Source organism: Schistocerca cancellata, chromosome 2 (genome assembly GCF_023864275.1).
Source record: "Schistocerca cancellata isolate TAMUIC-IGC-003103 chromosome 2, iqSchCanc2.1, whole genome shotgun sequence".
In the NCBI taxonomy this organism is placed as follows: domain Eukaryota; kingdom Metazoa; phylum Arthropoda; class Insecta; order Orthoptera; family Acrididae; genus Schistocerca; species Schistocerca cancellata.
Window position 1 is genome coordinate 686,047,981 of NC_064627.1, and position 144,179 is coordinate 686,192,159.

Below are 144,179 nucleotides of genomic sequence, written 5' to 3' on the forward strand. Positions count from 1 at the left end.
TGGGTACAAATGACAGCTCCACCAATGCACAGACCTTTTATACCTTGCGTAAGCAATGCTACTGCCATCAGTATAAACGTCTATCGCTATCCCATGAGTTTTGTCACCTTAGTGTATGTTATTACTGCTTTGCACCAATTTCATAACACAATTCAAATCTCAAATTTCTACAAGTATCACTACATATGGCAACGTGTCTTTATGTTGAGTAATGCGTTTTGTAACACAAGAGCCTATTTCTTGTGAACCACTTGAAGCAGTCATCTCATCCCATGTGTACATAAAGCCGAAATCAGTTGATAGTTTATGACTGCCTGGGTTGTATAAGTACATGTCTCTTTTATAATAAGCCATCGAAGTGGTTAATATGGGGAAGACAGAACTTTCTGTGGGTCAAAAGTAAAGGCATAAAACAATTGATCAGGTTTTGAATTTTATGGATCTAATGTCATTGCTGTTCAAGGAGCCTGTGCCCTTTGAAAATGAAATTCATACTATGCTTTCAAGTTTCTTTTTTTCATTTTCGTCTTATTTTGTATGTGCCACATTTTAATGAGGTATCTTTACATGGTGCATGAAAGTGCAAGTTGAAGCCGCTATTGAAACATTAGTAATGAATGGGCTCTTCAACAGGTAAAATATTTCCCTCCTTGCAGCACTCTCTGTGTAAGTTGTATAAAAGGCATTCATTAAGGTCAGGGGCTAATACTTTATATCTGGGTTTTCAGCTTTAGTAAAATGAGACTGATATGAGGGGAATGATGAGATATAATTCTGAACTACAATCATTCTCTCATCAGAGATTCTTTCATGGGTACCCCACTTCCTCGCTTATCTGCTCCTGGTTAGTCTCTTACTTTCAATTTCTTAATAGTGTTGGTCAGCCACCCATCTGAAATTTGGAAGGTTTAAAGGAAATATTTTTTGCATACTTTAATACTACGAGCGCAAGTCAAATGAAAACCTTAAATTTGTAATAAAAACTTGAAATTTTGCACCGTTAGCCTGTAAGTTGGTAAGGCGCTACAAACAGCGTGCAGAATGGCCTGTAGGTGGCAGCACAGTGCAGATTCACACATGCTGTCGCAGTATCAGTATAAAGATGGTCGCCCCAGTTGCGACTTGCACCAGGGAAGAACAGTGTTCTGTTATTCGGTTTTTGCGTAATGAAGGTGTGAAACCTATTGAAATCCATCGAGGAATGAAGGTTCAGTATGGTAATGCCTGTTTGTCACAGCAGCAAGTCTACGAATGGAGTAGGAAGTTCGCAAATGGTGTGACTGCAGTGAAAGATGCTCCTCGTCCAGGTCAGGCACAACGAGTTGTGACTCCACATAACATTGCAGCAGTTGAAGCCATAGTGAAGGAAAACCGTCGAGTGACACTGAATGACATTGAAGCATGTTCACAGATTAGTCATGGGTCAGCACACCACCTAATGCATGATGTGCTCCAGTTTCGCGAAGTGTCTGCAAGATGGGTGCCAAGGCAGCTGATTCCTGAAATGAGAGAACGACGTGTTGATGCTTGCCAAGAACTACTTCGGCGCTTTGAACGAGAAGGAGATGGCTTCCTTACAAGAATCGTTACTGGGGACGAAACCTGGGTTCACTTCCACCAACTGGAAACGCAGAGAGCGAGCAAGGAACGGCGCCATTCCTCATCACCAAAACCAAAGAAGTTTCGAACACAACCATCAGCAGAGAAGGTTATACTGACCCTCTTTTGGGAAGAAAAAGGAGTCATTTTGGAGCATTACATGCCTAGAGGGACCACTGTCACCAGTGAATCATAAACAGATCTCCTAAAAAATCATCTGTGCCAATCAAATCAAAGCGACGTGGATTGTTGTACCAAGTGTCCTTTTGCAACATGACAATGCATGGCCCCACACTGCCCATACAACAGTCGCAACAATCACAGCCCTACATTTTGAGTGTCTTCCTCATTTACCATACTCACCAGACCTTGCCCCAAGTGATTTCCGCATGTTTGGACCACTCAAAGACGCAATGGAAGGAAAGAAGTTCCGTTCTGATGAAGAGGTACGCCACGCGGTGCATGAGTGGTTGTGTGGACTACCAAAAGAATTTTTTTCTAAAGGAATTCAAGCACTTTGTAAGTGCTGGAGGACTTGCATTGAGCTTGGGGAAGATTATATTGAAAAGTGATACAGCTTTGTACCACTTCTGCACAATAAATAATATTTAAAAAAATATTTAAGGTTTTCATTAGACTCGCCTTCGTAGTTCCATCAACATGAATGCAAAACTGGTTCGTTGTTGACATTGACTATCTTGATCCATCTCTAGGGCCCTACGTTTAGGCTTATTTGCTTAATCATCCTACATACACACGCATTCTGACAAGAAAAGGAACCTAATTTCCAAAATATTTCAAAGGAATTTCTCTGTGACTCTTCAGATACCTTCTCCACACATTTGTGGGGTGCAGTTATAGCTTTCGTTACTGAATTTTTCTTCTTAGAAACGAATTTCCATTCCTTATTTATGTATGCTGTACCAGAATTTCTTTTCTTCTTCCTCTCTTGTTTCTTACTCTTATGTTTTTGCCCTTGTTCTACTTCGTTTCGGAAATTCATGTTGTGCTTTTTCAACTTCTTCTTGGTTGGGCATCAATTTTTTTGTTATTTTTATATGGTAATTGCAGACTGTTACGCTACTACATTTTGTAGATTGAGCATTAAGTTAATTATTATTTTTCAGAGTTTACTCAGTGAAATTGCTTGTGTAGGGCAACCAGTATTGCATTTCAAAGGACAACATGGAACTGTCTTACAGCCAAAGAAAATTATATATTTATAAACTGTTAAAATTACCTGAAGAATCGGATATTTCAGGTTCTGATGGTTCATAATCGTCAGAACATCCTGAGGGTCCATTATCACCAACGAAGTATTGTAAGTCTTATGTATGTAGAAATTCACATTTCACAAACATTTACGGGAATAGTGGTGTAAGTCTTGAAGTTGTGAAGATCTCGCCAGCGATGAAATCCAAGCTCCATTATAAGTTTCTCGAGGTTGAATGAGGCAGGGCTGTTTTTCTTCTGACTAGCTCTCTGATAGGCGTTATTAGGAACGGATGTTTCTCGATGTTGAAAGAGGCAGGGCTGTTTTTTTCTGACTACATCTCTGATTGTCTTGTTAGGAACGGATATTTCCTAAAATATTTCTTCTACAAAAACTATTCCCAATTTTGGATCATATGTTGCTTGACCACCATAGTATCAAATGGCTTAGGTTTGCATTGAGCTTCAATCATGTTCTGCACTCAGGCCATTGGAACTTATGCTACTGTTTTCACATTAATCAATCTCATATACTTACGTGACTCTAAGAGGAATGTCCTCTAATTGAGAAAGTTACTTTCACTGTTCCTAAAAGTTTCAGTTCCCTCAGAAGATAATTTCAATAATTTACAACAGTGTAACTTTTGTTCTGGCCTGAACACGAATCACAGAAAACTTCTTTGGCTTTCTTGTCCAATAATTCTGTCACAAAGTGATTTAAAAAGGAAACAACTACGTTCACCACTTCCCTTCCTGTATCTTTAGTGTAAGTGCAAACTGCTGAAGTTGCACTTGAAACCCGATGAATGTGAAAAGACAACTACCATTTGTAACAGACATCATTAGTACTCATGTTTGGCAAGCATAAATGTTTTTGGTATTCAGTGTAGATTATTTCTGTTTTATTAGACTTTCGACTTTTTATACAATCATTTCTCTGTGTGGAATAATACGTTCCAGCTTTGAGTTTGTGTACTTTGTGATCAATGATGATCTTGCTAGTGTCTTTCAAGACTTGTTTGTTCATGCCGTCACCTAAATTTCAGATAAGCGTTCAGCAGTTTCATCTCAGCGGTGTACTTACCACAGACTGAGCATGTATCACTCCTTGGGTACCCAAGAGCAATATTGTATTTGGTGTTGCATACTTTTCTATACATTGCATATGAAATGTCAAACTTTGTGTATTTTTCATGAAACGTCTTATGTATTCTTTCACCAAAAGTTCTCATGGGAGATTAAATGTTCTGGTCTTGACATTACTGTAGCAACTTGATCTATCTGTAAATGAATCCTTGTGATCGTAAATTGCCTTTCCTACCTCTTCCTTAATTTTCTATGCTCGCCCCTTCCATCACAAAGACACTCACTAAACTTCATAAATTTCTGAACTGTCATTAGTCGTTCCCTTGTTATACCATGTACTGACATGAAGGTTTTTCTGCACATAGTAATTTCATGTACAGTGTCGTCGAGATTCACTCTCATCTGTAATTGAAATTACACTCTGAAAGCTGTTCTTCATCTTCATTCTTCCTTGATCGCCTTGTGTGGACTGGAAGTATTGTAATGAGCAATGTCAGATGCAATGATTGTTCATTCCAGTCTTCCTCATTCTTAAATTTTCTTATATTATTTGATCTTTCTTCACAACTTATTTCCTCAAAACACTAACTTATAGTCTTCTTCTAGTTCATGGAACTGAAATGTTAATTTCTTCATGGCTGTACTCATTTGCCCTCCTACTTGCCTTTTCCTAAGACTGTTAGACTCTGAAGGCCTCTATCTTTCACCCTCAGATGAAGTACTCATCAACCAGTACAAATAATAAACTATTAAAACTGAAATGACTCACTTACAACGTCTGCATTTTTAAACAGACTGTCTCGAACTACAGCAACAGTTTTCACTATGCCTCTCATCACACACCACCTTTTTTATATTTCGTCTATATATCCAACATGTATTCTGCTGTCTCGAACTACAGCAACAGTTTTCACTATGCCTCTCATCACACACCACCTTTTTTATATTTCGTCTATATATCCAACATGTATTCTGCTGTGTGAGCTATGTGCCACTACTGTCATCACTCATCATACACTGTCTTAACATAATTTTCAAATTGACTTATCCTATATCATCATGTGCTTTGCTACACCTAATGTATGACCTGCAGAAGCAATAAAAAATAAAACAAAAAGAATTACTTGATAGTTGACGTCTCTCACTTGCTACTACGGTTTTGCCACATCCGCTGCCAGCTACCGCTCAGTTGTAGGTGGCACACAAATATAGTGGTCACTTCACAAATGCTGTTAATGTGTAACGTGGAGCAATGTTGTAAGTGGCCACTGCGATGTATGACAGAAATGGGAGATGCTCTGTTGGCAGCTGATTTTAAGTGACCAATGACCAAACTGTAGCAGAGGACCGATTTTGTAGCCCTGACTTCAAACTCATGTCCTAACCTAACCAAAGCCTCGTGATATGTAACGTATCCGTGAAAACGGCGATAAAACAATCTGCAGCAGAACTAAAATCACGATCGCTTTGTTCGCAGCGTTTACGGCTAACATCTATGAGGAAGAAAAATTTCATAATATATTTGTTTGCAGCCATCTGCCACAACATAATTTCTGTTTTAGCGGCAAAAGCAAACCGTAATATCTCGCTGTCATTCGTTGCCCGAAACTATCCTGACACTGGTTAGATGGAGGGCTGTGTTACAAGCGAATGAAGAGCGCTGGTTGCACTTGGTTGCAGATTATGGGCAACACAAGTAGATGCCAAACGAAAAACGATTGACAGGAAGAAAAATAAGAGTAAATAGAAAAGTAGATATGATGAGGAAAATGATGTGGGAAAGTATTAGAAATAAAAAAATACATTTAAATCATTTAATAAAAATGATCATTAAAATCATTTGTTTGGATTTAGGTAAATAAAAAAAATGGGTCCATTTGGCAAGATTCGAACCTTTAACCTTCTACATACCATCTTAATGCACAAACTACTACACTAGGCCACTATACTGCAGAATGATCTTGTTTATATAACTCTGGTGCTCCAGTCGAAATGATTAATTGATAGCTTTCAAAAATTCGTTTGCACGCAAACTGCATAAATGACGCTGAATCGCATCTTATTTCGAAGTATCCAGTAGTTTACTTTTAGTACTATGCATGAAACGTGTGTATTTCGTTAGCATCGTTGTGTGTGTAGTTTTTAGTGTGAGTATCACGTGTGATGAAATACGAAATAAAAAGACCAGACACAAGATTCAGGATCCAAACAAAACAAGAAAGAAAACCAGACCATGAAGAGCAAGTGAAGTAATGGTTGTTGTCGTTTGGCAACAGTGAACGCTTCGGACGTGACGCTGAGAGCTCTGGAGGAAAAAGCTACAACCCATGACGTGTCAACTATGAAGCATACAGCTACATCTATACTCAGCAAACCATAGCAAGTTGCATTGCTGAGGGTACGTTCCATTGTACCAGTTATTAAGGTTTCTCACCGTTCCATTCTCGTACGGGGCGCGGGAGGAGGAAAAAGCTACAACCCATGACGTGTCAACTATGAAGCATACAGCTACATCTATACTCAGCAAACCATAGCAAGTTGCATTGCTGAGGGTACGTTCCATTGTACCAGTTATTAAGGTTTCTCACCGTTCCATTCTCGTACGGGGCGCGGGAAGAATGACTGTTTGAATACCTCTGTCGCGTGCAGTAATTATTCTAATCTTATCCTTAAGATCCCTATGTGAGCGATACATAGGGGATCGTAGAACATTCCTAGAGCCATCATTTCAAGCCGGTTTTTGAAACTTCGTTCACAGACTTTCTTGGGATAATTTCCGTCTGTTTTGAAGAGTCTGCCAATTCAGTTCCTTCAGTATCTCTGCGACACTCTCCTGCGGATTCATCGGACTGTAGTACGTACCAACAATGCAGAATAAAGCAGAATTCACTGTTACTTGCTTTAACATTGTTTGCCAGCCCACAATGAATCTAAAACATAATACAGAACATTGAACAAGTACATTCACTGTAGCCGCAGATATTAGCACATTATTATCCTGCATGCCTAATCTAAAGCAAGTTACAGAACGTCTTATATTCATTTTATCTCGTTAGTCGACTAACAGAGTTAAACAAAATGGAATCCTACATCTCACAGCATACATAACTCTTACCTATTCTTTTCCTGTACTCTTAATTTGACAAAAACTCCGTTTAATCAAATCGGTATATTCGCTGATCGCAGCATCGTCGTACGCATCGTGATTGTTCCAGAGATCAAGTTCCCCACCCCAGTATTTAATGCAGTGGGGCAATATTGCGAGGTATAGTCGCAGATATTACTGTCTTCGTCTGCTGCTGCTATGGCGTATTGTGTTCGGGTTCTTCATAGCCAGGTATAAAAACCTGATTGTTTTTGATGTTATTACGATTTAACTGTGAAAAAGTGAAGTATTGTATAGTGACCAGTTGCAAAAGTCATAGTCCCCCTTCATCTACACGGGTAACTGTGTGTACTGAAAATTACCAGCAGACGACCTAATTTCTCAACTAGAGGTCACGAGTAATTACCGGTTACCGGCCTGTAGTGTTGTCTTTGTTAATATTATAAGCGTAAATTCTTTCAAGACAGCAGGTGATAGTATATTTTTCACAATCTAATAATGGTGTTACTACATGAATTCCGAATCGGCTGAATACAAAGCTCTTGTTGCATATCAAATCAGTAAAATCGTTGATGTAACATTTCACTTGGTAATCTTTAATGTTTCGGATGCGAAATAAAAAGAAAAGTGAGAGTACTTGAACTTTAACCCGTATAGTTAATAGATAGCGCTCAAGTTTAGTTCATGGCCAGTTGACTGATAAACGTATTGGTGTGTGTTCTGTTAAGGCGAGTGCCGGCTTTCGTATCATAAATGCCTTCGATACAGTTCGTGCAATATTATTTTTGAGTAAATTTATAGACCTAGCTTGGAATCGGTGGCCCTGTAATCATGTGACGATTCACCTTTTCCGTATACTAAACATGTTGATAGCGTCCACGAAATAAACTGAGATATCATGGATACTTTTTGTATTGAATGAAAATTTACCGTATTAGTATCCTTTACTTTTATATTACTATTTGGCATGTGTGGCTGTGTGATCCAGCGAAGAATATATATCATTGATTTGGTAAAGATCATTGTGTAATTAATGCATCCTTCAGCTTAAGTATTTTTCCAGGATACCAAAAGTAGGCTGCTACTAAAGAAAAGTTACGCACAGAGTGCAGGAAACCACAGGCCATTTTTCACTACTATCACAGTTCTCAAATAATTAAAGTGGTCAATAAATATATACTAATGAGTTGCTTGAATAACTACAACTGTTTTAACAAAGCTCAATTGGGGACTGAAGTGGGAAAGTAAAATATCAGTCATTACAGAGATCACAAAAGTGGTACTTGAAGCCTTGTGCCACACTTTTGACATTGTGGATCATAAAATACTAGTAAACAAAGAACAAGCATTGAGTGTACGACGAATAGCAAATGAGTACTCTGTCGTACCAGAAAAATATGCCGCAAGAGGTAGAGATTGTTCACACGTTAGCAGACGATGTATTTTCTGGGGAAAAGTTGTCAGACAAACACACAAATGTAGGTGTGCTACAGGGTAATGTATTGCACCCAGTTCTAGTCTTATTATGTGTCAGTGACTTTCCAGACGGTATAAGACACAAAGAAAAATTTCTTTTTGCTGATGACAGCAGCCTCAATCACTGACAGAACACCAGAACCCTAATTGGGGAGGCAAATGGAAAACCTCAGTGATGTTTACAGTGGGCAATGTGTAAGAAAAATAACTTTGAACATTAACAAGGCAAATAGTAAACACTTCAGCACAAAGAGGAGGCAAAAGTATAGACAGTAGGTCTAGCTTGTGGGGTGGGGGGGGGGTGCAGTTTTTAGGGATGGATGACGTTAGTTAAGATTGGATGAACACACTAAGATACTGACATCCTTAATGTCAGCAGCATGTAATGCTCTTAGGTTTCTAGTAACAGGTTGTAAGAATCATTATCTTATGGTGACCTTTTCCTACATACAATCAGTTCTTAGCTATGGATACTGTTTAATAATTGCAGGGAAAGGCCATAAGAATAGTAAAAGAAAGTGGTGGTTGGGCTCATTGTAAATAATGATTTTTTTTTTTTAAAATGGATATCCTTATTGCATCAAGTGGGCACATATGTCAGTCTGTTGTGCATATCAGGGAAAACATTAGTGTTCACTCATAGTTGTATAAATAATAATGGAAGAAGAGCCAATTAGGACTTGGTTTTACCAAGGAAAAATGAGCAAACTCAAAATAGTATTTTCTATTTGGGTATAAAATTATGATACATTGCCCAAAAAGTTTACTAAAATACATCTGTTTAAAAAGGCAGCTGAAACTACTCCATAAATAATGCATACTACACAATTAAAAATTGGGACTGTGAGTACAGTAGGGATTAGTGATGAAAGAGACCACCACCTTGTCACATTACAATACAAAATTACAAGAAAATGTGCCAAGGTCTATAGTGGAGTTGAGCCTGTCACTAAGTCAGCGGTGGGCTGATACAGTTTTCCAGGCATACTGAAGGGAGGACACGAATACCTACATATTTGTGGTCCTGGAGTCACCAGTGGGTCTCATAGTGTCTGCCAGGAAGTTTCATATGTTTTATTTGTTTGTTGGAAATTGTGTATGATCAAAAGAACATTGTAGGACCTTCAGTAGATATCAACCATGTGAGCTGGTGCAATTCAGAAGCTTACTTCATGTTTGTGAGGGTGGAGTTTCCTCTGTCTTACTATCCTGATTTAGGTTTTCCAACTTCACTTCATGCAAGTACTGGGATAATTCCTTCAGGAAGACTACAGCCAACCACATGTCCTATTGTAAACACATGTTTGTGTGAAAATTGGACTTGTATACCATTTTCGTAAACTTTTTTAGAGGGTGATTTCTTTTTCTGCTGTATACAAACTCAAGGGATTGATTGGTGAGAGGATATGGAACAAAAAAGGTTTAATGAAATTATATCTGGAAATGCATGATTTCCATGTTAGAGACCATTTATTCAGTCATACATTGTTACGGAGATTGCAGTCTAATACATCCTGACCATGCAGCCACTGTTATAGTATGTGTTGAAAATGGTTTCCGTGTACCTCAACGCATGCCATAGCGTGTTCTGTCTCACATGTTCACATTGACCAGACTGCATCCGAACAGTGTCAAAGGCGGCATGAAAGCGCTGCTTCAGTGTGTCCACATCTGGAATGGGCTCTTCAGCTCAGTACTTTTGAGGTGGCCGCATAACCAGAAATCACACGGATTGAGATCCAGTGAGTGAGCAGGCCATTGGTGAGGGAAGGCACAATTGAGATTCGTCTGAAGATTAACGGCAAAATGGGCTGGAGCGGAGCACCACTATGCAGGAGCTACATAAGCCTATGAATCAACAATGGCACGTCTTCCAGCAGGTAGGCAAAGTCACCCACAAGAAATGTCGATAGTTCCAGCCTGTTCGGTGACTTGGAAGTAAGAGGGGTCCCAAAATACAGTCACCAGTTCTCCCGGCTTCACTGAGGCTGATGATTCGTTGTCACCATACCATGGGGGTTCTGCATTCTATCACACAGTTGACTGTTATGAAAGTTGAAGATGCCACTCTGTGTAAACATGGCCTTATCTGTGAATAGGATAGAGGACACAGATCCTGAAATCGTGGTTGCCTGTTGAAGAAGTCAGTGGTGGGTCATTCCATATCATTTCAACGCAGTAAAGTAACATTTTCAACCAGACCATCTGAGATTTCATTAAAATTTGGTACATTCAATGACCCAGGTAAGAGATGAAAAAATGTCAACTTGCAGGTGTGTGTTACAACTGTGAAGAAAGTTACAGGTCTGTAAATTATGGAATTAGTGCGAAATTTACATGCGTGTGTCACAACATAAGTGACTGTAATTCTGGTTCTAATTCAGTTACAGCAATGATGATGGTACCATTGGAAAGCTAATGAATAGACCTTTACATTGATATGCTACAGGGCAAGTTTTTGAGAATTTTCATACTAAAGGTCATGGACATTGACCTTTGACCTTGAATATATCAAAACTCCCTATCTTCAATTTTTTTTGAAATATATATTTAAAAAAAGACTTATATATATATATTTGCTCCAGTATGTTACTATAAATATGGTAAATATCGAGATGGCACACCAAAGGCACCGTGCACAATAAAAAATTGTCAGCATCAATACACTACCAAAATGAAGAAGGTAACACACACATTGGAACACAAATTATGATAAAGTACAATCCATAAGTAATATGGTTTACATTATTATAGTAGCATTATGAATTATTTACATTACAGTTGTAATGAAAAGGCAATGGAAAGTTATTAGATCTCTCCTCACAATTCCCCAACTAAATTGTTAATGTTCACCAGATCTGATGCTGGGAGATTGTATGTCCTTCCAATTGGTGTCACTGTATCCCCTCTTGTGATAATTTCACATTTTCTGATGACACAAGTGCCTGATTTGGCAGGAAACACAAATGTCTGAGATGGTCCATGTAGATGCAAGAAGTTGATCTTTACTACATGTATTTCTTCACATGTTTGTAAGACATATGCAACACACCCAATGACTGTCATACATACAGGCAACACATCCACGTATATTTGTTAACAGCAATTCATTGACGATAGCAATCACTGACTCTTCTCTACTCGCTGAAGAAGCAGAATATGTCTTTGTCTTCACTAAACCTTTGTTAACAGGTAGTACACAATGAAGTTTATGAGTACCTGGAATCGTTCTTGTATTTTTGAAACGTTGTTTCAGCTTGGCCGTATCTTCATCATGATGGGAAACCAATGTGTAATGGAAGACACATGAATATTTTCCTTGCACCACTCAAACAACTGTCGTGATGTCAAAATATGATATTCATAAGGTCACTTGCGGCTGGCAAGTCGTGCTAATCCCTTTACAGTCTCTGCTACCCCATTACAAGGTCCTTTACCATGTGCTGTAGTAAAGAAATGCCATTCTGTTGTAACTTCAAAATTTTCTTGATGGTAGGACAGATTCATAAAGTTCTTTCTGTTTTTGTATTGGGCAGTACATCCATCCAAAAAGTAATAAATGTGCTTTGAATTTCAAAACTGACATTTTAAGAAATTCATGAAATTTGTGTGGAAAGAATAAACATACACTGTATTATGCTGATGGCAGTCATATTTCCACTTAATATACATGTCTTATTTCATTAGTGCTTGAGTCTCTGTAGTAAGCAACAAATGCATCGATTGTAGCCTGTGAATTATTCCAGTGGATTCCTTGTACCTCATCCTGAATGGTGAAGAAGTAGTTTTCTACAAAGTCACAAAGAACAAGAAACTCATTTACTTTGAGACCTTCTTTAGAGATTTTACAGAAATGTGACTGCTGCTGGGAGATTTTTGAGTGCGGTAGGAGCTGTTGTAACCTCGATGCAAACATCTCAATGAAATCATCTGTTGACTTTGTTATAACCTCTAGAACTACCGTACTTGTAGTTAATCAAAACTTATATGCAATTTCGTCAACGCAAACGACCATACAGATAATCAGTTTGTCATGTCGCACCTGGACAATAAGGACATGAACCTAAGAAACACGCTGGTAGTGCAACACACACACACACACACACACACACACACACACACACACACACAGTGCTTGGGTTACACTGGCATTGGCAAGAACACAGTGCTTTGGCCACAACTCAGAAAATTTGGAGAATCCAATATTTATATGTAGGTCATCATCATCATCTTGGACAGTTTCCAGCCACTGGCTGGGTCTGTCGGGAACACAAGCCTCTCCATCGTGTTCTGTCTTTCCACCATTCCCCCTCTTCCACCTTCGTCCAGTTCTCTCCTCTTCTCGTCACACATTCCTTCACTCCCTTCACCCATCTATCTCTTGGTCTTCCTCTGGGCCTCTTCCCCTCCAGTTGCAGATCAAACATCCTCTTTGGAATTCTTCCCTTATCCATTCTCTTCATGTGTCCATACCACTGCAGTCTTGATTTTTCTATCCTGTCCTGTACTGCTTCCTCCTTTAGTCTTTCCCTCACATACACATTTCGCAATCTGTCTCGTCTTGTTACACCCAACCTGCTCCTCTGGAACTTCATTTCGCTAGCCTGTATTCTACTTTTGTCGCTTTTGTGCATTACCCATGTCTCACTTCCGTATGCCAATATGGGGACAAAGTAGGTTCGGTATATAATTCCCTTGGATTTCTGTGGCACCTCCTTGCTCCAAATAAGCCCCCTAATGCATTTGTAGAACTGCCCTGCTTTTCTGCACCTTTCATTTATTTCCATTGCGTTTCCCCCCTTACTTTCAATCACGCTTCCTAGGTACTTGAAGTTCTCTACCACTTGTAGTTTTTCCCCTCCACAAGCTATATCCACATTTGGCCTATTCGTCTTCCTTGTTGTGACAATTATTTCACTTTTCTTTGCAGAGAAATGCATTCCATATTGTGCTGCCGTTGCCTCCCATGCATCTAACTGCTCTTTCACCTCCTTCTCGCAATTTCCCCATAACATCAGGTCATCGGCAAAAAGCACTGCTTTCATTTTATGATCTCCAATTGCATCTGACACTTGCTGTAGGATTTCATCCATAACAATAATAAACAATAAAGGCGAAAGTGCACTTCCCTGTCACAGCCCATTTTCCAGCTTGAACCATGCAGTACATTCCCTCCCCACTTTCACACAACTCTCACTTCCCTCATACATTTTTCTGACTTTTCGTGTTATCTCTTCATCTATCCCTTTTGTGTTCAGCACATCCCAGAGCTTGTCCCTACAGATACTGTCATACGCCTTCTCAATATCTAAAAAGGCCATGATTAAGTCCTTCCCGTACTCATAGTGCCTTTCCTGCAGTTGCCTTACCGCAAATATGAGGTCCGTTGTTGATCTTCCCGGTCTGAAACCATACTGCTCCTCTTGCAGTCTACTTTCAATACTGCTTCTTATTCTCTTCTCCAGGATCTTTTCATAGATTTTTCCACAGTGGCATAGCAGGGTGATTCCTCTGTAGTTCTCACATCTCCTTTTATCCCCTTTCTTGAAGATCGGGACTATAATTCCTTTCTTCCAATCCTCAGGAATTCTGTTCTCCTTCCACACCACCCTCAGCACTCTGTATAGCCACTGGGTTCCTACTTCTCTGGTGAAGCTGCGATAGGCCTAGCAAGCCAGTAGTGGATAAATCAACTGCTTTTAAAAAGGGAACATGCCTCGGAATATTTATATGTAGGTATTTCTTTGAAATTTGCATAAAGTTTCTTTTATGTACTGTAATTCCATTTTCCTTCAGACACAGTATTTTCTTCCTGGCATCATACAGCTCACGCCATGATCACATTAAAAATCACGCACACACTGAACAGTTTTCTCACATAATGTCTTATTTGGCTTTGGATTTGTTGTCACTAATATACCATATTCTGCTACTAAGTGTTTTGCTCTCCGTACCATGTAATCTGAAGCAGAAAATTCTTTCATAGTTTTCCTTGTACTCCAATTCTTTGGAAGTACAATTAGAATTTGTGTATTGTCGCACAACTTATCTTTCAGCTGGATGATAATTTCACTTTCTACATTTTCACTCTCTTCTTTTTCCGGTTGTGCCACATAAGTATTCTCAAACATAAGAGGCTATTTTTTTCAGTTTTTGCATTGGGTACTTTTTCTCACTCTGAAGAGTCTTCTTCTCCACAGGAGATTCACGTAAATAGTGAAGGCTACTATTTAAAGCCTTGAGTGCCACATCTGATGCTACTTATCTTCACTTAAATCTTCTGTGGAAGTACCTGGCACAACTGAGGCAACATCTGCAGTGATTGTTGGGTTTTGTGAGATTTTTTCCTACATTTACTGCAAATTTTTCCACCTAACAATACATTAGAATATTTCTTTATCATCCACTCCTGAACATTCCTTAAATTCTTCTGCACTTTTGCATGACCTTGTTCCCTAAACAGATTGCAATGATACAATTTTGACTTGAAATCAATTTTTTAATAAATATTACTATACGACACATTTACACTGCACTTTGTTAAACAAGCCTCAGCCATAAAATGTACAAAACAAAAATTGCATAATATATAGAGATCAGTGGACTAATGGTGACTAGCTTAAATAAGAGTCTCTCTGATTGGCTGTTCACTAAAACAGGCTAATGTTGATTGGTTGAAATAAGTGTCACTCATTGGCTGTTCACAGCTAGAAATATTAAAGAAAAGGTCTGAATAAAAGCAACTGCTATTGGCTGGTGTTACAGAAAAAAACTGGATAAATAGCTGCTTACTGCATGTTGGATGGTGCACTTAACTTGACAAAATAATTTTTTGTGCATTATGCGTTTGGTGTGCCATCTTGATATTTACCACATTTATAGTAATATACTGGAGCAATTAAACATATTTAAAAACAAATTAAAGGTGGGGTGTTTTGAGATATTAAAGGGCATATGTTGTGACATATGCATGTAAATTGAGCACTAATTCCAAACTTTCCACACCTGTACCTTTCTTCACAGTTGTAATATACATCTGCAAATTGGTATTTTTTCCATCTCTTATCTGGGTTACTGACTGCACCAAATTTGAAAGAAATCTGAGAGGGCCAGGTTGAGAGGTGCGTTGAATTGACACGGAATGACCCTGACAGAACTGCTCCCGATGTGGAAAGTCTGTCACTAGTAAGCCCTGCACGCAGTGTATGTGATGAGGGTAGTAACAATTGTCATGGAGAATGTTCCATAGAGTTGTCTGGTGTATCCTGCAGTGGAGGGCAAACTGCATGGCTCTGACACAGCGGTCGCCTTCAACTGTGCTAATCAAATTTTGCTCCAGATCAGGTGTCCGAACATTTTGGGTACATCCTTAAGGATTTCCTGAATCCTGAAATGACCCTGTTGGAGACAAATGGCAAAATACTGTTGTAAACATTGAATGCTGTGGTTGTTGTCAGCGGGTATGGGTCTCCTGACATTACGTTGCTGCTGGACATCCTTTGCCAATTGCCTTTTCATAAGTAAACACCTTGTTGACAAGCTTTTGATTTGAATACAGAACCATTGTATACAACACAGTATCAAATCCATTATGAGATGAGTCAGCAAGACAAATGAATTGGACACATTACCAATTACTATGGCAGGAAAGGGTACTAGGGCATGATGTGTGAGGAACAGTACCACCCTCTTGGAGGATACCATGCATACTGTAACTGTGGCTGCATGTTGCAGCACATATTAGACTGCAGTCACTGCAACAAAGTATAACTGAGTAAATGGTCTCTAGCCTGGAAACCATGCATTTCCCGTCATAAGTTCATTAAACCTTTTTCGTTCTATATCCTCTTGTCGATCAATCCCTAGAATTTGTACACAGTGGAAAAAATCATCCTTTATAATGTTACTGCATGTTGTACTACTGTAGCACAACTAACTGTACTAAAAACATGTTGGAAAGATCTTTGATTTGCTGTATAATTTAAACAGCATATTTTTGTAATATGCAAATACTAATAAAAAAATCACCAGTTTCTGCATGTCAGCTTGAAAGGCACTGAAATAAAGGTAGCGGCTGCTCGATTTGCATCTATCAGTTAATCACAGAAAGCACAGGACGTGATGTAGTCAGCTGATTGCAATATGACTTTTTTTGTCATGCGCACACAGATTAATATACGTATAGTAATGAATAAGCTGTGCCTTTACATATGATTTAGATTGTGACAAGTACTTGGCTTTTCGTCTGAAGATATTATGATGATACACAAGAGCACAGCTTAAATTTGTGTGTCAAAAGAGCAGCAGCAATGTTTATTTAGTTGCTTGTCAAATATGTAGCTCTTTATTCCCGAATAGGTTGAGATTGGCTGACTGGATCATGTATCTTGTGCTGGTTGTGTTTAGCTGATAGAAGCAAAGCAAGCAGTCACTGTCTTGATTTCAGTGCTTTTAAAGTTAACATGCTTGTTCAGTATTTCATTTAAATGTGATTTGGTGTGCTACAGTGGCAGAAAGTGTATAATAGTGTTTCCAAATAACTAAATATAAGAGTGATTGCTGTAGCCATTCTGTACTATCTAGCATATTTTTCAGTAAGCGAGTTATACAAGGGTTGGTCAAAAATATGGAAACACTGCAAACTCGACACATTACTATGCCTAATATTGTGGATGGAACTCATTGGCAGACAAAACAGCTTCCAGTCATCTCAGACTGGATAAGAATGGGTCCTTTGTGGTTTCCAAGGGAATCTTACCTCAGAATGCGATATTTCATTTATTAGATCAGTATACTTCCCATATATCCATTCTGCAATTAGTTATGGGATAATATTCTGGGGAGTGAACAGGGAAAAATCAGAGCTATGTTCGAATTGCAGAAGAGAGTCGTACGTATAATGACAAAGGGTGACAGTATGGCTCACTACCTCAAACTTCTTAAAATGCTGGAAATCTTAACTGTCTCATGTGAATATATTTTTCAGAATGTTAAGTACATTAAAAAAATATTGGACACTATGTTAACAATGGTTCAGTACATGGTTACAAAACTAGAAACTGCAATAATTTGCATCTGGATAGAAAAAAAAATAGTTAAAACACAACAGAGTCTACCGTACAATGCCATCAAATTATGTAATAAATTACTGCAAAACATAAAAGATATAGAGACAATCTCCTCCTTCAAAGAAAAACTAAAAAAAATTTTACAAAATAAAATTTACTATACAGTAATGGAGTACTAGAATTAAAAAAGGTTGCATAAAATCCGAAAGTTTTGTGTTAAACTATATGGAGAAGTATTAATTATATAAGACTGAAAAATGTAAATTAGATTATAAGAAAATTTCACTGTCAACTATTGTATAAGAAACAAATTTAAACTGTTAAATTGTCTATTATTCAATGATGAAATCCATACAATGTAAATTTTTTCATGGATTAATAAAGAAATCAAACCAAACCATTCTTCCTGCAAAGTAGTGGCAAGTTCTCATAATGATGGTGGAGGTGGATAGCAGCCTTCTCTGTAAAGGAGACCACAAGGACTCAATAATAAGGAATTCTGGCAACTGAAGTGGCCAGGAGAGATGCGGCTGTTTGGACAATGTAAGCTGTTTGGCCAGGGTCCCTGTCTGTCATCTTGGAACAGCTCAACAGTTACAGTAACCAACATTGTAGCACGAGATGGACCTGATTAGCTAAAACTGTCACATAATCCTTGACACTAATGCAAAACTGGAGCATAATTGTAGAGCCCATTGAATGCCATGGTATGACTACTTAAATCGCTGTACAACTGAGATGTTTCACTCCTGGGACATAAACTCAGCCAGAAATTGGAAACAGTGTGAAACAGCTCATCTGACCAAATGACTTTCTTCCCTTGCTCTATATTCCAAGTTTTATGGCTTCATCTTCACCTTTTCCCATTATGGGCATTTGCATAACTGATGAGTAGTCTTGCAATTTCAGCTCATTCAGTAATTTCCTGCTTATGGAGCTCCCTTCATGTTGATTTAGTGCCAACAGGGTTCACAAGTGCAACTTCTAGTTCTGGCATTAGGTAAGCATCCAATTCCACCCACCTGTTTTGACCCTTTCGATGCAGGACATCATCAATATGGTGGAAACGTGTACTTTCAGTGTATACAATATGGCGATGATGTCATCGCTGAATACTCTTGCCAACAAAGGAAAAAATGCCGCAAGTGTCTCACCCCAACAATAAAATTAACTAACAGGACAAACATGGAAATTTGGGGGTTTAGGGTTCTCACAAGCTAAATATATAACAATACAAAACACCGCACCATCCCAAAACAAATATCATATAAAAAGAAAATCTTAACGTACATCTTAAATGCTACAGGCACAAAACCAACAGCAACTGAACACTTCGCTTGACCCATATAGCTCAAATGAAGCTCATGATACCAGAAAAGCCAACATTTTCAATTCCAAAAAGTGGAATCGAACACTTCCTTTGATCAATATAGCTCAATTGAAGCCCACAACACCAAAAATAAACAAACACCCCCAACTATGAAAAGTGGAATTGGACATTTCCCTTGACCTATATAGCTTAAACATGGGTCATGATACCTACTGGCAAACTGCTAATACCAAAAACAAAACTTGGAATAACTAAAAAACCGACACCCCCATATTCTCTATATCAATTAAAACACAACTGAAATACCATAAATATAAAACAGACAAAACATCACAATAACTATAGAATAAAACCAAAACAAAGCTTACTTACCAACAAAATCACACACACACACACACACACACACACACACACACACCAAGGTAGTCAGATATAATAAAAATGTCAAACATATAAACAAAAGGAAAAAAAACATAACAACTCACTGAAAATATAGCAAGCACTTCCAAATCCACATTACAGCACTAACTACCTAGACTCAAATAAACCTACATTATCACAAGAGACTCACATGAACTCGGTACCAGACATTACAGTCAACACCCATAACCAGAGGGCACCATCAAATACATAAGAGACATCTACAAATACAAACAAACTCGGAAACACTGTGCCGTAGTGACATCACACACCACAATACCATTATGTCACGGGGAAAGCAGGCAAGTCGAATCAGACACTTCCAATGATCCTCAGTTATTCAGTGAGATTTGCAGCTGTTGTCATCGTATTTTCATATCGATCATCTTCAATAACTGTGTGTTACGTTCACTCAACACACACTTTCATCTGTGTTGCGACTTAGCAGTTGCTGTTTTTCCACTTTTCCTAAAAGTGGGATAACTGCCTCTTAAACCATGAAACACATATACTACCTCGGTTAGACACACTCGTCATATGAGCCCATGTTCGACTTCGTAAAGCTCTGGTGTACTGCACTCACAACTTTACAGGACACTCTTCTGACCACAGGTGCCATTCACAGTCAAATACAACAGCGTGACCTGGAGGCTTGGTTAGCATCTGTATTTATGTTCAGGCATACATTTCTTATGATATTTCCATATATTTGTCCAGCCCCTGTATTTATAGTTAATTAAACTTATTAAAGCTAATTGTGTAGCATCAATGATAGGCCTGACTTTCTCATGATTATACTGTAATCTACATTGATATAATTATAAAACATAGTATGGTAACAAAGTGTAGCACATCCCTATGTAACCACCTGAGAAAGAAGAAAAGAAATAGTGTGATTGCTGTCTTAACTCGTTGATAAATTATAAAAAAATTCAGCTGATTATCATTAAATGCTCTTGTACAGTTAAACATTTTTAGGGACTTGTTTTTCAATTTAATTAGACAGTAGTCTTTGTGTCTTCAATGTAGGTATTGTAACTATGGATTTCATATCTGCTGCTGAAAGTATTTGTATTTAACTTTTATATGAATGAGGCATGCTGCTTATATCGTCGGTGTTTAAACGTGGTTTGAAAACTGTGACTTGTTTATTTTATAAAGATACATTAAAACAAATATCTACATTGTTTATTTTCTTCAACAATATGTTCCAAGGGTTTTACAGCCTGTTTTAGCGAAATGTTTGAGAGCTGACTATTCAGTGTTTGTATTTCACAGGCAGTTAAACAACTATTCTAGACAGTTCAGTGCTCTTATCTCACCATTTCTTAATCACACACAGCAGCAGATAGGGTGCCAGCATTCCAGTCCACGGCGGGTCACTGGTTCAACTGGTGTACAAATAACAAAAATGTACACATTTTCTTACTCTCGTTTTAGTTATGTTAACTGTTATTTTACACTGGAGTAAGTTTTAGGGGGTTCATCATTATAATTAAATAACTTATCGGGCAAGAGATGAATACTACACAAGTAACAAATTATAAAAATAATGCATACCTTTTCCTCTCCTGTTTGAAGTTGGTGTTGTGTACCCATAGTCAATCAGATATTGATGTTACTATGGTTCAGTTGCTTCACATCTTGGAACTTTGAGATGACTGTCAATCTCTTGTGTAGTGGCACCACCGTTTAAGATAGGAAAAAGTTAGATTCGGTGCATTGCTTCTGGGCGCACAAACTGCAGCCAGGTGCAGGCCTGTTAACAGTAAGTTACACTAACCAGCAGTTGCGAAGTAGAATGGAGGCCACAGGGCTGTAGAACTGCTGAAAACAGCAAATGCATCAGTGTACATGGTGCAAGTTACAGGCAGAAGGGGCCCACTGGTCTACCTTGGTGTTATGAGTACATGACTCGGAGCGGTGCATTAGCAAAACAGAGGGGCACAGCCACATATAAATAGGTGCCAGTTTTCTAACAAAAGGGATTCAAGTGTGGCAGCTCTCTTGGATGGTGGGGCATGTCACACCACCGGCTACACACAGCAGCAGATAGGGTGCCAGCGTTCCAGTCCACGGCGGGTCACTGGTTCAACTGTCGGAGGCCAGTGCGGTGTCCGTAGACAGCCATCAGCGGGCCACTTGACAGCTCGCTACCGCAGGCAGTCTTGTTGGCTCCCAACACATGCCGGAGACATCTCAAGGCGGGGGCCACAGATTTGGTTGTCGGATCGCAGGCACTTGTCACTGCGATCTTAACCATGACAGTGAAGAAGCAGGCAGCGGGCTGCCTTGTGGCTCCCCAGCGAGCAGCGCTGAGGCAACGGGGGCGAAGGCCACTGAGTCGGCTGCCGGCGCATCCTGACATTGTCAGAACACCGCGGCTGTACATGGGTGGGACGCCCCAGTATGTTGCATGGGTTGCAGAAGGAGCCCTTCCGCACCAAGCTGTTTTGGAGACAGTGAAGTGGCGTTCTCAGCATCGGTGGACCCTGTGATGCAGACAGAGAGGAACGCGGCACTGTAGCAGGGAATAATAAAACATTTGAAGATCATGGCTGAGTATTTATATGGCGCATTTGACAGTTACCATCCACATCCACCATTCCTCCCACGCACGCCAACATATACATTTGGCAGTGACAGCTACATTTGGTGTCGGAATAGCGGGCGTCGTCTGTACAGTACGATGTTGGAGCCCACCGCCTGCATTACAGTCACAAAATGTGATGTGTTGACCAATTTTTCTTTTTGAGTGTTGGACGCTTTCTTTCTTTCTTTGTGTTGTCAGAGTAAGTGTTGGTGTGTTTGGGGCAGTAGGATTTTTCTTCATTCGTGGCATTTAATTACCTTTGTATTTGGTTGAGAATGATGATTTATTTATCTCCTCCTAAACAGATGACGATATACTGAGTTGTAGGAAGTCAGTTTAATTTTGTGATTAAATGTTTTGTTTCTGTGGGATTTTATAGGTTGAGATGGGACTAACTGGGAATGAAAGCAACACAATGGCAGAGTCAGGGACGCAAGGTTTGTTGGAACCAGAAGAGGTGCAGATTTTGTTGGAAAATGTAGCACAATTAACAGCGGACAATACGCAGTTGAGAAGTGAATTAACATCTCGGAGTGAGCGGGAAACCTCATCCGATCAGTCGTTGTTGCCTAGGGTGCCGCAGCAGGAGATTGATCCAGCTGCTGTGAGTTTGATTATTCCATTTTCTGGCAAGGCATCCGAGGATGTGTGTTCATTTGTGGAGGACTTGGTAACTTCAGCTGTGATGAAAGATTGGTCTGATGAACAGTTGTTACATGTAGCCAAGATTAGATTAACGGGTGATGCGAAGACATAAGTGGTGTCCTCAGGCCTTAAGGAAGGCAGGGCAGTTTAAGCAATTGAAAGAGATGCTTTTACAGAGGTACAAGAAACAGAATAGCGCTAGGTACTTTAGGGAGAGGTTGAGTACAATGGCGAAGAAACAGGTGGAGACGTTAGAGGAGTTTGAGGACAGAAGAAGAGAAATTAATGAGTTGATTCAGAGTGATGAAGCGAATGGTCTTCTGTTGCAGGAGACCAAGCAAAGGGCACGGAATGTGCATGAAGAGACTCCAAAAGATTTGTATTCAGCCATTCGGCTGGCAATCCAATGTGAGGAAATAGATGTGGCAACGGGAGTAGGTCATAGACAAACAGTGTTTACAGTGGGTATGTTATGAGTGTGGTCATATGGCACATGCGCAGAGGCAATGTACCCAGTCACGAAGGAACAGAGGAAGGGTCGGAAATCAGCAGTGTAGAGGATGGAGTTAGTAGGGATGGAAAATCGTTTAAAACGGCGGAGGAGGCCCAAGACCCACCTAAGGGAGCTCTCTTTTAATTTCAATGCTACAAATATGTATGCAGAGGTGGAATGTTCAGTGGTAGGATATGTAGGAACTAAAAAGTTTAAGATTTTGTTGGACACTGGGCGCAAGTTTCAGTAGCTACTAAGAGTTTAATGGGACAAAGGAAGTTAGACCCACCGCGTTTTAGGTCACACCTTTGGGGTCAGTGACGGTCGACTTACGCATAGGGAAAGTCCAATTTGATTCTTGCTTGGAGGTAGAACCATGGGTAAGCAAAGGCTATGCCATGGCCCTAGGAGTAGATTTCTTGCATCAACATCATGCCAAAATTGATCTTGGACAACGAACTGTGGAACTTGGTGGAATGTTATTTCAGCTAGGGGAAACTGTTGTTGATGCAGAGCTGTCGTGAGGGGCACTCAATGCAATTAACAAACCAATTGAACCTTGTACATGAGCATTACGGCATAATTCACTGGAGTGTGTGTCTGATGGCACGGGGAAGTCACTTTTGGTAAGTGTAGAGTCAAATCTATCTGTGTTTACACTATGTGTTATTGAACCATTGTAGGATAATGAAGTTCTGGATCCATTAGGTTGTTTTGTGAAACGATGTATTGTACACGTACAAGAGGGAAACGAAGGGCAAGTAGTCCCTGTGAATGTGCATAATTTTAGCGCTGTAGATGTGAATTTGTGGATAGGAGTTTTAGTAGTGAATTTGGATGTACCAGATGAGGAAGACTGGTGTTCGAGAGGTAGGCGTAGCTATCAACTACTAACTGTCGATAGAACTGCATTGCATAACAAAGTTAAGCATTTGAAAGGAGAAGGAAAAAGAGCATACGAAAGAATTGTTTTGGGAATTTAAGGATTTGTTTTTTCTGCGAGGGCCGTTACCAGCAACTCCATTAGTTCAACGTAGGATACCAACAGGGAACGAAGCATCTGTTTACCATAAACCATACAGAATACCGAGGTATTTGCAGCCAGTTGTGGAGGATTTCATTGATCAGCAGCTTGCAGATGGTATTATAGAGCATAGTAATAGTTGCTGGAGAGTGGGCATTGTCGTTGTGCCTAAAAAATCTGTGGCTGGAACTAAGAAATACAGGTTCTGTCGTGAATACTGATACCTCAATAATAAGACAGTAACAGACGCATACGCCATTCCAAACATATCAGAGACTTTAGATCACTTAGGACAGTGCCAGTACTTTCCTATGATTTATTTGACAAGTGGTAGTCATCAGTTGAGATGGCTCCAGAGGATCATCCAAAAACTGCTTTCTCTGCTCCATTACCAGTACATCAGAATGCCATTTGGTGTGAAAAGTGCTCTGGCAACATTTCAGAGGTTGCTAGACAGTGTGTTGAGAGGTTTGAAACCACGGCAGTCTCTTGTCTATTTGGATGATATTATAGTGTTTTCAGGTAGTATGGAGCAGCATAGACAGCAGTTCAGGGAAGTCTTTATGAGGTTAAGAGCAACTCGTTTGACTTTGAGTCTGGAGAAGTGTCATTTTGCATTGGAAGAAGTGAAATATTTAGGTCATGTCATCAGTAAGGACAGAGTGCTAAGAGATCCAAGATTGGTACAGGCTGTAAGGGATTTTCGGGAGCTGAAAACAGTTAAGGAAGTGCAATCATTCATCGGAATTTGTAATTTCTATCGAAAGTTCATGAAGGGTTTTGCAGATATAGCCAGCCGTTATTGCGATTGTTATGGAAGGGTGTGAAATTTGAGTGGACAGAACAGTGTCAGAAAGCATTTGACAAACTGAAAGAAGTGTTATCAAGTCCAGTTCTTATGTTTCCAGATTTTGAAAAGTAATTTATTCTAGCATGCAATGCATCGAATCAAGCATTAGGGTGTGTTCTTAGTCTGGAAATTGATGGGAAAGAACATCCTGTAGCCCATGTGTCTAGGCCAGGGGCGGGCAGGAATCTTGCACATGTGCGGTGCACTTGCACGCGTGCAGTTAACAGGTGTTCTGCTTGCACACAGGGGCAAGCTAGCCCCCCGCTTATCTCCCATCCCCACCATACCTTCTGTCCGCTCCTTCCTCTGTAATGCGTTTTGTTCCCTAGCTTGCTTTATTGAGTGAATGAATAAGGTTAGTAGGAGTGCTTGAAAGAAATCATGGTTTGAAAGAGTACCTATTACCTACGATACATTTTATTTAATTATCACAGGTGGAGTTTACAATACGTTTAATATCTGGAACAAAATTTCTACATACAGACAAACACAAACAGTTACGTAAATTTTCATCACCGATGTTTGCTCTTAACCGAGACTTATTAATTCGGCAAATGGTTTTCCAGCTCTCGCTATATTAAGCGCAGTCTTATAACTTGCACATACCGCTGGGCTATTATTGTTGTCGTCCTGAAAACTTGAAAACAATGCTCCATAAAATGTTAAATCAGTTAGATGAGAGACATGACGAGAGGAAATCGCAGATCTCTCGTGACAACAGCAACTACGACAAATTCAAATGGCTCTGAGCACTATGGGACTTAACTGCTGTGGTCATGAGTCCTCTAGAACTTAGAACTACTTAAACCTAACTAACCTGAGGACATCACACACATCCATGCCCGAGGCTGGATTCGAACCTGCGACCACAGCGGTCACGCGGTTCCAGACTGTAGTGCCTAGAACCGCTCGGTCACTCAGGCCGGCCACCTACGACAGATTCATCTGGTATCGTCAGATCGCTCTTCTTAAGTTCAGTCAATTCCCCATCCACTCAGAATCCGACAATAAATTGTACTCGTCCTTGTGAAATTTATTATAATGGCCTTCAATATAAAACTTCCGTTGACCAGCGAGAATACTGCGACATATTAAACATTTCGAATTTTCGCGTTTTTGCACAAAGAAAAAATGATTCTCCCATTACTTTTTAAAAGATAGCAAATCTCCACTTCTCCATTTCTTGAAATAAAACGTTCACTACATAGTGCTCGCTTCGCGTCAACGTCCGCAGCTTAGCCTGGCACTACACTGCTGCAACCTGCCGGCTGTCGCCACAACCCCGGTTGACGCCTGCACGCGAGCAGCACACGTGCAGCGCTGTGCGCTCATGAGCCGCGTGCAACGTTTGCCCGCCCCTGGTCTAGGCAGTTGAATGCAGCAGAGAGGAATTACTTAACAATAGAGAGGGAGATGCTTAGCATAATCTATGGAATCACATATTTTAAATGTTATTTATATGGAAGAAGATATTGGGTAGTGACAGATCATGCTGCATTGAAGTGGTTGTTGGGGTTGAAGGATCCGTCCACTAGACTCGCTAAGTGGGCTGTGAGGCTTAGTGAATTAGACTACAAGGTGGTGCACAAGCCTGGGAAGAAGCACGGTAATGCGGATGCACTGAGTAGAAAGGTGACAAAAGTAGAAGTTGTAGATTATGACCTAGCAGTGTAGCAAGAATTATAGGACATGGACAACAATTGTAAATTGTATTGGACACAACACGGTCTTCTGTGCAGGGAAATGAAGATAGGGCCAAGGGTAGTAGTGCCAGCAAAGCTGAGAGATGAAGTTTTAAAAGAAGTACATGATCATGTGTTATCTGGTCATGGTAGGAGTAGAGCAACGAGTAGGAGAGTGGCGGAGAGGTATTGGTGGAGGGGTAGGAAAGTAGTTGTGGTTCAGCATGTCAAGAATTGTATACCATGTGGACAGAGAGCAGATTCGAGTCAGAAATGGATAAAGCTACAACGATTGCTGGAAGCAACATGTCTGTTTCCTGTGTTGGAATTGATGTCTTAGGATGTTATCAGTCGAACACCATTAGGGAAAAGATTCGTTCTGACAATAATAGACCATTTTTTCGAAGTATGTGGAGATGGTGGTTATGCCAAATCAACAGGCAGCAATGGTTGCACAAGCATTAGTGAACAACTGGATTTTGAAGTTTGGTGTACCAGAGACAATAATTACTGACCAAGGGACCAACTTCATGTCGTATTTAATGAAGGAACTGTGTGAATTGTTGAACTTAAAAAAGTTGTTGACGAGCGCGTTGTATCCACAGGCAAACGGAAGGACAGAATGGGTACACAGAACATTCGGGCAGATGCTGAGTTCTTATGTGGATTCTCATCATCGTCAGTGGGACAAGTATTTGAAGCATATTGTATGCGCATACAATGCAAAAGTCCATACCAATGCTGGTTCGTCTCCATTTGAGGTAGTGTATGGGTGAAAAATGCTGTCACAATTTGATTTAATGAAGCTACAGAAAGGAAGGACGTCAATTCGTGAGGGAAATTAGGGATGTTTGGAAACGGGTACAAAAGGCAAATACAAAGGCTTTGGAAAGGCAGAAAGACACCGTGAAGCGGAAAGGAAGTTTACTGCAGTATAGAGTAGGGAAATGGGTAATGCTATCCAGCCCTTATATGCCAAAAGGGAAATCGAAGAAGTTCATCGCGAGGTAGCAAGGGCCATACCAAGTAGTTGAAACAACGTCCCCCGTTAATGTTAACCTTCAGCTACCTACTAGAACAACGTTAGTATACATTGGGCGGTTGCGGCTATTTAAGGGTTGTTCAGATGTGATTCCAGGCAAGTTGCAGGAAGGGGGGGGGGGGGGAGAGAGAGAGAGAGAGAGAGAGAGAGAGAGAGAGAGAGAGAGAGAGAGAGAGAGAGGGGGGGGGGGTGTTATGTGCAGGGAAAACCAGGAAGATAAGAGTACAGCATGATGTACCGTATGCTTTGCGATCCAGAAAGTATTAGAGTATTTGTAGTTTTTTGTTTTCTTGTTATGTATCATTGGGTTTGTGTAGATTAAGTAGGCATTGTATTTGATATGTTGTTTGTGTTTTCAAGTATTGTGAGCCAACTGGGGACAGCCGTCTTTTTGAAGAGGGAGGAAGGAAGATAGTGATCCCTGTCCTCAGGTCACTGAAAAGGGGAGCATTGAGCAAGCTGGTAGAAGTAAAAAAACTGAGGAGATATTGCTGATCTCAGCAGTTAACAGCCGGTATGCTGAGATGACGAGGGAGGATTTACGGAGCTGCCACAGAGGGAAGGTAGTGGTATGTCCAGCCAGGGTGATAAGCACATGTGCATGGTGCAGTTATTTTTGGCCACGAGGAAAGAAATAGACTATCCAAGGGATGCCATGGAGCCGCAGTGGATCGAGATGCAATGGATCTTCTTCACCTATGAAAATTTGATGGTAGTAGGAAGTTGTTTTGAGCAGGGAGTATTTGCCGAAGCGAAACATATGGAGCTCGAGGGTAGCGGAATTTTAATCAATGGAACTGCATGTAACATAATTGGACTGATCTCCCATGTGCCAGTGTCAATTTCAGGAATCACGCAATTGAATGTTACACAGCCACAGCTGTACTGGCCAGAAGCAACTTTAGAGTTTTTGCCAAGGCAGAATCTTACCTTGTTAAATCAAACTCTGGAATCAGGTCTGTTGAGATCCGTAAACCAGTTCATTTCAGAGCAAGAGGGGGCACATACCAGCCGAACAGATTGTGCAACCTGTTGCTCAAAATAGGGAAAGGCAATGACAAGTAACAATTGTTTTGAGCACCTCTGTGCCAAGTGCCATCGCAACCTTAACTTTGTTGTGTGTTGTTTTCATTCTGATCAGGCAGCGAACCAATTCAAAGAGGGAACTGACGGAAGTCTAAGTCCCAGTGGATTGGATAGGGGTTGATCAAGCATTAAGTGGAGTGGTCATCCAGTAAGGATTTTTTACGTTCGTCTCATGTCATGTGTTTTAAGAGGACTAGGCCACATCTAAGTTTTCTAATAGTAGTAGTAAATATGTCTTAAGTATGTGCTGACCCAAACAAGTTTAAGAGTAGTTAGAGCTCGACGCAGGGGGCCGGGTCTTTCGGAAGGGGGAATATTGTAGCGGCACCACGATTTAAGATAGGAAAAAGTTAGATTCTGTGCAATACTTCTGAGCGCAGAAGTTACAGCCAGGTGTGGGGCTGTTGACAGTAAGTTAAGCTTACCAGTGCTTACGAAGTAGAATGGAGGCCACAGGGCCGTAGAACTGCTGAAAAGAGTAAACGCAGCAGTTTGCATAGCGCAAGTTAGTCAGAAGGGGCTCACTCGCCTACCTCGGTGTTAGGAGTACATGACTCGGAGCGGCGCGTTAGCAAAACAGAGGCACACATCCGCGTATAAATAGGTGCCGGTTTTCTAACGAAGGGGATTAAAGTGTGGCAGCTCTCCTGTGACAGCGGGGCATGTCACATCGCCGGCCACACTCAGCAGCAGATGGGGCACCAGCATTCCAGTCCACAAAGGGTCACTGGTTCAACCGTCTGAGGCCAACAAGGGTCCGTAGCCAGCCAGCGGCGGGCCACTTGACGGCTCGCTACCATGGGCAGGCTTGTTGGCTCCCAACATGTGCCAGAGGCATCCCAAGCTGAGGGCTGCTGATTTGGTTGTCAGATCGCAGGTGTTTGTCACCGCAATCTTAACCACGATGGCGAAGAAGCACACAGCGGGCCACCGTGTGGCTCCCCAGCGAGCAGCACTGAGGCAACGGGGGCAAAGACTGCTGAGTTGGATGCTGGCGCATCCTGACGTCAAAACACCTGCGTTGGATGCTGGCGCATCCTGACGTCAAAACACCTGCGGCTGTACACGACTGGCATGCTGCAGTACATTGCATGGGTTGCAGAGGTAGCCATTCCTCGCCAAGCTCTTTTGCAGACAACGAAGTGGCGTCTTCGGCATTGCAGGACCCTGTGATGCAGACAGTGAGGAACACGGCACTGTAGCTGGGAATATTAAAACACTTGAAGATCATGGGCAGGTTTTAATATGGTGCATCCTGACTGTTTCCATCCATGTCCAACCTTCCTCCTCCGCACGCCAACATATACATTTGGCAGTGATGGCTACATAGAGGGTATTGTGACGAGGACATAAATTTTTGTCTGTCAGGCACGATTTGTAACACTTGTGGGAGGGGGATTCCTGGTTTGATAGTTGCCTGGTGACTCGCATAGTGGGAACAGCCGAACAGAAGCTTGTCTAGACCTGCTACTTCTGGGGGGGGGGGGGATATTCGCAATATGGAGATGTTTAAACTTTGATTGTTGTATAAGGTAGATGTACAACGAAAGATATTTCTTTTGCGTGCCGCTCTTTGCTAATAGGTTAACAATATAGCTGTCTCACACCACAATGCCCTGTCACTCAGAGAAATTGCATATTTTTAATCATTTGATCACTGGATAGTTTATTTACATCAAAAAGGTAATAGATTGTTTTCAAGTTCCAGGATTGACGTTCTAGTTTTTTAAGGTCATTCTTCAAATCTGTTAGTGGAATATCACTGATATTATGCGTTCTGTATATGAGTGCTTCTTACTCCCAGAACTTCAACTGTAAAATTGCTCATTTTGAGGGAGGAGGGTGTTTCCATAGTGGGGCACAAGTATGCAAATCCTCTTGCTTCACTCGACTTACATCTGCAAATATATCTTGATATGCTTACTGGGCACTCTAAGGTGTGCTGAATAATATTTTGGTCTTCAGAGATAAAAGTGAAGGAATGCCTTGGTTGACATGGTATGGATGGTTTGTAGCAAGGGGTTTAACACTAAAGTCAGGTGTCACATAACTCAATATGAGTGGAATCATGTACTTAGTGTGACTGTAACTGCAGGCTAATAGAGGTATTTCTTTGCTATGCAGCATATCCTTGGTACTGCTTGTTTTGTTGGACAACTGAAATCCCTGAAGGGGGAACAGTGACACAAGTGCCCTGCAAAATATAATTTCCTGAGTTAATAGATATACAAATTTACAGTGTCATTTCTTTGGCTTCCATCAGTAGTAAGTTTGTCAGAGTGGATTTCATAGTGCCAAAACAAGTCTAATAGCATGGTGCTGCAGGATGTCAATTGTGTTGAGGTTATATTTTGGAGTGTTTCCATTCAAATTGCTACCATAATCCCATACTGAATGAACGAGGCTGAGTTTTAGTGAGAATAAACCCATTAAGTTTGCTCCCTACCATACTTGGGACACTGCAGGTAGTATGTTCGTGCGCAAAAATTTGGGTGTTAGATACCTGTCTGAACGTTTATTTCATGCTAAAGATTAGATTCCTTGCATGTGTTACAAATATCCAAAGTTCAGTATTTATTCTTTGAGATGACAAGCTGTATCCGAGGTTGACATTCCTTTGATACACAACTTCCAATGTAGAATAAAGTACTGTAGTGTTAATAGTAACCTTGAGCTTGATGAGTATTTAATTTTATTTCTTACTTGAAATAAAAGATTCAGGTAAAATATATATATATATATATATATACCTAAAAACAAAGATGATGTGACTTACCAAATGAAAGTGCTGGCAGGTCGACAGACACACAAACGAACACAAACATACACACAAAATTCAAGCTTTCGCAACAAACTGTTGCCTCATCAGGAAAGAGGGAAGGAGAGGGAAAGACGAAAGGATGTGGGTTTTAAGGGAGAGGGTAAGGAGTCATTCCAGTCCCGGGAGCGGAAAGACTTACCTTATGGGGGAAAAAAGGACGGGTAAACACTCGCACACACACACATATCCATCCACACATATACAGACACAAGCAAACAAAGTTTGTCTTTAAATATGTCTGCTTGTGTCTGTATATGTGTGGATGGATATGTGTGTGTGTGCGAGTGTTTACCCGTCCTTTTTTCCCCATAAGGTAAGTCTTTCCGCTCCCGGGACTGGAATGACTCCTTACCCTCTCCCTTAAAACCCACATCCTTTCGTCTTTCCCTCTCCTTCCCTCTTTCCTGATGAGGCAACAGTTTGTTGCGAAAGCTTGAATTTTGTGTGTATGTTTGTGTTCGTTTGTGTGTCTGTCGACCTGCCAGCACTTTCATTTGGTAAGTCACATCATCTTTGTTTTTAGGTATATTTTTCCTTCATGGAATGTTTCCTTTATATATATATATATATATATATATATATATATATATATATATATATATATATATATATATATATATAAACTTTTACTCTGCAGCTGTGCTGGTGCTGATATGAAACTTCCTGACAGTTTTGAACTGTTACCATACTGGGACCCAAACTCGGGACATTTGCCTTTCACGGGCAAGTGCTCTACCGGCTGAGCTACCCAAACGTTTGCCCTAGAAGGCAAAGGTCCCAAGTTAGTCTCAGTCTGGCACATAGATTTAATCTGCTGGGAAGTCACTAATGTATATTATTATTATTGACGTGGCCATCATATTGCTTGTTTCCTGTTTTGCCCAAAATATGTATTTTCCTTATCAGCCTTTTATCACCAGACTCTTCTCTTCAGCAGTACATCATTAAACATCCTGTATCTCATAGCTGCTCTTTTCTTTCCAATGTAATATCCAGGCTATGTTCTGTATGTGTAATTTAGTTTGACATTTGCATCTTGTGAAGAATTACTTTCATATTTAGATCAGACTGAGTCATACACTTTGGAGGTAAAGGTTTCTTTTGTGGGCCCTCCCTGGAAAGTCTCACCCTGCCATTCATTTTAAATGACTAGAAAACCTCAATTTCTACTGATGTGTTTTAGTTCCAAAATAGAAAGTTAGGCCTACGTTAATATTTATTGCACCAGGAATGTGGAAGCATAAACTGTTTGGTTTGTTTGAGGCTCTTACAAGCAGCATTTTGAATAATCTTTATTATGAACATTTTCTTTTCCTGCAATTCTCACTGTCCTCCTCGTGCCTTTTACATAGAAACAGTGCATTGTTTGAACTATGCCAAATCAGTCAGTGCTTCAATTTCAAAATCCCTGTTACGTGATGCCATGTGCTTTTTTACTAGAGAAAGTTTGTGACAAACACTTCTAATTACTGTAACTATTTTAGTAGCAAGTAGTTTCAAACACAAGTTTGAACCTTATTTGCACAAATATTATGCATTTGTGCTTGTGCTGTGAAATAACTTTGTGTCACATGAGCAGTTTTAGTGTTTGTTACCAATTGCTACGTTTGCAACGTAGGGAACTCCATGGCTGGTTGCTGCACAAGAAATTCAACGGCGATGCTTTCATGTATCGCCGCTTGCTGCTGCGGCTCGGAAAGTCGCCATGAGCAGGTTCGACAAAGACAGCTACTTACCCTACGAAAAACTTGAGAAGAACCTTAGTATTGTTAAAAAGAGGCAAGTATCCACCTGTTGATTGTTTGGCTTCTGTTATTGTTAAGTGAAAATATAAAGTTGACTTTTTTGTTTGAAATTTGTAGTGTTAATAGTATATAACATGAAATTCATTTATGTTCATATGACACATCTATAATTTAAATTGCAAATTCTTAGGAATGTTGCAAAGGTTAAGTGCATATAGGTGGTATTCTGTTTAGATGCTTAAGGTATTAAAAACAATGAATAATGAATCATTGTACTTTGGTTTCACAATAGACTGGGTCGCCCTCTGACATTGTCAGAAAAGGTTCTTTATTCTCATTTGGATGAACCGGACAAGCAGGATATTGTGCGTGGCACAAGTTACCTCAGGCTGAGACCAGACCGTGTCGCAATGCAAGATGCTACTGCACAGATGGCAATGCTGCAGTTCATCTCATCAGGTCTGCCAAAGGTTGCTGTTCCATCAACAATACACTGTGACCATCTTATAGAAGCTCAGGTACGTGTGTATTGTGTTAAGACTGTCTGACAGAATAGAATAAACTGAAAAATGTAATGTAAATGTTGTATCATAATATATTGGGGTAAATAGCTTAAAAAAAAAACTTCCACATTAACTGTCAAGTTTAAAATTTGACCAAGAATGTTGTCATCTGAGACATTAAAGTATAACCATAGCATACCAAGTGCTATCCGAATTGAATTGAAATTAAAGAAGCAAAGAGGGTATTAATTCCGTGAAGAAAAGATCGAAGCATTCATTAAGAGAGAATGCAGTTTCCAATAAACAAGTTAATAATAATTGTTGATTATGCAGCATCATTGAGCTATGCTCTTGATGCCAGATATCTCTGTAAGAATTTAAGGTATGTATAGCCCAGGTGCCAATGCGGCTAAGTTGATGTTAAAAGATTTTGGAGAAAAGCGGAAAAACGTACTCTGGCTCTCTTGGCAGTGTTACAAAGGTGGCTATTTTCTCAGTAAATGGAAAAAAAATTGCATTGAAAGTTACATTCTACAACTCCTATGCCCGAGTCATCCTTCATAAAAAAGGAGCCACTACTAAATACTGGTATTTTCTTTACTGTGTTATTGTTATAAAACTTGTGCACCATTGCTATCCTCCATTTCACAACTTCTATTTCTAAATGCTTGATTTTCCTGGCAGTCATTTTCTTTCCATATTTTCAGTGCTTTAAAGTATGGTAGTATTTAGAGAGCAGTTACTCAATTTTGATTCTCAAGGTTTCTTCTTCTTCTCAACTATGCAAACTCTTTTTGGGCAGACATTAATCTGTTCTTTACTTCATTCTTTGAATTAGATGCGTTGGTTTTGGACATCACTGCATTTGTTCCACCATGGCGATTTCAGCTGTATTTCACAGTTTTTATGGCAAGAAATCAGCAGAAATACGTGGCAGGTAGCCTTGACATATGACTTATTACAGTGTACAGTTAGCTTTAGAGCAGTGGTTCTTAAACTGTGGGGTGTGACCCAAATAGTGTGCAAGGGGGAACGTGTTATGTTGGGTGGGGGGGGGGGGGATATGTTCTTAGCAACAAACAGTTAGGTTGGTTTACCTTTTGTCAAACAAATGTCATGCCGTTGATCTGGTTTGAATTTCACCAGACTTTGGAGTTAACGCCAGGCATAGTCAATGACAGTATGAAACCCCAGCCACATTTTCAGCATTGTTTGAAACGATTGGTCGAGCTGTGCGACTTCCTTCAATGCCATCTAGGAACAAAGCCTACACATGCGAGCTGAGTAGTCTTTGTTCCTAGGTTGTGTTGCTTCTTTAGATAGTCAGCGGAATACCCTTTGTCACCTGTGCCGTTACTGTTTCCGTAACTATCCCATGCAGTGCAAGGTTTGGCTCATGTGTCTCAACGCATCCCAGTAGTGACAACTATAGTTATAGTCTTATAATTATAGACTTTGTGAGGAAGACTTGACTGCAGTATGAAGCAGTTCCTGAATAGTGACAAACATAAAGACAACAGCAGTCCGTCAAGTGGTGGAGGGGAGGGAGATACTCCAAGGGTGAAAATGAGGAGGTATGATGCAAACTATTTATTGCTATGCTTCACAAAAACTGCAATCAGTGGTGAAGAAAGTCTGTGGTGTGTAGTTTGTTTAAAAATTTTAGCTGCTGGTAGCATGAAACGTAACAAGTTAGAGACCTCTTGAAACCAAACATCCTGAGGTAACGGGAACCCCAAAGGATTTTTTTTGTCGGAAACTAAACGTTTTATGATCTACCCAGAAGAACTTTGCTAGAATGACGAATGTGACGTCTAAGGCCCTTTCAGTCTCTTATCAGATTTCTCATTGAATTGCTAAATGCAAGAAACTGCATACGGTTGCAGAAACTCTGGTTTTACCAGCAGTGATTCGATATAGTATCAACAATGCTTGATGACTCGTTTGCTCAACAGTTGAAAAATATACCTGTCTCCAATGACACAGTGCATAGAAGAATTTTAGATATTTCTGACGATTTACTCGCGCAGTTAATCGATAAATTGTGCAACAGCTATTTTGCACTTCAAGTGGCCGAAGCAACTGACATTCATAAAGATGATTGTTTGATTGCTTGTGTTGGTTTGATACAGGAATTTCTTTTCTGTGAGCTGATACTAAAAATAGCTACAGCTGAAAGCCTTTTTGACATGCTCAATACTTTTTTAAAATCAAAACGGTATATCATGGGTTAGGTGTATTGGAGTATGCACAGACAGAGCTTGCTCAATGTCTGGAATTCATGGTGGATTGCAAGTGAAACTTGAAGCTGTAGCTCCTGATGCTGTATGGACTCACTGCATGATACATCAGGAGGCTCTGACCGCTAAAGAACGTGGTCCACCCCCTCATGAAGTTCTGCAAACAGTTATACAAACAGTTAATATTACGAGGGGCATTTGAAAAGTCCTTGCAAAAATAAAAACTACTTCAGCATAGTCTCCTTTAGACTTATACACTTTGTCCAACACTGTTCTAATGTGTTGATCCCTTATGAATAATAGGAATTGTCCAAGTCTGCAAAATAGCTATTAGTTACTGCAATCACCTCCTTGTTTGAATAAAATCTTTGTCCCGCCAGCCATTTCTCCAAATTGGTGAACAAATAGTAGTCCAAGGGAGCCAAGTCTGGAGAATAGGGGAGGGGGGGGGGTGAAACGAGTTGGAATCCTATTTCCATTAATTTTGGGACCACAACTGCTGAGGTGTGTGCTGGTGCATTGTTGTGATGGAAAAGGACTTTTTTGCGGTCAAATTTCCGGTGTTTTTCTCGCAGCTTGGTTTTCAAATGGTCCAGTAATGATTAATAATATTCACTTGTAATAGTTTTACCATTTTCCAGATATTTGATTAGGATTATCCCTTGCGAATCCCCAAAGACAGGCACCATAGCCTTTCTGGCCGAAGGAATGGTCTTTGCCTGTTTTGGTGCAGATTCTCCCTTGGTAACCCATTGTTTAGATTGTTGTTTGGTCTCGGGAATATAGTAATATATTTATGTTTCAATCCACAGTGATGAAACAACACTTAAAGTCCTGCGGATTCTTCCTGAACAGCTGCAAGCCATCCTTGCAACACGTCACATGATTTCGTTCATGGTCAAGCGCTAGCAATTGTGGAATCCATCTTGTGGATAGCTTTCTCATGTCCAAATGTTTATGCAAAAATTTATGTACCCGTTCATTCAAGATGCCCACAGCACTAGCAATCTCACGCACCCAACTCTTCTGTCATCCATCACCATATCGTTGATTTTATCAATGATTTCTGGAGTTGTAACCTCCACAGGGCGTCCAGAATGTTCAGCATCACTTGTGCTCATACGGCCACTCCGAAAATTTTGAAACCACTTATAAACTGTTTTAATAGAAGGTGCAGAGTCACTGTAATGTTTGTAAATCTTCTCTTTAGTCTCCTAAGACGTTTTGCCTTTCATAAAGTAATGTTTGATCACCACACAAAATTATTTTTTTGTCCATTTTTTGACAATAGCTCAACTTCCTTGATTCACACGAATACCAAACACAAATAAATAGACCAATATGACTGAAACTTGGTGTGCGTTCTTTCCAAAGATGCTACGAACTAAACATGACCTCGATACGCGCCGGTGGTGCCATCTCTCGGATTTTGCACGGGCTTTTCAAACACGCCTCTATTAAGGCAAAACTATAAATTTGAGGCTTTTTGAAGTGCTGTGTTAGGAGATGGGTGCTTGACTTTAGTAATACTCGATGGCTTTCAAAGGGTAAAGTATTGACAAGAATGTTTGAACTGAGGAATGAGGTACTCTGTTTTTTAAAGGAGAGAAGTCACTCTTTGGCAGACCAATTTTAGGTTATGGTTGCATCGTAAAATTTCGATGAGAAATTTCTAGATGTAGTTAATCTTTAAACATAACTAAGTTACAACATTCTATGGTCATTAGTTCACTAGATGTGAATGTGTATTTTAATGTGTCTGCCTTTATAACTTATGGAATGTGCTGGCTGTTAGAATCATTAGTTGATCGTAAGAAGTCCAATATAAACAGACTGTGTTAAATGACTTTATTGCTCACAAAGTATGCATAATTCGTTTCAGAATTATTTACATATTTAGAAATGAAGATGAAATTATTCTGAAAAACATCAAGTATACTTTGTGATCAATAAAGCCATTCCTCACCTGCTGCATGACATTTTATGTGACCCATCCAGCTTAACTACAGATCTGTACACATTTACACTGCACATGGTGTAAATCAGAACGTGACATAGTTCAACTTGGATGACATAAAACCACTCTGTCTACAGGCCACAAGTGGCCCATCGGAACCATCCGACCTCCATTATATCCTCAGTCTGTCTTCAAGAGTCTGCGAGTTCAGTTCCTTCGATATATCTGTGATATTCGTCCATGTATTGAACAAGCCTGTGACCATTTGTGGTTTTTTTCTCTGTATAAGTTCAGTATCCCCTCTCAGTCCTATTTGGTATGGGTCTTGCACGCTTGAGCAGTATTCTAGGATGGGTCACACAAATGATTCGTAACCAATCTACTTTGTAAACGGATTTCATTTCCCCAGTATTATACCAATAAACCATGACTGAGCCTATGTGATCATTCCATTCCATGTCTCTAGAAAGTGCTACACCCAGGTATTTGTGAGTTGGCTGTTTACAACAGTGACTCATTGATGTTAGTCATGGGATACTCCTTTTTTTTTCATTTTGTAATATGCACAATTTTACATTTGTGAACATTGAAAGAAAGTTACCAATCTTTGCACCTCTTTGAAACCTTATCAAGGTCTGACGGTATACTTGTGCAGCTTCTTTCAGACAGTACTTCATTAAGATAACTGCATCATCTGCAAAAATCCTGATGTTACTATTCATATTGTCTGAAAGGTCATTAATATACAACATTAACAGCAAGGGTCCTGACACACTTCCCTGCACCAAGCGAGGTGGCGCAGTGGGGAGGACGACGGTTCAATCCCGCGTCCGGCCGTCCTGATTTAGGTTTTCCGTGATTTCCCTAAATCGCTCCAGGCAAATGCCGGGATGGTTCCTCTGAAAGGGCATGGCCGGCATCCTTCCCCATCCTTCCCTAATCCGATGAGACTGATGACCTCACTGTTTGGTCTCTTCCGCCAAACAACCCAACCCCAACACTTCCCTATGTCACACTCAAAGTTACTTCTACATCTGACGATGACTCTCCATCCAAGATAGCCTGCTGGATCGTCCCTACCAAAAAGTCCTCGATCCAGTCACAAATTTAACTTGATACCCATATGACTGTACTTTGACAATAAGCTTAGGTATCGTACTGAGTCAAATGTTTTTTGGAAATCAAGAACTATTATATCAACCTCACTGTCTTGATCCAAAGCTTTCAGTATGTAATGTGATAAAAGTGCAAGATGGGTTTCACATGATCAGTGTTGTTGGAATCCATGCTGGTTGGCATTGAGGAGGTCATTCTGGTAAAGATACCTCATTATGTTTGAGCTAAGAATATGTTCCAAGATTCTACTACAAATCGATGTCATGGATGTTGGGCCTTTCCTTTGATGTATCATTTCTACTACCCTTCATGTAGACATTTGTGATCCATGCATTTCACCAAGAACTGGGCACGATTTTTTGTTTGAGAGATCTATGGTGTAGGTTATAGTTAGAAGATGGGCTAATTAAGCTGCAAATTCTGTATAGTATCTGATAGGGATTCCATCGTGCCCTGGAGCTTTGTAACTTCTGACAATTTCAGCTGTTTCTCAACACCACTGACACTAATACTTATTTGATTCATCTTTTCAATGGTATGAGGATTAAATTGGGGCAATTATCCTAGGTTTTCCTTTGTGAAGGAAAATTTGAAAATTAAGTTAAGCATTTCAGCTTTTGCTTTGCTACTCTAATTCCAGTTCCTATCTCATTGGTAGGGACTGGACACTAACTTTGGTGCCACTAACAGTCTTTACATATGACCAGAATTTCTTCGGATTTTGTGAAATTTCATGTGATAATACCTGCTATGGTACTCATTGAAGGCTCACACACAGCTCACTTGACAGCCTAACGTGTTTCATTCAGCATCTCTCTAACTATAGCAGCACAATGTGTTTTACACCTATTATGCAATAATCTCTGGTTCTTTGGAAGTTTCTTTACAGTGACTGTATACCATGGAGGTTCCCTCTTATTATGAACTGTTCTACTGGGTACATATCTATCCAGTGCATGGTCGGCTATTCTTTCAAACTTGAGTCAGAGTACTTCTACATGTTCCTGACCTGTGCTGAAAATTTCAAGTTCCTTATTGAGATACAACACTATTGATTTTTTTATCCAGTTATATATATATATAATAGAGGGAAACATTCCACGTGGGAAAAATATGTTTAAAAAGAAAGATGATGAGACTTACCCAACAAAAGCGCTGGCAGGTCGATAGACACACAAATAAACACAAACATACACACAAAACTCTAGCTTTCGCAACCAACGGTTGCCTCGTCAGGAAAGAGGGAAGGAGAAGGAAAGACAAAAGGATTGGGTTTTAAGGGAGAGGGTAAGGAGTCATTCCAATCCCGGGAGCGGAAAGACTTACCTTAGGGGGAAAAAAGGACAGGTTTACACTCGCACCCACACACATATCCATCCACACATACACAGACACAAGCAGACATTATATATATAAAACATTCCACATGGGAAAAATATATTAAAAACAAACATTCCATGACTTACCAAACGGGAAAGCGCTGGTAGACACAATAATAATAATAATATAAAAAAATACACACGCGCACACACACAGAGAGAGAGAGAGAGAGAGAGAGAGAGAGAGAGAATGAGAGAGAGAATTTCAAGCTTCCGCAACCAACGGTTGCTTCGTCAGGAAAGAGGAAAGGAGAGGGAAAGACGAAAGGATGTGCGTTTTAAGGGAGAGGGTAAGGAGTCATTCCAATGCCGGGAGCGGAAAGACTTACCTTAGGGTAATTAAATTGCTCTGAAGATGACCCCATCGCGGGTTGAAACCAGTTGGCGGCAAAATAAATAATGCGATAGTGACTATCATTTTGAATAATTGATTGTAAGTAAATTAATCACTGTTTATCTCCATACAACTATGTTGTCTACAAAAAAAAGAAAAAAAAACGAAAAAAAAGTTGAATGAGACTCACCGGCACACACTGAGTGCTCCTGCTGTCCCTTGCTACTATTTCCCTAATGTGTACCCTCATTCGCCGTATATTTGAACTGCTGACAATTAATAAACCTCTACACTTTTGCATTTTCATCCTCTTGACACTGGACAAGACAGGTTTCCCCAAAACATGTGAAGTGAGTCCCACTGGCTCAGTTTCAGTGAGAGACAGCAACTCAAACTTGTTTAGGGGGACAAGTACAACACCATGAGTCCTCCCTGGTCACTACCCACCCTGTACAGGATGCCTATATCTACCATTAATACACCACTTGCAGTCAAGTGGATGAGCAGTGACAGATCCTGTACTTTCTACAGAGGAGACAGGATGCACTGGAGAGGATAGTACTTGATTTACTTCGGATACCAGTGTCACAGGTACACTACTCTTGAGAGCCCTTCCAACACACTGATTCCCAGCAACTCTCAATCATTTGACAGTAGTCAGGATGATTTCCAGCTGCTTACAAATGCCAGCCAATTCATCCCATGTTCAAGAACAACATTCACATTTGGAGCTGCATTTTGGCTGGTCCAATGTATTACAAGCAGTGAACAAATAACTTTAATTTAAGCCTGCTGATTATCTTTTAATCTGTTGAGCTAAAAAGGTGCTAGTTCCACACAAGAATTGAAGAAAATACACAAAACAAGATTTCTGTTACGGCAACACAAAAACCTGTAGTAAAAACTGCTAGTTTCTTAAAACTTTTTGAGGTTAATTGTAGCAATATAGCAAACTTGAAAACAGAGTTAATTTATGATAAGTGTAGATGATATATATAGGACTGCTGCACTTTAAGGGAAAACTAAGATGTAACATGATATGTCAGAATATCTGCTACAGTAATTAAATCACAGATGCTGATTTATTACAAATTGTTCGTAGAGTATGCAAAGAACAGTGGTAGCTTTAGAAAATTCTAAAAAATGCACGTTTATTTGCATTGATATACAATTAAATTCAGGAGCGATGTATTGTTTGGCAGAACTGTGAATCAAAAATGCTGACAAAGATTGGTGGGAAGCAGTCATTGAAATAGAGCCAGTTGCACTCAGCAGCATGTTTTGCCGCTGGGTGATTAACCCTGCTCTTTGCTGCAGTTTCATGGTTGCCATTCATTCTGATGGGCAGCTGTTTCATGGTCACCCCACATGAAATGCTATGCAAAAATTGTGACAGAGCTAGTGTATGACAAGACTGCTTTCACAGGTGATCCTTCCTGTGATTGGGTAGGAAAAACCTATGATAGGTATGAAGAAGGATGTGCTATATAGGTTTATTGGACAGATATTGCAATTGGGTTTTGCTTAGAAATGTAACCCATGTTGGGAATGGGGGTGGCGTAGGGATTAAGATATTGCATAGATTCACTGGGTGGTGGAATAATTCCTTTAGGAGGTGTCGGTACTGTTGGTGGATTGTTCCTCTGCGCACCTACTCTGTGCAATATCCTTATCCATCTTTATGCCCCATCCTTATACCACTCCGACACACAACCGCTTGCCACACAATTTTTATCCCTGTAGAAGAAGCACGGGCAAGACCTGTCAAATACATCCACAAAGCACACCTCATGTCTGTCAGTCCCATCACAGGCTTATTCTGTCCAATCAGAGGCAGGGCCACCTGTGAAGTTAGTCATGTCATATGTCAGCAGTAATGTCATGCAACTCTGTTGCACTTTATGCACAGCATTTTATGCCCACCAGCCAGCTGTCTACCCAAATGCCTGGTGTGCGCTTCTTCATCTTAAAACTAGCAGAAATCTCTTATGCACCTTTCAACGACTCAGTGCCTCTTTTTTAAGTTTACACCTAAATTACTTACATTCCACAAGACTTCCCATTACCAAATTAATAAAACATTTACTTAGAGAAAGAATCTTTTGATGGTGTCGTATCTACTATTGTTATAATTTGAGGGGCACTGGAATACTTCTGCTTTCACATTGATTAAATATAAGTAATTAGATTTAATGTATGATTTTTAGGTTGGTGGTGTAAAAGACCTTGCAAGAGCCAAGGATATCAACCAAGAAGTATATGACTTCCTGAGTTCAGCTGGTGCCAAGTATGGAGTTGGTTTCTGGAAACCTGGTTCTGGGATTATTCATCAGGTTGGTTAACTTTGCAGCTCTTTCTTTTTCTCTATTCAGTCACCCTTGCTTATGATGGTTAAGTATCAAAACTACTGAATGTAGGAGAGCTCATTCTACCATTCGTGCTGAGGTTGGACATTAAAATTACAGAAAATGTTGTGGCTTCCACATGTTTTGTTTTATAATGAAGCTGCCGTACAGTTGTTTTCATATAAGTCTTAAAAATATGCTCTTGTATATTGTCATTTTATTTATGATATCTTATTATTTTAAGTTGACTGTTCAATCGCTGCTTAATTTCTTCAGAGATACATAATAGTGGCAGTTGCTTGTCTGTATTTTAAATTTATTTAAGCTTAAATGAATTAACTGACATCTAAGGTTTAGATATTCCAGAGAAATGAATGCTCAACATGTTTGCTTTATATTGTAACCATAAAATTTGATCAACACTTTAATCTGATAGAGTAAAACCTGCGTTATGGTGATGACATATGTGCTCTAAGAAATGTGCCCATCTACTGTCACAAAGTTTTTACGTTGTTTTTGTTTGCAGAAATTGTGAACATGTGCTTCGTGATTGGTTAGGTTGTGCTGTACTTGATGTTATTACCTCATTGAATAATTTGCTAGACCATTTTGCTGGAGAGATTTTGCCCACTCTACAAGTACTATTATAGGGGTTCACACCAGTCAGCTTTCTGACAAAATGTAGTACAGAGAGAGAACAAAGTAGTTCACTAAAAAGTTTCTTAATCAGCACAGGAACTTCAGTGATGGCTTCCTCATGTGTGTGTTCATGTAGGATAAAGCAGGAATTATATAAAAATGTTATAAGTAGTCACAATCAAGCTACAGTAGCCCATTACAAACAGTACTGTAAGGTGCTTAAAAATGTTGTTAGGAAGGCAGAGTATGTGGTATGCAAATAGAATAGCTAATTCACAGGATAAAATTAAAACCATATGATCAGTTGTGAAGGAAGTGTCTGGTCAACAGCACAGATCGACAATATAAAGTCAGTTTGTAGTAAAAATATTTCTGTTACTGGTAAATCAGATATATGTACAGTATTTAACAACCATTTTCTCAGCACTGCTGGTGAATTAGATAAAAATTTAATTTCTCCAGGGAGTCATATAACTCTCATGTCAAATGCTTTTTCGAGATTGATGTCTGAAATACTCCTCTGTGATACAGACAAGGGGAGATCGCTGTAAGACTAAGGACTCTCATGGTTATGATGGAGTTCCTAGCAGAATATTAAAGTACTGTGCTACAGTTGTTAGCTCTGAACATAGCCATATTTGTAATTTTTCCTTTAGGAATGGTCAGTTTCCTGAACGATTAAAGTACTCAGTAGTAAAGTCGCTTTATGAAAGGGGAGAAAGGGATAATGTAGACCTATTTCTATGCCATCAGTGTTTGCTAAAGTTATTGAAAAGCCTGTGTATGTAAGGATAATTGATCATTTTATATCACGTAATTTGCTATCAAATATACAGTTCAGCTTTAGAATTTGTTTAACAACTGAAAATGCTATGTTCTTTTCTCTGTGAGGTACTGGATGGGTTAAACAAAAGTTTTCGAATGCTAGGCATGTTTTTCTATTTAACTAAGGCATTTGATGGTGTTGCTCAAGAGATATTGCTCCAGAAGTTGGACCATTACGGAATACGGGGAGTAGCTCACAGTTGGTTCACCTCTTACTTTAGCAACAGACAGCAAAAGGTCATTATTCACAGTGCTGAGAATGGCTGTGATGTGGGGTCGGAGTGGAGTATGGTCAGGGGGGGGGGGGGGGGGGGTGTGCCCCAGGGATCAGTGTTGGGGCCACTCCTGTTCCTTATTTATAAAATTAATATGCCTTCTAGTGTTACGGGTAACTCTAAAATATTTCTGTTTGCTGATAACACTGGCTTGGTAATAAAGGATGTTGTGTGATACATTCTCTTGGTTTCAAGTAGTGCAGTTCATGACCTAAGTTCTTGGCTTGTAGAAAATAAACTCTTTCACAGGAAGACTCAGTTTTTACAGTTTCTAACACACAATTCAACAAAACCTGATGTTTTAATTTCACAGAATGGGCATATGATCAGTGAAACTGAACAGTTAAAGTTTCTAGGTGTTCAGATAGATAGTAAACTGTCATTGAAAGGCCACATTCAGTATCTTGTTTAAAGACTTAATGCTGCTATTTTTACTATTCAAGCAGTATCTGAAGTGAGTGATTGTTCAACATGAAAATAGTCTATTTGCTTATTTTCATTCTCTTACGTCATATGGTATTATATTTTGGGGTAACTCTTCCCACTCTGTAAGGATATATTTGGCTCAGAAATTGGTGGTCCGGGCAATAAGTGGTGTAAGTTCATGAACCTCTTGTCGACCCCTGTTCACGAGTCTGGGAATTTTGACATTGTCCTCTCAATATACAGGATGTCCCAGCTATCTTGTCCACCCGCAATATCTCTGGAACAATAACAGTTATTGGAAAACGACTTTCACCCATGTCAATGTAGGGCTGGGGCCCATGAATGTACATATTTGGAAACATTCTAAAACGAAAGCATATGTGTTTTTTAACACAAACTTATGTTTTTTTAAATGGACCTCCTATATTTTTCTTCAGCAATCCATAGCATGACAAAGCACATACACAATGGCGTTGATTGCATCGCAATATTCCCATTACATCCCGAGATACTGAGACGCAAAGTTGACGCTTGAAAAACCCGACATGCGCTGCTAGCGCATGTCCTGAGGCTCAGGCGTGGACCCCATGCTGCCCGTAATCGTGATGTGATTGACATGTGTAATCACACCTCCATACTTATCAAGAGGTCCGAAACAAATGGTATTACAAAACAATCTGTACGTATAAAGTGTGGGTGATGACGTGGGGACATCCTATACCTACACAAGCATAACTACAGCCAGTAAAGGGCCTTAGTACTGAGGTTTGTGCATAACTAGCACCGTAATAAATTCAGTAGTTTGTAATAGAATGGTTTCATATGGCAAAATATTGTGTCTGACAATAAAAAATGAAATAAAATATATAGAAATAAAATCCATACTCGGTCCAAATAAAACTTAACAAAAGGCAGCTGTTTTTAACAGAAACCTCCTTGTAGGACAAAGTAAATAACACAACGTTGCGAGAAACTCGGAATGAATGATGTAACAGTTAATTTAGAATCTATTAACACAAAACTTCTCAAAATAAAAAATAAATAAAACACTATCTTGTTTGAAAGGTGCGTAATGAAGCAGTAATTGTTGAATTAAGCCCTGACAGTCGATAGGTTGTTCAGAATAGAATCTAGCTGTTGCCACCTCGTGCTGTCTCTTTAGGGTGTTCTTTGCCTGGGTACATAGCAGCCCTCAGATCCAATGCTGCTCAGACTAATAAGTTACTGAATATGTCAAAATAGGCATTCAGCTTAGTAACTCTGTTCAGTAAGCAATAACCCTGGTTGCTGCTTTCTGTGTACATAGATATCCATTTCCTCCAGTATATGTAGTAAATGTTCTTGCTTCAAAGAACATCCATATAGCAACAATAAGAGTGCAATTGGTACACATTTGGATTAGGAGAAACATGGCAGGAAACACGCAAGATGATTTTGAGGATTGCATAGGGCATTGAAAGGACAGTTACTGAATCTATTGGAGGAAATTGAGATTTATATACATAGAAAATGGCAATGGACCTATTACATAATGAACAAATGAGTTTAATTTTGAATCGCTGTATATACACATTCAGGAACTTACCAGTCACTGTATGTGGCATTATATACTGGCTACCACCAGCAGCATGAAGACTGGGCCTACTGCTGTAAGCTCCAGCACTGGAAAACAAAAACACACACTCCAGGGAGCTGTAGCCTACTGTGAATGCATAATCAAACACAAGACTTTAATTAAAATTGTTTCATTAAGCATCTTCCACACAAGGTTCTGCTTTATTTATTTGATCATGCTGAAAGGTTTTCTATTCATAGAGTGTATCTTACATTTTACATCTTTTATTATTATGCTGATTAGTTATGTACCTCAGCACTAAGTGCCCTCTGCAAGCTATAGTTACATTTGTATAAGTTTGGAATGCCACCCTAGCCATCACTAGCACTTATGTACCTATGCGTACAGATTGTTGGACATTTATACTTGTATCAGAATACACATAATGGTATGTATGGCTGTCAGCCATGACATAAATTATCTGAGAACTGATTACACAAAAAATTAACTTCCTTTTGTCATATTAGTCTCTCTCCTCTCCCCCCGCCCCCTCTCCAAAAATGATCACTGATCAGCACAAAGAGCAAAGAATGCATAGTGCATGACTGTTTTTGGAGCACTGTGGAGAAGGTGGAGATTATTTGTTTTTCCACTTCGTTACGGATGATGAGACATGGATATTGTACACCAGTGCGGAATCAAAACAACATTCAAGGCAGTGTTGCCAATCAGAGTTCACCCAAACCAAAAAGTTGAAGCAATCTTACTGATTTGAAAAGTTATGGCTGCCATTTTTGGAATGAAAAGGGTGCCCTTTAGATTATTTCATGGACTGTGGGGCAATAATTACAGCTGACATACACTGTGAAACACTAATGAAAATCAGATGTGTGATCCAAAATCAATGCTGTGGGGAAACTATCAGCTTTCCTCCTGTAAGACAAAGCCTGCTCTCACACTGCTGCCAAAACCAAGGAGAAGATATAAGAGTTTCGTTGGGAACTTTTTGATGATCATCAGTACTGTCTCAATCTTGCCTCTATTTCCTCTTCTTGCATTTGAAAAAGTGGCTGGGTGGACAATGATTTCAAAATGATGATGAACCTAAGACTGACATTACCACCTGGTTTAATTCCCAGTTGGTAGACTCCTATACAGAGGGATTAAAGAAGCTGTTGCAGTGTAACAGAAAGTTCATAGATGTGAACAGTGATTATGTGGAAAAGTAAAATAAATATGTAGTAAAATATTATAGTCAATAAAAACCTTTTCTCATGTGCTTATTTCTTTATGGTGAAACGGACCTTAGTTTTGGAAGACACCTCGTAATAAACTTTGCTTTATTTCTACAGAATTTAAACATGTTACAGAACAAGAAGGGTGTGTTTCAAGATAATTTAGTATAGAAGCTATTGTATAATACATACTAATATACCGGGTGATCAAAAAGTCAGTATAAATTTGAAAACTTAATAAACCATGGAATAATGTAGATAGAGAGGTAAAAATTGACACACATGCTTGGAATGACATGGGGTTTTATTAGAACAAAAAAACAAACAATATTCACAAAATGTCCGACAGATGGCACTGGACAGCAAAACGTCAGTGACTGCGCATGACAATTGTGTATAAAAGGAGCTGTAATGAGAGAGAATCGGATGCGCCAGCAGTCGGTGGCGTTACCTGAAAAGGTGCTTTTAGTGAAGCTGTATTATCAGATCCTATCACCATAGGAAGGGGATTCCAATGGGTAAAGGTCCATTGATAAATGCAGCTGTGGCAAGAATGATTTCGGAGTTCGAAGCCAAGGGTTGTTTAGACGATAGACCCCGTAGTGGCCGACTGAGCCCAAGGCGTAATGCTGCTGAGACAGTTCAGTAAGAAATGAAGACTGTAGCGGGTTCGCCTATGCACGGGGAAGTCAGCGCTCATGCAGTCGCACATCGCACTGGCATTCCATGCACTACTGTTTGTTTGGCACTTGGGCTTCCCCCTGCCCCAATGTTATCCCCACAAAATCCATCAGCATCATGAACTGTTACCTGGCGATTTAGTGAAGCGGAGGGCATTTGCGGTGTGGGTGTTTCAAAAGATGGCGGAAGATGACGATTGATTAACGTGTTGTGGACCGACGAAGCTCATTTCACGCTCCGATGCTCTGTCAGCGCCCACAACTGCAGAATTTGGGCAACCGAAAATCCTAGAACTGTCGTGGAAACTCCACTGCACGATGAGAAAGTCGTGGTTGGATCCATACGGTTGGATTCACCACATTTACCATTATCGGGCCTTTTTTCTTCGAGGAAATGCGTGATTCTGGTTTTGTAACTGCTACCATGACAGGTGAGAGGTACGCTGATATGTTACAGAATCGCATCATCCCCAGCCTGGCTGATAAACACCTGCTGGAACGTACAATGTTTATGCAGGATGGCACTCCACCCCATATTGCTAGACCCGTGAAAGATCTCTTGCACGCGTCATTTGGTGATGATCGTGTGCTCAGCCGCCAGTTTCGTCATGCTTGGCCTCCCAGGTCCCCAGACCTCAGTCCGTGCGATTATTGGCTTTGGAGTTACCTGAAGATGCAAGTGTATCGTGATCGACCGGCATCTCTAAGGATGCTGAAAGACAACATCCGACGCCAATGCCTCACCATAACTCCGGACATACTTTACAGTGCTGCTCACAACATTATTCCTCAACTACAGCTATTGGTGAGGAATGATGGTGGACATGTTGAGCATTTTCTGTAAAGAACATCATCTTTGCTTTGTCTTACTTTGTTATGCTAATTATTGCTATTCTGATCAGATGAAGCGCCATCTGTCGGACATTTTTTGAACTTTTGATTTTTTGGTTCTAATAAAACCCCATATCATTCCAAGCATGTGTGTCAATTTGTACCTCTCTATCTACATTATTCCTTGATTTACTCCCTTTTCAAATTTATACTGACTTTTTGATCACCCGGTATATAATGGTGCATAAAAAATTGGCCCAGAGTGCAGACTACTTGCTAATTACTCACATATTGTTGCCTGCCACAAGTAGATACAACAAAAAATAGATAAGAATGTAATAATTAGAGAATGAAGAAATACTGACAATACAAAACATAGCCACAAGAGCTTTGAAACAATAGATGGAAATTGGTGAGCAACAGTCAGCAGTCTAGTACTTGGAGCCAGCTTTTCTTTCACCACCCTATTTAAAGAGGAAATGTTGTTAGCAAAAATCTCAGAAGTTCTTGACACATTTACTTTAAATTTTCCCATTTTTCTCTTCTAAACATTCAGACGAATGTGAGCCATATATTTGTTACACAACAATGCATAGGTTTTCTGTTAAAACTGACTACAGGAAAGAAAATTGTGTTTTGTGAAAACGAGTGGCTCCATTTTCTTCCTCTCAGTCAGTTTTAACAGAAAACCTGTATATTAGAAAAGTTGTGCTTACTGCTTATCAGCTTATGATTAGAATACTACTGTGGAACTTGAATCGTCCAAAACCTTGTGTACGCCTGAAATTAACAATATTATTTTGGAAAAGCTATAGGAGGACATATGAAATACCAGTCAGTTGATACTGTAGTTGCCCATGAAGATGTTGTTCAATATTCACTAAAATTCCTAAATTAAATGAATCCAGCTGGCTTTCCACCACACAGTTTGGTGTTTAATAAGTGTTCCTGTAATACTAGTACGCAATTTCACTCCTCCAAAACTTCATAATGGTACCATTTGCAGATTAAAACTACATGAAGTAGTGATATTGAAGACACTATCCTCCCAGGTTAAGTAGCTGGTGATGTGATGATGGGTGATACAAACTGATCTACCTATTCATTTTCAGCGACTTCAGTTCGCAATCGAGGTTTTGTTTGCAATAGCAATATCCAAGGCTCAAGGTCGGAAACTAATGTATGTTGGAATTTATTTGTGATCAGTGTGTTTCTCTCATGATCAGTTATGTGTTCCCCTTTCGTGAACTGCCAGTCCAGATAACCACCTTATACTCTTACCACACAGCATCCAAAAAACAGAGTTGTGTATACAGAAGTTTCGTAATAGTACTGCATACAAGAAAGTTTAAGTATCTTAAAACAAAAACAAAGCAGTCTTTCTTTCTCTCTCTCTCTCTCTCTCTCTCTCTCTCTCTCTCTCTCTCTCATATATATATATATATATATAATAGAGGGAAACATTCCACGTGGGAAAAATATATTTAAAAAGAAAGATGATGAGACTTACCAAACAAAAGCGCTGGCAGGTCGATAGACACACAAACATACACACAAAATTCTAGCTTTCGCAACCAACGGTTGCCTCGTCAGGAAAGAGGGAAGGAGAAGGAAAGACAAAAGGATATGGGTTTTAAGGGAGAGGGTAAGGAGTCATTCCAATCCCGGGAGCGGAAAGACTTACCTTAGGGGGAAAAAAGGACAGGTATACACTTGCGCGCGCACACACACACACATATCCAACCACACATACACAGACACAAGCAGACATTTGTAAAGGCAAAGAGTTTGGGCAGAGATGTCAGTCGGGACGGAAGTACAGAGGCAAAGATGATGTTGAAAGACAGGTGACGTATGAGCGGTGGCAGATTGAAATTAGAAATTAGCGGAGATTGAGGCCTGGCGGATAGCGAGAAGAGAGGATATGCTGAAGGGCAAGTTCCCATCTCCGGAGTTCTGACAGGTTGGTGTTAGTGGGAAGTATCCAGATAACCCGGACGGTGTAACACTGTGCAAAGATGTGCTGGCCGTGCACCAAGGCATGTTTAGCCACAGGGTGATCCTCATTACCAACAAACACTGTCTGCCTGTGTCCATTCATGCGAATGGACAGTTTGTTGCTGATCATTCCCACATAGAACGCTTCACAGTGTAGGCAGGTCAGTTGGTAAATCACGTGGGTGTTTTCACACGTGGCTCTGCCTTTGATCGTGTACACCTTCCGGGTTACAGGACTGGAATAGGTGGTGGTGGTGGGAGGGTGCATGGGACAGGTTTTACACCGGGGGCGGTTACAGGGGTAGGAGCCAGAGGGTAGGGAAGGTGGTTTGGGGATTTCATAGGGATGAACTAAGAGGTTACGAAGGTTAGGTGGACGGTGGAAAGACACTCTTGGTGGAGTGGGGAGGATTTCATGAAGGATGGATCTCATTTCAGGGCAGGATTTGAGGAAGTCGTATCCCTGCTGGAGAGCCACATTCAGAATCTGATCCAGTCCCGGAAAGTATCCTGTCACAAGTGGGGCACTTTTGGGGTTCTTCTGTGGAAGGTTCCGGGTTTGAGGAGATGAGGAAGTGGCTCTGGTTATTTGCTTCTGTACCAGGTCGGGAGGGTAGTTGCGGGATGCAAAAGCTGTTTTCAGGTTGTTGGTGTAATGGTTCAAGGATTCCGGACTGGAGCAGATTCGTTTGCCACGAAGACCTAGGCTGTAGGGAAGGGACCGTTTGATGTGGAATGGGTGGCAGCTGTCATAATGGAGGTACTGTTGCTTGTTGGTGGGTTTGATGTGGACGGACGTGTGAAGCTGGCCTTTGGACAGGTGGAGGTCAACGTCAAGGAAAGTGGCATGGGATTTAGAGTAGGACCAGGTGAATCTGATGGAACCAAAGGAGTTGAGGTTGGAGAGGAAATTCTGGAGTTCTTCTTCACTGTGAGTCCAGATCATGAAGATGTCATCAATAAATCTGTACCAAACTTTGGGTTGGCAGGCCTGGGTAACCAAGAAGGCTTCCTCTAAGCGACCCATGAATAGGTTGGCGTACGAGGGGGCCATCCTGGTACCCATGGCTGTTCCCTTTAATTGTTGGTATGTCTGGCCTTCAAAAGTGAAGAAGCTGTGGGTCAGGATGAAGCTGGCTAAGGTAATGAGGAAAGAGGTTTTAGGTAGGGCGGCAGGTGATCGGCGTCAAAGGAAGTGCTCCATCGCAGCGAGGCCCTGGACATGCGGAATATTTGTGTATAAGGAAGTGGCATCAATGGTTATAAGGATGGTTTCCGGGGGTAACAGACTGGGTAGGGATTCCAGGCGTTCGAGAAAGTGGTTGGTGTCTTTGATGAAGGATGGGAGACTGCATGTAATGGGTTGGGCCTCGCTGCGATGGAGCACTTCCTTTCACGCCGATCACCTGCTGCCCTACCTAAAACCTCTTTCCTCATTACCTTAGCCAGCTTCATCCTGACCCACAACTTCTTCACTTTTGAAGGCCAGACATACCAACAATTAAAGGGAACAGCCATGGGTACCAGGATGGCCCCCTCGTACGCCAACCTATTCATGGGTCGCTTAGAGGAAGCCTTCTTGGTTACCCAGGCCAACCAACCCAAAGTTTGGTACAGATTTATTGATGACATTTTCATGATCTGGACTCACAGTGAAGAAGAACTCCAGAATTTCCTCTCCAACCTCAACTCCTTTGGTTCCATCAGATTCACCTGGTCCTACTCTAAATCCCATGCCACTTTCCTTGACGTTGACCTCCACCTGTCCAATGGCCAGCTTCACACGTCCGTCCACATCAAACCCACCAACAAGCAACAGTACCTACATTATGACAGCTGCCACCCATTCCACATCAAACGGTCCCTTCCCTACAGCCTAGGTCTTCGTGGCAAACGAATCTGCTCCAGTCCGGAATCCTTGAACCATTACACCAACAACCTGAAAACAGCTTTTGCATCCTGCAACTACCCTCCCGACCTGGTACAGAAGCAAATAACCAGAGCCACTTCCTCATCTCCTCAAACCCGGAACCTTCCACAGAAGAACCCCAAAAGTGCCCCACTTGTGACAGGATACTTTCCGGGACTGGATCAGATTCTGAATGTGGCTCTCCAGCAGGGATACGACTTCCTCAAATCCTGCCCTGAAATGAGATCCATCCTTCATGAAATCCTCCCCACTCCACCAAGAGTGTCTTTCCGCCGTCCACCTAACCTTCGTAACCTCTTAGTTCATCCCTATGAAATCCCCAAACCACCTTCCCTACCCTCTGGCTCCTACCCCTGTAACCGCCCCCGGTGTAAAACCTGTCCCATGCACCCTCCCACCACCACCTATTCCAGTCATGTAACCCGGAAGGTGTACACGATCAAAGGCAGAGCATCGTGTGAAAGCACCCACGTGATTTACCAACTGACCTGCCTACACTGTGAAGCGTTCTATGTGGGAATGATCAGCAACAAACTGTCCATTCGCATGAATGGACACAGGCAGACAGTGTTTGTTGGTAATGAGGATCACCCTGTGGCTAAACATGCCTTGGTGCACGGCCAGCACATCTTTGCACAGTGTTACACCGTCCGGGTTATCTGGATACTTCCCACTAACACCAACCTGTCAGAACTCCGGAGATGGGAACTTGCCCTTCAGCATATCCTCTCTTCTCGCTATCCGCCAGGCCTCAATCTCCGCTAATTTCTAATTTCAATCTGCCACCGCTCATACGTCACCTGTCTTTCAACATCATCTTTGCCTCTGTACTTCCGTCCCGACTGACATCTCTGCCCAAACTCTTTGCCTTTACAAATGTCTGCTTGTGTCTGTGTATGTGTGGTTGGATATGTGTGTGTGTGTGCGCGCAAGTGTATACCTGTCCTTTTTTCCCCCTAAGGTAAGTCTTTCCGCTCCCGGGATTGGAATGACTCCTTACCCTCTCCCTTAAAACCCATATCCTTTTGTCTTTCCTTCTCCTTCCCTCTTTCCTGACGAGGCAACCGTTGGTTGCGAAAGCTAGAATTTTGTGTGTATGTTTGTGTTTGTTTGTGTGTCTATCGACCTGCCAGCGCTTTTGTTTAGTAAGTCTCATCATCTTTCTTTTTATATATATATATGGTTATAATAGAAGGAAACATTCCACGAAGGAAAAATATATCTAAAAACAAAGATGATGTGAATTACCAAATGAAAGTGCTGGCAGGTCGACAGACACACAAACATACACACAAAATTCAAGCTTTCGCAACAAACTGTTGCCTCATCAGGAAAGAGGGAAGGAGAGGGAAAGACGAAAGGATGCGGGTTTTAAGGGAGAGGGTAAGGAGTCATTCCAGTCCCGGTAGCGGAAAGACTTACCTTAGGGGGAAAAAAGGACGGGTACACACTCGCGCGCGCGCGCGCACACACACACATATCCATCCACACATATACAGACATAAGCAGACATATTTAAAGACAAAGAGTTTGGGCAGAGATGTCGCGACATCCATCCACACATATACAGACATATGTCTGTATATGTCTGTATATGTGTGGATGGATATGTGTGTGTGTGCGAGTGTATACCCGTCCTTTTTTCCCCCTAAGGTAAGTCTTTCCGCTCCCGGGACTGGAATGACTCCTTACCCTCTCCCTTAAAACCCACATCCTTTCGTCTTTCCCTCTCCTTCCCTCTTTCCTGATGAGGCAACAGTTTGTTGCGAAAGCTTGAATTTTGTGTGTATGTTTGTGTTCGTATGTGTGTCTGTCGACCTGCCAGCACTTTCATTTGGTAAGTCACATCATCTTTGTTTTTAGGTATATTTTTCCCTCGTGGAATGTTTCCTTCTTCTTTTAAGTGAATGAAGTCACCCTGAGAAACAGTCCGACAAGATGTATAGGTATACCTAGAGTAGGTCGTCTATACAGTTCCCAAACATATTTAACAATTTGGTCATTGCATGCCAAGCAGACTAGAAGTTCCCACATAACCATCATGGATTTTGACGAAATTTTGTGTGAACAATCGCGCATTCCCAGTGGACAGTGGTATCGTTTCAAAATCATTCATTTGACACTTTCAGAAGTATAGTTATCTGTTTGACGTCATGATGCAGCTATCAACAGTGCACCTGGCAATTTTGAGCTATAGTAGCTCTGGTAATATTTTCTGGATAAAAAAGGAAACTAAGTAATCTTGTACAACTTTTTGTACTATTAAGTGAAATACTAAAAAAAGATTTCTTCAGTGATTTGCATATGCATAATTTGAAGCAAAGGTGTCCAAAAAGAAAAAAATAGACAGTTGAAAAGTATGTGAAGTTTTAGCTTTTTATATCGACGGAAGGAATAGCAATATACACCTGAAACCTTGCACATAACTTAGCAATACAAGGCCTTAGAATGTCAAATTTCATTCTTGTACTGCTTTCCAGTAGTTCCTAAATTTAGGGAAAATTGACCATTTTTCTTCTAAAATGCCAAAAATGTTTGTTTTTGACCAATTTTTACCATAAGTGTCCTGGGTAAGGCAGTATAAAAAGTCTTTTTTAACTAGGAATTGATATAAAGTCCAAATAACTTGAAAGGCTTCAAAAAAATGCATGTCTTTTGCCACTACACATCAGGATATATTTGTATGTTTTTCTGCAATAACCACAGACTCAAACCGGTTGTGAACTTCACAATTTAATGGCGCATTGCCAAGGCAGTGGAGGTAATGGTAGTAAAATTGTTGGATAACTGCTGCAGCACACATAATATAAATAGCCTGCAGGTTTTTCAGCACTGTTATATTGCGTATATTTTGGTGAAGTTCACAGCAGGCTTCCTGACACTTTTTAAAATGGATTCATGTTGTAAAGAATTATTGGTATGTATTTTTATTGTGTAGTGCTATTGATGTGCTGGTTTAGGATAAAGCATACATTGTTTTAACATAATTTGCGGTTAATCTAGAACATTAGTGTACTCGTGAAGTATTGTACAAACTTTTTGCTATGGTCCATGGTGGCCTAACCACTGCTGTGTTCTTTCAAAGTGAGAAAACCAGCATCTGTATTGCCATAGGGACCACATCTGATAGCTTGCAACAGCAGTCACAGGTGAGTTTCTTTACCATAGGTTCCCAAACTTGATAGGGTTTCCAAATGTGGCTTCTTCAAATTATTTGACACACAAGAAAAGAGAGAACTGATCTTTTTATTGGGCTCCTTACTCTTTCATCCTTTCTTATAAAAAAGAATTCTGTAGAGCTGAATGCTGTAGAGATGTCAAAAAATATATTTGCTTACTTGCAGCTTTTCTGACTTGAGCTCCTTTCGTAGTAAACAATTGTAGAATATAATAAAAGATTTCAGATCTATAATTTGAGTACCAGCAGAATATGGGCACATTTTCAGTGCACCTCCACCTTTTCTCCCATATGGTTGAATTGCAAAACCAGATACAGTTTTTATGTGGTTTAGAACATGGTTTTTCTAATGGAAATGATTTAAAAGAGTTTGCAGAAGGCTCCTGTTTTGTAAAGTTGGGGCAAAAATAGCCATTTGTGGCGATTTTTGGAAAAATCGTCAACTTGGCCCAAAATTTGTAAATTAATTGGAAATCAGTAGGAGAATCAAATTTTGTTTTGGTAAGTTATTATGTGCAAAGTTTCAGGTTTATCCTGCAGTTACTTTCACAAATATGAAATGCTATACTTTTTTTCCAAATTATCCATATCCAGTTAGCTCATTGAATTAATGTTTTTCATTATTTTTAATTACTTTGCTTAATATAGCACAAAAAGTTGTACAAGATGACATAGTTTTATTTCTTCCAAGAAAATATTGCCAGATATATTGTGTGTCAAAGTTGCTGAAATGTCATGGATGCACTGTTGATGCTGCACTTTGGGGTCGTTATATGAATATATCTCTGCACATATTAAATTGGTGAAAGTAAACTTTGTCAATGTTCATTGGAAACATGTGAGACTGTTCACAGAAAAATTCAGCAATACCCAGGGTGGTTATGTGGGAACTTCTCTGAAATTATAACACTTGGCATGCAGTGGTCTAATTGCGAAGCATTGCTGAGTTTACATTTCAAAATTATAAAACTTTTCTACTCCTGTGAATGAAATTCCAAACACACTTTATCGTATTTCATTGAGCATTTTAATTATACTAAACTGTGCTTGTCACATTTTTAGGTCATAAGCAAGCTATTAGGGAGAGGAAAAAATAATTTTACTTTATGGACTACTTCAGTGCTTTTTTATTTATTTATTTATTTATTTATTTATTTTATTTATTTATTTTGCAGATATTGGTATTAATTTTTGGAGCATTTGCTTCATATTTGTTCTTTCCAGGTATTTCTTTTTGTCCTATTTAACCATTTGTCATTGTCGCGTTTAAAATGAAACTGTACAATCAGTTACATTATATTTAAATTGCCACATGTATTTTGTTTATTTACCTTAAACAGACTCCAGGACAGAACAAAAAGGGAAAAAAAAGACTTTAAACTTCATAATGAAAGAAAAAAAGAACTCACAAAAAGCAAATAGGCTGTCAGCAAAATGCTACAGACAATTTTTCAAATGACAAAATTGTCATGATTTCTTGGGTACCTTGAGAGAGATTGTGTTGCCAATTTGCCAACACTTTGCTCTCATTAGAAAATTACCTGTCACTATCAACATGGGAATACAGAAACAAATTAGCTTTTGGTTCCACAACTGCAAACTACTGATTGTCAACTCGTGTTGGCTTTAGACATTTACTATATTCACATTTCCTGTCTGCACTGTCATGTGGTATGCTTTTCAGCAATATTACAAAGAGATTACCCTTTCAGAGTATCTGCACTACTGAGGCCAGTCATTCCAGGTACTGACTGAAAGATCCTTGCTATGCCTACATGAAAGGGATTCAGGCTTATTCTCCTGGAGTTAACACGTAAATATCGATGGTAGGCAGTGGAAAAAACCTTGTAACTCCATTTTGTTAAATTTCATATGTGAAGCAAAACTGATTTCTTAATAAGTAAGTAAATAAATAAATAAATAAATAAAGGAAGTTTCTCCATGTGTAACTGTGTAGTAGAAGCCTAGTTGTCGACAGATTAGACACATCCACGCACTTTCAAATTTGTCTTGATAATGAAGTTTCTGGCTACAGGAATTGAGTTTTCAGAGACAGATAGAGTTCTGAGATTTTCATTGTCTACCATTGGTATAGAGCTTTGAAGACAGATATATTTGGATCTGTGGCTATGAGAGTTGACACCCTCACTTAAAAAAAGTGTGCTTCAATCCAACCGTAACTTCTACATGAAACACTTGTCTCTTTATTTTTGTATCTTATTTTTCATCATGAAACAATCCTTTGCGCCACAGTACTAAAACCTTCTTAAAACTCTTCTGGATTTGAATAAAGTTCATGTAAAATGGGATATTTTGAAGTCTGTAAGAAGATAGGCATGTTAATGAAGTCACTGGCATATTCTTTAACGATCTTGGCATCCATAAGAATTCAGTTAACTGCATCGTACAGCAGATGGACATACTCAGTGTGTGTGCATTGGACAGCTTCCTCATGTTAGCTCTGCAGAAGAATTCAACTTCTACAAAACATTCTTCCATGTAAATGTCTGTGGACAGCCAAGAGTTCTAGTCGATTGAAACTGCATCTCTATTCCTTTCCTTCAAAAACAGCAAACAAATATATTTCCTCCTCCTGGTGCTCAAGAAAGCTCTCTTTACTTTGAGTTGTTTTGTTGTGTTCAACTTAGTAAGTTCCTAAAAAAACATCTGCAGTCAGATTGTGTATGTGTCTAGAACTCAACACCTTTTCAAAGAATCAACACATTTATGTGTCTAGCACTATCACACAGAACTGCTTTAATATTATGGTGTCATACAGTTCTGAAGAGCCCTCAAAATGTCACAAGCTCATTACACTGCATTCACTGTCTCAAGGACCTGTATACTTGCAACAAAAAGTTTCTGCACATTGCACACTTTTTCAGTTCTTAACAGTACAGTGAAAACACAACAGCCTCTGCCATCAGTGCTCTTGTCAGTTGAAAGCCATATATGCATTGCTATTGGATATATGTTTTTGTTGCAAGCATGTTTCCAATGGTGTTCTGCAACAAGTTTGAAACTTTGTTCCTTGTTAAGGTCACTGTCCACACTGGCAGCAATCATTTCCCATAGTGTATTCCAATAGTGTGTAATGCTATTTCTTGTGTGGAATATGTATTATCTGCTACATTATATCTACGTATGAGGAAACTGAGGATATGTAGCACTGCACTATTAGTACTTGAAGGTTCATGCAAATGAGAAAACAAGCCATCATTGTTGGATGAAGAACTACTGCAGAGCAACTTGCAGGAATAACTTGCTATAGGAACTGAATAAGGGAGAAAAGTCCAATTTTTGTAACTTCACTTCGATGTCATCCACAGACTTTGAAATTCTGGTAAATGCGGTAGCATCGTGTGTTAAAAAAGACTTAAATTTCAGGGAGCAGTTCCAGTCAACCAAAAACTTGCTGTTAATCTTCATTTTCTTGGCAACAGGAGGTTCATTCAAAGCTTTATGAATTTATTTTGCACTTTGAAGCAAGCCATGTCTCATATAGTACCTGAAGTTTGTAGATCACTGTTGGAAGTCCTGTAGGATTATGTAAAGATAACTAAATGTAAAACTTTGTTTAATAACACTTTATCAAATTTTTACTTTTTTTCCTTCCAAGAACTACAAACACACCAAAAAGCAAGTCTTCCTTGACTGTGTTGCTAGCAAATATGACTGGGGAATCAATACCATCTGTTGATGCACTCTACACAACGACACATGCTTATTCCATATTCTTGCAGGAAGCTAACTCTGCCTGAAACATCTTTCAGCACTCTATTTATGGCAATTTTCTCAACATCCATGCCACATATTGGCTGTAGGTGCAACATTTCCAGTATCCTTATTTTTCTGATTCCACAATGCTTTTATAAGCAAGTGGAAAGATGCATTGCAGCTATATTGCTTCTCACCTTATTATTTTAATTTTTTCCCTGGAAGAGATGACGTAAAACATCTAGCAGCTTTTTTTATCACCACCTCTTCCCACTATATAACTTTCCTAAACTTGAAATCCGCTTTATTTTGGACTGAAAAAGATTGGTGTTAAATGGCATGTCTGTTCTCACAGGTACTTCATTTCTCCCCCTTGCATGGGTACAATTGATGGAAATATGTAATCCTACAGCATCTTGCTTGTGGAAATAAATTTTACAGTTAAAAATGTTCATTTAGCATTTGTCTGCTTACTGTCGTTGTCAGCTACAACTTTTCATACCCAGATATTGGCTGCCATGCAAGAATTTCAAACAGAGGTGTATTGAAGAATGCAACCATGAGTGTGAACGTATTCACAAAAAAACTACTGAACTTCCTACAAGCTGACAGCATCAGATAGGAAAACACAACTATACCCACAAATGTGTCCAAGGTTCAAAGGAACGAATTTTTAATTACTGATTGTATAGAGCTAGAATGATTGCAGAATACACAGTTGGTATTATGGCTTCAGTTTTTCATGTCTTCTGAAAACCTGTGTTGTTGCTACATGAGAAGGCAGAAATTGTCACATTTACATCTGTGTGTGTCATAATTTATTAAAGTGACTTGCTGAAGCAAGGAACCAATGTACCCCACAAGGAAGCTTCAGTTCATATGATTTATCATCAGGTGAGATGATACCTGGTACGTGGAGATGAGATAACACTGCATCAAATTTTACTGAACTCCAGAACATGCTGCAGACAGCTTCTAACTGAAACAGATGCGTTCCTGACAAGTTTGCAAATTATTTTTTGAGCCTAAAAGAAAGTGTACCATGGGAAATAACTATGAATGAATATTAACCGTGCAGTATAAAATACTAATAAAGACAAGCAAGCATAATTTTCTTTGTACCTCTTTGCCCATGGAGTCTCTAGTTTCTTTTGGCTCAAGGATCTCATTGAGAAACTACAAGACTGGACAGCCAAGTGTGACATTCACAATTCAGAAATTTGAAAAATAAAAAAGATAATTATTATTCATACGGAAGAATATACTTTGAAAATCTAGGGATGGTTTTAATCAGAAAAGTTGCCAATTTACATCACTGGGAGTTAAAGCTTTGAGTTTGCTAATGTACAACTAAGAAAAGTATTAAAAAATACACTTAGCTGCAAGAAATAAAATTCAGCCATTTGCCTGAATTTTTATAAGTGCATTAACAACTGGACAATTCTTCCAAATTCAACATTTATTGTATCCAATTTCATTAGACAAAAATAAACAGAACATCACACGGTTTTAATGTTAACACGATTTGGCAATGGCTAACACAGGCTACCTACCTTAACTTTGAACCAAATAGTGACTAATCAATTTTTGGTTGATACAGTGACAAAATATGACTGAAACACTTGGAAACTTGCAACTTACTGTGATGCCAGTCTGCATCCAGTGCAGAATTCACTCTCCATATTCTCTCCTTTGTGTTACCACAGATCACACATGAATGTCCCCATTTGTACTGGGAATGCAGCATCTGTGGGAGTCCTGTTTGTACTCAGACAGAACACTGAGATTGTGAAATTGCCCACCCAGCTGGCATCTTACAAAGATGTCCTTGCCCTATACAGAAGTAGCACACAGGTCTTACAGCCATCAGTTGTTTTTGTGGGAGGCTTCAATGTGTGTGTGTGTCTCCTTCTGCTTTTTAGCAAGTGGCCTGCTTTAATCCAACTCCAAACATTATGTAGACCCTCCTCTGCCTGTAGCAATACTCCAATTCCACAGTCTGCTGAGTCATCCACTGCATTATTTGCAAAACAAACTCAGTAGTTGCACACAAAACAACACAAAGTATAGACATATGCTAGTGCTGTTCAATGGTGATATGCTGTGGCTGTCCAGGAACATTGTTTCCTTTGATTCATACTGACACTGTTATGGATAGCTGTTTCCATGTTTTGAAAGATGTTTAGAACGTATTGCAAACATTGGCCACAAAATAGTGGCAGGAAACACGTTCCCAAAAATGTTTCAAATCATGTTGCAAATGCAGTATGGAGACAGCTCAAGGACATTTTTACCTGCTAGCTGCTGCACGATAGCATTGTTTGTCATTGTATTGAGGCACAATAGTCTCTCTTATTATTTTTGTGTGTTAAATGTTGCCTGTGCCTAAAGTGGAATAATTATTCTACTAGTTACCTATTTTGGTACTGTACTACAGCAAAATACGTAATTTTATTGAATATCAAGTTTTAAGCATGGAGGTCAAACTACATTTTTACTGCTAACAAAGTGCTGCTCACCATCAATGATTCGTTCATCCATTGCTGAGTCTTTTGGGCCAGATACCCAGTTGCTTTTCTTCTTCACAGCTTCAGAGCTGCTACTAATTGATGACTGCCACTTCACTGGCAAACTGGGCTGCTTCATTTTGGTACCCCTATGTTTTTCACTGTGCACATGTTTCAAAATAGTGTCTTTATGCTCCCATGAAATTCTGATGTTGCAGTATTTGCAAAAATAAAAGTGAATAAAGAAAATAGAGCTGATTTATTGCATGCGTAAAACCATTCGGTTTCAAATACCCATGCACTGTCTTCAGTAGTCATTGCATGCTATGGCATTTTCACTTGGGAAGTACTTTTGCACACAGGGTACAATGAATAGACACAGAATTTCTCAAATGAGATTTCATGAGAATTGTTGAGGAAACGTCAATACACTTGAACATCTTTGGGGAACAGCTACAGGGCTGAAAAATGTGTAGCGAGATGAATTGCAACTCAGTAAATAGTTGTACAGTGTCCCCCCCCCCCTTCTGTGAATGCAGAAACTCTTGCAATGTCTTTCGAAACAATACCAAAACTGTTCTAGTGGTATTAAATAATATTTTTGGAAGTCAGTTTGCATTAAGAGCTGTGCTCACAGTGTGACAGGTGCAGAGTTCGTCATGCTCTTACCTGTATGACAAATGCTGAAATGAAATTTTGTGTAATCAAAATTTAAATTGTGTAATGTATTTACATGTTCAATAGTGGTATTGCTTCAGAAATCTGCATTAGCAATAATGAAACACAGCATTCAACCGTGGATACCACAATGCTACTGCACAAAATATTGTTGAATTCCTAACATTGGCAATGAATGGATACAAAATACCTCTGGTCTCATTTCTTAGTGTAAGAAATGAACTATTGTATTAAACTAGGTTATGTACTTCCATTGGCCCTGGCGAAAAAGTCAATATAATCCAAACGTTAGCTGTTAGTTAGCACTGACATCCCCAGATGCATGATGTATTTTATGTGGCAACAGGGAAAAATGCCGTTTTCTGCAACATTTCATTAAAACCAGCTATTTCATCTTGCGTTGCTAAGAATTGTGTACTTCATGTTACTTCGTTAAAAACTGCTGATTTTGCATTGTTTGTCGCATTATCTTCTAAATAAAATTTTCATGTTGCTAGATATTGTATACCAAAAAATTTGTCATTATCTTACAGCAGCACAAAACATAACATTAGCTTTAACATATTTTCATTGTTGTCCTCCACAGAGTAATTTCCCCAAAACAGGATCATAATTCTGGAAATCAAAGTTCACTGTCTGTTAAGCTGGAAAGATTACAGATGTGTTAAATAGCTGATGTATATTTTGCTTCATGATCTCAAAAGTGAGGGATTTTATAGTTTATACTCTTCATTCTTATGTTCATTTGGTAAATTTGTCATTTTATTTTTGAGATGATCTTCCTCCATACTTTATTAAAAATGGTGGGAAAGTGGCACATTGCTCAAGTACAGATTGGGAAACATTAAACAGTTAAGGTGTTCGCACATTTCCATGATTTTTTACTGTTGGGCCACTATATATTTCACATCAACTGACAGAGCATTCACTCAGCTTTTTTAATAGAAGTATGTCTACTTAATTTCTGGTAGTCCTATCAGACTTCTAGGTCATGGCAAATATATATGCTGTTACATACTGTGGGGGGGGGGGGGGGGGTTACTGGGAAATTTTGAAGAATCTTGTGACATTTAATTACATTCTGTTGCAGATTATTCTTGAGAATTATGCATTCCCAGGACTGCTAATGATTGGTACTGATTCTCACACACCAAATGGTGGAGGACTTGGTTGTCTGTGTATTGGAGTTGGTGGAGCTGATGCTGTTGATGTTATGGCAAATATTCCATGGGAACTCAAATGTCCAAAGGTAAGTTTCAAAAATATATATGTTCCTTTTTTGTTATCTGTGCATATGATGAATATGATGTAGCAAAAAAGGTGTCTTTCTTAAAAAAAAGCTTTCTCTTTCGGCACAAAGCTATGGAAAGGGTAGATTGCTACTTCCTATAGGGCCAATACGTACCAAGTGGTCCAGCACTGATTGCTTGACCATCTCAGCAAATTTTATGTTTGCTGGGTGAATTCCCCAATGGTTAGTAGTCACAAAAATATTAAAAAAAAATTATTGTTTATTATTTTGAAATGGCGGCCAATTTGTTCTAGGCCGCATGCATTTTTTCCTATTTGCAAGCATCTACATTTTTTACAATTATTCAGTAGTGGACTGTCCTAAGCCTTTCAGATAAAATGCATTTAGTTCAACACACTCTAGGCTACATATTAACATCATAAATCCTTAGCTGAATGTATTCATTAATATATTTTCAATAGTTCAAAGTTATCAACCACAAATTAAAAAAACTCAATTTTTGAACAGTAGTTTTCCAAAGAAAGAATAATTTCTCAGCTTTAATATTTTTTCATAAAAGAAATTATTCAGGTAGTGAAGGGAGACGAAAATTTAATAGTCATGGGTGACTGGAATTCGAGAGTAGGAAAAGGGAGAGATGGAAACATAGTGGGTGAATATGGATTGGGGGAGAGAAATGAAAGAGGAAGCTGTCTGGTAGAATTTTGCACAGAGCATAACTTAATCATTGCTAACACTTGGTTCAAGAATCATAAAAGAAGGTTGTATACATGGAAGAATCCTGGAGATACTAGAAGGTATCGGATAGATTATATAATGGTAAGACAGAGATTTAGGAACCAGTTTTTAAATTGTAAGACATTACCAGGGGCAGATGTGGACTCTGACCACAATCTATTGGTTATGAACTGTAGATTAAAACTGAAGAAACTGCAAAAAGGTGGCAATTTAAGGAGATGGGACCTGGATAAACTGACTAAACCAGAGGTTGTACAGAGTTTCAGGGAGAGCATAAGGGAACCATTGACAGGAATGGGGGAAAGAAATACAGAAGAAGAAGAATGGGTAGCTCTGAGGGATAAAATAGTGAAGGCGGCAGAGGATCAAGTAGGTAAAAAGACAAGGGCTAATAGAAAGCCTTGGGTAACAGAGGAAATATTGAATTTAATTGATGAAAGGAGAAAATATAAAAACGCAGTAAATGAACCAGGCCAAAAGGAATACAAACGTCTCAAAAATGATATCAACAGGAAGTGCAAAATGGCTAAGTAGGCATGGCTAGAGGACAAATGTAAGGATGTAGAGGCTTATCTCACTAGGGGTAAAATAGATACTGCCTACAGGAGAATTAAAGAGACCTTTGGAGAAAAGAGAACCACTTGTATGAATATCAAGAGCTCAGATAAAAATCCAGTTCTAAGCAAAGAAGGCGTAGCAGAAAGGTGGAAGCAGTATATAGAGGGTCTATACAAGGGCGATGTACTTGAGGACAATATTATGGAAAAGGAAGAGGATGTAGATGAAGATGAAATGGGAGACACGATACTGCGTGAAGAGTTTGACAGAGCACTGAAAGACCTGAGTCGAAACAAGGACCCAGGAGTCGACAACATTCCATTGGAACTACTGACGGCCTTGGGAGAGCCAGTCCTGACAAAACTCTACCATCTGGTGAGCAAGATGTATGATACAGGTGAAATACCCTCAGACTTCAAGAAGAATATAATAATTCCAATCCCAAAGAAAGCAGGTGTTGACAGATGCGAAAATTACCAAACTATCAGTTTAATAAGTCACTGCTGCAAAATACTAATGCGAATTCTTTACAGACGAATGGAAAAACTGGTAGAAGCCGACCTCGGGGAAGATCAGTTTGAATTCCGCAGAAATGTTGAAACACGTGAGGCAATACTGACCCTACGACTTACCTTGGAAAATAGATTAAGGACAGGCAAACCTACGTTTCTAGCATTTGTAGACTTAGAGAAAGCTTTCGACAATGTTGACTGGAATACCCTCTTTCAAATTCTAAAGGTGGCAGGAGCAAAATACAGGGAGCGAAAGGCTATTTACATTTTGTACAGAAACCAGATGGCAGTTATAAGAGTCGAGGGGTATGAAAGGGAAGCAGCGATTGGGAAGGGAGTGAGACAGGGTTGTAGTCTGTCCCCAATGATATTCAGTCTGTATATTGAGCAAGCAGTAAAGGAAACAAAAGAAAAATTTGGAGTAGGTATTAAAATCCATGGAGAAGAAACAAAAATGTTGAGGTTCGCCGATGACATGGTAATTCTGTCAGGCACAGCAAAGGACTTGGAAGAGCAGTTGAACGGAATGGACAGTGTATTGAAAGGAGGATATAAGATGAACATCAACAAAAGCAAAACAAGGATAATGGAATGTATTCGAAGTAAGTCGGGTGATGCTGAGGGAATTAGATTAGGAAATGAGACGCTTAAAGTAGTAAAGGAGTTTTGCTATTTGTGGAGCAAAATAACTGATGATGGTCGCAGTAGAGAGGATATAAAATGTATACTGGCAATGGCATGGAAAGCGTTTCTGAAGAAGAGAAATTTGTTAACATCGAGTATAGATTTAAGTGTCAGGAAGTCATTTCTGAAAGTATTTGTATGGAGTGTAGCCATGTATGGAAGTGTAACATGGACGATAAATAGTTTGGACAAGAAGAGAATAGAAGCATTCGAAATGTGGTGCTACAGAAGAATGCTGAAGATTAGATGGGTAGATCACATAAGTAATGAGGAGGTATTGAATAGAATTGGGGAGGAGTTTGTGGCACAACTTGACAAGAAGAAGGGACTGGTTGGTAGGACATGTTCTGAGGCACGAGGGGATCACAAATTTAGCATTGGAGGGCAGCGTGGAGGGTAAAAATCGTAGAGGGAGACCAAGAGATGAATACACTAAGCAGATTCAGAAGAATGTAGATTGCAGTAAGTACTGGGAGATGAAGAAGCGTGCACAGGATAGAGTAGCATGGAGAGCTGCATCAAACCAGTCTCAGGACCGAAGAAGAAGACGACGACGACGGCGACGGCGACGACGACGACGACGACGGCAGAAAAAAGATTACAAACACGAGTCAAACATATGTTTCTAACATCTGCGATATCTGGTAGGCTAATCAAATAAAGTATACCAATTGCATAATGTAACACACCACATTCCACTATCTAATGATTATTTGTCAAAACACTGCTATGGTAATTGTTTCAGCAGCCTAACAATTGCCTCTGCAAGTCTATACAAGTCTGATTGTTGTCTTCCCCCTTACACTAACAATTCTCTACTCACACTTATTTAGCGAGAAGTTTATGAAGTGTGCAGTTGAAAAATGGTGTCTCAGTGTTCTGTTGGTGTTATTATTAATGAAGCATGTCATAAGAGTGTATGGAGTGTATCCTGAAGACATTACTTTAATTGAAGATTAAACTGAAGAAGAAAAGGTATTGTTTTACTTAAGAGTCAGCCCAGAGGTCAAATCAACATGCAAGTACCATGAAATTAAATACAAAATTTCATCACATTTTTGGTCAGTTTTTTGCAGGCGCCGCTTAAATCTGCCACGGTAGCCGACCATTGCATTTGTGTGGCTGTGTGCACCAGGGTAGTAGTCACAGTGGGAGTCACCTGAGCATTTGTTGGGGCGGTTTGGCAATTGTGAATGGTTCAGGTGCAATGTTGAGCGCTCCGATTCGAGGAAACCAGCTCCAGCCTGTGAAGTGTCAGCTATCAAGTAATTAAAACAGACTGTAGGCTTTTGCAGGATAGTCATCATGACTTCAAACATCTGCTAGATGAGATTTTTCAGCATTTCTATGACTATCCTGTGGCTCAAAGTAAGCTGTCATCATCCCTACTGCCCTTCTTTGCATATGTCCCATATTCCCTCTTCTATCTAAGAGACATATTCATATAGTAAGTTTCCCTGGGGGTCATGAACAGAGACAAAACATAATTTAATTGAAATATTTACTAGAACAGATACAGGAAATGTTGAGCTATTTTTCAATATATTCACCTCCGGAATTCAGAAATTTGTCGTAATATTGGATGAACTTTTGTATCCCTGTGTCATCTTTGCCACCTGGGATTGGAACCACTGTGTGACAACATCTCTGCCTCTCCATCAGTGTGAAAATGTTGACTCCCACCACACACAAGTTTTTTGAGGTTCCAGATCAGATGGAACTCGCTGGAGCTAGCTTGGCACTGTAAGGTGGATTATCAAACACCTCCCAGCCAAACATTTGCAATAGCTCTCTTGTCTGTCGAGATGTGCTGTGCTCAATATTATCATGCAGCAAGTCAGCATTGGCACTGAACATCGCTCACTGTTTGTTCTGAATGGTCCATCATATCTGTATTGTTTTGCAGTAATTCTCTCATCTGGTCAGGAATATGATTAGAAGTCCCCGTCTGTCTGTCTGTCCGTCCCAGAACACTGAACACAGCACTTCTCATGCTTCATTTGGCAGGGAAAGCCACTGTGATGCCAATGCATTGACTGCTGCTTGGTTCCTGGGGTAATGTGTGCAACACGTCTCAATGCCTGTGATGAAATGATCCAGAAGTTCATCACTGTCATCGTGGTACCACTGCAGAAAAGTCAGAGCTGCCCCCATGCGCATTATTTTGTGTTCTGGAGTGTTTAGCTATGACCCCCACATGGCATGTAATTTCCAGCACAACAGGTACTCCTTGACAGTTTCATCAAAGACACAGCACATCTGTGGGTTTAGATTGTCAAGTCCCATGATTGTGAAGTGACAGTTCTCCACAATGTGTCCCCACATAAGGTCGCCTGTAATGATTGATGGTCTATTGTTGTGTTGCTCATGACGTTATCCTCATAGACCAGGAACAGCTGACTATGAATTTAGAGTGATGCTGTGTTCTGTGCATTCAAAAACTTTTAGTGACTGCGCTTCACACATGTTGGGAGCTGGAATATGAGCCTCCATTTTCAACTGCTGCTACAAAGCTACTGTGAGACCTCCAGAAGTTCCTTTAGTGCAGGTTCCTTGCCATGTCAATACTATATTGTGTACATGCAGTTGCTCTGCATAACATACAGTTCACTAGCTACGGGATGAATGGGAACTTACTTTATGGGTGTGCTTCATATTTGCACACACTTCATTGTTGTTCTAGGATAGGTGCACAATTGTTTTGTAAGCATGTTCCTTTGTAGATGTTACTGCATTTTCCCAGTAAAGTCTACCATGTGCTTTACCTACTATTAAACTTATCTGAAGATTCAATTTCATATACCTACAAATTGTTACACTCCAGTATTGGTATGGGACCAATGACTAAGCAGTTTGGTCCCCCCCCCCCCCCCCCTTCTCTTTAAACCAACCAACCAATCCAGTATTGGTATGATTTTATGGATTTTGATTGTGACTCATTGCTCATTGATATTTTACTCATAGGTGACTATGTTTTTACAACTTTACATTTCTGACATTTAAAGCACTTACCTCTCAAAACTGGTCAAGATATGACTGAATATTTTTGCAGAGGGCTTTTTTCGCAAGTCCTCACTATAGGTATCTGCATCATCTAAAAAGTAAGAAATTGTTATTAGCATTAACTGCCATGTCATTAATGTAAACATGAATAATAATGATCCAACATGCATTACTGGGGTGTGACTGCAGTTTCTCCTCCATCCAGGATACGAGGTGTGTCCACAAAATAAGGTCTCAGAGATGCTGAAGCTGTGAGGAACACTTTTACATGAGATCCGACAACACTGGAATGTAGCTTGGCTGGCACCCCAACCCTCCCCCCTTCAAGCCTTCACCAATCTGAGCCCACTGAGATGAGATGCTCAGTTTTGACGGCCAGCTGTTCGCAATGGGTTCCCCTTGGATTCTCTCACCATGTGTAAGTTACATCCAGTGATCCGGTCACTACCGCCATTGCCATTCATCATCTATTATATAAAGTCTATGGACAGTGTATGGACATAAAACAGTGTATGGACATAAAAAAAACGTGACAGTGGGTCAGAGAGTTCAAGGATCGACATACAGCATAAAAATGTCGATCACCCACAGCCTTCTGGTTGCCCTTGGGTTTGGGCAAAATTATTGCAAAAATGAAGACAGAAATGCTTGAAGATTGGCATGCAACACTCAATCTCCAGGCCCAATTGACATGACATTCTGACCTCTCCTCCCCCCTTTATAGCCCAGACTTCTTAGCACCTAGTGATTTTCATATGTTTCTGGAGCTGAGATCACTTGTGGATGGAATGCATTTCCAGTTTAATGAAGAGCTGGAAAACAAGGTTGATTGCTACTTACACAATGTGGCAGAAGAGTTCTGTGGCAAGGGTGTACAAAAAATGCCACAGGACGTGTAAATTTACATCTACATCTTCGAGACCCTGCAAGGTACCATACAGTGCATGGTGGAAGGTACCCTGTACCACTACTTGTTGTTTTCTTTCCTGTTCGACTAGCAAATAGAGTTAGGGAGAAACAACTGTCTATATGCCTCCATATGATCCCTAATTTCTCATATTTTATCTTTGTGGTCCTTACACACAATGTACATTGGCAGCAGTAGAACAGTTTGGCAGTCAGCTTTAAATACCAATTCTCTAAATTTTCTCAGTATTGTTTCTCAAAAAGAACATTGCCTCCCCTCCAAGAAACCCCATTTCAATTCCCAAAGCATCTCTATAACAATTAGGTGTTGTTCAAACCTACTGGTAACTGCTGCCCTCCTCTGAATTGCTTCAGTTGCATTCAGTAAGCTCTGAAATTACTCAAAGGACTGGTTGAGTAGTGAACAGAAAATGTTTGGCATATTGCATTTAGAGCCTTATACTATGGAGAATAATAGCCTGCTGCTGCAGTTACTAAAGAAATTGATTTTGCTGTTTATGGTGAAAGATATGTGTAAACTTCTTATTTACTCTGCCTACAATTCCTTTGCTTATTAAAACTTTGTTACTTTTCTTACTAAAGTTTGCACTTTAACTATGGCTTTTCGTATGGAAATGTTCAGCATTGAGTAATGTTATATGCTACCAACATACTGTAGAGTTATACATTAGTATCACATTTTCAGGTGATTGGAGTAAATCTCACAGGCAAGTTGAAGGGATGGACATCGCCCAAAGATATCATTCTGAAAGTTGCTGGAATACTTACTGTGAAAGGCGGCACTGGTGCTATTGTGGAGTACCATGGTCCTGGAGTGGACTCAATTTCGTGCACTGGTGAGTAATGTGTGTATATTGCAGCAGGTAACACTCCTAAATGTATCTAAAAATTGGAGCTGAAAATATATCTAAAAATTGGAGTCTCACCTGCTACAATCAGTAATTAAGAGCAATGCTGCTTCTCTACTAGTCGGATGTTTGTGGCTTTGCTCAAGAAAACATCAGGTTGAATGTAGTATATTTAAATTTGAGGAAGGAAGTGTCAGTGACAATGAGGTGATTGCCAAAACTGACTGCTGATCTGGGTAATACTGCAGTGTTTATTTCATTGTGAGCAGTTGTGAAAGTTGAGCGTTTGTAGACAGATGTCAATTAGGAGGATACACCAACTTATGTACTGCACTTGTGCATGATATTGAACTGGTTTTGGCATGTACCACTGTGGGAAGTATGATGTGGTCAATAGGAGGATGGTGTGTAGTATCCAGTAATCACTCTTAACTGTCACTTCTTAACGATGTGAAGATTCACCATGAACGACATTTGATTTGTATTCCATGTCAAACAGTATGTCCCCTCTGCCTGGTAGGATTATACACACGCAATTCCCTGAACTGTTTGTTATTATTATTATTATTATTATTATTATTATTATTATTATTCTGCAGCTCTTAATCAGATGACCTTTGCATGCTGGAAAGTACAAATTGCTCAATGTTTATATGATGTTTCCATCCTTATCTCCATATTGAGACTTATGTATTTACTTGTATTGTTCAAATAAATGCATTAAATTCAAAATAATAAAATTTTGATAGCAGTTGGTGCTGTAGTATAGCCCACTGTCTAGGCTAGGTATGAATCATCAGAGTTATGCCATGAACAAGCAATGTTATTATCCAAAAATAAGGTTTCTTTTCATAGGCATACACTTACATAAGTGTAATTGCTCATGTTGCAAATTTAGATTTGTCACCACAGTCAGAAGCATGTATTGTTATTGCCCATTGAGAATAAACTGTTGTTTTGCCATCTTAGCCACCCATCATAACTCATGACTGCTGTTAACATTGCCCTTTGTAATGGCTTTCCAGTTTTTGTGTTGACTTTTGTAGTACCTAATGTTATTTCACACCATAAGAACTTTAATTATGTGGAAATAGTTGTGTAAATAAATATGGTGGCAAGCTGGAAACTGATAGCACTGAGAAACAGTTCAAGCTGAAGTAAGAGAGATAATTTTTTGCATCTTCCATTAGAGAAGAGTTCAGTTTGTAAGTGGCCTTCTGGACACTGATCTCAACACTTCCGGATCTAACATCCTCTCTTTGATTGACCACATTGGTATTTTGTTTTGCCATGCCTTATGCTCACTGATTATTCATTTATATATTAATTTTTGTTCCTTTGAAAATCATGGGCAAGAAAATTGTACTCGAGTAAATGTTACGGATGTAAACATTTATATCATATAGTACTGTCAACTTCAAAGTTGTGATATTGACTCAGTACTAATACATACTACATTTATATTATTCATCTAACCCTTCCTTCAAGTCATCTTTGTTTGCAAGTCATTGGACTGTAGGATGAATATTGGTGATGAAAAATATTTTCATTCTTCTATTGAAGTCAGGGATGTTTGTGTTTCCCTCAAATCTTCAAGAACTTTGTTTATGTGCTAATTACAGGTATTACATTGTTACAGGTATGGCCACTATTTGTAACATGGGTGCTGAGATTGGTGCAACCACTTCAATTTTCCCATATAATCGGCGTATGAGAGACTATTTGGTAGCCACAAATAGAAAGGATATCGCTGAGGAGGCAGACAAATATGTTAAGTCACTTTTCTCTGCAGATCCAGGAGCACCTTATGATCAGGTATAATTACCCCCCCCCCCCTTTCTCTTCTCCCTGTTTCCTCCTCTCCCTCCCTCCCTCCCCACACACACTTTATTGTAACAATGCTCTGTCATTGCTGTTGGTAGGGCTCATTTAAGGTTTGTAGGTTAAATTAACAAAACTGAGTGATCATGCTTTTCCCCTCTTCCAACAAAAAGTTGGTATATACCAATTATATGAATCTAAGAAGCTAGCAGAATCTCGCTGCACTAAGCTTATCTACCTTTATCATGGTCAAATATTATCTTACTGCTCATGAAGTGTATGAACAGAGGTCACTTCCAATGTGTAATCTATAGCATCAATTAAATCTATGCCAGTCACTTAAGTGATTTTGCGATGTTTAACTGTAATGAGACATCATGCGTCAGGTGATTACTCCACTTGAACATTAGAATAGATATACTTGTAACAGGGAAATACCTAAGACACACATAAATTGTATAATTATGGCAGAATAACCCATCAGACCAGCCAGCATGAAATGACATTTTAAAAAAGTGGTGCCCCGATGCTTGTAAGGTATTTGAAGGTCTTGATTTACCACCAATAGCTTCTGTCCAGTAAAAAATTTTAACAACCCATTTTTCTTCATGGACCCTCATGGGGTTCATAAAACTTTTACATGATCATACTAGATGATACAAAATCAGTGGCATCCAAATAATAAAATCCATGAATTTGTTACTGTTGACAAGTAGGAAATCAAAATGAATTGCCAATAATAAAAATAAACAGTGCACTGATTCATGTCATATTTTCAGTCAGCACTAACATTAAGAACAGAGGCATTGTATGTACTCAAAATGGAAATGAATATTGAAACACTTTCAGAAATTTGACTTAGTCTAAAGCTACTTGATCACTCATTTGAAATCTGAATCATCATTCATATTCATTCCAGCACTAAAGTTTCATTTTTAAGCTGCTGTGTAAATTTAATACACTGAAAGAAAGAGAGAAACACACACACACACACACACACACACTTCAAATTTAGTATGATACTATGTTGTTTTGTGTGCTGATAGCTAGATTTTTGTTTCACTTTTACTTTCGCACTGTATACGTGGTACGCTCATATATTTCAACAAAATATCTGCTACTTCATGCAATTAATGACTTGATTTATCTAATAGATGTGATTAAAAAGTAACAGCATTTCTTTCCTTAAAGAACCTTTGTGTGTTCATCAACACCAAATTTACTCCTTCAAAGTAATCCCTCCTCGGATGTAATAAAATTGTGGCAGCACTTTCTCCAGTCTTGGAAACACTTCTGGAACTTTTTTTCCCTCATCAGTGGTGGCAAAATGACGTCCTTCCATCGTCCTCTTCAGCCTCTGGTATAGAAAGAAGTCATAGGTGGTCCACATCTGGTTAATATGCTGGCTGAGACAACATACCAGTTTTGTTTTTAGCCAAAAAAATCATGAATAAGAACTGAGATCAGAGTGGGAACATTATCATGGCATGATCTCCATGAGTTGTTGTACCACTCTTTTGGTCAATTTCTTTGGATTGCTACATGAAAATGATGCAAATCTTCCATGTAGTGTTACTTATTGTCTGTACAACTAGAAGGCAGGAAATCACAACGCACTATCCCAAAGTAATTGAAGAAAACTGTGAGAACCACCTTCACATGTGATCAAACTTGCCAAATTTTTTCGGTGTTTGCTCCTCAGGCAGTTTGCACTGGAATGTTTGGGCCTTGGTTTAGACATTATATCTGTATTGCCAATGTTTTGTCACCTGTTGTAACCATCTTTAGGAGTTCTGGATCATTGTCAACTTTATTCAGCAATTCCTGAGTGATGTTTAAATGACTTCTTTTTAGTCAAAATTAAAATTCTGGGACAAACTTTGCTGCTACACATTTCATGCCCAAAAAATCCAAAAAAAGTGCTTGGCACGAGCCATAGGATATGCCGCCAACATCATCAGCAACCTCTCGGTTGGTGATTCAACAATTTTTGAGCACCATTTTCTTTACTTCTTCCATTTTCTTACTTTCCATGTTAGAGCTCATTTATTACGTCTCTTCAAATCACATTAATCATGGAATGGAAACACACAGCAACAGAACGTACCAGCATGACTTCAAACACTTTGTTACAGGAAATGTTCAAAATGTCCTCCATTAGCGAGGATACATGCATCCACCCTCCTTCGCATGGAATCCCTGATGCGCTGATGCAGCCCTGGAGAATGGCGTATTGTATCACAGCTGTCCACAATACGAGCACGAAGAGTCTCTACATTTGGTACTGGGGTTGCGTAGACAAGAGCTTTCAAATGCCCCCATAAATGAAAGTCAAGAGGGTTGAGGTCAGGAGAGCATGGAGGCCATGGAATTGGTCCGCCTCTACCAATCCATCAGTCACCGAATCTGTTGTTGGGAAGCGTACGAACACTTCGACTGAAATGTGCAGGAGCTCCATCGTGCATGAACCACATGTTGTGTCGCACTATTCCATATGAAATCATAACATGCTCCATTGAGCGTAGGTGGAAGAACATGGGGTCCAAACTAAAATTAGCTCTAACATGGAAATTAAGTGTTTCCGGACATATGTCCACAAAACATCTTTTCTTTATTTGTGTGTGAGGAATGTTTCCTGAAAGTTTGGCCGTACCTTTTTGTAACACCCTGTATATGTGTGTGGTGCAACAGTAGGTTCCTCTTTGGAGCATAGTTGCAAGAGGATGACAGGAGCTATCGGGGGGTCACATTCATTCTAGTTGAAACATCGCCTACATAGGAGCACCCCTACTAAGTGTTGTCCTGTTGGCAAGAAAGATGCATCATCAACTCATTCTTGGACATTCTCTTACATGTCATTGGTATGTTTTAATGTCTACTTTGTTTCATCAGTCCAGGTGACCTGTTTCCAGGCTGTGTCCGATGGAAGTGTGCCTACACCTTTGCTGATATTTGTTCTGTGAAGTACAATTAACAGAATTAAAGGTTGGACACAGGCCTCTGTATGGCAAGAAATTAAGTAATTGCAGTTCATATAACTGCCATCCTGTTTATGTTGTTGTTGTTGAATATAAATTGGAGAATCATTTAGTGTAATGTGGACAGCGCGCGCGTTTGTGGGGGTGTGTGTGTGGGGGGGGGGGGGGGGGGGGGGGGTTGCAGTCTGCATTGGACAACGGTGATCTGTGTGAGAAGCATGTTGGTTACAGCAGTGGACTCTGAAAGCATTGCTTCATCCTCAGTCGAGTTAGGTAACACGCTGGCACGTGAAGAGCTCACTGCCCCTCTTTTTCTGTCTACCCCCTCCAACCCAAACTGTCCATCAACTGTGTTCTACTAACAGCCTCCATGGCCAAGAAGGTGACTTTACACCCATACTTGTGCCCTACACGCACCACGTGTCATCGTGCCGTGGTCAGGACAGCTGGCTCCTCCAGGCGGGACAACTGTCCATACACCCCCCCCCCCCCCCCCGCCCCTCTCCCCGCTCTTTCTGTCTGCTCCTTCCCCTGTCTGGCGGTGCTCCACCCCACCCCTTCCTCCCTCCATGTCAGTCTGTCTGCCACCTCCCCCCATGTCTGTCTATCTGTGCTCTCCCCTCCCCCCTTCTGTCTGTCTGTCTGTCTGTGCTCCACCCCTCTCTCTGTCGGACCACTCTGTCTGACACTCTCTCTGTCCGGCCGATCCGTCCCCCCCCCCCCCCCCTCTCTCTCTCTCTCTCTCTCTCTCTCTCTCTCTCTCTCTCTGGCTGGCCGCTCCTCCCCCCAGCTCTCTGGCTGGTGCTCCATTGCGTCCCCCCTCTCTGGCCGGATACTCCGCACCTTGTCGCTCCCCCCCCCCCCCCCCCCCCAAAGGGATTTGTAGTTTTGGCAGATAAACCTGAGGATGAGTCTGCTGACGTGAAAACCGTTAGTTGTGACTAAAGCACCTTCATACAGCTATCCGGGTTTTGGAAACACCTTATCCTTCTTGACTCTCTTAATTGTTGTAAGTTTTATTTGTTATAATGTTTATAATAATTTGAATGGTTATTGAGTGTTTTTTATGTTACACACAATGTCTCTTTGGTTTGGTTGTTCTTCCCAGAAAGTTGTTTGTACTTTGCTTATGCTGAAGAAACTGCCAATTTTATCAAATTGCAAGCCTGGAACTTCGAACCTGCTACCCATTTCTTGTATCATTACATAGCTAGAAAATACTAATTAAATTTTTATTCTTTTAGGTAACAATATTGTCTACATAAACATAATACTTTTGAATCTTTGCACATTTCTTTGCACTATGAAACACACTTATTTGATTCTCCTTCACAATTTCAAGAAAAATCGGTAAATTCATTCTTGTCGGTGTTAGTTTCTTACTTTTTGTTATGTACTTTGTTCTCTTTCAGCCCATGTTATAATCAGAAAATGTACCATTATTATTCTATTACATGTTGTTCAAGTAGTGTTTGCCATTTATTTATGTGTGTATAAATTGCCAGTCTACATTTTATATCCTCTCTACTTCGACCATCATCAGTTATTTTGCTCCCCAAATAGCAAAACTCCTTTACTACTTTAAGTGTCTCATTTCCTAATCTAATTCCTTCAGCATCACCCGACTTAATTCGACTAATGGAATGTAGTCGAATTAAGTTGGGTGGTGCTGAGGGAATTAGATTAGGAAATGAGATACTTAAAGTAGTAAAGGAGTTTCGCTATTTGGGGAGCAAAATAACTGATGATGGTCGAAGTAGAGAGAATATAAAATGTAGACTGGCAATGGCAAGGAAAGCATTTCTGAAGAAGAGAAATTTGTTAACATCGAGTATAGGTTTAAGTGTCAGGAAGTCATTTTTGAAAGTATTTGTATGGAGTGAAACGTGGACGATAAATAGTTTGGACAAGAAGAGAATAGAAGCTTTCGAAATGTGGTGCGACAGAAGAATGCTGAAGATTAGATGGGTAGATCACATAAATAATGAGGAAGTATTGAATAGGATTGGGGAGAAGAGAAGTTTGTGGCACAACTTGACTAGAAGAAGGGATCAGTTGGTAGGAGATGTTCTGAGGCATCAAGGGATCACCAGTTTAGTATTGGAGGGCACCGTGGAGGGTAAAAATCGTAGAGGGAGACCAAGAGATGAATACACTATGCAGATTCAGAAGGATGTAGGTTGCAGTAGGTACTGGGAGATGAAGAAGCTTGCACAGGATAGAGTAGCGTAGAGAGCTGCATCAAACCAGTCTCAGGACTGAAGACCACAACAACAACAAATTGCCATCCAATACATAATTTACTTCCAAGTTTTTCCTCATTTTGCAGACAATAGAGCTGAACTTGGACACACTAGAACCACACATCAATGGACCCTTCACCCCAGATTTATGTCATCCTATTTCAAAAGTTGGTCAAACAGCTAAGGAGAAAGGATGGCCTTTGGACATTAGAGTGGGTAAGTACTTTTACTATGGAAATGTTGAAACTAAACAGCATAAACAATAACCTTCTGTGTTACACATCTTAAGCAAAAGTGAATGGTGAAACAGAACAAATATAGTATCATTATTAAATATACTACAATAATTGTACAAAGTGTAATCACGTTAGTCACCAGACTGTTTACCATATTGTATCTTAATTAGGTAACTAACATCTTGAAGATATCAATAGGGTCTCAAACGTAATCCTAGAACATATGAAGGGCTCTGAGCAAGATGGGCTATCCCACACTTTCGTCTTTCTGGGAAAAATGAATTTTAAAGTTTCAAAAAAATTCTGTAAATCTGATTTTCATATTTCACTTTAAGCATCTTATGTTGGTTTATGTCAGTTATTGCATATTTTCAGTTGGTATAATGGCATGTTTATAGTAAAAACCTTACTTAAATCGCAATTACATGAAGGCATGCACAAATAATGGTGGCTTAGCACTTTCTTACCTTAGAACTTGGCATTATACATCAGTAAAGAATTATATTTATTAATTCTTACCTATTAGATAGTAAATAACTGCTGATAAATAATGAGTGTGTTTTAAGATTGTTCAGTCAACATGAAGAGTGCAGTCATAGTCACCACCACTTTCTATGTCTTCCATTCTTTTTGCACATAGTACTATTATAAAATGAATGGTGCACTGGTGGGATGAACTGAAATAGATTTTGCAAATCCTTGAACTTCTTTGAGTCGGCCGGAATTGGTTCCCTGTACTTCTGAGCTGAACACCTGCTAGCCGTCCTCACTTTGCAATTATGAGTGGAGCTGCGTCGCCATACACAGAAAATTTCACATACATTGTTCCCAGTGCTTCACTCAGGAATTTGAAACTGTAAACTTTGGCAAATTTAACATTTGCTGATGAACCGCTCTTGTTATAATTTAAGAGGGTAATTCCAAAAGTAAGGTCTCCTATTTTTTTATAAGTACAGAACTCAGTTTGTGTGGCATTTGGTCACACTGTTATGAAGAGTGCTTCACGAGCTGTGTGTAAACATGCGCATGCCACACTGAGGCGCTCAGTCTTGGCTTGGCAGCCGTTGAGAATGGAGTTCCCATTGGATGTTACCGCCAAGCGTGAATTGCGCACAGTTATTCAGTTTCTGAATGCGAAGGGCTCTGTGCCGATTGAAATCCATCGCTAATTGATGGAAGTGTATGGTGGGTCCTTGCATGGATGTCAAAAATGCTCGTAAGTGGCGTAGAGAGTTTGCAGCTGGTCAGACCAAAATTCACGACGAACAAAGGAGTAGGAGACCATCAATTTCTGAGGAGACAGTGTTGAAGGTTGAGCAAAGCATGCGTGAAGATCGGCGTATCACCCTGGATGATCTCTGCACGTTGGTTCCTGAGGTTTCCCGAAGCACCGCTCACAGAACTTTAACAGAAACATTGAACTACCGGAAGGTGTGCACAAGATGGGTGCCACGCATGCTGACTGAGGACCACATACAGCAACGAGTTGATGCTTCCCGCTCATTTCTTCACCACCTTGCAGCCTAACAGGACAACTTTATGGACTCAATTGTCACAGGTGACGAAACCTGCGCATACCACTTTACACCTGAGACCAAGCAACAGTCATGCCAGTGACAGCATCCTTCTTCGCCAAAGCCGTGGAAATTCAAACAAAGACAATCTGCCGGTAAAGATATGACAACCGTTTTTTGAAATCAGAAAGGGGTGTTGTTGGTCGACTTTATGCCCAATGGGCAATTCAGAACTGGCGAAGAGGAATGTTGGGCAAGGGCATACACATTCTCCATGACAACACTCACCCACGCATTGCTCAGCAAACCATTGCTCTCCTGCAACAGTTTCAGTGGAACATAATCGCCCGCCCACCCTATAGTCCTGACCTGACGCCCAGTGACTATCACCTATTCCCTTGGTTAAAAGAACATTTGGCCAGAAAGCGATTCAGCTCTGACAATGAGGTGAAGGAAGAGGTTCATAACTTTCTGAACAGCATGGCAGCGAGCTGGTATGACATGGGCATACAAAAACTGCCACAGCATCTACAAAATGCATCGACAGAAATTGTGATTGTGACGAAAAAAAGCTAAATGTTCAAGCTGTAAACTGATGTGAACCATTGTAGAAATAAACAGGTCTGTGTACTTAGAAAAAAAATAGGAGACCTTACTTTTGGGACTACCCTTGTATGATAAAATAGTGAGGGTGAAAGCAGAGTGGTTATAAGTCTGCTCAGTGGTTACACAAAACAATACTATTATGAAATAAAAGCAAAAAATATTTACTTTTTGCTCTGTGGACTAAGTAAAAAAGTAACCTGAACGTGCCTGTCTTATTAGTATGAATGTCTGCATCCACAGCTGAAATGGGATGTGCACAAAGAGCACTAGTGCACTACACTATAAAGAGTAATTTACTGCCTGCACAAATTAAAATCTTAGGTCAGTAAGGAACAGCTTCTGTCTTCATACTATGCCTCTATTTATGTTCGGTGTTCAGAAGTTCTCTTTAGAACCATTTAGTATGTATTCTTTAAGTTTTAACAACTTGTTATACCTTTCAGAAGTATTATGAAGTATCAGAAATAAAGTAAATTACCGAAAAGTAATAAAAAGTTGTCATTATAGAACTTCACATGGAAAATTTTGTACCCTGGACTACATTCACTGGTGTGCCATTTTGATATTGATGCTTCACTCTTCTTCTTTCTAGGTCTCATTGGGAGTTGCACAAATTCTAGCTATGAGGACATGGGCCGATGTGCAAGTATTGTCAAGCAAGCCCTAAAACATGGACTCAAATCGAAGATTCCATTCAATGTAACACCTGGATCTGAACAAGTGCGAGCAACAATTGAGAGGGATGGAATTGTGAGTATGGCTCAATTTTAAATTATAAATGCTTGTCTTGTGACAGTGTTGTGATTAAATATTTCATAAGCAGATTAATAGCCATAAATACACAAGCATCATAAAAGCAAAACAAAAATATTAGCTGGACACGCCTTCATAATTTGGATTCCATCATATGATTTAGTTTATTTTCATCATTATGGTGTAGGGTCCTGTTAATGAACTAAAACTGAATCCCGCGGAAGATGAGACATTAAAGCTATATTTTGAAGCAGCTGCTTGAATGTCAGTGTTACTGCTATTGACTATGATACACACATGCTAATAAGTACACTAAATGAAGTGATAGCTGATTCTTCATTTAGCGCTGATTTCACTTCAGGATTTTATATCAATGCAAAAAAACCAACTGAGGGGATTGGGGGGGGGGGAGGGGGTGATAGTTTCTGCTTGCCCTCCACCCAACCCCCAAATTAACTTAGAGGTGTATTTGATCTACAGAGAGAACCAGCAATAAAAATTGTGGTTGTATCAGCAAAGGCGCAATTAGCACTTTTTGTTGATAGTAGTTTTTACTGATATTTAGCAAATTGCTACATCCTGGAAGTTACTACCTGTGTTAAATAACTTCTACCTTGATGAAATTCTGTCCTGTCATGTCCTCTCCTGTCGCAAGTTTCTGTGGAGGAATGGAAGATCTTTACATCAGGTCTACCTACATAGTGAGCAATAGAACACCACTGAAAAAACACCCATTTTTAAAAAGGTTTCTGTAACTGGATAAAAGTTAAAAATACATGAGAAGAATCTTTTTCCATTGAGAGTCTGTCTCAGTAGTTCAGCAAAGAGAGAAAAAAGCACACCTGCAAGTGGCCATCTTGTGTGACATCTCCTGGCTGATCAGGAGAAAGCTAGAACTGATTTACTATCAATTATCAGTTAACTAAGGTTCCTTGATAGAACAGAAAACACACTGAGGTCTAATAGGATAATCACTGGAAACTTCATGACACACTTTCTGATAAGATGATGAATGATTTACCAGAACTGAATACACCATGGCAGTTGGTTAGTGCCAGCAATACAAAATGAAATACTCATAATTATGACTCATCTGAGACATTCTGCAAAAATAAAAAAAAGTGCATGTTAAGGAATGGCGCTAGATTCAGTGATGAATGTGTCCGGTCAGAAGCAGTTCACTCACCGTGTATGATGTTGCACCTTATCTGAGACATTCGAAGTAAAAGAATTTTTTCTGGGTTTATACAGTCCACTGGACACAAGAGCAAAGACACTGGTAACGAATACACCTTTCTAATACTCTAACCAGAACTGATTTCTATGTGCCCATTGTTTTAATTGTGCTGTTGATATGTCGGGCAAGAAAAAGTGCGTGAAGGGAATCATTCTTACAATCTAGCTTAGTCAAGATCGCAAAAAAAAAAAAAAAAAAAAAAAGAAAAAGGAAAAGGGTTACTAGTTTTAGCTGCACATGGGCCATTTTCAGATCATAAAACACATTCTTGATTAGTGTAATTGCCATAAGGGCTTACGTAACATGGTTAGGTGAGTTTTAAAACTGAAATGACATGGAAAATTCGAGAAAATTGTTTATGTCGAAGTTTATGGAGTGTGCGAAGAACTGATTAGATCTTTACAGAATCCAAATTTTAATACAGTGTTAGTGAAACGTTCTACAGACATTCTAAAAGCAGCTCTTGTTAATCTTTGGATTACAGAAGCGTTTGATATGCTTCTGCAGAAAGCTGAAGATCATTCTAAGAACGTAAATCTGAAAGACCCAAATATGTCAAGGTCAAGAAAAATACCAGTGAGATTGAAACACACAGAAACATCTGCTGTTCTTGCAGAATTGTCTCCTGAATAAAGATCTAAGAAAGATGCATTTGAAATTCATGTTCTCTTTCTGAATGAGACTGGTGAAAGGTTCAATTAAGAGAATCTTAAGTATCTATCCTATATTGAAGAGAGATTTGTTGCAGCTTTCCAAACAAATCTTCCACCTATACAACTGGAATGCTGTAGTTGCTTGGAGTACACACACATGGCTGTACAGCCTTCATGCGCAGCTCAATATAATGTGAACCATTACAACTTGTGTATGACTGTGTAATATATTTTCTATTGGAAGACAACTGATTACGGATATTGTATGGTTAATGCAAGGTTTCTGGAAGTTATTTGCCTGATCATTCTGATTGAGAGTTCCAGTTTCGTCAGCATCCTCTGAGAGGTCATTCAGCACCTTGTGACGTCTAAAAACTTGCCTTAGGTCAACAGTGACACCGCTGAGTCAAATCCATCTACTCCTCATTGGTCTTCATCAAAACATGTTGAGAAAATTAATCTTATGGGTGTGGTGAGAGTTTTATTTTGCAAACTGTGGAAAGGAAAGTTGCGTTTGGAAATAGCTAAATTTTTAGCCTCTTAAAAATAAATAAAAAAAAACCCTTCTTTTTAAAAAGAATTGTCATTTCCTTTTTTCCCATAAGAAGCAATAAACGGTGTTTTTAATATCTACAAAATGACGACGGCAATGTTGATGTTTATTATTATTATTATTATTATTATTATATGAATGGAAGATTATCAAGCTCTGCAGTGAATCTTAACTACTGTTCATAATTGATATCAGAAAAGTGTGGAACTAATGGGTCCCCAGCTATTGATATCTTTTTCAAAAATAAAAGAAACGAAAATGTTTCCAAGAAGCAAAGTAGACCCATATTTCTGACTTTTAATATTAATGAACTACATAACAGTATTAGAAATTCCTTGATGGAGTAGTACAAAAAATAAGGGAAAGGCGACCACTGACTTGTAGCAGATTGTTGCAATGGAGTACAGAACTCTCAACAGAAAATGGCTCCCCTGCGGGTTTGGGGGTTAGAATAGGCCTGTGGTATTCCTGCCTGTTGTAAGAGGCAACTAAAAGGAGTCTCAAATGTTTCAGCCTTAATGTGATGGTCCCCTAAAGAGTTCGACCTCAACTTTTCAAAATTTTCTGATAGTGTGTACCATTTGGGGAACGACGCTTTACATGGTGCTTCATAAATCCATCATGCCCTAAGATCCGGCACACTCGCTATCATCATGGAGTCAGACTTGCACCGAGCTTCCGGCCACTTCGGCCGCAGTGTGTTTCCCTCCGTTGTGTGCTTCCCTCTTCGCACTCACGATACAAATGAATTTTTGACACCCAAAATCCAGCACGGTAGCCAGCCCGTCGCGGTGGAGTCATCAAGTACCCTCTTGGTGGTAGCCCCCATGACTACACAAGGATAGCACTGCTGATGTGTCTGAGCTGCTAACTCCCCACGTATGCTGAGGGGTAGATGCCTGTCTACCTGGGGCTTCAGGACTCCCAGCAAAGGCCATCCTGTCTGTTGGTATGTGCTGTGGCGGGGTGGTGCCCGTGGGGAGAGCCCCTGGTCGTAGTGGGTGGCATCAGGGTGGATGACCCGCAATGAAGCAGTGTGTCATCTGTTGCTGGCCATCAACCAGCAGTCTCAGTGTGTGGAAAGCATCAGTTCAATGCCGGGGAATATGATCTGAAGTCGTTCCCCTCCCTGGCCACTCTGTGGGAGGGACGTCAGGCTACAGAAAGGCATGAGCCATATTTGTCCGGGTTTTTAGTTTGCACACGATCTGATGGGGAATCTTTCACCACCTTGAAGCCTCAGTTCTTCGTTGACCATTTAGAAGACAAGTATGAGGAGGTGGCCAGTTTGTCCAAGATGCATTCTGGGTCTGTCCTAATACAGACAGCATCCTCTGCCCAGTCAGGGGCGCTCCTCGCCTGTGACCACCTGGGTGATGCTCCGGTCTCCATAATGCCCCATAAGTCTCGTAACATGTTCCAGGGTCTTATCTTTCATGAAGACCTCCTTCTGCAGTCTGATAACGAGTTGCACGCCAACCTCGAGCAACGAGGTATTCACTTTGTCCGGCACGTATACAGGGGGTCCGAAGGACAATAGAGTTGCCACCAGTGCCTTCATCTTGGCTTTCGAGGGGGACATCTTACCTGAGAAGATCAAGGTGATAGTGTACCAGTGCGATGTCCATACATCCCTCCCCCTATGTGGTGCTTCAAGTGCTGGAAGTTTGGTCACATGTCTTCCAACTGTAATTCCAGCCTTATATGCTGAGATTGTGGATGTCCTTCTCATCCTGACATTCCATGCACTTCCTCTCCCGTCTGTGTCAACTGTGGGGCACGGCATTTCCCTTGCTCACCAGAGTGCCCAGTTTTTCAGAAGGAAAGAAAATAATGGAATAAAAGACCCTGGACCGACTGACCTACACAAAGGCTAAGAAAAAGTTCAAGAGGTTAAACCCAGTCCGCATGGAAACTTCATGTGCTTTAGCAGCCACACACGTTTCACATTCCTCAGTGACGCCATTTGTGGCTGGCCCTTTGGTTCACAAGACTACACCTGCCCCCTTAAGAGTGGGGCCTCCACCTATCACTGTTGCCCCCGCAACTCCATCTTCAGGAGCAACGCTCTCCCGACCATCGGGGCCGCCAGTCCCCACATCTGAGCTGAAGGAGTGCCCCCCTTCTTCGGCCCCTCTCCCACGTACAGGGTCCCTTGGGGCTCTACCCTCCAGGGCCCCACACAGTGCACAAGTGGAAGTTAGCCAGTGGCTCAAGGAGCCACAGACTGCGGGTCGAAGGGCTTCCCGCTCTTCGTCCTTACCTGATGCTGCTTCAGGGAAGCCCTCCAAGCAAGCTCCGAAAGAGCGGCAAGAGGACAAACAAAAGTCCAAGAAAAAGAAAAAACCTGTTCCACCGAAAGAGGTTTCGGTGGTCCTACCACCACCACCACCACCACCACCACCCATCAGTTCTGCCTCTGAGGACGAGGTGGTGCTTCTAGTGTCCCTGAGGACCTAGCTCTCGCTGAAGCCTCCGAAGCAATGCACCTAGCCGTTATCCCTTCGCCAGTGGCAGCAGCTGACCCTAGGGAGTAACCTGCATTCTACATCCCTTCATGCCTTCCCAGAACACAGAAATCGTTATCCTCCAGTGGAATTGTGGCAGGTTTTTTTCCCCCCCACCAGTTGGCTGAACAAAGACAGATTTTAAGCTCAATTTCTGTATTGCCATCAAAGAAACCTGGTTCCCAGCAATGCTGACCCCTTCCCTTCGTGGCTATCAGGGGTTTTATAAAAACCAGACTGGCTGTAACAGGGTGTCAGGTGGAGTATGTCTGTATGTCCTTACCTCTGTATATTCTGAATTATTACCTCTTCATTCAGCTTTAGAGGCTGTTGCTATGAGGATAAGGATATTACCGTCTGCAATGTCTACCTTCCTCCGGATGGTGGGAGTACCTCTTAATGAATTGGCTGTTCTGATCTCCCAACTCCTCCCACCATTTCTGCTTTTGGGGGACTTCAACACCCATAACCCCTTGTGCGGTGATGCTGTGATTACTGGCCGGGGTAGGGATGTCAAGAATCTTCTCTCTCAGCTTGACCTCTCAAATACAGGAGACCCCACACAGTTTAATGTGGTTCATGGCACATATTCGGCCATTGACCTATCACTTTGCAGCCCAGGACTTTCAACATCTGTCCACTGGAGGGTTCATGACGACTTGTGTGGCAATGACCACTTTCCAATCTTCCTGTCGCTACCCAAGCATCACCCTTCAGGACGTCTGCCGTGATGGGCCCTTAATAGGGCCGATTGGCTGGCTTTCACATCTGCTGTTACTCTTAACACTCCCGCACATGGCGCCCAGTCGAGCGGGTCACTGCGCCGGTCATATTGGCTGCAGAACGTGCGATTCCTCTTTCTTCTGGGTGCCCTCGGCGTAAAACTGAGCCTTGGTGGTCGCCAGACATCGCTGAGGCCATCAAAGAGCATAGGCGGGCCCTCCAACGACATAAGCTGCATCGATTGTTGGAGTGTCTCATTCTTTTTAAGTGGCTCCGTGCCCGTGGCTGCCTCCTGATACAAAGACAGAACAAAGAGTGCTGGGAAAGATAAGTTTCCTCCATTGATTCTCGTACCCCTGCCTCCCAGGTGTGGACTCTGATTCGCCACTTTTATGGTTACCCGACCCCGCTGGGGGTGCCTGGGATTTAGTAAATGGGACAGTGTGCACCGACTCAAGTGAAATCGCAGAGCATTTTACTGAAAATTTTGCGCGGAGTTCTGCATCTGCAAACTATCAACTGGCTTTTCGTTCCTTGAAAGAGCGGTCAGAACGACAACATTTGTCTTTTACATCGCGCCGCCTTGAGTTGTACGATGCTCCTTTTACTGAGTGGGAATTCCTCAGCACCCTTGACCATTGCCCTGATGCAGCTCCTGGCCCTGACCGAATTCACTCCCAATTTCTCAAACATCTGTTTGTGGCCTCATTGCGTCAGATTCTGTCTATCTTGAATTGCGTCTGGGACGAGGGAGTGTTCCCGGCCCAGTGGCAGGACAGCATCATCATCCCAGTGTTGAAACCTGGGAAGAGCCCTGCAGCGTTGAACAGCTACCACCCCATTAGCCTCACCGATGTTCTCTGAATGGTGAGACAAAGGTTGTGTTGGCTCCTGGAGTGTCGGGGCCCTCTGGCTCCATCCCAGGGTGGTTTCTGCCGAGGCCACTCAATGACAGATAATTTGGTGTGCCTTGAGTCTACTGTCCAAACAGCTTTTTCCAGGCATCTGGTCGCCGTCTTTTTTGACTCGTGGAGAGCCTAGGAGAGCCTACGACATGACCTGGTGCCACCACATCCTTGCCACACTGCATGAGTGCGGGCGGCCTCCGTGGCTCGCTCCAGATTTTTGTACGAAACTTTCTCTCCCTTCGTACCTTCCATGTTCAAGTCAAGGGCTCCTTTACCTCCTCCCATATCCAAGAGAATGGGGTCCCACAGGGCTGTGGATTGAGTGTTCAATTACCTTTAGTTGCTATAAATGGCCTAGCAGCAGCTGTAGGGCTGTCAGTGTAGTCCTCCTTATATGCTGACGATTTCTGCATTTACTTCAGTTCCTCAACCATTGGTGTTGCTGAATGTTGACGACAGGGAGCCATTCGGACTATGCAGTCATCGGTTTCACTTCTCTGCCGACAAGACCTATGTTTTGCACTTCTGCCGGCGACAGACAGTCCATCCTGATCCTACCCTTTTTGTTGATGGCCATCCACTATGGGTAGTTGAAACATATCGCTTTTTAGGACTGGTTTTCGATGCCAGGCTAACATGGCTCCCCCACATTCGTCAGCTTAAGCGACAGTGCGGCAGTATCTCAATGCCCTCCACTGACTGAGCAACACCACTTGGGTGGCAGATAGCTCTACATTGCTGTGGCTCGACAAAGCCCTGGTTCAGTCACGACTTGACTATGGGGGTGTAGTGTACGGCTCGTCAGTGTCCTCAGCGCTGAAGTTGCCTGATCCTGTGCACCACTGTGGGGTTCGCTTTTCGAACTAGTCCAGTGGCCAGTCTCCTAGTGGAGGCTGGAGTCCCTCCATTGCACATCAGCTGCCGCCAACTGCTCGCCAACTATGCAGCGCACGTCCATAGCTCACCTCAGCATCCGAATTACCATCTTTTATTGCCAAACACAGTGGTTCATCTCACGGAACGGCGACCTCAGTTAGGGATAACGTTTGCTGTACATGTCTGTTCCCTATTGTCTGAACTAGAGTCCTTTCCTTTACGGCGTCCCATGTGGATCCATAAAATTCACCTCCGTGGTGTATGCCATGGCTGAAACTACGGCTAGACCTATTGCGTTTCCATAAGGACTCCGTTCCACCTGAGACACTCCACAGTCACTACCTATCGATCCTTGATGTGTCCCAGGGTTCTGAAGTCATATATACTGACGGCTCACTGGTTGATGGTCGCGTAGGCTTTACCTATGCTTACTCAGCACTTATCGAACAGTGCTCCTTGCCGCATGGCTGCAGTGTCTTGACTGCTGAGCTGGTGGCCATCTCTCGTGCCCTTGAGCATATTCGTTCCTGCCCCGGTGTGCCCTACCTGGTCTGCAGAGATTCGTTCAGTGGTTTAAAGGCCATTGATCAGTGCTACCCACACCATCCTCTGGTAGCAACTATCCAGGAGTTGGTTTATACCCTTGAACGGTCTGGTTGTTCAGTGGTCTTTGTATGGACTTCTGGGCATGTCGGAATTCCGGGAAATGAGCTCGTTGACAGGCTGGCCAAACAGACCACTGGTCAGCCGCTTCTGGAGATTGGTCTATCCAAACCTGACCTCCGATCGGTGTTACACCACAAAGTTTTCGGGATTTGGGATGCTGAATGACGCAACTTAGTTATGCCCAATAAACTCTGCACCATCAGGGAGAGCACAAATGAGTGGAAGTCTTCTCTGTGGGCTTCTTGCAGGGACTCTGTGGTCCTCTGCCAGCTTTGCATCAGCCACGCTTGGCTGACGCATGGCTATCTTCTCTGGCATGAGGCTCCACCATGTTGTTGCTGAAGTTCCCATTTGACAGTAGTCCACATTTTGTTGGACTGTCCACATCTAGCCATTCTGAGACTGAATTTTAATCTTTTTGACACACTTCCTTTGATTTTAGGAGACAGTGCCTCCATGGCTAACTTGGTTTTATGTTTTATACGTGATGCCGGGTTTTATTCTTCGGTTTAAGCTTTAATTCCTGTCCTTTGTCTCCCTGTGCTTCCTACCCTAGTACTTTTAGGTTGGAAATTTTAATGTGTAGCAGAGTGGCTAGCTCATCCTTTTTTATACTCATGATCAGCCAGCCTGGGACATCTGCTGTACACTTTTAAGCTCTTTTGCCTGTTTCTTGCATGTCTGTGCTTTTCTTGTCTTCTGTTACCCCCAGTGTGTTCAGCTTTGTGATTTTTATTTATTTTTGTTTCCCATCCATCTAGAATTCTTGTGGTGTGTACTGTTTGTTTTTCGTTTTATGCCATGGACTTGGTTCAATGGAACAAGGGACCGATGACCACACAGTTTGATCCCTTTAAAAAAAAATACCAACCAACTAGAAGACTGCATTCACATAGCTTTCGAGCCTGATACTTGATTACTGAGAGCAGTTGCCTGAGCAGATAGAGATGAGGTGGGAGTAATGAAGGATGCGAGGAGGGTGTAGCGGGTAAGAGGCAGGTCTTTGGACAGGTGACTCCTTAGCGACACAACAAGATGAAAAGTGTGCACAGGGTATGGCAAAAATAAATGCAGGAAGGTGGGACCCAAGCAGGGGGAGGGGGGGGGGGAGAGAAAGGTGAAGATAAGATAAAGAGAGGGATAATAGAGGTATTGAAAGGGAGAAGTTGGGGGGGGGGGGGGGGGGAGAGAGAGAGAGAGAGAGAGAGAGAGAGAGAGAGAGAGAGAGAGAGAGAGAGAGAGCACTTGGTACCATCTTTTATTGGGTGGAAATATCCTGTGGACTGCAGTAGGAGGTGGTAGGTGGGCATATGGGACAGGTCTTGCACCTGGCTCCATGACAAGAGGACCATCCATAGGTTCCAGGATTTTGAGTAGGACTGGAATAGGAATGGAAAAGGGTATTCTGTAGATTGCATGGGTGGCAGAACACTACTTTGGGGGATTTGGGCAGGAGTTTTGGTGGAATATCCCACATCTCAGGCCATGACAAGAGGTAGAGTCCTGGTGAAGGATGTGGTGGAGCTTCTCAAGGCCAGGGTGACACTGAGTGAGCTAAGGAGTGCTGGTCAGTTGCTGGTTAAAAGGTTTACTGTTGTCTGAGAAGCAGATATCACAGCAGACGTGTTTATGGGGGAGATAGGTAGGATGCTGTCCATAAGTAAAGGCTCTGGTAAGGTTATCAGCACACTTTGGCAGCTCCTGCTTTCCACTGCATATGCAGTGTCCACAGATGGTGAGGCTGTAAAGAAGAGACTTTTTGACATGGAATAGAGGTATTGTTGGTAGTTGAAGCACTTGATATGGAGCCATCTGAAAGGTGGAGGTAGATATCTGGAAAGGTGGCTTGACAAGCAGAGAAGGATCAGATTAAGCAGGTTTGGAAATAAGTGTTAAAGTTATGGAGGAAAGAGCAAATGTTGTCCATTCCGTGAGTCCGAATCGTGAAAATGTCATTTCTGACTCTGAACCAGGCAAGAGGTTTTAGATGTTGACTGCATAGTAAGGGTTCCTTCAGGTAGCCCATAAATGACATAGGGTGGTGCCATGGAAGTACACATGGCAGTACCACTGATTTCCTTGTAGATTTGCCTTCAAAAATGAGATAATTGTGGGTCAGAATGTGGATGGCCAGGAGGATTAGGAAAAATTTGACAGGTTTGGTATCAGGAGGAAATGAGGACAATGTTGGGAAAGGCAGTGTGCATGGGGGATGGTGGTGTAAAAGGATGACGCTTCCACACTGAGAAACAGGGAGTCAGGGGGGACTATGGAGAGGCAGTGTTGGAAGTGAACAGTGTTTTTGAATGTAGGATGGGAGACTACAGGACAATAGTTTGGGGTGTTGGTCAGCAAGACGTTCATTCTGTGAGAGCATTGTAGCCAGCTGCAATTGGGTGACCAGTAGGCAGACCTGTGGGATTGCTTTGTAGGGTTTGGATAGTAGGTAAAAGGTAGTGAGAAGGGAGGTGATTCAGGTGTCTGGTTTTCAAATGCACCTAAGGCATTGAGAAACTGCTGGAGTTCATGTTAGACTTTTGGGATTGGATCATGGTTGTAAGGTTTGTATGGAGAGGTGTTGGAAAGTTGATGGAGACCCTCAGCCACACAGTAATTATGATTTATGACCACTGTGGGTCATGGGAAGATGAGAAATGTCAGGATTGTTTTTCAGGTTACAGATAGCAGTGTTTTCCACAAAAGGGTGATGGACTTACCAGAAAGGGATCTAGGAAAGGAAGGTGAGGCCAGTTAGTGAGAATTCCTTAAAGATAACCAGAGAATGACTTTGTGGAAGGATCAGGTTTTGTAGGTAGGCTGTAAATACTGTAGACAGAGCTGTATATGGAGTTTCAGAATGGCTGTTATGAATAGGGGTGTGTGCCAAAAGAATGTTTCCCCTGTAAATAACGAGTAAAGGAAAGAAGGTGTTTCTACAATTCCAGTGTGGTTGAAATTAAGTTTTGGCTAAAGGTGAGGCTGTTAGAAAATATTGGGACTTCTTGAGGGATCAGAGTTTTGGCAGAAAGGTTGACAACAGTTTTGTGGGATGAATGTTCCAGAGTACAAAGTTTCATGGAGAGTGATGGGAAGCTTATGGGGATATAGAAGGTGGAGTAAGTCTGCAAGGCATGGTTGGGGAGGTGTGAGGGTTGGCAGGGGCGTTGGATCAGAGGGGTAGGCTTTTTTGTGATTGTAGGTAGTTCCCTGTGGGCATAAGACTGGATTAGCTGGGAATGGTGGTGGGAGTGCTGTTCCAACTGTTGGGGTCACAGAGTAAAATGATTTTGCAAAAAGAGTGTATACTGTAAATTGTGGTTTGAGCTTGGATTGTATGATTATGAAGGACCTGATTTGTGAGGGTGAGAGGCTGATGGTATTGAGGAAGGTGGAGCCTCCTGCTGTAGGATGTGAGACAGCCTGTGATGGCCATTTTTATGGTAAGTCCATTAGCTGGTATACCATGTGCCAGGCAGGACTTTAGAAAGAGGCTGTGTCATTGGAGTTTGTTAAGGGTAGAGGAAAGTTTTCAGAATTGATACAGGTAGAATGAGCAGATATTCATGGTTGGATGGTCCGGCATCAGAAGGAGTAACTGAAAATTTATTAAAAAAATTTGGAAAATGAGAAGGTGAAAATTTATGGTTGAAGTGTTATAATGTTAATAAATGGCAGGTAATATATAGAAAGGTACAAAGGAAGTTCCGAAAGTTTTTTAAAGTAGCAGGAAATAGCAGGCGCTCCTGTCAATAAGTTAGTTTGATTGCAATTTTATACCCACGGCAGTAGGAAACACATGCGATTGTACAATGATATCATAAACAAACATGCATGATCTGCTAACAGTCAAGCTGGACAACACAAATTGATAGAGGAGGGTATGTTAAAAACTACATTGGAATAAAATCTTCAAAAATGTGGTGTCGCTGCAAGAGCAGGGAATCCTAGCACGGCTCTATTTAGTTTGGCGGCCGATATAACATGGGGCCTTCTATTGTGCAACAGAAGGTGGCTGGTGTGTCTGTGGAATGACCTGCCTTTTTTCCACTACCCCATCCTTCCCTACTCTCTCCTTATCAGTTCAGGCAACTGATTGCAGTAACAGATTATCAATAATTAGTCTTGCCATGCGAGTTTGCATTTGGGTGTCTGTGTGGTTATGTTTGTGAATGTGTGTACTATTGCTAGGAAAAGACGTAATATTCCAAAGCTAGTGTGAATGCTGTTTTCTTTTGCATGTTTCTGTGCTCCATGCTTTGATCCACTATGGGTGAATGGTTGTATTTCCCTTATTTTACATAATATTAACTGTTTCCTTTGTAGAGCAACATAACACTGACTGCCTAACATTCCACACCCTACCGATAAACTTGTCTATTTAATGGGTTTCCTGAAATATATATGTCTAATTCACATTAGATGAAACCAGTGAGGTTTATTGCCAGTCCTCTCCCCCCCCCCCCCCCTTTCTCACTCAACAATGACTGAAAACGTTTGCTAGCCCCCCCCCCCCCCCCCAACAATCATGAAGTGGTTTGCTTGCCCTCCACTGAAAATAAAAAAATAAGTTAGTATGCCATTATGCATAACAGTGAGAAATCTTGGGGACTGAATCATCTGTTTAACAAGGGAACAAAATATTCTCATTTCATTGTATGGTTCACTAATGATACTTCAAAGTCCACAGTGGAATGTGAAGACTTGCAAGTGCAATATTTATTTGTTTATTGAGTGTTGCTGGACTAATTTTTGTTCCGATAGCCCTATTGGCCTAGACGAGTTTGCTGCTGGTAACTGACATTTTTAATACCATGATTATTAATTTTTCAGGCAGAAACACTAAGGCAGTTTGGAGGCACAGTCTTGGCCAATGCCTGCGGACCTTGTATAGGACAGTGGGATCGCAAAGATGTCAAAAAGGGAGAGAAGAATACAATTGTTTCTTCATACAATCGTAACTTCACTGGACGAAATGATGCAAATCCTGCAACACATGCCTTTGTGACATCACCTGAACTCGTTACTGCTCTGTCCATTGCAGGCACCCTTGACTTTGACCCTACGAAGGATACCTTGAAGGGATCAGATGGTATGTTTTTTAGCATTATTAGTGTTATTAGATCTGTTAATGTTGTGAGCAACAGAAACTGTAGTTGCTCTTCCTGTACAAGGGATCATGAAGACAGCTCTTCTGAGTTATTAAATACCACATTGATAGGCACAGATCGAATTTGTACAGACGTCTTAATAATTTGTGTGTACTAATAGTAAAAAGGAAAAAAGGGCACAGATGAGTAAAACTCAAGTACAGAATTTTTGTCACTATTTCATCATACTGAAAAGTTGAGTCTCTATGACCTCTCAGATTTCCTCGCCATTATTGATTAGTAATATGCTTGTAGTTGTACAACTGAGCTGCTGTTTCAGTGACTATCCAGTTGTTGAAATATTGTGCATGAATTGGTAACGACTACTTGGCTGAATAATAGCAACATAAAATTCTGCTTCAAGAAATGCTCATCTAGAGATGTGTGTCCTTGTGCATTTTCAACTTTTCGCGGTGTAATGAATAGTGCATTAAATTTCAGGCATGCAGCTGTGCAAATAAAATTTCTTCCACTGATATTTGGTTGCATATAATCTGGGCATCCTAAGAGTGAGACACAAGACTGACGACAAGGTGCTAAGTGCAGCCTTATGTGCTCCATAGCAGCGGTACATGCCTGCAAGTCACAGATGCTGGTCGGCAGCAAAGAGATAAACTTTCACATGCAGTGTCTTTGGCAAAGGCGTACAGATATTCGATTCGCTTGTCGGCATATAATCAGCGGCGATGTCACTGTGACAACTTCTCAGCAGTTTAATCATCTCAAGTGCCGGATTCCATGCTTTGTCCAAATTAAAACCATTATCTCTGTTTATTAAATTATTATTAGCTAATCTAACCTCTATAGCTTCCTTGAAGACAGAATCTCAAAAGGAAGAGTTGGATAGAGATTAGATTAGTTAATAATTTAAAAAAAAAAAAAAAAGAGATAATGGTTTTAATTTGGGCAAAAAATGGAATCCGACTCTTGGTATAATTAAATTACAGAGAAGCCGTTATTGTGTCATTGCTGCTGAAAATACATCAATAAGCAAATCGAATGTCTGTAGGCCTTCGCCACAAGCAGCGCATGTTTAAGCGTATCTCTTTGCTGCTGACCAGTGTCTGTGACTCGCAGGCACGTACTGCCATGGTGGAGCATATAAGGCTGCACTTGACACCTTGTCATCAGTCTTGTGACTCACTCTGAGGATGGCTGGACTACACACGGCTGAAATATCAGTGGAAGAAATTTTATTTGCGCATTTGTGTGCCCGAACTTTAATTTCCTTGTCCATATTTTCACTGAAAACTTACAAATTTTACTCAATCATCCAGTTACTATTTTAAAGGGAAAAAACTAATATACACATGAAATGTAACTGTGTTTGGCAATATTATTTATTGTAGTAAATTTCTAAGCCACTACCTTCTATTATACACGTGTCATTATTTACGTTTGGATGCTTTCACAGATTGTAGTACACATAGTACACATGTCATTATTTACATTCTGTAGCTCTTGCAGAAACTACTAGTAGCATATATTATGTGTGAATGCTGCCAGCGTCCTCCTCAGCAGATCCACCAGGCTTACTTCTTAATGTCGTCACCCTTCTCATCCACATTTAGCCTTCTGTGTTTTACTTCCCCCGACAATTTCCTTGTGCACCTGCAAACCTTTGTCTCCTCTCCCCTGCCCTCCATCCTACCATTTCTTACCTTTCTTTTTATTTCCATCCCTTGCATCTTGAATTTCTTCTCCTTTACCTTGTGTGTGTCTGTTACTACAATATTTAACTTACTATCCTTCCCCTCCTTCCTCCCACCACCCTGTCTATAGTGGTTAATGTGCCTCTTTGTTCTGCTCCCAGGACCAGTGCATTTCGCTGAACTGTCTTATTTATCTCTGGTAGAAATTTGCCCCCAAGTAGAGCCAATCAGAATTTTAATGTTTCCACAGCAACTTTTTAAGTCCATCTTTCTTGTACACCATATATTATCTCCCTGTACATGACACTACTAATGACAACATCCATCTGTCTGTCACACTTAGCCAAAATACATTCAGTCATAATATTGTTAGCAAGTAGTTGAGTTTGAAAATGAGGTTCAGAATGCAGGTCAGAGGTGTAGGGAATCTCTCTCAAGTGAAGATTGATCCTGGTTCCCTTTGTGAGCACTTAATCAATTTTTAAATTAAAATCACTGCCCTGGTTTGCTGTGTGAGCAATTGTACATGTGTGTGTTTATGAGTGGGTGTGCTATATTTTTGTGTGCAAAATTTTTTTTTTAAATTTGTGCTATTGCTAATTTTCTTAAAAAAGGAAATTACTTTTCCCAGGCAAGGAATTTAAGCTGGATGATCCCTTTGCTGATGAACTACCAACGAAAGGCTTTGACCCAGGTGAGGACACATACCAAGCTCCACCAGCAGACGGTAACAAATTGAAGGTTAATGTTGATCCTAAGAGCCAGCGTCTGCAACTCCTAGAACCATTTGATGTTTGGGATGGAAAGGACCTCACTGACATGACAATACTCATTAAGGTATTTAAGTAGTTCTTGTGTAATCTGCATATGGCTTACATTGTATCATTTATAATTTCTGTGAAGGTTGTTGATGTAGACACCTGAAGATAACTAACACTTGATAATAGGTGCCATTTATCTCTGCCAGTGTAATATGCACGCTAGCTTTTTCTGATATTTAATCCAAAAATAAACAATTTTGGAATAGGAAAAATCAATGAGAAATGGCATAAGGGAAATCTTGATAACTAATCATAAGGCCATATTGGTGTACTGAATCACGTACCCACTTAATCTCTCGCAGAATTCCACTTGTCACAAATGTGGATAGCAACATAAGGTAATAGTACATATAAATGAAAATCTAATGCCTAACACCTAGACTAAAATGTTAACTGTGCCCATGTTGCTATTTAATTGCTGTATTCACATGAGCGTTGGCCAGTTCTAAACATGCAATGAAAGTTCTGGAAATATTTGTGAGCTGCATGGGAAGAAATTGATAGCAGCACACGACATTTCAGCACATATTAAATGTTTGACTTTCACTTGTCTTTTGAGACAGGTTAAAAAAAGTTCTGTACACTTGTCCTGTAAAGATGAATGATTTATCTTGGAATGGAAATGAGCATATATGGCATTATTGGCCGGGAGGCCCCATTCGGGGGAGTTCGGCTACCGTATTGCAAGTCCTCTTTAGTTGACACCACTTCGGCGACTTGAGTCAGTGATGATGGTCAGTCCGCTGCTGGGAACTGAATCCAGGCCCCCTGCATGGTAGGCAGTAACGCTACAGAGGCGGACTTTATCTTCAAAATAACTAGCAATAATTTATTGTGTCCTTTGACATGTTATACTAGTAATTCACATAACAGAAGAATGACAGAATTAAATGATATACAAAACATACAGAAATATTGGTTGACTTCTCTTAGAGAGAGAGAGAGAGAGAGAGAGAGAGAGAGAGAGAGAGAGAGAGAGAGAGAGAGAGAGAGACTGACTCTTAATGTGACTGAGTTCAGGTATGGTTTTCCTATGTCAAATTATCTACCCTTGTGAATAAAACTTCACACTGAAAATATGTGCTTGTAAAATGTGTTGGATTAATGAAACAAAAACAAAATATTGAATGCTGCCTTCATAGTGTTATATACTAACACAAGGGACACCTAAGGAAAGTAAGGAAGATTATGGTTTATCATCTCATCGACAATGAGGTCATTGGAGACAGAGCAAAAGCTTGAATTGTTTTTGTTGGGGCATTTGCCTTGAGTGATGTTGGGGAAATCACAGAAAACTTAAAATCTGGATGATCGGAGGTGTATTGGAACCAGCATCTTCCCAAATGCGAATCCACTGTGCTAATCACTGTGCCATCTCACTCGGTCACACTGAAGGAAATACTGAAATATTTTACTTGTATTTTCTGTGATAATAGTAGAGTATGGAGGGGAGTAAACAATGATGCTTTTGTCTTAGCACCAAGAAAATAATTTGAGACAGCTTTACAGATAAACACGATGTAGTGCTCAAGTAAAACATAATGTGTGTGAACTACAGTGTTCTATAGTATGGAATTTAGTTTAGACTGATTATATTTCTTTAAGTGGAATTTCTTCTCATGGTATAGGGGGCCACGCTGTAAATTTTGGTGATGACAGCTTTCTCTTTCATTGTTGCGTTTTCCAGACAGTAAGCCAACAGTAGCAAGCAACCTAATCTTTCACAATTTCAACATCGTGTTACTATAATCATCTCTATCTGCTGTCTTTCTTTGATTCAATGAATTCGGATGTCACCAACTTTAATGTTAAGGTTTGGGTACTAGACAACAACTGCTCTAAAATATAATTCTGCTCTACTCTTTCGACTAGTTCAGCAACCATTTCCATGCAGTTATTCCCTGACGGGAAGTTTGTCATTCGGAAAGTTGAAGTCTCTTATTTATACATACATACATATGAATATAATAGAGGGAAACATTCCACATGGGAAAAATATATCTAAAAACAAAGATGATGTGACTTACCAAACGAAAGCACTGGCACGTCGATACACACGCGCGCACACACACACACGCACACACACATATATACAGACAAAAGCAGACATTTGTAAAGGCAAAGGTGAGGTATGAGTGGCGGCAACTTGAAATTAGCGGAGATTGAGGCCTGGTGGATAACGGGAAGAGAGAATATATTAAAGAGCAAGTTCCCATCTCCGGAGTTCGGATAGGTTGGTGTTAGTGGGAAGTATCCAGATAACCCGGACGGTGTAACACTGTGCCAAGATGTGCTGGCCGTGCACCAAGGCATGTTTAGCCACAGGGTGATCCTCATTACCAACAAACACTGTCTGCCTGTGTCCATTCATGTGAATGGACAGTTTGTTGCTGGTCATTCCCACATAGAATGCGTCACAGTGTAGGCAGGTCAGTTTGTAGATCATGTGGGTGCTTTCACACGTGGCTCTGCCTTTGATCATGTACACCCTCCGGGTTACAGGACTGGAGTAGGTGGTGGTGGGAGGGTGCATGGGACAGGTTTTACACCGGGGGCGGTTACAAGGGTAGGAGCCAGAGGGTAGGGAAGGTGGTTTAGTTCATCCTTATGAAATCCCCAAACCACCTTCCCTACCCTCTGGCTAATTTCAAGTTGCCGCCACTCATACCTCACCTGTCATTCAACAACATCTTTGCCTCTGCACCTCCGCCTCGACTGACATCTCTGCCCAAACTCTTTGCCTCTGTGTATGTCTGCTTGTGTCTGTATATGTGTGGATGGATGTGTGTGTGTGCGAGTGTATACCCGTCCTTTTTTCCCCCCTAAGGTAAGTCTTTCCGCTCCCGGGATTGGAATGACTCCTTACCCTCTCCCTTAAAACCCAAATCCTTTCATCTTTCCCTGTCCTTCCCTCTTTCCTGATGAAGCAACCATTGGTTGCGAAAGCTAGAATTTTGTGTGTGTGTTTGTGTGTCTATCGACGTGCCAGTGCTTTCGTTTGGTGACAGACATCCCCCTACCTCAAAATTCCCATCTTTGTTTTTAGATATACATACATATATATGCAAAATCAGTATTGGGACTGAGGTGCCATACTGAGCAGAAGGGAACGGGAAGAGACCATCATTGAACTCATTTGAGAAATAATGACTGTATCTTGAACTTTTCGAACTTACAAAGGAAGAGTGGGACGTGACCCTAGCAGATATGACAGGTTTACACCATTTAAATGGCTGGAATATTGACTTGACTGCTTGTAATATCATACACTGTGCCTTACCAGGAAAGGAAATGAAAGAGCATGAAACTATTTTTTCACTGACAAGATAATAAATGAACCTCACATGGAAGAGATGAGAACAGTTCTTGCTTTGGGAATGCCAGTGCTGGGCAATAACGTCAGTTTGAAGATTCAAGAACTGGAAAAGGTAACAGATAAAGGAACATAACAAGAAATACCCAGCACGAGTTACAACCAGTATAGTATTTGGTTTAAGGTACTGCAGAAATTATAATTTGAATCAAGGTGGGAGTGAGCTGGAACAGAGGAATGTGATCACAGAAGAAAGAATTGAAAGGCTACGTGGATAGATATGTTAATTCAGAGTTTTGGAGCAGATATGGGAGGGTGGAGACAGTTTACAAGAATTAACTTGGAAACGGGCCATTGGAATACCATACAAACTATTTACAGAGAAGATTTGATCACAACAGTCCTGTCCACATTTAAACAAAATGGAACTTTAAACATAGCTAGGAGCAATTAGTTGCCATATTGATGAGAAAATTCCATTCTCATGATGAAAGATTAGTATAAATTATGTATTTTGACGTGTTGAAGGAATACAGACACAAGATTGTGTATCTATTCGCAAAAGAGGAGATTAACAAATTTACAGACAAAACAGGAGAGAAAGAAATTGAAGTCAGTGACCATTGGTTGAACATCTGACAGTTTGGGTTATTTCAGAAATGTGATTCAGTGATAGTAGAATTAATTGTGTTGTTTGCTGCAGTAGAATCATTGCTGATATCTGTATCTTATCTAGCAGATAATACATTGTGTTGGTGGTAGTTAGAGTATGGCAAAAAGTAACTCTGAATGGTTTCAATACACAAGGAAATGTCAGTGGGGTGGGGCAAGGGTGCTTAGTGAGGAAACTAATGAAAAAAAAATTGCAATGATAGTGCTCAGAGTAGAAATATTTGAATTGTGGCATTAAAGAGTGAATGGTAGTTTTCAAGCAGTAGTATTTTGTAACAGTGATATGTAGCAAATACTAACAATAAAATACTGGGTGATTCAGAAGGAAAGGACAGATTTTATTACAGGTGAACTATGGAAGAAAAACTCGTTGCACATGTCATTGAATAGAGGAAGGTTAAAGTTTCATGTTCTCTCTCTCTCTCTCTCTCTCTCTCTCTCTCTCTCTCACACACACACACACACACACACACACACACACACACACACACACACACACACACTACCATCCACTCAACACAAGCACCTAGTGAAACACTAGAACGATAGTACATTTCATTCCATACACGATTCAACAGGTCTCTGTTTATTGAATGGACAGCTTCATCAATTCAGTTTCTCAGTTCTTGAAAAGCAGCTATCATAGGTGGGACAAAGATTCTTTTATGTACCACCACAGAAAAAAAATTGCTAGGTATGAGGTCTGGTGACCTGGAAAGCCAAAAGCAATAAAAAAGATCTTGTTGTCCACTTCTTCCATTCCAGTGTTGTGGGATGGTGTTGTTAACATATCACTGCACCTCAAGGTGAAAATGAAATGGAGTGCCATCATGCATGAAAATGCAATTATTGGAATCTTGGTGAAAGTGAAGAAACAACAAGTTTTACAGCATGTCCAGGTATTACATTCCTGTGTCAGTTTACTCTGCAAAAAGGAAAAGTCCATAAACTTTGTGAACAGAAACAACATGAAACACATTCAGTTTTGGTGAGTCTCTTTCATGTTCAACGATGATGCCAGGATTTGTGACCCGCAATTTCTTATATTATGGCAGTTTGCTTTACCCAGTAAACGAAACATTGATTCATTTGAGGAAGTTTGAAGTTCCTCGCCTACCTGTCGTGAACGCATCTCGAATATGCTCGATATTCTCGTCAGACATGCTTTGCCAACCAGTGCTCTTCCCTTTTCATATGCAACCAACTTCCAAGAATTTTGTATACCAGTCATAAATCTGCTTATGCAGAGATGGCTTCTTGCTGAATTGATGATGGAATGCACATTGCACTTGAACGCTGACTTGATTTGCTACTCACAATAAAGATGAAACATTGAGTTGCAGACAGGCATGATAATGATACTTCCTAGCCTCCCATAACCCCTAACCCTTTTCTGGTTCAGGTTCATTGATGATATCTTAATGATCTGAACCTGGGCCCCCTATCTTCATACCTTTCAAACCTCAACACCTTTTCTCCCATCCCTTGCACTTGGTCAGCATCAACCCAACATTCTTGGACACTGACCACCACCTTTCTGCTGGCTCCATCCACATCTCTGTCCATGTTAAACTTACCAACCAACAACTTGCATTTTGATAGCTGTCATCCCTTCCACACCAGGATGCTGAATGTTACAGAAAGGCCTTCACAGATACACTATCTCCCAGACCTAATCCTCAAACAAATTTCCTGTGTCAGATCCCCAACCACCCTCAAACCTCCCACCATCCCCAAGAACCAGCTACAAAATAGTGTCTCCTTTGTCACATGGTGTGACCCAAGACTATAACTACTGAACCACATCTCTCATCAGGGCTTCGTACCCAAGATCCTTTCCAGCCCTCCTAAAGTGGCATACTGTCACCCACATGACCTCCATAACATCCTAGTCTGTCCCTGTACTCTCAGTCCCAACGCCTTCCTACAAGTATCATATCCCTGTGGAAGACCCAAATGCAAGACCTGCCTAGTCCACCCACCCAGCACTTCCTATTCCCACCAGTGTGAGCAGCCATGTTACATATGAACTCTGCTGCAACCATTGCTCAGATTTTTATGTTGGTATGACTAAGCTGTCCACCAGCATGAATGGGCACTGGCAAACTGTGACCAAGAGCAAAATGGATCACCATGTGGCACAATATGCAGCTTTACATTATATGCCCAATTTCAGTGCCTGCTTCACAACTGGAGCCATCTGGATTGCCCCACCTCTACCAGCTTTCCTGACCTGTGCAGATGGGAACTATCCCTACAACACATTCTCCACTCCCAAAAGTCATCCCAGGCTCTTTAACCTATAGTAACCTACTGTCCCCGTACCCTCCACCCATTTCTGCCCCCTTTGTCCTGTTACTTCCTCACGATTTGCTTCGCTTCACCCTCAATGTGCACTGCTTTCTGTCGGCACACCCACTGTTCTTTTCTCCTTCTCTGTTCCTCTCCTTTTCACCCCCACCCCTGCCCATCTGATGTTAGGCAGATCTTACCCCACAGTGTTTATCTGCAGACATTAAGTGATATGTTTACCAAGTTTGGTTGAAATTGGTCCAGTGGTTTCTTGTATTTGAAGTTTGACAGTTTAAAAAGTATTAACTTACAGTATTATTTTGTTAAAGTATTATTTTGTGCAGTTCTGTCTTCGTAATTTCACCATTGTGAATACATCACTAGTGTCCTTGCTTGACTGTATTATTTTTGTTTTCTCTACTAGCGTCTACTTTTGTAATCAAACAAGGACCTTAATATCAATATAGGCTAAAGACATATAATTTTCATTGTTATAGGTAAAGGGCAAGTGCACAACTGATCACATCTCTGCAGCAGGCCCATGGCTGAAATATCGTGGCCATCTCGATAACATTTCGAATAACATGTTCATAGGGTAAGATATTCATAAATCATTAAGTTCGCTTTCTTTCTAAAACTGGAGGAAAAATAAGAATATAAAGCAAGTATTATATTAAAACAAGCTTTCTGAAAAGACAGCAGCTCAATAATACTGTGAAAGGTTGGTTGGAAAATTGTGGTAATGCCCTAAAAAAAATATTTTATTCATTAATAAGATTGCACGGTAACTTCACATTACAGATTTTGGCTGTCACCAGCAACCCAGCAACCATTTTCAGATTACTTTAACATACATGCACATATATATTCATGCAGTACTAAAACAGATAATGGTAGGTAATTTTATTGGTGCATAAAGAGTATTTCAGGATGAATCACATATCAGTATGTTTTAATCCCTACATTTTCTCACACTCTAAATGTCCCCTCAAGTTGGGGGGGGGGGGGGGGGGTAGCAGTAACACATGCGCATGCGTGCAGTAATTCGTGCTTCATGCTGCAGTTCAGAGTATGCATGACTTTAGTGCTGGTTGTAGTAAATTATAGTAGCTATGTTGTAACGCCCTCTGCAATACTGTGAAAGGAGAGAAAGGGACCGCAATTGATGAAAGCAGCAAATTTTTGTTCATTTCTCATCAATGATGCATAAAATGTCAAGATCAATATTAATCTTGGTTACACAAGAAGCTTATGAACGTAACCAGACATGTAAGTATCAATTAACGAGTTGTGGGAGCACACAATAAAATAGGTGATGTCAATTTCTGAGCAAGTTGAGTTGAATGATAATGACTGTAATGTATCTTCATTTGGTAATGTTGTAACACGAGAAGTTTTTTGTATAAATGTTCTCCTGTAAGCAGAGTTTATATATATTACTCTCAAACAAGCCTCATAGAAGTTTAATTTAAAAAATTCTTTAAAGCACTTCTCTTAGTCTTTTTATACGTTCTCAATAAGTTGAACGACTACATAAAAATATTACAAGCATTAGTTTATATTTTTTAACCTTAGGTGTAAGAGCCATCCAGAAAGTAAAGAACATTTGTGTCACAGTCCACGCATCTGTTTTGCAGCAGCCACTCACTGTTTTTTGGTGTTTATTGTGATGTGGACAGTCACTGCATGTTGTTGTAAGTAGGACCTGGTTACACGGTAAGTGCAGAGATAACTGTGATCATGGCTATAATGACTATGAATCTCACCAACTGAGAGTTGCGAGGTGTTATTCAGTTTCTGCAGGCGGAAAATATTAGACCCTGTGACATTCATTGCAGATTTATCATTTACTGCAAAAGTTTAATGAATGTAACCAGTGTCGAAAAGCGATGCATAATGTCTAAGAATGGGAGAACAGATGTTCATGATAAAGATAGATCAGGGTGGCCCTTCATCATCACAGATGTGCTGAAATACAAGATGATTTGCATCATTTAAGATAATTGATGATTAACAAGTAGCAACATGCATGAAGAATGTCAGGAAATGTCTTGTTCAGTTGTGCATGAAATTGTCACTTAGCACTTAGGGTACCACAAAATTTGTGCATGGTTCGTTCCACAGATGCTCGCAGCTGACCAGAAAGCTGCAAGAATGGAAGCTTCATTAGCTTTCTTGGAATATTAAGAAAGGGGTGGCAACATGTTCATTGAATAGATCGTTACATGAAAAGAACTCTGGGTTACTCATAACACCCTCATAATGGAGTGACAGTCTATGGAGTGGCATCATTGTCAGTCACCAAAGGAGCCACACGAGTTCAGACAAACTGAATCAACTCGACAACTGAAGGCTTCTGTATTCTGAGACAGTGAAGGGTGACTACTCATCGATTTCGTGCCCCACAACACAACAGTCAGTAGTGATGCACACTGTGATACCCCTGAATGTTTTCATTGGGCTTCCCAGAACTGGCAAGCTCTCACATGGAATTGTTTTGTTGCATGACACTGCATGTCTGTGTACTGCCCAGCAGACACAAGCCTTGCTGTATGAGAAATTCCAGTGGAACATCTTCAAGCATATTCCATACAGTCCAGACCTGGCATGTTCGGACTTTCTCCTGTTGCCAAAACTGGGGGAAACCTTGCTGGTAAATGCTTCACAAATGATGAAGACCTCAAGGACGCTGTAGTGGCCTTCTTGAATAGCTAGGCAGCCACATGGTATAATGAAGGTATACACAAAGTGGTATCAAGGTACAAGAGGTGCCTTAATATTGGAGGCAACAATGTGAAACAGTAGACAAAGTATGTGCCAAAACATGTCCATTCAGTTTCTGTATTATTATTAAAGAATATCTCAGTATGGCAGAATGTTCTTCACTTGTGGTTGGCCCTTGTAAATTACTTTTGTAGTGTTGTTGTAATGAAGCACGTAAGTTAGTGCTTGGTTGGTTGGTTGATTGATTGATTATTTCTTGAATTTTAGAGCTGTGAATGCTGATAATGGTGAAATGAACAAAGTGAAAAATCAACTTACTGGTGAATGGGGACCAGTCCCAGATGTTGCAAGAGCCTACAAAGCGAAGGGTGTAAGATGGGTAGCTGTTGGAGATGAGAATTACGGTGAGTAGTACCCTTAACCCTTTTAGTGCCAAATACGATCTGATCGTGATCCAGATTTTCGGCGAAAAATGCCAGTAACGATCTGATCGTGATGCCTTTCTCATTCATTTTTTCCGCGCTTGAAGGCAAAGTTGTTAGTATTTCCTAGCGAATGAGAAAGGCATCACAATCAGATCATTACTGGCATTTTTCGCCGAAAATCTGGATCACGATCAGATCGTATTTGGCACTAAAAGGGTTAACTGATATTTCGTACCTTGTTAAGACTCTTCTACAGCAATCATGTGAAACACTGGTATGACAGTACGAAAGGATAGATAACGCCTCACCACATGGAAGAGGCCTTGAGTCGCAGACAGGCAGTGTAAAAGAACCTAGAAATATTTCAGCTTTAGCATAAACTCCTCCTTCAGGCATAGGGAACACGTACACATTAGAACAACTCGCACACACATGGCCACTGTCTCCAGGCACTAAAGCGCTGCTGCAACATAACCTGACATTCGCAAGAATCTAGCTGGCATGGGTAGAATGGGAGCAAAGAATAGGTATGGGATGGGGATGGAGGAGATAGCAGGGTAGGAGTAGGGGAAGATGCTAGTGGTGCCTGTTGGTGTGTCCAGGGATGTGCTGGGGACTGGATAGAGTTGCTGGGAGTGGTATTGAGTGAGAGGCTGAGTGTGTGTCTGTGGGTGGGTGGGGGGGGGGGGGGCGGGGGGGGGTGTTACGGAGAGGAAAGAAGTAGAAAAGAGGAAAGGACAGTAAGGGTGCATTAACAGGATAGAAGGCATGTGTAGTACTAGCAAGTGAGCAGAGAAGGGGGGTAGGCAGGTGAAAGACCAGGGAGAATATCCATGTTCTACACCTGCCTATCACCTCCCCTGCTCCCACTCAGTACTTCTGTTCTGCCAATGCGCCTACATTGCACTTTCCTTCCTCCCCTTTAGCCCCCTCCTCCTACTCCCAACACTGCACCTGGCAGCCCTATCCTCCTGCATGTTCCCACAGGTAGCAACTAGCATCTACTCGCATCTCTACGCTGTTATCCCTCTGTATCCCCACTCCACACCTCTTCCTTGCTCCCCAATTAGACAGTTACTCACATCAGAGGCAGTTGCAGTAGGGTTTTAATGCTTGGTGACCGCGGACATAAGTGTTTTTGTGTGCATACGTTTCTATTTCGAAAGGAACACTTTGTCCAAAAACTGAAATACTTCTAGTGTTCTTTTTCATTGCACCTGTCTGTGACTCAACACCACCTGTATGTGGTGAGTAGCAATTAGCCTTCCCATATTGTTGTCTGTAATGTCACTTACAACTCTGATGGGTTGTGGTGTTAGGATCCAGTTCCCAGAACGAAGGAAGTTCTTTGCTGCTAAGTGAAGTAGGAAGGAAAGCAGTGAGTAGTGTTTAATGTTTAGGTGCTGTGGATGTTCAACCCAGAACTTGAGTAATGTGGAAGAACAACACTGTAATCAGTTAAGCATGAACAGATGTAGTTGACTGTCCCCAAAAAACCTTAACTTGTTGCTTAATGCTGTCAAAGAGTCAAGTGGACTAGCAGTTCACATATAACATATTCCATAGTGTATTGCTGGCAAGATATACAGTGTGTAAAAAGAAAAAAGAAAAGAAGATTGATAGCTATTAAATTGTGAAGTAAAAGTCAGTGGTGCCCCAGATAATTCTGGAGATAAACAACAATTGCGAGGAACTCTTTCACTAGAAACCATATCCATTACTTTTCCGATTTATTATTTACACTGTGCAGTGGATTGGCATTAAAGCAGCAGTGGGTGATAAGTTGTTGCAGTGGCTATTCCATCCACTCCAGTTACTTTTCCTTAACATTGTTTGTTTTCTCTCTGTCATCACAAGGCTTACAGAAGCCTTCACGTTACATTGTAACAATCTCTTTTTTTCCATTTCATAGAGGAGAGGGGTGGCAAGATAATTTTTCCTTCACGAGGGAAAACAGAAGTGAGACAGAGATCATAATTTCCATTTGTCATATTTATTTTGCTTTTTTCCGTATTAATATTTCACTCCTTTGCAGATATGTAACGAGTTGAGGATAATGTCATTATACTGTATGTCTTTGTTTGCTGAAACAAAGGTAAATCAATAATTGTGAGCTACAGGGTGATAGTGTGCTCACACAGGATAGTCTGAACCATGGGGCAATCTTGCTCCCAAGTTCCCTAATTTCAGTTCAGTAGGTAATAATTCTAAATAGAGGCATGAAAAATGATAGTGCAGTTGTAATGGCAGCATAAATTGAAGGACTTTTACTGAAGCTTTACTGTAAACAATGGATACTGATGGACTGACAAGAACACAGTGAAAGGATGTCATGTTTGGTGATATGGCTGTGGGATCTCTCAACAGCTCCAAGAGTTCGTACACAGCATTTATTTATCAGTATTCATCGTGTTACATGAAAATTTCATTTTGCTAAATGAAACGAGTGGTCTCCTCGCAGTGATATGCGTACCTGCTAGATTTTTTCCAACAGTTGTTGTTGTTGTTGTGGTGGTGGTCTTCAGTACAGAGACTGGTTTGATGCAGCTCTACTTACTGCAACCTACATCCTTCTGAATCTCTTTAGTGTATCCATCTCTTGGTCTCCCTCTACGATTTTTACCCTCCACGCTGCCCTCCAATGCTAAATTTGTGATCCCTTGATGTCTCAGAACATGTCCTGCCAACAGGTCCGTTCTTCTTGTCACGTTGTGCCACAAAACTCCTCCCCAATTCTATTCAATACCTCCTCATTAGTTATGTGATCTACCCATCTAATCTTCAGCATTCCTCTGTAGCACCACATTTCGAAAGCTTCTATAATCTTCTTGCCCAAACTATTTATCGTCCATGTTTCACATCCATACATGGCTACACTCCATACAAATACTTTCAGAAACGGCTTCCTGATACTTAAATCAATACTCGATGTTAACAAATTTCTCTTCTTCAGAAATGTTTTCCTTGCCATTGCCAGTGTACATTTTATATCCTCTTTACTTTGACCATCATCAGTTATTTTGCTCCACAAATAGCAAAACTCCTTTACTACTTCTAAGTGCCTCATTTCCTAATCTAATTCCCTCAGCAACACCCGACTTAATTCGACTACATTCCATTATCCTTGTTTTGCTTTTGTTGATGTTCGTCTTATACCCTCCTTTCAAGACACTGTCCATTCCGTTCAACTGCTCTTCCAAGTCCTTTGCTGTCTCTGACAGAATCTCAAAGTTTTTATTTCTTCTCCATGGATTTTAATACCTACTCCGGATTTTTATTTTGTTTCCTTTACTGCTTGCTCAATATACAGATTGAAAAACATCAGGGAGAGGCTACAACCCTGTCTCACTCCCTTTCCAACCACTGCTTCCCTTTCATACCCCTCGACTGTTGTAACTGCGATCTTGTTTCTGTACAAATTGTAAATAGCCTTTCGCTCCCTGTATTTTGCTCCTGCCACCTTTAGAATTTGAAAGAGAGTATTTCAGTCAACATTGTTAAAAGCTTTCTCTAAGTCTAGAAACGTAGGTTTGCCTTTCCTCAGTCTTTCTTCTAAGATAAGTCGTAGGGTCAGTATTGCCTCATGTGTTCAAACATTTCGATGGAATACAAACTGATCTTTCCTGAGATCGGCTTCTACTAGTTTTTCCATTCGTCTGTAAAGAATTCACGTTAGTATTTAGCAGCCGAGACTTATTAAACTATAGTTTGGTAATTTTCACATCTGTCAACACCTGCTTTCTTTGGGATTGGAATAATTATATTCTTCTTGAAGTCTGAGGGTATTTCACCTGTCTCATACATCTTGTTCACCAGATGGTAGAGTTTCGTCAGGACTGGCTCTCCCAAGGCTGTCAGTAGTTGTAATGGAATGTTGTCTACTCCCGGGGCCTTGTTTCAACTCAGGTCTTTCAGTGCTCTGTCAAACTCTTCACACAGTGTCATATCTCCCAATTCATCTTCATCTACATCCTCTTCCATTTCCATAATATTGTCCTCAAGTACATCGCCCTTGTATAGACCCTCTATATACTCCTTCCACCTTTCTGCTTTCCCTTCTTTGCTTAGAACTGGGTTTCCATCAACGCTCTTGATATTCATACAAGCAGCTCTCTTTTCTCCAAAGGGCTCTTTAATTTTCCTGTAGGCAGTATCTATCTTACCCCTAGTGAGATAAGCCTCTAAATCCTTAAATTTGTCCTCTAGCCATCCCTGCTTAGCCATTTTGCATTTCCTGTCGATCTCATTTTTGTGACGTTTGTATTCGTTTTTGCCTGCTTCATTTACTGCATTTTTATATTTTCTTTCTTTCATCAATTAAATTCAATATTTCTTCTGTTACCCAAGGATTTCTACTAGCCCTCGTCTTTTTACCTACTTGATCCTCTGCTGCCTTCACTACTTCATTCCTCAGAGCTACCCATTCTTCTTCTACTGTATTTCTTCCCCCCATTTGTGACAATTGTTCCCTTATGCTCTCCGTGAAACTCTGTACAACCTCTGGTTTAGTCAGTTTGTCCAGGTCCCATCTCCTTAAATTCCCACCTTTTTGCAGTTTCTTCAGTTTTAATCTACAGTTCATAACCAATAGATTGTGGTCAGAGTCCACATCTGCCCCTGGAAATGTCTTACAATTTAATACCTGGTTCCTAAATCTCTGTCTTACCATTGTATAATCTATCTGATACCTTCTAGTATTTCCAGGATTCTTCCATGTGTACAACCTTCTTTTATGGTCCTTTAACCAAGTGTTAGCTATGATTAAGTTATGCTCTGTGCAAAATTCTACCAGACGGCTTCCTCTTTCATTTCTTTCCCCCAATCTATATTCATCTACTATGTTTCCTTCTCTCCCTTTTCCTACTGTCGAATTCCAGTCACCTGTGACTATTAAATTTTCGTCTCCCTTCACTACCTGAATAATTTCTTTTGTCTCATCATACATTTCATCAATTTCTTCATCATCTGCAGAGCTAGTTGGCATATAAACGTGTACAGTATTGGCTCATTTTGGTAGTCCATATACTACTATGTCATAAACTGATCAGTCTGTGTTGAACTTGAGTCATAATCCAGAGCTTGTTGTTTCAGCAAAGTAATTTTAAATCTCTGGTGTCAGACGTATCTGTTCTTGCCATTTTTGTGTTCAAATATTAGATAAGAAAGTTTGAGAGTGTGTTAGAAATTAAATAGAATGCTATTCCTTACGTGACTTGACATTAAATGTTTCTCAGGGGAAGGAAGCAGCAGGGAACACGCTGCCCTGGAACCCCGTCATCTGGGTGGTCGAGCCATCATTGTCAAGTCATTTGCTCGTATCCATGAGACCAATCTGAAGAAGCAGGGTCTATTGCCACTCACATTTGCTAATCCTGGAGACTATGACAAGATACAACCTACAGATAAGATCTCACTTCTTGGCCTTAAAAATCTTGCACCAGGAAAGGTAAGGATTGAGTTACTTTTATAATTTCTTCCTCATTAAACTCAAACTTCTAACCCTAGTCATTTTTATAGACAATAAAAAATTGTTTGTTGCAAACCTAAGTTTAATAGTGAACTAATTTGGCTCACTGTTAAACTGCTTAAAGAGCGGAAGCATAAAGATAACATATTAGAACTTGAATCTAAATTTCAATCAGAAAGTTGTAAATAATTATTTGAACTCAATCTATTTCATGATCTCCATTATATCTTCTTCACAGTATTGGCATGGTTGTTTTGATGAGGTATAAATTGTTCCCGTGTCGATGCAAAAGATTCTTTGAGCTAATTTCGTACTGTGTATTAATATTAGTAATGAAAGATGCAGGAGTTTATATTTAAACAGTGGAAAATCCAGGATGGAATACTAGCAATGTTACAAAAATATTTTTTATATTTGTACATAAGTAAGATGATAAATAGAAGTTTATATTCACTATTTATCACATTTACTGCACATGGGTGAAAAATACAATTCCAGCAGTCATGTTAATGACACACACACACACACACACACACACACACACACACACACACGCTTTTCAAATTATAACCCAAAAATTTATGTGAATAATAATAAATTTAACAATTTCATACAACCACTTCAAAATTGAACAGAATATGTTTAGCACAAATTCTAGTGGTTTGATTCTTATGTTGAACTACTTTATTATTTTACTTTTTTATATTTGTAGAAATAATTTCTAAACACATTTTTTTAATATTTGTACATCAGTAAAATAATAACCGACAACTTAATCATAATCAACAAAAAACAAAATTTTTGATCTCTGGAAGATGTCCATGTATTGAGTAATACATTTACTAGTATGTCTTGCGATGTACAATTTGTGGTGAAAGTGAACCATTCATCAGTTGCTTTAAACTGCAGAATTAAGATATTGTCTTAAATATGTTTAGGAGATAAAGGTTAAAGATAGCTAGTTAATCACAATTCAAGCACACTTTGTGTTGCACCCTTTAAATTGCTGTTTCCAGTCTGTTAAACCTCCTGCGGCTTGCATCTTACTAGTGGAGTGTACTACAACAACTACAATTTCACTTTCTAAAGAGCCATGGCATGGTGATTGATGGAAGTAACTATTTCAGTATGTCTCATGGCCTTAGTCAGTACCAACAGTTGTTAAGTTGTTTCGGTGCTATAATCCTGGCAAACTGTAGTTAGTAGGCAACAGCATTTTCAGAGTATCTTCATACTCGTAAACAAAAGGAGGTATATCACACTGAAATGTTATATGTATTTTAATCAGTTCTTAACAGGAACTTGTGTTATAACTGATACAAAATTAAGATAGTCAACAAAATAAATTTATAGTTGTTTACAGTGCAGCCCCACTTTGAATGTTATTCTTGGGCATGAGATGAAATAGTCACTGTCTGTAAGCACCTGCAAATCAAGTGACTGGAACATACTGCAAATGGTTGTGTTAAGAAACATACCGAGACATGTACCAGGGATACCAAATGCAGCTAAGGTACTATGCTGTCCTCATTACGGGAAATATAGAATTTGTCACCACTCATACACTTGACTGAGAGTGGTGTGTGAGTGGTATGTCAAGGGATCCTTTCAGTGGGATGGGTAGTGGAAGATTAGGCTTTATAGTCTCATTGATAACTTGGTCACTAGATGACAGTACACAGAAAGCAGGGTCCAGTGAGAAGGGGGAGTATTAAACTCATCCCCCTTACCAGCAAGATTGAGGTGCTGTCTGCCACTAGATACAAAAGAAAGCACAGAAGTATAGATGGAGCATTGCTTAGAGGAACATGTTTGGCTCTGTAAAGGGGAAATTGTAAAGCCTTCAGTGACAACCATGACAGAATCTTTTCTAAAGAACTCTCACAAAATCTAAAAATTTCTGATCATATGTGAAGGCTATGAGTGGCACCAAGTTTAATGTCCAGACACTCTTGAGTAGCACAGGATAGCAAAGCAAAAGCAGAAATTCTGAATTCTGTTCTTCAAATGCCCCTTTTTGCAAGGGGGAGTCAGGTGAAAACATTAAACCTGTAATTAAAAATGTATATTTTGTACCATTGTTGTGTAAGTTGGTGGCACTGACAAAAGTGATGTAAGAAATGCCCTACAGGTGGCAACATACTACAGACTAGTGAAATGTGTCCTTAATACCTGTTCAAAACGGTTTCCCAGCTTGTGACATGCACCAAGGAAGAGCAGCATTCTGTCATACTTTTTCTGAGCAGCAAAGGTATGAAACTTATTGAAATCCATCAGCAAATGAATTTTTAGTATGGGGACACATGTCTATCACTGCTGCAAGTGTGCTAGTGGAGTAGAAAAGGCAGACATGGCACGATTTCTGTGACACGCTCAGCATTCATGTCTGGCATAGCACATTGTGACACCCATCTACTGTGGCAGTTGAAGCCATGGTGATGGAAAATCGCCACTTGACAATGAATGAAATAGCAATAAATATGAAGTCTTTAAGTTTCTCAAAGTGTTAGCTAGATGGATGCCACAGCACCTCACTCTAGAACTGGAAGAGCAACAGGTTGACATCTGCGAAGAACTTGAGCGGCACTCAGAAGCTGACGGTTATGGCTTTTTTGCAAGAACCATTTACAGGAAATGAAATGTGATTAAACTACCACCAAATCAAAACGAGAAAGCAGGCAAGGAATCATGCCATTCCACATTACCAAAACCCAAGAAGTTTTGGACACAGTCATTTGCTTTAGCCTGAAATACGATCAAAGCACCATGGACTGCTGACTAAAGGTGTTATATTGCAACATGACAATACTTGGCTTTGTACTGCACATGCAACACTTGCAACCATCAATGACCTTCACTTTTACACTCTGCCACATCCAACTTGACTCGCCAGCCTTCACACCGAGTGATTGCCACATGTTTGGACCTCTTACGGAGATGATGGGAGGGAAGAAATTTCATTCAGCTGAAGAGGCGCAGCTGCCGGTGCTCAAGTGGCTGTGCACAAGCGCAGAAAATGTCGCCCTTCCCCCCAGAGAAATCAATGTACTTCCTATGCATTGGAGGAAGGTTGTTGTACGACAGGGAGATTATGTCCAAAAATTATACGTTTCTATTCCACTTTTGTTCAGTAAAAAATATTTAAGATTTTCATTTAACTTCCCCTCATAGAATGAATTTCCATTAGTAGTGTCACAATGTAATTGCCACACCACTGCAAAGGGGATTAATTTGTGTCAGTTGAGAAGCAGCTGAAATTGCTAAAACTGAACCAGGCTCCAGGTTCCAATGGGTTCCCTGTCAGACACTATATGCAACCAGTAAAGCTCCCAGGTATAAAACAGTTTCAAAAGTCTGATTACTTTACAAGTGAGTTAATGCGTTAAATATTTGATCTTAAGTGCATAAGCAAGAAAGAGTTCTGTATAGGTGTGTTTTCAGTATGTTGGAACTTGATAAAATCCTTTCATTCTCAAGTATTTTGTGAATGTAGTCAGGACATTTGCTTGCTGTTGGTTGTGAGACATATGCACAGTTTCTAAATGCAATACTTGTCTTGCTGTGTTTAACCTGTAATGTAGAATTATCTCTCTTTAATCAGTAGATTATGGCGGCATTTTAAATTTGCTCTAGAATTATGACGTACTGAAAATAAAATTCTTGTATCCCATGGAAGCTGTTATGTAGGCAATCTGCAACTGGGACCAGTTTACTGTGCCTTGGGTTAGCCCCCTCTTTAACCGTAATACACCAAAGACTCGTCAACCAAAAGTTTGTATGTAGTAGTAGGAAAAGGCAAAGCTCACACCTGTCTATAAGAAACATTGCAGAAGTTATTCGCAAAGCTATCTTTCAGTGTCCTTGTCGTGCGTCTGTTGCCAGGATTTTAGAACATATTGTAAGGTCAGAGAGAATGACATACATCAATCAGAACGACCTACATGCAGACCGGCATGGGTTCTGAAAACATCGGTCACATGAATCCCAACTTGCACTTACCTCATGCGGCTGAAAGCCCTGGGTCAAGGCAGTCAGGCAGCTGCAGTATTTCCTGGCCTGTAAGACAGTATTAAGAGTAAAGTCACACTTTTTCATATTACACAGTTACCTATAATGCACTCTCTGAGACAAGCTGCAGAAGTATTTAGCCATATATTAAGAAGATTAAAAAGTAGTGCAGAGAGTGGCAAATTGCTTTGAATGTTCAGAAATGTAAAATTCTGCAGCTTGCAAAATGCAAAAATGTTATATCTTTAGGCTCCAATTGTTATTTGTTGATGTTGCACTCAGTCAACTTGTACAAATACCTGGGAATAACCCTTTGTTAGGGCATGAAATTGAATGATTGCATTCAATTTCGTTGGTTACCTGGAAAATAAACTAAGTCTACGAAGGATATCAATCACAAAACTTGTGTGTATGTGTGTGTGTGTGTGTGTGTGTGTGTGTGTGTGTGTGTGTGTGTGTGTGTAACCTTACAACATAGGGCTAACAGTGGGTATTAAATACACTCCTGGAAATCTGGAAATTGAAATAAGAACACCGTGAATTCATTGTCCCAGGAAGGGGAAACTTTATTGACACATTCCTGGGGTCAGATACATCACATGATCACACTGACAGAACCACAGGCACATAGACACAGGCAACAGAGCATGCACAATGTCGGCACTAGTACAGTGTATATCCACCTTTCGCAGCAATGCAGGCTGCTATTCTCCCATGGAGACGATCGTAGAGATGCTGGATGTAGTCCTGTGGAACGGCTTGCCATGCTACTTCCACCTGGCGCCTCAGTTGGACCAGCGTTCGTGCTGGACGTGCAGACCGCGTGAGACGACGCTTCATCCAGTCCCAAACATGCTCAATGGGGGACAGATCCGGAGATCTTGCTGGCCAGGGTAGTTGACTTACACCTTCTAGAGCACGTTGGGTGGCACGGGATACATGCGGACGTGCATTGTCCTGTTGGAACAGCAAGTTCCCTTGCCGGTCTAGGAATGGTAGAACGATGGGTTCGATGACGGTTTGGATGTACCGTGCACTATTCAGTGTCCCCTCGACGATCACCAGTGGTGTACGGCCAGTGTAGGAGATCGCTCCCTACACCATGATGCCGGGTGTTGGCCCTGTGTGCCTCGGTCGTATGCAGTCCTGATTGTGACGCTCACCTGCACGGCGCCAAACACGCATACGACAATCATTGGCACCAAGGCAGAAGCGACTCTCATCGCTGAAGACGACACGTCTCCATTCGTCCCTCCATTCACGCCTGTCGCGACACCACTGGAGGCGGGCTGCACGATGTTGGGGCGTGAGCGGAAGACGGCCTAACGGTGTGCGGGACCGTAGCCCAGCTTCATGGAGACGGTTGCGAATGGTCCTCGCCGATACCCCAGGAGCAACAGTGTCCCTAATTTGCTGGGAAGTGGCGGTGCGGTCCCCTACGGCACTGCGTAGGATCCTACGGTCTTGGCGTGCATCCGTGCGTCGCTGCGGTCCGGTCCCAGGTCGACGGGCACGTGCACCTTCCGCCGACCACTGGCGACAACATCGATGTACTGTGGAGACCTCACGCCCCACGTGTTGAGCAATTCGGCGGTACGTCCACCCTGCCTCCCGCATGCCCACTATACGCCCTCGCTCAAAGTCCGTCAACTGCACATACGGTTCACGTCCACGCTGTCGCGGCATGCTACCAGTGTTAAAGACTGCGATGGAGCTCCGTATGCCACGGCAAACTGGCTGACACTGACGGCGGCGGTGCACAAATGCTGCGCAGCTAGCGCCATTCGACGGCCAACACCGCGGTTCCTGGTGTGTCCGCTGTGCCGTGCGTGTGATCATTGCTTGTACAGCCCTCTCGCAGTGTCCGGAGCAAGTATGGTGGGTCTGACACACCGGTGTCAATGTGTTCTTTTTTCCATTTCCAGGAGTGTATATACAAAGAAGGATAGGACATTTGACCCATAGGAGAACATCACGGAAGTGCTGAAAAACTGTTTCTGGCAGACACATTCAGATGCCAACTATCCCACCAAAGTCTTCTCACAATGTTTCAAGGATCAGCATTACGTGAGGATGCCAGGAATTACTAGACTCCTCTTACATATTTCTCCTGCAACTGAAAGCCAGAATTAAATTAATAAATAAATTACACCATGGATAGGTTATTCTTTATGCATTCCATAAGTGAATGGAACAGAAGGCAACCCTAATGTGATAAGTGGGAAGGACTTTTTGACATGCACTTCAGCGTTTTGCAGGATGTACATATAGATATGATAGTTTAGTAGCAGTGTTTGTCATTTTTGTCTCATTGTATTGACACATTTTAAAATATTTAAATGCCTGCAGAATTGTAAATATTGCTATTTGTTTCAGCCTGTAACAGCAGAAGTGAAACATGCAGATGGAAAGAAAGAGCAGATACAGTTGAATCACACAATGAACGAACAGCAGATACAATGGTTCAAGGCAGGCAGTGCCCTTAATCACATGAAGAGAGTAGCAGCAGGAAAGTAAAGGAAATATACTGTTATTGGTGCAGCAAGTAGACAGTTGCAGGACAGTAACTAGTGCATATTGCAAGTGTTGTGTATATAGTGAACCATTTGTTTTATATTTGTAATATGAACATTTGTGATACAGCTTATGTGCAGTAATTTGTACACAATAAATTATTGTAAGGTAATTATCTTTCCCATTTTATTATAAATGGGTTATAATGATGCAGTGCCTCCCTTTTTATAAGAAATTTTTGATGATGACTGAACGAAACAAAACCAGGAACAACTTCAACTGATCTGTTATACTGGTCAGTGCGATGGTGGTGATGGCGATAATATAATGGCAATGATGACAATGACATAGTTACTTAAATGTTGTTGTAAAGTGCTAGATGTAAAAATTGATACTGGTGATAGTATACTATTTATTCAGTTGACACTGATTTTTCTGAACCAATGCAGCCCTTAAAATTGTATCAGTTGGAGTAGGGCTATCAGTTTTATATACATTTTCCAATGCTTGGAAGGAGCCTGAAGCATGCAAATTTTAGTGTCAAGCGTAACTGTGGCATTATTGTGGTACACTTCAAGAAGCAATAATTACTGGGTAAGTCTCCAGCATTAGTGGGTGCGTTCATTTCTATTTTTGCAGCTAGACACTTTGTCACATCAACAAATGTGATACCTCCATTCCTATGTAACTATTTATAATGTATACATTGAGAGCTTCCTAAAAGTTCCATTCTTCTATAGCTTGAGTTTCAACAAGACTTAAATATCGTATATTTTGTAGTGTCTGTTGTTGAGATGAAAAATAAATTATTGTATCTAATTGAGAACTTCAGTTTTTTTTCCATGTATTGGTCAACTTTCATATTGATTCAGTGCACCGTCATTTTCTCCCTTTGATATCAATGTTGTATTGTAAATCTTAACAAGATTTCAGGAATTAATTATTAATTACTTTAATTATGTTGGACCATTGTAGAGAGAGGGGGGGGGGGGGTAGAACAAGTTAGTTTACAGGATATGTATACACGATTGGTGTTAACATTAATGAGCATATTATTCCTTATTCCTACTCGTGCAACAACACTCAAAAACTAGTACTTTTCTACATACTACTAGCTTTTAAATAAAAATTTGTCCATGGAATGAGAGTTGTCCAGTAGAAATGACTTTAGGCTAGATTCACAACTTGTGGGTCATTTTATGTGATTGAGCAAATGATGTTGCTGAATATTGAACTCCTTTGTGAGCCACTAACAACTTTAATAATGGGTAATAAATGTCATTTTTCCCTCTAGTGTTGTAGGTGCTACTATTCTTCTCAAACTGTGATGGAGTATTTATTATGAATTTCATTAGTGAATAAATGTAGCGTGATGATGCAGTTAAAATGGCTAACTTCATGAAGAAGAAGAAAAAAATCTTGTCATCAAGTGGCAGCAGGAGAACACACAAAAAGAAAACATTTTAGGTATGCAAGCTTTTGGAGCCAGTGGATTTCAGCAGAAGAGTTGAAGGGTAAAGAAGGGGGCTGAAGAAAAAGGACTGGAGAAGTTTAGAAAAAGGGGGCCGTGTTCAGAAAAGTCGCCAGAGGTCAGAGGTAACTTAACGAATGGGGTGAGAAGGAACCATTCCTCAGGTCCCTATAACATGACCCTAACCTGTCCTTTACAGAACTCCCAGCTCTTCATTCCCTAAAAGCTGGTGACTCCATCATTATCCTCCCAGCAGACAAAGGATCTACCACCGTGGTTCTTGACTGACAGGAGTACTCGTATGTTAGTGAAGGCCTATGGCAGCTGTCTCTTACCTCTACATACAGCACCTCTCTTTAAGATTCCATCCCTGTGACTAAAACTGACCTGCAGTCCCTCCTTAGAACCTCGGGCCCCTCACTACAACTAACACCTCAATCCATACAACTTCTCACTTCGTCCAAACCCTGCACCCCTATCTTTTTACCTTCTTCCTAAGACCCTCAAACCCAATCATCCTGGCCATCCTATAGTTCCTGGCTACAAAGCACCTAACGAATGTATATCTGCCTCAGTTGATCCACACCTGCAACCCGTAGTACAGAGACTTTTCTGCTATATTAAAGACACCAACCATTTCCACATCGTCTGAAATCCGTGAACGTCCCACTTCCACCACACACTTGGCTCATCACCATTGATGTCACCTCCGTCTATACCAGCATTCTCCGTGTACGTTGTCGGTCCACTGTTGAACATTCCGTCAGTCAGCACCCATCTGATTCCAAATCTTTGACATCCTTCCTGCTCACCTCAATCAACTTTATACATACCAACACTTACTTCACCTTTAAGGGGCAGACAAAAAAACAGATTATGGTATGTCCATGGAAACCAGGATAGCTCCTTCCTGTGCCAACCTTCTCATGGGTTGCGTGGAGGATGGTTTCCGGGGATCCATAAGCCTTTAGCCCATGGTTTGGTTTAGATAAATTGATGACATCTTTGTCATATGGATTCATGGTGAGGCTGACCTGTTAGAATTGCTGGAATCTCTAAATACTTTCTCCCGATTAAACTTCACATGGCTGTTTGGTACAACCACAAATCATAGTTCGTGCATGTCCAGAGCACTGTGACAAGTGTGACCTACGTGAATGACATCCTACGACATGTAGCCATACCCTTTTTGCACAAATCCCCCAGATGCTGTTTTTCAGCAAGACAGTGCACAACCACCTATCGCTGCATGAACATGTGCCTTTTTGGTGTAGCAAGACGTCAACCTTTTGCCCTGGCCCACCAGATCACCAGACTTGTCTGTTGAAAATAATGAGAGGTATGGTGAAACAACAGGTGCAGCACTGTGACCCAGTGTCAACCACCACATATGAACTTCGGAACCAGGTGAATGCTGGTTGGATGGCTACACACAGTATGCCATTCATGAATTATACACGTTGATACTATCATACAGGGAACAAGTTATCAGGGCCCTTGGTGTACCATTTGCCTACTAGGCAACAAGACACATGCTGAGCTAAGGTTACTGAAGTGCTAATCGTTTCTGCAGATCATACTAATGTGTGTGTCGTGTGAATATGAATGTCCTATCTCGAGCCATTCAAGGTGGTTCTTTTTTTTCTTTTTTTTCTGAATACGAGTGTAAAATCTAAGGTATACTCGTGCAATGGACTCCGAGCAAAATACCCTGAAAATTGAAGTCATTTTTTAGTTTCTGTGTAAGTATTTTGTCTAGCCAAGTATTTCACAACATTGTCCTGTGAACATAAATCATGGAGGAGCTGGATGCAGCACAGTCAATGTATTTATTTTGTACCACTGGTGAACACTTGTCACTCAACTGATGAACTGTTGTCACTTTCAGTCTTTAATGAAGTAACATTCTTCTTCACTTTCTGAGCCGCTAAATTCATTGTCAATCACTGTAGCAATCCTTTTATTTATTTATTTTTATTTATTTATTGTTCCGTGGGACCACATTAAGGAGAAGTCTCCATGGTCATGGAACGAGTCAATACATGAAATTATAACACGATTGTAGAAACAGATAAAATGAAATATAAGAAACATATTCAGGCAACACGTCATTAGTTTAAATAAAGAAAATCAAGAATGTAACACTGGAATTTGCTTAATTTTTTAGCTCTTCCAGGAGCTCCTCGACAGAATAGGAGGAGTGAGCCATGAGGAAACTCTTCAGTTTAGACTTGAAAGCGTTTGGGCTACTGCTAAGATTTTTGAGTTCTTGTGGTAGCTTATTGAAAATGGATGCAGCAGAATAGTGCACTCCTTTCTGCACAAGAGTCAAGGAAGTGCATTCCACATGCAGATTTGATTTCTGCCTAGTATTAACTGAGTGAAAGCTGCTAACTCTTGGGAATAAGCTAATATTGCTAACAGCAAACGACATTAAAGAAAATATATACTGTGAGGGCAATGTCAGAATTCCCAGACTATTGAATAGGGGTCGACAAGAAGTTCTAGAACTTACACCACACATAGCTTGAACAGACTGTTTTTGAGCCAAAAATACCCTTTTTGAATCAGAAGAATTACCCCAAAAAATAATACCATATGACATAAGCGTATGAAAATATGCGAAGTAGACTACTTTTCGTGTTGAAATGTCATTTATTTCAGATACTGTTCTAATGGTAAATAAAGCGGCATTTAGTTTCTGAACAACATCCTGAACATGGGCTTTCCACAACAGCTTACTATCTATCCGTACGCCAAGGAACTCGAACTGTTCCGTCTCGCTTATAACATACCCATTCTGTCTTATTAAAATATCAGTTCTCGTTGAATTGTGAGTTAGAAACTGTAAAAACTGAGTCTTACTGTGATGTAGCATCAAATTATTTTCCACAAGCCACGAACTTTTTCATGAACTACATTATTTGATAATGTTTCAATATTACACACAAGATCCTTCACTACCAAGCTGGTGTCATCAGCAAACAGAAATATTTTTGAATCACCTGTAATACTAGAAGGCATATCATTTATATAAATAAGAAACAGCAGTGGCCCCAGCACCGATCCTTGGGAACGCCCCGTTTAACAGTGCCCCATTGGGACTGAACATCATTACCACTCTCAATATTGCGCAGAATTACCTTCTGCTTTCGGTTCTTAAAGTAAGAGGCGAACCAATTGTAAACTACTCCCCTTACTCCATAATGTTCCAACTTCTGCAGTAATATTTTGTGGTCAACACAGTCGAAAGCCTTCGTTAAATAAAAAAAAACACCTAACGTTCGCAATCTTTTATTTAATCCGTCCAAAACCTCACAGAGAAAAGAGACTATAGCATTTTCAGTTGTTAAGCCATTTCTAAAACCAAACTGTACATTTGACAGCAAATTATGTGAATTTAAATGCTGCAGTAACCTTGTATATACAACCCTCTCGATAACTTTAGCAAACACCGATGGCATAGAAATAGGTCTATAATTATCAACATTATCCCTGTCTCCCTTTTTATAAAATGGCTTCACTACCGAGTACTTTAATCGGTCAGGAAACCGACCACTCCTAAAGGAAAAGTTACAGATATGGCTAAGTACTGGGCTAACATACATGGAACAATACTTCAGTATTCTGCTAGATACCCCGTCATATCCATGAGAGTTCTTGGTCTTTAGTGATTTAATTATTAACTCAATCTCCCTCTTGTCAGTATCATGGAGGAGCATTTCAGGTAACAGTCTCGGAACACTTTTTTCTACGAGCGCTATATGATTCCCTGTTGGGACTAGGTTTCTATTTAGTTCACCTGCTATATTCAGAAAGTGATTGTTAAATACTGTACATATATGTGACTTATCAGTAACACGGACATTCCCGCTACGCACTGATTCTGTATCCTCGACCTGTCTCTGCAGACCAGCCGCTTCCTTTACGACTGACCATATGGTTTTAATTTTATACTGAGACTTAGCTATTCTATCTGCATACCACATACTTTTTGCCTTCCTAATAACTTTTTTAAGCACCTTACAATACTGTTTGTAATGGGCTACTGCATTTAGATTGTGACTGTTTCTAACGTTTTGATATAATTGCCACTTTGTTCTACAAGATATTCTTATACCTTTAGTCAGCCACCCAGGCTGCCTGTTTGTTTTAGTACCCTGTTTTGAACGTTCTTACGGAAAGCAACTTTCAAAGAGCATGAGAAAAGTCTTGAGGAAAGCATTATATTTATCGTCTACTGTATCAGCACTATAAACATCTTGCCACTCTTGTTCCTTGATAAGGTTTACAAAAGTCTCTACAGCAAGTGGATCAGATTTCCTAAAACGTTGGTAACTATATTTAACCTGCGTTGCAGCACAAAAATCTTTTAGACTTAAAATTTGTGCATCATGATCTGAAAGGCCATTCACCATTCTGCTAACAGAATGCCCTTCTAGTAATGACGAATGAACAAAAATATTGTCTATGGTTGTTCTACTGTTCCCTTGCACTCTCGCTGGAAAGAATACAGTTAGCATAAGATTATATGAATTAAGGAGGTCTACCAGCATCCTTTTCCCTGCACAATCACTTATACAATTTATATTGAAGTCACCACATAACTAACTTTTTGTATTTCCTATAAAGTGAACCAAGAACCTCCTCTAGCTTTAGCAAAAACGTTGTGAAATCGGAGTCTGGGGATCTATAAATAACAACAGTAAGAAGTTTAGCTCCACTAAATTTAACCACACCTGCACAACATTCAAACACCTTTTCAGTGCAGTACTTTGAAACATCAATTGACTCAAATGGGATACCGTTTTTCACATACATGGCTACTCCCCCACACCGCAAAGAGCTCCTAGAAAAGCTGCCAGCCAACCTGTATCCTGGTAAAGGAAGCCTTGAATTATCTCCTTATTTAAGAAGTGTTCAGATATACCAATAATTTCAGAGTCAACATCTATAAGTAATTCACTAACTTTATCTCTAATGCCTTGTATGTTTTGATGAAATATACTAATTCCCTCATTAATGAGATTTTCACTCTGCAGCGGAGTGTGCACTGATATGAAACTTCCTGGCAGATTAAAACTGTGTGCCCGACCGAGACTCGAACTCGGGACCTTTGCCTTTCGCGGGCAAGTGCGCTACCAACTGAGCTACCGAAGCACGACTCACGCTCGGTACTCACAGCTTTACTTCTACCAGTATCTCGTCTCCTACCTTCCAAACTTTACAGAAGCTCTCCTGGTTCGCTGCATACTTCCTACATCTACAGCTACTACAGATTCCTCTCCACTAGACTCTGACAGTTGGTCAAATCTATTACAAACACCAATAGTAAAACTATCTGAAAATCTCCTTCTCCTAGCAGATCTCTTTCCAACAGCCAGCTCCCATTCCCCAACCCCCTTCTCCCTCCTCATCCTATCTAGCTCCTCCTGTGCGTTTTTCAACTGCAACTTTTTTATAAGCATTGCCTAAACAACAATGCAGGATATTCTGAAAGCAAGTGTTTTGTTGTCGAGTATCCACAGCTGCACACAGTAAAGATATCATCTACTGGCAATGACCTCAACCTAATAATGACAGCCAGGCTAAATAGGTAGTACCACATGTTCTCTAACAGCCGAACATAAGTATCACTATTGAAACAGATTTAAGTGGGGTTTTATTTTTTTGAAGGTCTGTTCTTAAGTTGGCCAAAGTGTACTCCACATTTTAAGCTTCCATTAAAATAATAAAAATGAGATAACTCGGTGTTTAATGTTAAGGGTTAAGAGGAAATGTGCAAAATACGTACAGGAGGATATGTTTGTTTCCAAGACTAGCAACTGCACAAAGAGCAAAAGTAGCTTTACTTAATTGAGCTGCTCAGTAATCAGCTTCATCAGTTTGTTTTCCTCAATATGTACACACAAAAATTTGGAGCACTGTGCCCTCTTTACAGACTACTATTCATGTGGTACATTGATTGTTGGTATGGGTATGACTCTTTCTTGTTCTGCAGAACAGAACTGTATGTTTGTTGAAATTAAGTAAGAGTCAATTTTCAGAGAATCACATGGTAAATCTTGGAAAAACATGTTTAACAATCTCATATGTTGCTTCCTCTCTAATGAATTTATTATAGCAATGATATTGTCTGCAAAAACTACCAATTCTGCTTGATGAAAGTTACCTGGAAGGTCATTCATGTGTTTAAGGAATAGGAGCAGGTCCAAAACAGAACTGTGTAGTGCTCCCTACCTTCATGATCTGTCCCCAGTCACTAAAATTTTCTCTCCTTCCAACATTGTTTGAATTATTCAGTACAAGTTTTGACATTCTGTTTGTTATGAATGATTAGAACAAGCTGTTCTCTCCTGCTCATTCTGTCCAGTTAATCTCCCTGGACCCAGGGTTCTGGACGACATTTCTGAGCGCTCTCCATTTCCTAAACCTCACCAGTCGTTCTCCATCATTCCTTTTTCTACCTCTTCAACCCTTCTGCCCAAAGGAGCTTCGCTGAGTGGAAGAGGAGTCCAAATAAGCAAACACGTGTCTTAGCTTATTCATAGATACTTTTGTTTCAATGTATTTTATGTGCCTCTTACTGTGTGGCATGCACAGACAGAATGGTGACTCAGTGGATAGCATCTCAACTTTTAATTTTGCACCACATGTTTGAAACCTGATTGTTTTTATTTATTTTATTTTGCATTTCCTTGGGTGAGACTTATCATAGAAACATTTAAAACACAAGTATTTGGAAAACCGTGAGTATCGCTTAAAGGGAGGTTCACCACAGTGACAGTTCCTCACATGGCTCGCCCTTGGGGAAAAAAAGTGTTTCACATTGGTGAAGATTTCAGGCATGGGGAATAATTTTGCAGCAAACCATACATAATGGATCACTTTTCTGAAAATTTCCAATTGCAGTTGATTATGAATGAAGATGTTGTTGTTGTTGTCTTCAGTCCAGAGACTTGTTTTGGTGCAGCTCTCCATTCTACTCTACCTGTGCAAGCTTGTTCATCTCCAAGTACCTATTGCAACTGACATCCTTCTGGATCTGCGTAGTGTATTCATCTTTTGGTCTCCCTCTACAATTTTTACCCTCCACACTGCCCTCCAATACTAAATTGGCGATCCCTTGATGCCTCAGAACATATCCTACACACGGATCCCTTCTTCTAGTCAAGTTGTGCCGCAAATTCCTCTTCTCCCCAATCCTATTCATTACCACCTCATTCGTTACGTGATCTACCCATCTGATCATCGCCGGCCGTGGTGGCCGAGCGGTTCTAGGCTCTTCAGTACGGAACCACATTTCCTACAACATTGTTTATTTCACAAAATACCCCAAATTCAAAAATAACCAGTCAAAATGTCCTCCAAAGTTTGGTATCCAAATTTTCAAAAATCTACTTTTTAGGCTCAAAAATAACAAATAAGGAGTGATTTATGAGTGTCTATTTTTTCCCTGTAGTTAGATATCATAGACTACTAGCCTCATATTGAGCAAGAACACTTACAAATGTTTACTTAATTTTTTATGAATTTTTGAAATTTGAAAATTTTCATTTTTATATAGTTTGAGGTTAGTTACCTGAGGTGGCACTGAATATAAAAATGATTTTTGCACAGTTTGTACACCCATATGATAGCAACATACTGTAAAAATTTCAATATTTATATCTGACTGTGAAATTTCACAGTCAGATATAAATATTGAAATTTTTACAGTATTTCAACATTGATATTTGACTGTGCCCCCCATGAAGCATGGACTTTGTCATTGGTGGGGAGGCTTGCTTGCCTCAATGATACAGATAGCTGTACTGTAGGTGCAACCACAACAGAGGGGGTATCTGTTGAGAGGCCAGACAAACATGTGGTTCCTGAAGAGGGGAAGCAGCCTTTCCAGTAGTTGCAGGGGCAACAGTCTGGATGATCGACTGACCTGGTCTTGTAACACTAACCAAAACGGCCTTACTGTGCTGGTACTGCAAACAGCTGAAAGCAAGGGGAAACTACAGCCGTAATTTTTCCCGAGGGCATGGAGCTTTACTGTATGATTAAATGATATGGCGTCCTCTTGGGGAAAATATTCGGGAGGTAAAATAGTCCCCCATTCGGATCTCCGGGCGGGGACTACTCAAGAGAACGTCGTTATCAGGAGAAAGGAAACTGGCGTTCTATGGATCGGAGCATGGAATGTCAGATACCTTAATCAGGCAGGTAGATTAGAAAATTTAAAAGGGAAATGGATAGGTTAAAGTTAGATATAGTGGGAATTAGTGAAGTTCGATGGCAGGAGGAACAAGACTTCTGGTCAGGTGAATACAGGATTATAAATACAAAATCAAATAGGGGTAATGCAGGAGTAGGTTTAATAATGAATAAAAAAAATAAGAATGTGGGTAAGCTACAATAAACAGCATAATGAACACATTATTGTGGCTAAGATAGATATGAACCCAATGCCGACCACAGTAATATAATTTTGTATGCCGACTAGCTCCGCAGTTGAAGAGATTGATGAAATGTATGACGAGATAAAATAAATTATCCAGATAGAGAAGGGAGACGAAAATTTAATAGTCATGGGTGACTGCAATTCGATAGTAGGAAAAGGGAGAGAAGGAAACGTACTAGGTGAATATGGAATGGGGGTGAGGAATGAAAGAGGAAGCCGCCTGGTAGAATTTTGCACAGAGCATAAATTAATCATAGCTAACACTTGGTTCAAGAATCATAAAAGAAAGTTGTATACATGGAAAAAGCCTGGAGATACTGACAGGTTTCAAATAGATTATATAATGATAAGACAGAGATTAAGCAACCATTTAAATTGTAAGACATTTCCAGCGGCAGATGTGGACTGTAGATTAAAACTGAAGAAACTGCAAACAGGTGGGAATTTGGGGGGATGGGACCTGGATAAACTGACTAAACCAGAGGTTGTACAGAGTTTCATGGAGAGCATAAGGGAACAATTGTCACAAATGGGGGGAAGAAATACAGTAGAAGATGAATGGGTAGCTCTGAGGAATGAAGTAGTGAAGGCAGCAGAGGATCAAGTAGGTAAAAAGACGAGGGCTAGTAGAAATCCTTGGGTAACAAAAGAGATACTGAATTTAATTGATGAAAGGAGAAAGTACAACAATGCAGTAAGTGAAGCAGGCAAAAAGGAATACAAACATCTCATAAATGAGATTGACAGGAAGTGCAAAATGGCTTAGCAGGGATGGCTAGAGGACAAATTTAAGGATGTAGAGGCTTATCTCACGAGTGGTAAGATAGGTACTGCCTACAGGAAAATTAAAGAGACCTTTGGAGAAAAGAGAACCACTTGCATGAATATGAAGAGCTCAGATGGAAACCCAGTTCTAAGCAAAGAAGGGAAAGCAGAAAGGTGGAAGGAGTATATAGAGGGTCTATACAGGGGCGATGTACTTGAGGACAAAATTACGGAAATGGAAGGGGAGGTAGATAGAGATTAAATGGGAGATATGATTCTGTGTGAAGAGTTTGCCGGAGTACTGAAAGACCTGAGTTGAAACATGGCCCCGGGAGTAGACAACATTCCATTAGAACTACTGACAGCCTTGGGAGAGCCAGTCCTGACAAAACTCTACCATCTGGTGAGCAAGATGTATGAGACAGGCGAAATACCCTCAGACTTCAAGAAGAATATAATAATTCCAATCCCGAAGAAAGCAGGTGTTGACAGATGTGAAAATTACCGTACATCAGTTTAATAAGTCACGGCTGCAAAATACTAATGTGAATTCTTTACAGACGAATGGAAAAACTGGTAGAAGCCGACCTTGGGGAAGATCAGTTTGGATTCCGTAAAAATGTTGGAACACGTGAGGCAATACTGACCTTACGTTTCTAGTATTTGTAGACTTAGAGAAAGCTTTTGACAATGTTGACTGGAATACTCTCTTTCAAATTCTAAAGGTGGCAGGGGTAAAATACAGGGAGCGAAAGGCTATTTACAATTTGTACAGGAACCAGATGGCAGTTACAAGAGTCGAGGGGTATGAAAGGGAAGCAGTGGTTGGGAAGGGAGCAAGACAGGGTTGTATCCTCTCCCCGGTGCTATTCAGTCTGTATATTGAGCAAGCAGTAAAGGAAACAAAAGAAAAGTTCAGAGTAGATATTAAAATCCATGAAGAAGATGTTCGCTGATGTAATTCCGTCAGAGACAGCAAAGGATTTGGAAGAGCAGTTGAATGGAATGGACAGTGTCTTTAAAAGAGGGTATAAGATGAACATCAATAAATGCAAAACAAGGATAATGGAATGTAGTCGAATTAAGTCAGGTGATGCTGAAGGAATTAGATTAGGAAATGAGACACTTAAAGTAGTAAAGGAGTTTTGCTATTTGGGGAGCAAAATAACTGATGATTTTCAAAGTAGAGAGGATATAAAATGTAGACTGGCAATGGCAAGGAAAGCGTTTCTGAAGAAAAATTTGTTAACATTGAGTATAGATTTAAATGTCACAAAGTCATTTCTGAAAGTATTTGTATGGAGTGTAGCCATATATGGAAGTGAAACATGGACGATAAATAGTTTTGACAAGAAGAGAATAGAAGCTTTCGAAATGTGGTGCTACAGAAGAATGCTGAAGATTAGATGGGTAGATCACATAACTAATGAGGTATTGAATAGAACTGGGAAGAAAAGGAGCTTGTGGCACAACTTGACTAGAAGAATGGATTGGTTGGTAGGACATGTTCTGAGACATGGAGGGCAGCGTGGAGGGTAAAAATTGTAGAGGGAGACCAAGAGATGAATACACTAAGCAGATTCAGGAGGATGTAGGCTGCAGTAGGTACTGGGAGATGAAGAAGCTTGCACAGGATAGAGTAGCGTGGAGAGCTGCATGAAACCAGTCCCGGGACTGAAGGCCACAACAACAACAACAACAACATCTGACTGTGAACAAAGATATGTATTTTTGAAAATGAGGATATAATTCACATTACAACTGAGCTTCTGGCTGTTGCCTATTCAAATGGTTTATTGCTTCATTGTAATAAAATTTAATTGTGGCAAATATTTAGTTAAAACTATCACCCAATATTCATTTAGTTTACTTATTTTTAGTAATGCAATATTAAACAATAGGAGCTTTCGCTTTTGTTCTATGGTAATAAAAATACTCATTTATGTTTAGGTTTATTGTCAATAAAGTAGTACATTATCGCTGGATGTTGCATTGTTGTAGTCAGTCTGTGCTGAAAGTTCTGTTAGAGCAGATGTACATATTTCATCGAGAGAGTAGAATGTGTTATGTACTTTGTTCTGTATGTAATTTGTTATTAATTTCGAGTGATTAACTGGAATGCAACAACATGGATGAACAGTGCTCTGTTGGACAGATAGCAAGTGAAGTGTGTCACAAAACAGTTTACAGTTCAGTTTCAAAAAACTTGAAAAATGTCACTGACTTTGAAGAAGTTAGACAAAGTTTGTTTAAATTTTGAGTAAGTTCTTCTGTAACATCAGTGTGTGAGTATCATGAGAAGAAATATATTCTGAAGTACAACCAAATTTTTTGGAAGAAAGTGCTGTGTTCCACTTAAAGTTCATAAAAAGCCTATTACTAAAGGTTTGAACATTTGTCCTTGTTATGTGAGAGTGAAACAGCTTCTCAAGTATAATGTAATGTGATTCCAGGAAATTCTCTGTGCCAAAATTGTTACTCAAAAACATTTGTTGTGAATCCAGAACCAGAATCTTGTATTATTGTTAATTACATTTATATTCCTAATGAGGAACCTGTTAGCATATTGGATTTTGCTTTTTCTAAGTTAAATGTTTATCTCCTGCTTCAAAAATGATAAAATTAAGTAGCTGAAAAAGAAAAGCAGTTACTGAAAATAAGGTACAACAAATCTCTGACAAAATTAGAAAAGACTTGGAATCATGCTCTAATAATAGATACCATCATTATTTCTAAAGAAGAAGGAAACCTGCCACCAGCATCATCTGACACTGAATATTTGAGATAAATAGAAAAATTAAAAATGTTCAGTGACATGTAAAGAGGAAAAAGTTAAAATTTTAAGTTTGCTCCCTGACTCATGGTCAAAAGAAAAAATAGTTCATGAATTCAACGTTTCTCATCGTTTGCTTAAACTAACCTGAAAATTAGTGAAAGAGCAAGGCATTCTTCCAGTTTTAGGAAAGAACAAAGGAGTAGGTATAAGTGAAGAAACAATTAAAAAGATCCAGCAGTTTTTTGAAAATGATGAAAACAGTAGAATGTGCCCAGGTTGCAAAGAGTTGTTATAAATGGAGTTAAAGTAACAAAGCAGAAATTACTAGTGCTGTCAAATTTAAATGAACTTTATGCAGCTTTCAAAAATTCTCATCCTGGATGCGAAACTGGAAGGTCAAAATTTTGTGACCTCCGCCCTAAGTGGTGTATTATGGCTGGATCCTCAGGGGGACAGTCCGTATGTGTTTGTTTGATATAAACTGTCAAACTGATGATTGCAGGTGCAAAACTCGGTGATCTTAACTACAAAGAGTTACTAGATTTAATGGTCTGTGACACTAACAGTTATGACTGCGTGATGAGTTTGTGTAATAAATGCCCTGGTAAGGAAACAGTTATTGAATTGTTTCATGAATATGATGAGTACATTCCAGAAAATATTACCTTCAAACAGTGGGTCACAACTGGCAGGGCAGAAATGATAACAGTGGTTAAATCTTAGGAAGAGTACTTGGAATCTTTAATTGATAACTTACAAAATTCTCAAAAGTCACCACTATGTTTCTAAAATCCAAAGTAATTTTTTGAAGGACAAAAAAAGCACAACTTCATGAAACTGAATGCATAATGCTAGCTGATTGCACAGAAAATTTTACATTTGTGATTCAGGACGCAATGCAATTGTACCACTGAGTCAATGACCAGTCAACAGTGAATCCATTTATTCTCTACTTTAAAAACGAAAAAGATGAAGTTTGCAGTTCTTCAATTTGCATTCTAACGACTGCTTGGAGCACAACACTTTGGCTGTACATGTGTTTCAGAAGTATGTAATAAATTATATAAAAGAAAATTTTCCCAATGTTTAGAAGCTGATATACTTTTCAGTTGGAACTAGTAGTCAGTTGTTGTGGCCTTCAGTCCTGAGACTGGTTTGCTGCAGCCCTCCATGCTACTCTATCCTGTGCAAGCTGCTTCATCTCCCAGTACCTACTGCAACCTACATCCTTCTGAATCTGCTTAGTGTATTCATCTCTTGGTCTCCCTCTACAATTTTTACCCTCCACGCTGCCCTCCAATACTAAATTGGTGATCCCTTGATGCCTCAGAACATGTCCTATCAACCGATCCCTTCTTCTGGTCAAGTTGTGCCACAAACTTCTCTTCTCCCCACTCCTATTCAATACTTCCTCATTAGTTATGTGATCTACCCATCTAATCTTCAGCATTCTTCTGTAGCACCAAATTTCGAAAGCTTCTATTCTCTTCTTGTCCAAACTATTTATTGTCCATGTTTCACTTCCATACATGGCTACACTCCATACAAATACTTTCAGAAACGACTTCCTGACACTTAAATCTATACTCGATGTTAACAAATTTCTCTTCTTCAAAAATGCTTGCCTTGCCATTGCCAGTCTTCATTTTATATCCTCTCTACTTCGACCATCATCAGTTATTTTGCTCCCCAAATAGCAAAACTCCTTTACTACTTTAAGTGTCTCATTTCCTTATCTAATTCCTTCAGCGTCACCTGACTTAATTCGACTACATTCCATTATCCTTGTTTTGCTTTAGTTGATATTCATCTTGTACCCTACTTTCAAGACTCTGTCCATTCCGTTCAAGTGCTCTTCCAAGTCCTTTGCTGTCTCTGACAGAATTACAATGTCATCGGCTAACCTCAAAGTTTTTGTTTCTTCTCCATGGATTTTAATACCTACTCCGAATTTTTCTTTTGTTTCCTTCACTCCTTGCTCAATATACAGATTGAATAACATCGGGAAGAGGCTACAACACTGTCTCACTCCCTTCCCAACCACTGCTTCCCTTTCATGCCCCTCGACTCTTATAACTGCCATTTGGTTCCTGTACAAATTGTAAATAGCCTTTCGCTCCCTGTATTTTACCCCTGCCACCTTCAGAATTTGAAAGAGAATATTCCAGTCAACATTGTCAAAAGCTTTCTCTAAGTCTACAAATGCTAGAAACATAGGTTTGCCTTTCCTTAATCCAGCTTCTAAGATAAGTCGTAGGGTCATTATTGCCTCACGTGTTCCAAACTGATCTTCCCCGAGGTTGGCTTCTACCAGTTTTTCCATTTGTCTGTAAAGAATTCGCATTAGTATTTTGCAGCCGAGACTTATTAAACTGATAGTTCAGCAATTTTCACATCTGTCAACACCTTCTTTCTTTGGGATTGGAATTATTATATTCTTCTTGAAGTCTGAGGGTATTTCGCCTGTCTCATACATCTTGCTCACCAAATGGTAGAGTTTTGTCAGCACTGGCTCTCCCAAGGCTGTCAGTAGTTCTAATGGAATGTTGTCTACTCCTGGGGCCATGTTTCGACTCGGGTCTTTCAGTGCTCTGTCAAACTCTTCACGCAGTATCGTATCTCCCAATTCATGTTCATCTACATCCTCTTCCATTTCCATAATATTGTCCTCAAGTACATCACCCTTGTATAGACCCTCTATATATTCCTTCCACCTTTCTGCTTTCCCTTCTTTGCTTAGAACTGGGTTTCCATCTGAGCTCTTGATATTCATACAAGTGGCTCTCTTTTCTCCAAAGATCGCTTTAATTTTCCTGTAGGCAGTATCTATCTTACCCCTAGTGAGATAAGCCTCTAAATCCTTACATTTGTCCTCTAGCCATCCCTGTTGAGCCACTTTGCACTTCCTGTCGATCTCATGTTCGAGACGTTTGTATTCTTTTTTGCCTGCTTCATTTACTGCATTTTTATATATATCAGTATAAGGACAAAAAGAATTTTTCAAATCTGTGCTACCACAATGTAGACTTTGGGTTGGATGCTGAATGGCACTTTTTCTTGCATCTTGCCATAGTAAAAATGCATGTGATGGAGCAGGAGGCACAACAAAATGAGAGGTAAGTAAAGCTAGCCTACAAAGACCAACCACAGACCAAATTCTCACAATACAGGACATATATGCCTTTTACAAGGATAATATTAAAGGCATTACCTATTTTCTGATCAAAAAAAGAAGTTGTTCTGCATATGAAAACAACACTTCAAACCAGATTTGGAAACTGTATAGCAAGAAAAGGAACAAGGGATTTCCACAAATTCCTTGGAATTACAGAAATTTTAGTTTGATGCTCTGTAACATCAGAAACCGAAATTTATGAGGATCATTGAGTCAGTAAAATTACATCTCTGCCTTTAACATTGAGTGATATAGTGGCATGTGTGTATGATGGACAGTGGTGGCTTGCAGAGGTTGAAAGAATAAGTTTGGAAAACAATGATGTTTTTGTGCATTTTTACCATCTTGCTGGCCCAAGAACATCATTCAAGAAACCTACTAGTGACAAAGTTTGGATACCAATGAAAAATGATTTAAGGAAACTTACAGTTCTTGAATTTACCACACCAACTGGGAGGTCTTATTCTGTCTGAAGAAATAAGTGTTCTTAACATTCACTACCAGGTTTAGGAACAGTCACATCTCGAAGGATGTTAATTGGAAATATTTATTTATGTATGTCAAAATAATATAAATGTTAATTTCAGTGATGTTTTCACTTTTTGTATATAATTTAGTACATTACTTCAATAATAATTGATTATTTGCCACAAATATCACACATGAATAGGTAACAGACATAATATCAGTTTTAGAGTAATGTGAATTATCTTCTCATTTTCAAAAATTCATATCTTTGTTCGTAGTCAGATATCAATGTTGAAATTTTTACAATACGTTGCTATCATATAGGTGTAGAACTGCGCAAAAATCATATTTTTATATTCAGTCTCACCTGAGATAACTAACCCCAAACTTATCAAAAATGAAAATTTTCGTATTTCAAAAATTCATAAAAATTAAGGAAACATTTGTAAGTGTTCTTGCTCTATATGAGGCTAGTAACGTTTGATATATAACTATAGGAAAAAAATACTCATAAATCACTCCTTGTTTGTTATTTTTGGGCCTAAAAGTGGATTTTTGAAAATTTGGATACCAAACTTTGAAGGTAATTTTGACTGGTTATTTTTGAATGTAGGGTATTTTGTGTAATAGGCATTGTTGTAGAGGACACTTTCCTAAAAACAATCATGTCAAGTGCAATGTTGTAACTTAACCCATTGCAGAGATATTCATATTTTTTGCTAATGTCTCTAAACTGAAACATCGTCACGCGCTTACAAACAAAAATGGCTGCCATTCAGTGAAGGTGAAAGATAAAATTTTTTTAAAAACTTTGAACTTTTCAATTATAGGGTAATAACATAAAAAAAATTAAAATATTTAGAAATGGTCACGCAACCAACTTAATTTTTATTGGACCACTTCATTTTGATTGACCCTATTTGTTTATAACCAGATGTGAATGATGGGGGGGGGGGGTGACTCTAAGGCAGTTGCCTTTCTGCTATGACTTGGTAAAAATAATCTGTGAGTATTCTTCAAGTATTCCTACATAACACTCCATTTTAATATGACTGTGTTTATCAGACCATTGTTAAGGATTCTTAAAAAAATCCTTATTAATTTTATACAGATGACCTGAGGATGCATCTTCAATTGATGGTAAACTGGCTGTGACTTTTTATTAAAAGTATTTTGCAGTGGGCATGGACCATTTCATTCAAAATGTTAAAATTTGGCTGCAGATGCCCAAAATTTAAAATAACTATGTGATTTTGACTTGCGGAAAACGGTGCTAGTTATAAATTTATAAAAATTCATGGACACTATTTTTCATCTACAATGTGAGTCCCCTCATTTGTATGAATATATGCCATATGAATATGGACTGGGGCTAAGAAATGAAAGAGTAAGCTGCCTGGTAGAATTTTGCACAGAGAATAACTTAATCATAGCAAACACTTGGTTCAAGTATCATGAAAGAAGGTTGTATACATGGAAGAATACTGGAGATACTAGAAGGTATCAGATAGATTATGTAATGGTAAGACAGAGATTTAGGAACGAGGTTTTAAATTGTAAGACATTTCCAGGGGCAGATGTGGACTCTGACCACAATCTATTGTTTATGAACTGTAGATTAAAACTGAAGAAACTGCAAAAAGGTTGGAATTTAAGATGATGGGACCTGGATAATCTAAAAGAACCAGAGGTTGTACAGTGTTTCAGGGAGAGCATAAGGGAACAATTGACTGGAATGGGGGAAAGAAATACAGTAGAACAAGAATGGGTAGCTTTGAGGGATGAAGTAGTGAAGGCAGCAGAGGATCAAGTAGGTAAAAAGACGAGGCCTTGTAGAAATCCTTGGGTAACAGAAGAGATATTGAACTTAATTGACGAAAGGAGAAAATATAAAAATGCAGTAAATGAAGCAGGCAAAAAGAAATACAGATGTCTCAAAAATGAGAACGACAGGAAGTGCAAAATGGCTAAGCAGGGATGGCTAGCGGACAAATGTAAGGATGTAGAGGCTTATCTCACTAGGGGTAAGATAGATACTGCCTACAGTAAAATTAAAGAGACCTTTGGAGAAAAGAGAGCCACTTGTATGAATATCAAGAGCTCAGATGGAAACCAAGTTCTAAGCAAAGAAGGGAAAGCAGAAAGGTGGAAGGAATATATAGAGGGTCTATACAAGGGCGATGTACTTGAGGATGATATTATGGAAATGGAAGAGGATGTAGATGAAGATGAATTGGGAGATACGATATTGTGTGAAGAGTTTGACAGACCTGAGTTGAAACAAGGCCCCGGGAGTAGACAACATTCCATTAGAACTACTGACAGCCTTGGGAGAGCCAGTCCTCACAAAACTCTACCATCTGGTGAGCAAGATGTATGAGACAGGCGAAATACCCTCAAATGTCAAGAAGAATATAATAATTCCAATCCCAAAGAAAGAAGGTGTTGACAGATGTGAAAATTACCGAACTATCAGTTTAATAAGTCACAGCTGCAAAATAGTAACGCAAATTCTTTACAGTCGAATGGAAAAACTGGTAGAAGCTGACCTCGGGGAAGATCAGTTTGGATTCCATAGAAATATTGGAACACGTGAGGCAATACTGACCTTACGACTTATCTTAGAAGAAAGATTAAGGAAAGGCAAACCTACGTTTCTAGCATTTGTAGACTTAGAGAAAGCTTTTGACAATGTTGACTGGAATACTCTCTTTCAAATTCTGAAGGTGGCAGGGGTAAAATACAGGGAGCGAAAGGCTATTTACAATTTGTACAGAAACCAGATGGCAGTTATAAGAGTCGAGGGGCATGAAAGGGAAGCAGTGGTTGGGAAGCGAGTGAGACAGGGTTGTAGCCTCTCCCCGATGATATTCAGTTTGTATATTGAGCAAGCAGTAAAGGAAACAAAAGAAAAATTCGGAGTAGGTATTAAAATCCATGGAGAAACAAAAACTTTGAGGTTCGCCGATGACATTGAAATTCTGTCAGAGACAGCAAAGGACTTGGAAGAGCAGTTGAACGGAATGGACAGTGTCTTGAAAGGAGGATATAAGATGAACATCAACAAAAGCAAAACGAAGATAATGGAATGTAGGCGAATTAAGTCAGGTGACGCTGAGGGAATTAGATTAGGAAATGAGACACTTAAAGTAGTAAAAGAGTTTTGCTATTTGGGGAGTAAAATAACTGATGATGGCCGAAGTAGAGAGGATGTAAAATATAGACTGGCAATGGCCAGGGAAGCATTTCTGAAGAAGAGAAATTTGTTAACATCGAGTATAGATTAAAATGTCAGGAAGTCTTTTCTGAAAGTATTTGTATGGAGTGTAGCCATGTATGGAAGTGAAACGTGGACGATAAATAGTTTAGACAAGAAGAGAATAGAAGGTTTCAAAACGTGGTGCTACAAGTAGCCAAACATAACCAGAACCCAGTCTGTTCCTTGTAAACACAGACCACACCATTATGGAGCCACTACCAGCTTGCACAGTGCCTTGGTGACAACCTATTGCTTCATGTGGTCTGTGCCACACTTGACCCATTAATCAGCTCTTGCCAGCTGATATCAGGACTCATCTGACCAGCCTGCACTTTCCCAGTCATCTAGGGTGCAAATGATATGATCATGAGCCCAGGCAAGGCACTGCAAGCAATGTTACCATATTAGCAAAGGCACTTGTGTCAGATGCCTACTGCCATTGTCGATTAACGCCAAATTTAGCCATATTTTCCTAAATGATACATTCATCATACATCCCACATTTATTTATGCTGTTATTTCACGCAGTATTGTTTGTCAGTCAGTGCTGATAACTCTATGCAAACGCCAATGTTCTCGGTTATTAAATGCCATGGCCAGTGCATTGTCCTTAGTGAGAGATAATGCCTGAAATTTGCTATTCTCAGCACACTTTTGTCACTGTGGGTCTCAGAATATTTAAGTACCTAACAATTTCCAAAATGAAATGTCCCATGTGCCTAGATCCAACTACCATTCTGCTTTCAGAGTGTATTAATTTCCATTGTGCAGCCATAATCACACCAGAAACATTTACACGTGGATCACCTGGGTGAAAATTACAGTTCCGCCAATGCACTGCCCTTTTATACCTTGTGTATATGATATTACTGTCACCTGTATATGTGCGTATTGCTATCCCATGACTTTTGTCACTTCAGTGTAATCATATAGGCAAACCATACTCTTCATGACATGACAGATGACATATTATTTACTGACTCCATTGCTTTATTACATACCATCATATTACTTTTAACTCAGACCTAAAAAGCAACACAGGTACAGTCTTTCAACACGAACTACAGGCAGCTGTATCTCAACTTTATCCCATTTTGCTGATGCCTGAAGAGTTATAATGTGACCCATTTCACTAAGGATGAACCTTTCCATAAACGATTGCACTGAACACAAAACTTTTATGTGTTACCACAAATAGTTCTAAACCAAGTATTCAATATGTCTTCTATTTCTCTACTTGTGCTGCTATGCAGAACTTTTATAGATTTCATAAAGTAAATGTTGTGTGACCAGTGCCTTGGTTGCTAGTTAGTTTGGATCTTTAGTATTACTTTTAAATACTTCCACATTTTTGTATTCTAACGCCTGTTATGTTTCGTATTTACATTACCTTTTGGGTGAAAGAAATTTATTGGTGCTGAAACAAAATCCTCATTATTATTACTATACTTAGAAACCAAAGAAAGGTATCCCGTCACAAAATTTAGCAAATACCATATATTTACTGTATTCCATCCATGCTTTCATCCTTTAATAGTTTCATTACTTGTGATCATTAATCCGGTATAATGTAACTACAAAACAAACTTTACTATTGCACATACCTATATCTTAAATCATTGAAAAGCTGAATGCCTTTACTGGTTGACCCACAAGTTACTGACAGAGTAGTCAAAGAGATTGAGGCTTTCGAATAAGTATGAAACCACACAGCTTGGGGAAGCATTATTGTCACATAATGGTTTCATTAAGAAATAGTGAAGCCCCTACTTATAGGTTGGTTCACAATGAATCTGACACCATGCCTTTCCATCTAGTTTTGCACTATTGATTGCAGATCACCATGTATATTTCAGTAAATTTGTCAGATCAATGCAAAACACACACACAAAATCTGAATATTCAACTCCTGTAAAACACAAATGCATTGCACAATATATACACACTGAAATTTATTTCTTTGACATGTGCATTGAAAATTAACTCCTGGTCCTTATTACTTCAAATTGCTTCCTGCACTTTCTCAATGAAAATTTTCCTTTGCACAGAGGTACTGAAATTTATCTTTTAAAAATTTCTATTGAAAGTTACTTTCTCCAATTTTACACAGAATATAACTTAATGTGCGTTCTCACCAAATATACTCTTTGCAAACTATTCATTTCTTTATGTGTCTGTAATGCTCTGTATGTATCAGTCATTGATAACAGTTTTCTTTACTTTGATAACTTTTCTCCTCTCAGCAAGTCACACTTCAGTGCAACATTACTTATATTGTTCTCAACTAATTGCATTTCAGTTGTCTTTTTATTAATTAGACAAGTCCTGCTCTTTGCTTCTGCAAAACCATCAACTCTGACAAGTAATTAATTTACTAACTGTACACACTCCATTTTCACATCAACAAAAACTTATTGATAACCTGTGTCAGACATCTGTCCAATACTATCACCATCACATATGTCTGTACTTATATCAGCATCTGTCAGCACTACCCCCAGATCATCAACTTAGTTAATCAATTCATTTAATACTTTGACATCTTTGACATGTTCCATTTTCAATCTCATTTACTTTAGGTTCACTTTACTGCAAATTATTTACATTACTGCTAATCATCAAATCTCCACCTTCTTTCTCAATCTTGCATCCACACACACTATTATCTACTTTGTCAAGAACATCACTCACTACTTGTCTACACTCTGCCTCAACATCCACAAAGATGTCAACATTTACATCCACAACTTTCTGTTCCACAAAACCATTCACAATTTTGTGTCACATTTATTCACAGTTTCACATAAATCCCTATACTGTTGGTCAATCTTGTCTGCTTCCACATCAGTTATTGATAACTCATTTATATTACTGCTAATTGTCAAAGTTTTGGACACCTTTTCATTAGTAAGCTCATCTGCCTGCCTGACCATTTCATTTACTACTGGTAAACACTCTGTTTCCACTAAAACATCTACCTTAGTCTCAATTAACTGCTGCTCATTTACATCACTGTTAATCACTAATGACTTACCCTCTCCTTTGACTTTAGGTTGCTGCTTAATATTATTTGTTTTTATAACAGTTTCATTCACTATCTGCTTCTGTGCCACTTCAACCTCATCCACCTCAGATTCACTTGCTTGCACCTGTCTTACACCTATGTCACTTATTAGCGACATACATTCTCTGTCACCCTAAACTCTAATCTTTCTCCTCCCCTCTCTTTCACCCTGACATTCCACTCACATCATCATCTATTATACCATAGTGTTCCTGCCATATCTGCTTAAGTTTCACATAATACTCCTTATCTATATCATCTATCTCACCCATGCAATGTTTGTTCTTGCCCAAATTCTTATCCCATACATCACCATTTTTGGTATTCCATTAGGATATTCATTCCTCAACTGCTCATACTCTGTGCCCCACTCTTCCATACTACTACCCATATCTTTACTTCCTTTTTCCTAATCTGCAACTCGATCACTACCTTCATCATCAGTTTTTATGTACTCTGTGTTTTTGCGCTCTGTTCCTAACTAGTTAATATCAGCAGTATCTGTTTGCTTTGTCTCGAATACCATTTCATTGCTATCATCAGAAAAACAATTCTTATTAAATTATTGTAAGAAAATTCAGCAGCTTCTATCTCACTGCTACATTTGTTTTCAGTTACATTTTCAATCAACTGCATATGACTAAGTCAAGTGTCTAATTTATTGTTTACATTCTGTACATCTGATTTTGTATTGCTGTGGATGCTGTCCATTCGATCTACTTCTTTCATATCTTTTCTAAAGTCCCTTCTCAAGCTGTCAAATGTTTCCTTCAAAAATGCTTCATATTTTCTTAAAAATTCATCACCCAAGCTACTGCCTTTGAAACTGTTGCTGTGTCACTGCTCCTCTTCATAATGTTTGCATCCTGTTGCTGTTGTAGCTGCCATCTGCTTTCTGTATTCCCACGTCCATCTGCAGTGTTGTCATCCAGGCTCCACCTAATAAGGTGCTACTCAAAACAGTTCTGGTGTTGACTTCAGGCAGGCCTGTCTTCCTATTGGTCAAAGTCTTCTCCATGTAATGGCATCTCCTTGATGCCCCTTCCAAATAATAAAATTTGCTCTGTTCTCATAATTGTTCATGCACTGTTCTGTCCATAGTTTAAACATAATTTTAGTTCACTTGTCCCACATGTAAATATAATTCTTTGCTCAATAATCACTTTGCCATTGTACATAAATAGTTCACGGCCACTTTAACAATTCGTAAGTACACTGTTTTGCATGAGTTCTTTACCATGATGCTTTCACAGATGTCCTTGGTAGCTGGTGCCTCTGTTGAAAACTGGCTA

The 144,179-nt window shown here is 40.1% G+C and overlaps 1 protein-coding gene across 1 annotated transcript; it reads left to right on the forward strand.

Moving 5' to 3' along the window:
* The first annotated feature begins 7,113 nt into the window (after positions 1 to 7,113).
* Positions 7,114 to 120,283, forward strand: LOC126162427 (probable aconitate hydratase, mitochondrial). The gene is made up of 15 exons (XM_049918929.1): positions 7,114 to 7,234; positions 33,152 to 33,312; positions 33,571 to 33,796; positions 43,015 to 43,140; positions 64,717 to 64,875; positions 71,986 to 72,136; positions 73,788 to 73,963; positions 79,277 to 79,406; positions 82,139 to 82,296; positions 95,253 to 95,511; positions 97,853 to 98,058; positions 104,817 to 104,914; positions 107,311 to 107,447; positions 112,703 to 112,914; positions 119,320 to 120,283. Exons 1-15 carry the CDS (start codon positions 7,202 to 7,204, stop codon positions 119,458 to 119,460), a joined length of 2,373 nt encoding a protein of 790 aa, XP_049774886.1. The 5' UTR covers positions 7,114 to 7,201; the 3' UTR covers positions 119,461 to 120,283.
* Positions 120,284 to 144,179: the final 23,896 nt, after the last annotated feature.

Coding starts and splice junctions, on each gene's coding strand:
- LOC126162427 (XM_049918929.1), top strand. CDS start 7,202: ATGGCGTATTGTGTTCGGGTTCTTCATAGCCAG. Junction 72,137..73,787: donor GGACTCAATTTCGTGCACTG/GTGAGTAATGTG, acceptor ACATTGTTACAG/GTATGGCCACTATTTGTAAC. Junction 104,915..107,310: donor TCGAATAACATGTTCATAGG/GTAAGATATTCA, acceptor CTTGAATTTTAG/AGCTGTGAATGCTGATAATG.